The sequence below is a fragment of the Notolepis coatsorum genome (assembly GCF_963971535.1).
Source record: "Notolepis coatsorum genome assembly, chromosome: 5".
NCBI lineage: Eukaryota > Metazoa > Chordata > Actinopteri > Aulopiformes > Paralepididae > Notolepis > Notolepis coatsorum.
The window spans coordinates 89978119-90122297 of NC_140169.1; the positions used below are offsets into that span (position 1 = coordinate 89978119).

General features: G+C 44.2%; 5 protein-coding genes, 1 long non-coding RNA gene and 1 pseudogene across 7 annotated transcripts in view; 3 read left to right on the forward strand and 4 right to left on the reverse strand.

Moving 5' to 3' along the window:
• Positions 1 to 2684, forward strand: part of LOC311228263 (gap junction Cx32.7 protein-like) — a gene marked incomplete at both ends in the record, with an annotated part of 3279 nt that extends 595 nt beyond the window's left edge. Inside the window, 2 exons of the mRNA XM_084314170.1 lie at positions 461 to 646; positions 2067 to 2684. Of these exons, the coding sequence (XP_084170296.1) occupies positions 461 to 646; positions 2067 to 2684 (804 nt within the window). The remainder of the gene's footprint in view (positions 1 to 460; positions 647 to 2066) is intronic.
• Positions 2685 to 8256: 5572 nt separating this feature from the next.
• LOC311228265 (gap junction Cx32.2 protein-like) lies at positions 8257 to 62276 on the forward strand (the record flags this gene model as incomplete). The annotated part of the gene is made up of 4 exons (XM_084314174.1): positions 8257 to 9106; positions 25290 to 25306; positions 25649 to 25810; positions 61617 to 62276. The coding sequence occupies 4 exons, from the start codon at positions 8257 to 8259 to the stop codon at positions 62274 to 62276; spliced, it is 1689 nt and encodes a 562-aa protein (XP_084170300.1).
• Positions 62277 to 89602: 27326 nt separating this feature from the next.
• On the reverse strand, positions 89603 to 90373 carry LOC311228266 (gap junction Cx32.2 protein-like; the record flags this gene model as incomplete). Its single annotated transcript, XM_084314175.1, has 1 exon — positions 89603 to 90373. The coding sequence occupies one exon, from the start codon at positions 90371 to 90373 to the stop codon at positions 89603 to 89605; it is 771 nt and encodes a 256-aa protein (XP_084170301.1).
• Positions 90374 to 90902: 529 nt separating this feature from the next.
• Positions 90903 to 94036, reverse strand: LOC311228267 (alpha-N-acetylneuraminate alpha-2,8-sialyltransferase ST8SIA3-like; annotated as a pseudogene). The gene is made up of 3 exons: positions 93743 to 94036; positions 92940 to 93541; positions 90903 to 91121 (listed from the first exon to the last, which is right to left on the reverse strand). The product of its transcript is annotated as an alpha-N-acetylneuraminate alpha-2,8-sialyltransferase ST8SIA3-like (transcript).
• A 24949-nt stretch (positions 94037 to 118985) lies between these two features.
• Positions 118986 to 119524, reverse strand: LOC311228977. The gene is made up of 3 exons (XR_014619715.1): positions 119475 to 119524; positions 119289 to 119348; positions 118986 to 119087 (listed from the first exon to the last, which is right to left on the reverse strand). It is a non-coding gene; the product is annotated as an uncharacterized lncRNA (long non-coding RNA).
• Positions 119525 to 128401: 8877 nt separating this feature from the next.
• Positions 128402 to 130395, reverse strand: LOC311228976 (gap junction Cx32.2 protein-like). The gene is made up of 2 exons (XM_084314955.1): positions 130268 to 130395; positions 128402 to 129351 (listed from the first exon to the last, which is right to left on the reverse strand). The coding sequence occupies exon 2, from the start codon at positions 129327 to 129329 to the stop codon at positions 128550 to 128552; it is 780 nt and encodes a 259-aa protein (XP_084171081.1). The 5' UTR covers positions 129330 to 129351; positions 130268 to 130395; the 3' UTR covers positions 128402 to 128549.
• A 1032-nt stretch (positions 130396 to 131427) lies between these two features.
• LOC311228975 (gap junction Cx32.2 protein-like) lies at positions 131428 to 135720 on the forward strand. Its single transcript, XM_084314954.1, has 2 exons — positions 131428 to 131556; positions 134427 to 135720. The coding sequence occupies exon 2, from the start codon at positions 134447 to 134449 to the stop codon at positions 135263 to 135265; it is 819 nt and encodes a 272-aa protein (XP_084171080.1). The 5' UTR covers positions 131428 to 131556; positions 134427 to 134446; the 3' UTR covers positions 135266 to 135720.
• Positions 135721 to 144179: the final 8459 nt, after the last annotated feature.

Sequence of the window (144179 nt, forward strand, 5' to 3'; positions counted from 1 at the left end):
TCTCTTCTCTTCCCACTGCTCTCCTCCCTTATTCTCTCCTATCCTGTCTTTTCCTCTCATCTCCTCTCCTCTTTTCTCCTCCTCTCCTCCCCTTTCCTCTCATATTTTATCCTCCCCTCCCTTACCACCCCCTCTCCTCTCCACTCTCTTCTCCTCCTCTCCTATCCTCTCCTCTACTCCCCTTTCCTCTCCTCTACTCCCCTCCCCTCCCCCCTCCTCTCCTCTCCTCTCCTCTCCTCTCCTCTCCTCTCCTCTCCTATACTCCCCTTCCATTCCCCCTCCTCTCCTCTCCTCTCCTCTCCTCTCCTCTCCTCTCCTCTCCTCTCCTCTCCTCTCCTCTCCTCTCCTATACTCCCCTTCCATTCCCCCTCCTCTCCTCTCCTCTCCTCTCCTCTCCTCTCCTCTCCTCTCCTCTCCTCTCCTCTCCTCTCCTCTCCTCTCCTCTCCTCTCCTCTCTCAGGTGTGGGGTGATGAGCAGTCTGACTTTGTCTGTAACACGGATCAGCCTGGGTGTGAGAACATGTGCTATGACTTTGCCTTCCCCATCTCCCATGTGCGCTTCTGGGTGCTTCAGATCATCTCGGTGGCCACGCCCACCCTGGTGTACCTCGGCCACGTGCTCCATGTAATCCACGCTGAGAAGAAGGTGAGGAACTATCTCAGAGTTAAAAAGGAGTGCCCCTCACCAACAAGTATTGTGGTACTTCCAAAAGGTATTGTGCTTAACCCTTTCACTACCACACTACCAAAGGGTTAACCCTTTCACAACCAAGGTCAAGGTCAACTTTATTTATATAGCACATTTAAAATCAACCGAAGTTGTACCAAAGTGCTGTACAATATAAAAACAGAAATACTAAAAGAAATACAAAATACAGTATACACACAAAGTCATAAAAACTACAATAAAAATAAAAGACACACTACAGAAGGTTAACCCTTTCACTGCCACACGACAAATGGTTAACCCTTTCACAACCACACTACAGACGGTTAACCCTTTCACTACCACACTACAGAAACCGTCTGTAGTGTGGTAGTGAAAGGGTTAATCTTCTGTAGTGTGGTAGTGAAAGGTTAACCTTCTGTAGTGTGTTAGTGAAAGGGTTAACCTTCTGTAGTGTGGTAGTGAAAGGTTAACCTTCTGTAGTGTGGTAGTGAAAGGGTTAATCTTCTGTAGTGTGGTAGTGAAAGGTTAACCTTCTGTAGTGTGTTAGTGAAAGGGTTAACCTTCTGTAGTGTGGTAGTGAAAGGTTAACCTTCTGTAGTGTGGTAGTGAGAGGGTTAAATGCCATCTGTATCATGGTTTAAATTGGATTATACCATGGGATTATTTAAAGGAACACGCCAACATTGTGAGAAATGTGCTTACTGTCTTCTCCAGAGTCAGAAAATAGATACCAATTTTCCTCTCTGTATGTTCAGCAGAAAGCTGTAGCCTATAGCTTAGCACAAATGAATGGAAACGGATACTGACCACTAGCCTAGCTGTTGGCCAAAAACACCTCTCCCGGAGTAGGCTAGTGGTTCGTATCCGCTTCCATTCATTTGTGCTAAGCTATGCTACATTTTGGGTCCTGACCAATAGTTCTAAGAAACCCTTGCCGTTTCAATATCATAATTCAATCGGAGCTTTGCCAGTCTCAATCTCTTACAGGCTTCACACAAGGTCCTTGAAGTGCTTAAAGTGCTTGATTTTCTACCAAAATAAATCAAGGTCTTAGGTCCTTGAAAACAGCCAATTTCTTAAGGTGCTTAAAAAGTCCTTGAAATTAAAATCAACCATTCGCATTGAAAGTTTTGTTCATCCATGATAAAATTGTTCTGATCATATTTTTATCTAAAGTGTAACTAATTGTCAGAAATTGTTTTTTTTTAAGCCATACATTTTGGATCCGACAATATCTTAAAAAAAAACAGCATTTAAAAGTTAATTGTATCCTTTTAAATGCCCTTTTAAAATGATAAATAGTGCTTACGAAAGTACTTGAAAGTCCTTGAATTTCATTTTGCAACGTCTGTGGGCACCCTGCTCTTAACTCCGCCTCTGCCCCGTCGCTCCCCAGGTGAGGGAGAAGATGAAGAAACAGGCGGCGATGGACGACCAGACCCACCGGCTCCTCAGGAGGAGCTTCAAGGTCCCCAAGTACAGCAGCAGCAACGGGAAGATCAGCCTCCGCGGCCGCCTGCTCCGCAGCTACGTCCTGCACCTCGTGGCCAAGATCCTCCTGGAGGTGGGCTTTGTCGTGGGCCAGTACCTCCTCTACGGCTTCGCCCTCGCGCCCCGCTACGTCTGCAGCCGCTTCCCCTGCCCGCACCAGGTGGACTGCTTCTTGTCGCGGCCCACGGAGAAGTCGGTCTTCATCTGGTTCATGCTGGTGGTGGCCTGCGTCTCGCTGCTCCTCAGCGTGGTGGAGCTCGGCTACCTCTGCGTCAAGGCCGCCCGCGAGTGTCTGGCTCGGAGGCAGGACTACGTGGTGACCCCCGTCACCCCTCCGGCCCCGGATAGGAAGGCCTTCGAGAACCGGGACCAGGCCATCCAGAACTGGATCAACCTGGAGATGGAGCTCCAACAAGGGCGGAAGCTCGAGGGGGGCGGGGCCGCGGGTGGCGGCGTGGCGGCGAATGGGGTCGATAAGAGCATGTCGTCTGAGGATAACAACATGGGAGAGGTGCATATCTGAAACGTCACAAAGTCGGGGGGTAAAGTGTAGAGGGAGGGGGGGGGGCTAGTGTGTATCTGGCTTCCCTTGCGCCATCTGTGGACGGGTGTGCGGCTCAAGGATCGGACTCAACGCCCACGAGAAGTGGCACCAGCGGCAGTGCCGCTAACCCCCCCCCCCCCCCCTCACCCCACCCCTGGAGCAAGCATTCATCATCGAACACGATGGACAGCTAAGAACGTGTGTGTGTGTGTGTGTGTGTGTGTGTGTGTCTGTGTGTGTGTGTGTGCGCGTGCGTGTGTGCGCGTGCGTGTGTGTGTGTGTGTACTAGCGCCCCCTGCTCTCCACATGGCAAATAGCGCCCCCTGCTCTCCACATGGCAAACTGTGTGTGTGTGTGTGTGTGTGTGAGTGTGTGTGTGTGTGTGTGTGTGTGTGTGTGTGTGTGTGTGTGTGTGTGTGTGTGTGTGTGTGTGTGTGTGTGTGTGTGTGTGTGTGTGTGTGTGTGTGTGTGTGTGTGTGTGTGTGTGTGTGTGTGTGTGTGTGTGTGTGTGTGTGTGTGTGTGTGTGTGTGTGTGTGTGTGTGTGTGTGTGTGTGTGTGTGTGTGTGCTTGGGGTTTGGGGAGACGAGGGGTGTTTGCAGGGAGGGGGGGTGGTGTTAGAGGGGGAGTCAGCTTCTGTACACAGGACTTGTTCACACACACACACACACACACACACACACACACACACACACACACACACACACACACACACACACACCAGGAGGCGCCTGTACTGTATATAGATAAAGAATAGATAAATCTCATACACTTCACGGTTCAAACTCAATCACCATTCACGACCACACAATCATCCGGTGTGAATAAGGGTGTTTTAATACTTTTTACTCTGTCTATTCTATTTGATTATTTTTAGTATTGCCTATTTTTAAACTGAATCAAACCGCACTTTTTTACTCTGTCTATTCCATTCTATTATTTTTATTACTGAATGAAACCGTAAACAGAGAGGCCTATTGATGTGAAACACTGTGATTTACCTTACCTTGCTACCTCTCTATCTTTTTTATGCTAGCTTATGCCTGTATTTTTTCCTGCTGTGAAGCACTTTGAACTGAAATTTCTGTATGAAAAGTCCTATACAAATAAAGTTATTATTATTATTATTAAGACGATAGCCAATTGGGATATCTTGGTACTTTATCTTTGACCCGGTCAAGAACTTAAATATGAACCAAAGAACCTAAAAGCATACACAAATTTCAAGATTTTAAAACCCTAATATGGAATTAATAAAGATTAGTAGTACTGTATGCCATAGGGATGCATCGATACCAACAATGTTATCGCTCCGATACCAACAATGGTATCGCTGGTATCGCTCCAATACCAACAATGGTATCGCTCCGATACCAACAATGCTATCGCTCCAATACCAATAATGGTGTCGCTCCAATACCAACAATGGTATCGCTCCAATACCAACAATGCTATCGCTCCAATACCAATAATGGTGTCGCTCCAATACCAACAATGGTATCGCTCCAATACCAACAATGGTATCGCTCCAATACCAACAATGCTATCGCTCCAATAACAACAATGGTATCGCTCCAATACCAACAATGCTATCGCTCCAATACCAACAATGGTATCGCTCCAATACCAACAATGATATCGCTCCAATACCAATAATGGTATCGCTCCAATACCAACAATGGTATCGCTCCGATACCAACAATGCTATCGCTCCAATACCAACAATGGTATCAATCCAATACCAGGCTAAAATGCGTGAATATTAAAGGCAACCAACTTGTGTTCAGCTTTTCGTTCAGCGTTTCTCTGATTGGCCACACGGCCACGTGACTGCCCTAGCACACGCCCTTATCCGCGCTGAGAGACGCGGCAGACGCGGCAGAGAGTGTGCTTTTCTGCTGCCAGTAAGAAGACCATTGTACAATAATCCACAATTATGTCTGTATTTGATTATGGTGAAATTATGTACATGCATGCCTCTCCCTCTGAAAGCCCATCCACGCTGTGTATCATAGAGCACTGGGTTTTATCACTGGAGATACATTTCTCACTCACCATTGTATTTTATATGAAAATAATTGTAAGTAGGTGAATTCTACACATCTGACAAATATCATAATGATGTGTTTTCTATATTATATCCACAATCATTCATCTAAAAAAAAATTATGGGCGTAAATACATTAAGATATTCAAAATCGTCACAGCAGTATAGTTTGTTTATACTTCAGAAGTGATGTACAGTGACGAGTGAATCTGGTAGTTGGTTTCTTAAAAACGCGAAATAACATAATAACGTTACAGCGTACAGTTTCTAGTTCAGTCAGCAGCCTCCACTGATGTTATGACGTTACGAAATAACATTATACATTATGCTCCGCGCTTCAATTATACATTATGCTCCGTGCTTCATTCATTCATTTCATAATCAGTCAGCAGCCTGCGTCCTCCACTGATGTTATGACGTTACAAACGCCGCGAAATAACATTATACATTATGCTCCGTGCTTCATTCATTCATTTCATAATCAGTCAGCAGCCTGCGTCCTCCACTGATGCAGCCTCCACTGATGGATTTCATTTGGGACCGCTGCCGCTTCCTGATGTTATGACGTTACAAACGCAGCGAAATAACATTATACATTATGCTCCGTGCTTCATTCATTCATTTCATAATCAGTCAGCAGCCTGCGTCCTCCACTGATGCAGCCTCCACTGATGGATTTCATTTGGGACCGCTGCCGCTTCCTCCACTGATGGATTTCATTTGGGACCGCTGCCGCTTGCCTGCCGCGTTCGCGGCAAAAGGGGGCGGGGGGTCGTGGCCAATCAGAGAAAAGCTGAACACAAGTTGGTTTCCTTTAATATTCACGTGGCTAAAATAGGGTATCGATATTGGGGAATTTCCCAAAATACTCAAATCTGATACAGAGAAACGCATTACCCCAAATCTAATTCTAAACTGTTTAGCGACGGATCAGATCGGTACAGATCAGCCAATACTGTTGCGTTTAGGACTAGTGTTCTTTGAAGAAGTGTTTATATTTTACTTGAGTACACAAATCAAGTCATTTTCAATCAAATGATGCTCCTATGATGAATTGAATGTGCAACATTTCGACAGGCGTAAGACCTGTTTAGGTCAAAACGTTCATTTAATTCACCATCTTTCTTTGATGCAACATTTTGTATCCTGCACCTGAATGGTTTTGGATGTACTTACATTTCCTCCTACATTTGAATAAACATGTCATTTTCAAAGGTCGCATCTGTGCTTGATTTTGTTGAATCATAATCTTGGTACTGATAACATAATATGTATTCACAAAACGCTACAGATATACCCTTTATATACTGTACTGTATATATACCATTTATGTAGATATACCCCTTATGTAGATATACCCTTTATATAGATATACCATTTATGTATACCCTTTATATAGATATACCCTTTATGTAGTTATATACCCTTTATGTAGCTATACCCTTTATATAGATATAACCTTTATACTGTATAGATATACCCTTTATATATATATATATATATATATATATATATATATACCCTTCATATATATATATAGTTAGTTTACTTGTAGATGACCGTAGATAGAGGTAAGACAGCTGATTTCTACTAAAGTGAAATATCGTTTTAAGTGAGGAATACAATATGCATATATGCAAGTGACAAGTAGCCTCCACTATGCACTTAGATTTCACTTTCAATTAAGTGGTACTTTTGAGCAATTATCTCACTTAATTTTGTGTTATAGCCTGTATGTTATAATATTTTTGTATTGCATTGCAGATGTTATTAACATATCTTTATATATACAAACATTTGTATATATAAGTTTGAACTACTTTTTCCAAAGAGCTTTATCTACGGAGCAGCACCTGTCAATAATTACACGCCGGTTCTTTCAGTCTCCTGGGAGTTAGCTTTTTAAATTGTCATTTGCTGACAACGTGACAGTCAACCCCAGATGTGTGTTATGCAACATAGTCCCTCGTCAGCCTAGCTCTCCTGTCCTCTCCTCTTCTCACCCAAAACTCCAAGGTCCAACTTCAGTTAGCAATCAGTCCAGCTCGGAGATAGTCCCTCCTGACTGGTGACAGGTAAGAAGCAACCATTTCGCCTCTCTGCTTGAACACAGACAAGTATAGTGTTAAAGATGAAAAGAAAAGCATATACATTATGTATTATTATTTATTTAGTCTTTATTAATGTTTATCTGGGGGAAATAATCACTTTACACGATGTTACTTTAGAATGAATTACTTGCGAATGTTATTGGTATTGGTATTGTTTTGTAAGAAAATAAGTACTGCCATTTTGCCTTTGTATGTTATAAATGTCCTCTTAATTTCTGCTTAATTCTTAAGTATTGTTTAATTACTTTAGACTGGTTGTATTAATCCGTGAGACATACTGTAATGTAGTGGGCACAGTCTGAACGCATAGTGAAGGCATGACAAATGTATTCATTCAAAATGTCCATTCACACACTGGACTGTTATTTGCTTTACGTTTTGATTTTCTGAATATAACAGCCTTGACCCGAGGAGACATGACCTATATGAGAGCAGGATTAGGTCTTGCATTCATTAAAACATTGTTGGCAAATACACTGAAGCAACTTGTGTTTGTCTGAGTTGCATACAGTATGTAGTTTAATGTCTCACTCTCAAATAATTATCCTCTTGAATTTTCATCTTTTATGATGACAGGTTTGAGTCAAATAAATTCAAAAGCTGATACTATACCTCTGTCGTGGTTAGGATAGCCTTCATACTGTAGGCCTGCTGTAAACGTTTTAAAGCTATGTATATACATATACAATTATTCAACAAGATGGGATTATTATATACTAATGAGATATACTTTGAAAAAATGATGTGGTATAAATTAGTTAAAAGTTAAATGGGTTAAAAGATGGAAGAAAATCCAGAGCTCCTTGTCTTTTGAACGTCCAATCAATCGATATGTTTTGGGTGTGCTTCGTGGGCATAATGCCAAACACGTCTACATTTCAAAACTGTTATTAATGATTACTCATACTGGATGACTCGGGAGCAAGGTGGGTCCGGTGTCTGCCTGAGAAAACCTTGCTACGTTCTATGTTCATAAACAGAACAATAAAACCGTCACTCCTGTAGGTTATTGATAAAGAACTAAGTGGTACTAGTTAATGATTCAGTCATTAACGGCACTTGCTATTTGCTATACAAATACGCTGGTGTTTAATTTTCATGTCGCTTCTATCACAAAGCGATTAGTGTTACTAATTGGCAGGGATGCCGGGGGAGAGACTCCAGTGACATTCTGGCTGAAGGTCGAGGACGGTTGTTTACAAACCTATTCAACTCTTACCTTAATTAACCATAGCCTCAACCTTCACATCCCACCATGACCTCAATTAAGATTTCATCTAGATAGTCCAGAGTCACGAGGATGTCACATGTTGTCTAGTATTTTCCGCTACACTGTTTCTAACATCCTCACGTCTCTCCCATCACAGAGCATTGACTTGAACGTCGCAAATAAAGATGGGCGACTGGGGATTCCTCTCGTCCTTACTGGACAAGGTCCAGTCCCACTCCACGGTGATCGGGAAGATCTGGATGAGCGTCCTGTTCCTGTTCCGGATCATGGTCCTGGGGGCCGGAGCGGAGAGCGTGTGGGGCGACGAGCAGTCAGGCTTCATCTGTAACACCCAGCAGCCCGGTTGCGAGAACGTCTGCTACGACTTGGCTTTCCCCATCTCACACATCCGCTTCTGGGTCCTTCAGATCATCTTTGTCTCCACGCCGACGCTGATCTACTTAGGCCACGCCATGCACATCATCCACCAGGAGAACAAACTCCGGGAGCGCCTGGCGAGCCCCGGGGGCACCTCGCTGATCAAACTGCCCAAATACACTAACGACAAAGGCAAGGTCAAGATCAAGGGCGACCTGCTGGGGAGCTACCTGACCCAGCTCTTCTTCAAGATCGTCATTGAGTCCGCGTTCATCGTGGGCCAGTACTACCTCTACGGCTTCATCTTGGTCCCGATGTTCGCCTGTGCCAGGAAGCCCTGCCCCTACGTTGTGGAGTGCTACATGTCCCGTCCCACGGAGAAGACGATCTTCATCATCTTCATGCTGGTGGTGGCGTGCGTGTCCCTGTTCCTGAATGTCATCGAGGTGTTCTACCTGCTCTGCACCCGGGCCAAGTGTGGCTCCAGGAAGGGGAAGCCGAAGGTCACCTCGGCCGAGAACCCCGCCAGCCTGTCGGGGCCTCGCTGGCCCAACGCCGAAGACACGCTCAGGCAGAACAAGATGAACTCGGAGTTTGAGAGCGGTCAGAGTATCGGGGGAAGCCTCAATGGGCCGAAAGAGGATAAACAGCTACTGGGTGGCCGCTAGAAGCAATTGTTGTTACTGTTACATATCATGGTTATGTGGTACACTGTAAAAAAATATATTATTCACGTGAAATTCACTGTATTATTTTACAGATTACTTTAGTTTTTCTACTTTAAGTGTAAATGCCATAAAAATACAGTAAATTACCTTTTATCAAAAATATGAACCATTAAATAAAGGTTGTAATCTGTAAATGTATTTGATTTAACTGTAATTTGACAGTAAGTATTTGGCAACCGTTGCTGCCAGACATTTACAGTTTTTTACGGTTTTCTTTTTTACAGTGTAGAGTAGTAGCTAGGCCCATCTTCTCTGGTACATCACAGTTCAGTATACACGTCATGTATGCGTTGTAGATTTCATTGATGGAATGTTGCATCTGTTTCTTGAAACTTGCCTGTGTAATGTTATATTGTGATCTGCTTGTTGAGAAGTATTTTCAACCTACACTACTTGTATATATTTTTTTCTTGTGTATTTGGAAGTATTTGGATGTTGAGATTTATTTGTTACTTTTTTCGTAAAAAAAAGAAAAAATTCTGTTTGTAATTTTGAAGCAGTGCAATATCCCCACCATTACATACTATTCAATTGTGCAAACAAACGAAATGCTTGCACAGACAGAATATAGTAGTTTTATATAAGGTGCTTATGCCTATGATTTTCTTTTTCTTTTTCTTTTTAACAATGTTGTACTATAAGAACGACCCTGGGACGATAATACACAATGTGGTTATATCATACTTTTCCATTCAACTATGTTTTTTGTCTCAGCTCCTAAAGTTATAGAATGTTTTCATTAAATTATTGTGATTTTATTTACTTTCCATGGGACCTTGAAATGGCTTGCCTATTGAATGTTAAATAATCTGCCTGCAACAGATTTTGCCTTTCATACTGTGTTTGTGCTTTTTCTTTTGCTTTGGAGAAATACAGTTTATTGTTAGAAATTGAACGAGTGATGAGTGATTTTGTTCAGATGACAGGTGGACATTTCAGAGACAGAATGACTAGCTGTAGAATCTGCTGATGAAGGTATTCAACCCAGCAATAATGTTAGAATAATTATCAAACTAACATGTGATAACATAACAACTGAAGAGATACTATACAAGATACATTAATACACTGAACAAAGTTCAGTAGTTAAGAGTCAAACAGGGTTCAGTAGTCAGCCCTAGCCATATTTTCAGAAAACTTGCCTAGAAATACATACCTAAGTAAATGGAAGATTGTTCCACTTCTACAAGTTCCATGTGCATGTTCTTGGTATCTAGGGACATCTATGGATCTCAGGGAATGTATTCTCAGTGTCAGAAATATTGTGTCTGTTACTAGGCTTGAGTAAATTGTAATGAACCAAAGGAGAATATCAATATTATTTTACGGTGAGTAACACCATGCTAACATTGACCAGACGTGACTGAGCTCATTCAGCACCTTCTTGAGATCACGTGTACAAACAATCTAAGCAAATTAATAAAGGGCAGATCATTTACAGGGGGTTTTGTAGATACAGTACTGAATTGTGCCATCCGGACACATGCAATTTGAAATATGAATATAGAATATAGAATATCAGGCCTATAAATTACCTTATTATGGCCATGTCACTCATCTATGGATTGGGCCAATGGCAGAGTTCAATCTGGATTTAGTACCACCAGGCGCCCCTGACAGGGCAGCAAAAACCATGAATGAAATTACTGTAATTAGCCTACAGTTACTTTTTTATAATGTAAATATCTGCCATTTTTCATCAGATTGCAAGTTTTCTTTTGTATAGACGTTCACAGAAAGGTAAAGAAACGAACTACGTTCTATTTTATGGCAATAACGTTCAGGTTTGTTCGACCCGTGAGATATGATCCCGAAAATAATGTAAAAAAAAGGTTTCATGCTGGAAGTCAGGTAATTGACAGGGGCTGGCGTGAGCTGGGAAGTGTAGTTTTATGAAATTCGAAAGCCCATCGAAGGCCCTGGGTCTCTCCATTCATAGCTCTACACACACTTATGACAGCTTGCTTTACTTCCACCTAAATCCTCTGCTTTCCGATGCAATGTGCAGAGATTTCTATAAGCTCATATTTCACTAATAACACTTAAAATCATTGGTAAACAAACCTAGTGCTGAAAATATACACTTTGACTGCTGTTTTTATAGCGTTAGGGTCTACATTTGAAAAAGAAATGCAACCTTAATTAATACGTTCTGTATTCATCTATTTATGGCCTGATATCAATCTTGTACTGGTACCGGACCGCTCAGGGTTTAAGGGGTTAAAGAGTCAAACAGGGTTCAGTAGTTGAGAGTCAAACAGGGTTCAGTAGTTAAGAGTCAAACAGGGTTCAGTAGTTAAGAGTCAAACAGGGTTCAGCAGTTATAAACTTGCAACGGCCCACATATGGGCCCTCTTGAGGACGATTTGCCCACCGGCTCTTTGGCAACCTCTAGTGGCTCGGTTGTGCATATTTTATAATATATCGAATTAAAGCCCCATTTGTTGCCTGTCGATAGCCCTTTCAGGTGACAAGATCCGATCAGCGGTTCTTGAGTTACATGCCGATATGTGAGGCGTGCGCAAAGTACGCGGTATTGTGCAAATACCACTCCCGACTCTTGGGGCTCTAGCTCCGTCAATCATTTGGCGATCTCGAAAAGTATTGGACGGGGTTGTAGCCAATGAGTGTGGCTTTCCAATGATACCCCACCTGGGGTTGTACGAATCAGGGATCTAGGTGAAAAGTCACAAGCGAAAACAGGAAGAGAAGAAACCAGGAACGCAGTTTACCAAAATCGGTCCTAATCACTTATTTCTGAACGGATTTCTATGACATTTGGGCATGTACTACACTTCAGGCTATGGACCCATGGTGTCTTTTCAGCTATACCAATTTTTGGGGAAATACTACTTCTGGACTACTAACTACTACAGAAACACTTGGGTAACACGTTTTTCTACAACTCAAGTTCAGACCTATGTTACTCTATTTCATTAGCACTAAACGTGAATTTTCTTTATTGTATCAGAAACTTCAGAATGTCATCTTTCAAAAGAGACCCTCTTAACAAGCGGGCAGAAAAGTATTTCCCCAGAAGGTGGTATGCCTGAAGCCTTATGTAGTACATATCCAAATTTCATGAAGATCCATTCAGAAATGAGTGATTAGGAGTGATTTTGGTAAACTGTGTACAAAGAAAAACTCAGTTTTCTCATAGACTTCAATTCATTCGGCTGTTTTGCTCTTCCTGTTTTCGTGTTCTTTCGTGTTTTTTTTATTTTTTAATTTAGATCCCAATGTGCGGTATCATTGGAAAGCCACACTCATTGGCTACAACGATCCACAATCATTTTCGAGATCAGATCTAGATTGACGGAACTACTGCAGCCTGAGTCGGGAGTGGTATTTTGCACAATACTGTGTACTTTGCACAAGCCTCAAATACCGGCATGTAACTCGAGAACTGCTGAACGGATTTTGTCGGATTTCGTCACTATCGACAGGCAACAAATAAGCCTTCAATTCGATATATATATATTGTATTACAAAATAGGCACACCCGAGCCACTAGGGGTCGCCAAAGTGCCGGTTGAATAAAATCCGAAAAACGTCCCATATGAGGGACGTTGCAGCTGCATGTGCCATAAGTATAAAGTATAGTATTTTGGTTTGCAAAAAAAGTATGCAGTCCTCAAAAACTAAAACTAAAATGACCAATTTTGGGGGCGCCTGTTAATTATTAAAGAGGGTTCAGTAGTTAAGAGTCAAACAGGGTTCAGTAGTTGAGAGTATTGTATGTTAACACATTGTGCGCCATAAACGGCGTAAGTCGTTACTGCCCGCCATGCGTTGAACGCCAACAACGGCGTAAATCGTTTTTGGGATAAATATTTAATTTTTTCGCCATGGCATTCATAATTCATCCAGCCTCCCTCCGGACTGCAGCGGCACCCTGTCTGAGATTGCAACGCCTCAATACCGCCGCCTGGTGGATGGTCGGGCGAGTTACACTCACGTCAAACCGGAAGTGGCGATCGGTGCGTCGAGGAAATCCCTCCGGCAGTCATATCTTGTTACATGGATCCAGACAAACACTCGAGTGCATTTGGATCGCGTTCGAAACGCAATAATTGACATGATTTCTGCATTTATTGCGCCATACAAACCGGAAATGGATCTAGGAGATCGCCGTCAAATAATTGGGATCTTTTTCCTCCAGTCTCATCGGCGAACGGTAAGAGGACACTAACGTTATTTTCAGCCCGATTGTCCAATTCCTTGTTTGCAATCAGTCTGATCAACCCATACTAAATAAAGCCGTTACTGACGATCAAGGAATTATAAACGACCCCCCCCCCCCTTTCCGTCACGCATGATGAAGCATAATGTATACCGATCATATAGAGTTGCATTTTTTAATATAGCGTGTATAGGAAAGAAACGCCAATCGATAATCTATCAAAAACATACTTATATTCTAGACGGTATTAACACAACAATGTATGAATGAAAAAATATAACGTTCCCACATCCTGAACGATAGATAATCGATGTTGAATGGGCCATAGTAATGCAGATACAGCTATAATATTTAAAAAGTTATAGCCCTGCAAAGAAGGTAAACATCTCAATGTAGCCAATGAGTGTGGCTTTCCAATGATACCCCACCTGGGGTTGTACGAATCAGGGATCTAGGTGAAAAGTCACAAGCGAAAACAGGAAGAGAAGTAACCAGGAACGCAGTTTACCAAAATCGGCCCTAATCACTCATTTCTGAACGGATTTCTATGACATTTAGGCATGTACTACACTTCAGGCTATGGACCCATGGTGTCTTTTCAGCCATACCAATTTTTGGGGAAATACTACTTCTGGACTACTAACTACTACAGAAACACTTGGGTAACAAGTTTTTCTACAACTCAAGTTCAGACCTATGTTACTCTATTTCATTAGCACTAAACGTGAATTTTCTTTATTGTATCAGAAATTTCAGAATGTCATCTTTCAAAAGAGACCCTCTTAACAAGCGGGCAGAAAAGTATTTCCCCAGAAGGTGGTATGCCTGAAGCCTTATGTAGTACATATCCAAATTTCATGAAGATCCATTCAGAAATGAGTGATTAGGAGTGATTTTGGTAAACTGTGTACAAAGAAAAACTCAGTTTTCTCATAGACTTCAATTCATTCGGCTGTTTTGCTCTTCCTGTTTTCGTGTTCTTTCGTGTTTTTTTTATTTTTTATTTAGATCCCCATGTGGGGTATCATTGGAAAGCCACACTCATTGGCTACAACGATCCACAATCATTTTCGAGATCAGATCTAGATTGACGGAACTACTGCAGCCTGAGTCGGGAGTGGTATTTTGCGCAATACTGTGTACTTTGCACAAGCCTCAAATACCGGCATGTAACTCGAGAACCGATGAACGGATTTTGTCGGATTTTGTCACTATCGACAGGCAACATATAAGCCTTCAATTCGATATATATATTGTATTACAAAATAGGCACACCCGAGGCACTAGGGGTCGCCAAAGTGCCGGTTGAAAAAAATCCGAAAAACGTCCCATATGAGGGACGTTGCAGCTGCATGTGCCATAAGTATAAAGTATAGTATTTTGGTTTGCAAAAAAAGTATGCAGTCCTCAAAAACTAAAACTAAAATGACCAATTTTGGGGGCGCCTGTTAATTATTAAAGAGGGTTCAGTAGTTAAGAGTCAAACAGGGTTCAGTAGTTGGGAGTATTGTATGTTAACACATTGTGCGCCATAAGCGGCGTAAGTCGTTACTGCCCGCCATGCGTTGAACGCCAACAACGGCATTTTTGGGATCAATATTTCATTTTTTCGCCATGGCATTCATAATTCATCCAGCCTCCCTCCGGACTGCAGCGGCACCCTGTCTGAGATTGCAACGCCTCAATACCGCCGCCTGGTGGATGGTCGGGCGAGTTACACTCACGTCAAACCGGAAGTGGCGATCGGTGCGTCGAGGAAATCCCTCCGGCAGTCATATCTTGTTACGTGGATCCAGACAAACACTCGAGTGCATTTGGATCGCGTTCGAAACGCAATAATCGACATGATTTCGGCGTTTATTGCGCCATACAAACCGGAAATGGATCTAGGAGATTGCCGTCAAATAATTGGGATCTTTTTCCTCCAGTCTCATCGGTGAACGGTAAGAGGACACTAACGTTATTTTCAGCCCGATTGTCCAATTCCTTGTTTGCAATCAGTCTGATCAACCCATACTAAATAAAGCCGTTACTGACGATCAAGGAATTATAAACAACCCCCCCCCCCTTTCCGTCACGCATGATGAAGCATAATGTATACCGATCATATAGAGTTGAATTTTTTAATATAGCGTGTATAGGAAAGAAACGCCAATCGATAATCTATCAAAAACATACTTATATTCTAGACGGTATTAACACAACAATGTATGAATGACAAAATATAACGTTCCCACATCCTGAACGATAGATAATCGATGTTGAATGGGCCATAGTAATGCAGATATAGCTATAATATTTAAAAAGTTATAGCCCTGCAAAGAAGGTAAACATCTCCATAGGGTTACAGTGCTGGCAGACTGGGTATAATGATGGGCACAATGTGTTAATGTAAGCTTGTTATTGTGATTTTCAATATCCTCTGTACATGTCCTCGAATGACTGCGGAAAAGGTCTACCAAAGAGGTCACTTTGGTTCAAAGCAAATCATGCAAGACAATACATATAGTATGTTCTACCACAAGGGTCAAACAGGGTTCAGTATTAACACATTAACTGCCACGCTTATATCCATCAATGTATGATCTCTGCCACCACTCTAAGCCTCAACATCGATTATCTATCGTTCAGGATGTAGGAACGTTATACTTTTTCATTCATAGATTCATACGAAAATACCATCTAGAATATAAATATGTTTTTATCGTTTTCTGCAGTAATTCCTAGAACGTGAGTTATAGGCATAAACGCATAAATAGATTATCAACTGCCGTTTGTTGCCGATACACGTTATATAAAAAAATTCAACTGTACATGATCCTAAACGTTATGACTGATCATGCGTGGATAAACGGGGGGGGGGTCGTTTATAATTCCGTGATCGTCAGTAAATGCTTTATGTAGTATGGGTGATATATTGATCAGAGCAGTTTGCATTATTAATAATAAACACTCACGCTGAAAATGACGTCAGCTGTTACGATGGAGGTAGGTAGAATACAGTTTTGCAGAAAGGGAAAGGTATGGAGGAGGCAGAGACGAGGTTTGAAGTTTGGACAGGGAGTTTACTGTAGAATCCAGTGCAATACAAAGAACATACAGAAACGACTTAACAACCTACTCAACAAATCAACAAACACTAACACTTACTGTAACTGAGGGGTACAATTCCCTGACTGTATTAATCAAGTATTGGTATCATTAAACCAAAAGAATAATAATCCTGCCGGAAAGGGCTCTGCAATCACCGGTGTAAATCCTCCGTGGTCCACGGTAGTTCACAGTTGAACTTGACGTTACTACTATTCTATTTGCACGCGGCTATAAGTGCTCTATGTAGACGCACAATTACTCACTTCACGTGGTCTTTGACTCGTAATGAAGGCTTACTAATAAATAGCGAACGATACGTTGAACAAACGTATTAGGATAACACGACTCTATTTGGGGCAATACGAGCCCTACTCTGCCGCACGTTGCATAGTGGGTGAGACGTCACTTGGGTAACTGAACAAGACTGAACTCCAACTCCAACTGAAAGGCGAACTGAAAAGGAAGTTCTGTATTCGCCGCGCCATATTTATATGTACGGGGAATAATCAAGTGCCAGCCTGCTCACTGTCTCGGAGCCCTGGGCAGAAGCGGGCATGTTGAGACAAGTCCTGTCGGTAGCTTTCAAGTCGGCTCTGGGGGGTAAGTCACTGGCGCTGGTGGCACGCCATCCAATAGGAGAACGAAATATTATGGGCTATAGTAGGCTAAAGGGATATTCCGTGTATATGTACAAAGAATATACAAGGGATATCAAACGACATACAAATACTATTCAATATATATCCATAAATAAATATATATATTCGGTTTAATCTGATCCTTCGTAACAGCCGCCCCCTAATTAGTCCCACCTAATTAGCTAAGCAGAGACAGATTAACCGCACTGTCCACTACTCAATGTCCGTTGTGAGGGTAGGCAGGTCACAAAGTCATGGGTCATGGTCGTCATTAAGCGAGTCGGGGAGCCTTGGCGACTCTATCAGCCTCGCCACGGGTCGGTTGTAGGTCCGCCCTTGGCCGAGCACTTCTGCCACTCTGACCTTTCCGTCGGCACCAGTGGTCACTTTGCTTACGCGGCCGGCCGGCCACGCAGCTCGGGGTAGTGACTGGTCTATGGTCACGACGACTGGACGGGATGAAGGGGGGCTTAGGAGGGAGCGGGCCTGAGACTGCTTTGATCTGTGCTTGGCTGTGCCTCCTCCTCCTCCGTCTGTCTCTCTTGTTTGCTCTGTACCCCATCTGTGGAGGGGCCGGTCCCGGCCGCCCCGTCAAGGAGTCGCTTGGGGTGCTGGGTTCGAGGTCAGCTACGTCTGGAGCGCAGCTGAGGGGGGTGGAGTTCCGAACTCCCTCTGGTGCCCACGGTTCTCTCACGGGCCTCTCGCTTAATGTCAATAGCCTCTGCTGTACGGGGGAGAGGCCGGTGTCGCTCGCCTCTGTGTGTAGGCAGCGTGTAGACGTGGGTTGACTGTCAAATCCGTAGAGGGGGCCCTGGAGCGTCCATCCCAGTCGGGTCTGAACCGCGACTGGGCATCCTTTGGGTCCGACGTGGGCCGCCTCAATTGGGAGAATGAGGTTCGCGTGGTCGGAGCCGATGAGCAGGGTCGGTGTGGCGCCGTCGATAAGCGGTATAGGTAGTTGACGTAGGTGCACATACTTAGCCATCAGCTGTGGGATGGGGTAGGTGTACTGAGACAGGCCTATGTCGTGGCTAGTGAAGATGTTAGTTATACTATACTGCTTCTCGGGCTGGTCCACCGCTGCTATCTTGAAGGAGACCTTTTCACCCTTTATGGTCTTCTGGTCCCTTCTGATGGTGCGTATGGTCATTGTATCTTTGACACCTCGCAGGCCCAACTGGGCTGCTGCGGAAGCGAGGAGGAGAGTCCTTTCAGACCCATCGTCCAGGACGGCGTAAGTGTCCAGGACCTTGTCCTCGTAGCTCAGGAGCGCCCTGACCACTTTGAGGAGCACACGGGGGGTCCCGCTATGCTGGTCAATGTGGAGCACTCCTGTGTGTGGTGACGTAGAATCTATATGGTGCGAGTCGCACCGTGGCTCCCAGTGTCTGCCGTAGCAGTCGGGACACCAGGGAGCGGTCTGGTGGAACTTTGGTGCTGGTGCCACCGCCTCGGCATGGTACATTACCGCGACGGGCCCACTCTGTTGTCCTGGCTGACGCCTGTTGATGTCATGCAGGACCTCCAAGTGGGTGCCACCGCACCTGCTGCACTTCTTTTTCAGGCGGCACTCAGCTGCTAGGTAGCGGAAGCAGCGGCGGTGGTCCTTGGTCCACTGACTCACCTCGTCCGTGGTCAGCTTCCCGAAGGTGTCGCATTGGTACAGCCGATGTTCTCCCTCACAGTACTGGCACTCAATCTTCCACTGGTCCTCTTTCGTCGAGGGGGTGTTGTGGTTCTTGTGTGGTACTGATTCGGCTTGGTGCATCACGGTCACCAACCGGCGGTTATCCGTTTGTCCCCGAGGTCCGAGTCTTGGGCTTGGTCCACTCCATACGAACGTGTCGAGTCGTAGGCTACTGACCTCCCTGGCGAGGAACTCAGATAGGTCTAGGAGGGATGCCTCTGGACCGTTGGGGTCGCGGTAGTCTCTCTGCCGCCTGAAGCGCTCTTGTCGGGCGGGAGGGAGCTTCTCTAATATCCTCTCTACGTTAGAGTTAGCGTACAGTTCGTAGATACCCTTTTCCTTTTGGGACCCCAGCATCCCTACCAGGGACTGTACCTTGATAGACAGGTCATCTAGCGCTCTGTTGTCTCTGGCTGGGGGGAGACGGTCAATGTCTCTTATCTCCTGTATCACATAGTCCCATACGCGTCCATAACGTTGGTCGAGTGCTGCTAGAGCCGCTGTGTATGGGGTAGTAGAGTTGGCATAGGCCAGCGCTATATTGTGCGCTCGGGGCACCTTGAGGTGCTTCAATAGGGTAGCATACTTGTGGCGTTCATCAGCTACATCAACCATCATTGTCTCTAAGCACATCCGTAGCTCCGTGTACTGTGCTCGGTTCTCATGGGTGAAGTCTGGAAACGTCGGTGTGCCAATGTACGATGCCATGGATGACTGGCACATCGGTGAGCGTTGGGGAAGAGGCCTCCTAGGCGAGTCTCCTCTTGCGTGTCGTCTTGGGCTGGTACTTGGTGGGTACCGAAGGTCGGGTACCCAGGTGCTGTTCCTCGGGGCTGACGGTGCGTCAAACTCACCCGTGAGTGGAGTCGGGGGTTTGTAGCGCAGGGCCTCGGGGCAAACTTCTGGGCTGTACTGGACCTCCTGGTCCAGAGTACGTTGCTGCTGGTCGGGGCTGTACTGGGCCTCCTGGGCCAGAGTACGTTGCTGCTGGTCGGCTTGACATTCCTCCTCTTCCTCCTCCTCTCCCTCTGCTAGGACCTGGAGTCTTCTGTTCAGTCTCTCGGCGTGGTCCGGTTCTTCCCGGTTGCTGGGTCTCGTATGGACCGGCCGGGGAGGGGGTTCGGAGACGTGAACAGGATCCTCCTGTTGGCGGGGTCCCGGGTCGCTTCGTCGGGTAGGGGAATGTGTCCTAGACCCATGTCTTGACGATCTCTGAGAGCTCCGTGCGGAGTGAGGGGGTGTCGCCATGGCAACCAGTTTGTCCATCAGCTCCGCCTGCAGCCGGTCGCGCTCTGCCTCGCGCTGGGCATGGGCTGCGTCGAGCGCTGCTTCGCGCTGGGCATTGGCGGCGTCGCGCTGCGCATTGGCGCTGGCCTGGGCGGCGTCGCGCTGGGCATTTGCGACGTCGCGCTGTGCATTGGCGGCGGCGTGCTGTGCATTGGCGGCGACGTGCTGTGCATCGGCGCGGCTTCTCTCAATGTTCTCTTCTGTCTGGAGGCGTCTGGTCTCCAGTCTTATGCGGTCGTCTTCACTCCTTTGTTGCGCCTGGAAGCGCTCTCGCTCGCCTGCAAAATGTTCGCGCTCGCGCGTCTGTTGCGCTTGAAGTCGATCGCGTTCGGTGGAGGCTGCCAGGGTGGCGATGAGTGCTTGCGCCAGCATCTTGTCCGCCGCGCTGGGGGAAGACGCCGTTCGGGGCGATCGGCTCCCGGCAGTACTTGTTGGAGACCCGTTCTCCTGTTGCGTACCGAGGAGATCCATCTCCTGGGTGCGCGTCTCTTCTTGTGGTGGGTCGGGTTCCATCCCGGGAGGGCTTTCTTTATCCTGGAGCTCTCCGGGGACTACCTCGTCGACGTTGTCTGGGGATAAAGTCGTGTCAGTTCCCTCCTGGTCCCCACCGTGAGCTTGGTCAGTTACATTAGAACCCACTAGGGCTTCTGTTGGCGGGGTAGCCTGGTTGATAGGGTCGGACATAATTTTACTATCCGCTTTAGTTATTTTATCCGTATTTAATTTCCCTTTAAAGCTAGGTATTGGACTGACAGCGTATGCCTCTAGATAGGGAGGTGGCTGCTGTCTGCGCTGCGGGCGATCTAGCTTAGGAGAACCGTTTGTGGAGTGTTCGTCATCGGCCATGTCAATATTAATATTATATTAATATTACGCTAATTATTCTCCGGCTCGAAGGACCAATTGTAACTGAGGGGTACAATTCCCTGACTGTATTAATCAAGTATTGGTATCATTAAACCACTACCGTCTTATGTACATTACTGGCCATACCGTACACAAGTATATCAGATGAGAACTCCTCCACAATGAAACGGTTTCCACACAAGTACTCGTTTAGAATATTTATTACATCAAAGGATACAAATATACTTTATATTGAATGCGCTTATAAGGCAAAGAATGTGCGTAGGCAAGTCAATACTGAATATTTGGAATTATCTAGGGAATAATGGTAAGAGAGTTACTACCGGTTGTAAGCCAGCAGGGGGAGGCAATGCTCTATGCAAGTCAATGGTTCCACAGGGAGCTTCAATAGGCACCTGGAGACGGTATATTGCTCCCTGGCTCAGCGGGGAAAGGCAGCTGTACTCCCAGTGTGCGCGCCGCACAGGTGAAGCCGTGGAGTCTCTCCTTGAGACGGGCTCGAGTGATGTCCTCACTGTAGATCCCACACAGCAGCGGGGTAGACGGTTCTCTGCTCCAGCAGCTTGGTCAAAGCAATGAAGAATAATAATCCTGCCGGAAAGGGCTCTGCAATCACCGGTGTAAATCCTCCGTGGTCCACGGTAGTTCACAGTTGAACTTGACGTTACTACTATCCTATTTGCACACGGCTATAAGTGCTCTATGTAGACGCACAATTACTCACTTCACGTGGTCTTTGACTCGTAATGAAGGCTTACTAATAAATAGCGAACGATACGTTGAACAAACGTATTAGGATAACACGACTCTATTTGGGGCAATACGAGCCCTACTCTGCCGCACGTTGCATAGTGGGTGAGACGTCACTTGGGTAACTGAACAAGACTGAACTCCAACTCGAACTGAAAGGCGAACTGAAAAGGAAGTTCTGTATTCGCCGTGCCATATTTATATGTACGGGGAATAATCAAGTGCCAGCCTGCTCACTGTCTCGTAGCCCTGGGCAGAAGCGGGCATGTTGAGACAAGTCCTGTCGGTAGCTTTCAAGTCGGCTCTGGGGGGTAAGTCACTGGCGCTGGTGGCACGCCATCCAATAGGAGAACGAAATATTATGGGCTATAGTAGGCTAAAGGGATATTCCGTGTATATGTACAAAGAATATACAAGGGATATCAAACGACATACAAATACTATTCAATATATATCCATAAATAAATATATATATTCGGTTTAATCTGATCCTTCGTAACACTTACTATAGGAACAAAACAACAAACACTAACACTTACTATAGGATGACAGCACAATACGGCGTGGACAGGAAACGGGGAAGGAGACAGGAGGAATGTCGCCACAAACATCTCAGCAACCACAAGCAATAAATACAGCTCCTAATTAACGTTAATTAGTAATGGACGACAGCTGGGGGGAGAAGGCATAGAACTAATACAACAATCAACACAAAGGAACTAGAACTAGGCTATATAACACACAGAATCAGAGATACAAACACAGAGAACAACCTAAACAGCTAACAATTGTAATATCAACAAACAATGTAATGACAGCATACTGTTAAGGATATTTATCATTACAGCGTGTATCGATTGTTTGTGACCACTAGAGGGTGGTAGACCAATGTTGGGTGGAGAGCCAATGTTGGGTGGAGGGCATTGCCCAATGTTACCATCCTGCCCAGTCCAGCCAGGACCGGGCCTAGGGTCGTGACAGTCAGCGTCCTCTTACCGTTCACCGATGAGACTGGAGGAAAAAGATCCCACTTATTTGACGTGATCTACTCGATCCATTTCCGGTTTGTATAATAATAATAAACGCCCAAATCATATCAATTATTGAGTTATGGCAGTGATCCATATACACGACGTGTGTCTAGAGTCCCGCAACAATATGTGAGTGCCGGACGCATTTGCCCGGTGCACCGAGATCACCAGAGATCCATTTCCGGTTGTAACTCACCGATCATCCACCAGGTGGCAGTATTGAAGCGTTGCAGAGTTGTGCAGGCTCCCACTGCATCAGACCAGGCTCCGTGAGGGCATTCTGAATACCATGTCGAAAAAATGAAATATGATCTCAATAACGTCGTACGCCGTGGAATGGCAGAATTAGCATGACCTTGAAACACGTTGTACAACGTTTTTGGCGCAGGATGTGTTAAGAATCAAACAGTTAATAAAGAATCATAGCTTCACCTTGATTCCACTGTACTGTAAAACATTTCTAAATAAATAATAATCCTAAATGGTCTCAAATAATATTTTCAAAGTACCGTTTTTGCATAGTATTTCTTTTTGTTCAAGCAACTAAATTAGAGAGAGAGTGAATAATGAATATCACGTTTCCATCACATATATATATTTTTTTTAGTGTGGTCAGATTATTCTAATATTTTGTGAGCTTGGTGTATAAAGCAACATGGATTGGGCATCAAAAATGGCATGTCACATGTCAAAGATCAAATTAAATATATCCAGCGCTGTTCAATCCAAGAGCGTGACCCTCTCACATGGACAAGAATGTGTGTGTGGCCATGACTAATACTACCTGATGCTATCTCCATTGAGACAAATGCTACCTTTCATACAAATATACAATTTCATGCCCCTGTGTGACCTTCACCCTACCCTGAGCAAATCAATAAAATAAAAATAGTCCTCAGTACAACTATCCCCACGCCTCAGTGATAATGATAACGCTGGCAAAGGAGCACTGCCAATCATTAAACTGTACAATAAGCCAAGGGCTCAGCTCCAAAATCCTCAACCTCAAATTTATCAAATGCAGACGGAGCGTCGACGTGACAGCTCACGCAGACAATGAAATGTGCAATCTCAACTAAAGTAAAGTCCAAGGTGCCATTGGCAGGTTTGGAACACTGTGTGCTCAATCATTTATCTTCACACAGCTGGCAGCTGCTGTTTGTCAAAGAAATTAGCTGTTTACAATTTAAAGGTAAGACAAATCATTCTTCTTTTTTTTTTTATATAATTTAATGATTTAATTAATGTAAAATTGTGAGGATTAATGTAATGTAATAATCGAATGATATAGTTCATCTGTATATATAATACAGGCTACACTTTTATATTTTATTATTAACTTTACTCGTACTCCCCAACATACATACTCCCATGCTCTTAACAATGTTTATTTCTGCATTTATTTCACTGCAGATAGAGTTAGCCCTGTGATCAGACACACTACTGTAAACCTGTGTAGTGAACAACGCTGTCAGTTTCATGTATTAATTCAGCACCAGCTGGACGGACTAAAGCGTCACAGCGGTTCTGAAGTATATGATTGTTCACTGAAACCCTTGTCTCACATGCACCAGTTATGACCCATCTGTTGAAAAGAACCACAATTGTATCTGCTGACAGAAGAGACAGCAGGAGATAACTCTGTGTTACGCAACATTTTATGATTTGCCCGGCTTTGTTTTGTGATAATCCTGTAGATTAGGACTTGAACGTGATGCTGCTTAAAAACAAACAAAAAATAGATTTTCTGCCATTACCATCCTTTCCTTTGCTTTGAAACATTTACCACGGTATAGTTACAGAAAACAAGATTAGTTACATACTGTATTCAAACATATCAATACAAAATGCTATATCAATACCAGAAACTTACTTTGTAGTCTTTTAATACTATGCACTTTGCTACTAAGTAATCTACTGTGCCTATATAACTACCTACTATGCTAATGGTAATTTACTTGACCACATACAGTTTATTCTTATGCTCATAGACCTTGATGTTATATTATAACTTAAAATGCCAGTACATTTTTTATTTTTTTTTTGCAATCATTTTTAAAGAGATCCCCAATCCCACGGACATCCATGAGCAGTTTTATTTTATTTATATAAAAAATAAATGTGCACCTTGGGCTCCAGATAAAATATATGACATGACCAATGAGTGATTACCTTAGGATGGCGAAGTTGTAAGCCTATTCCTAGTCAGTTACATTATTAAGTAGGCCTATCAGTAATAACTGGTGTACTGTTGGCTTAGGTGTATTACCACAGTATAGAGTCATACACTGCTTTGGGATGATTTAATCTGTTTCCTTGTCTTGTGCTGTGTGACTGAAAGGGCATTACTTGGTCTATTGAACTGTATACACATACTGTACCTGCTCAGCTGGACTGGGTATTCAACCTTTGACCACTAGGTGTCTGTGATTAAAGTCTGGTGGATTTGACATGCCAGCTTGACATGGAAATTCAAAATAATGAATAATTAAGGTGGAGTTTAATGGCTGTGGCGGGTTGCATGGGGTGGGCGTGGTGTGTGAGGCGCGGTGGCTGTGGGGCCCTCTGAACCTCAGGGCCCGCAGGGGCCCCTGTGGGAACTAATCCAGCCTTGTTTATATATATTCCAGTTTCATCACCTGCACAATCACCACACCTGTTGTATTATACCTGTGCTGTATGATGACAATACATTTTAATCTAATCTAATCTAATCTAATCTAATCTAATCTAATCTAGGGTGGAGTTTTGTTCACAAATCGCAGCTTTAACATGATCCAAAGGATTAGAGGTAGATATAGACAGTCAGACAGATAGATAGCTAGATAATCATTGTCAGATAGATAGATAATCATTGTCAGATAGATAGATATCATTGTCCTCAAGAGGTCCTCTACAAATAATACAGTTGTTTCTTGTTGTTTCTCCCCGTCAGACCAGCTCAGACCAGCTCAGACCAGCTGAGACCATGGGAGACTGGGGTTTCCTGTCCTCTCTGCTGAGCAAGGTCCAGTCCCACTCCACCGTCATTGGGAAGGTCTGGATGACTGTACTCTTTATCTTTCGGATCATGCTGCTGGGAGCTGGGGCAGAGAAGGTCTGTTTACATTTTTTGTTCAATTCACTTTAATTGGTGCTATAGATAACATTTGTACATTTTGGCAGGTCCAAAATGTATGTTGTTTATATGGTACAGGCATGTAGCCCTTCCCTACTTTCCATTTCCACACGTGTAGTGCACCTGATTTGATGACATGCTGGTGCTCTAGTGCAACCTCTAGTGGCTGAATGTTATCTATAGCACCTTTAAAGGGGAATGTCCTTTTAAGAAATTCATTCTAGTAGCCCAGAACAGTCGAGTTAGTATTTCTGAGGGTGCTCCATAGATCTTACAACCAAATAAGAATCTCTCTTTGATTTCTAGCTTTAGGAGAGAGTAGTGCATGTTCACAAATGACTGACTGAACTACGCTGGGGGCGTGTAGCTTATTGCCAGCGGAAGAGTGCAAGAATGCTTCCGCATTCGTCACCGCACGCCAGTACGGTAATGCGCCTTTCCTTTCGCCCCACTCAGACAAATGCATGTAGTACATTGCAACACAACGCAGCATTTCCGCGTACATTGCAACAAATCACTTGGAGTTTGAAAGTGATATCAGAAGAAACTACTCAACCTCGGCTGTCTTTAACTATGAGTGAACACAACGCATTGTAACGTTAACGCAGCTGTCAACTGTACTTTACTATGGAATATACATGTATATTATCGCGACGCGTCGTCACAGACTAAACAGTGTTCTGGATTTTCCTACAATGGATTATTGATTGTAAATTGAACCCTTGCACTGAAGAACCATTATGAATCTGTGTTAGAAAATGTTTTGGATCTAAATCACTTGGAGTTTGAAAGTGATATCAGAAGAAACTACTCAACCTCGGCTGTCTTTAACTATGAGTGAACACAACACTCTAACTTACCATCTTTAGATAATGAAGTACTCAACCTCTACTGTATTTAACTATGAGTGAACACAACACTCTAACTTACCATGTTTAGATAATAAAGTACTCAACCTCTACTGTATTTAACTATGAGTGAACACAACACTCTAACTTACCATGTTTAGATAATAAAGTACTCAACCTCTACTTGTCTACTGTCTGACTGAACACAACACTCTAACTTACCATCTTTAGATAATGAAGTACTCAACCTCTACTGTATTTAACTATGAGTGAACACAGCACTCTAACTTACCATGTTTAGATAAGTACAGTTGACAGCTGCGTTAACGTTACAATGTGTTGTGTTCACTCATAGTTAAAGACAGCCGAGGTTGAGTAGTTTCTTCTGATATCACTTTCAAACTCCAAGTGATTTAGATCCAAAACATTTTCTAACACAGATTCATAATGGTTCTTCAGTGCAAGGGTTTGTCGCGATAATATACATGTATATTCCATAGTAAAGTACAGTTGACAGCTGCGTTAATGTTACAATGCGTTGTGTTAGTTAAAGACAGCCGAGGTTGAGTAGTTTCTTCTGATATCACTTTCAAACTCCAAGTGACTCGTTGCAATGTACGCGGAAATGCTGCGTTGTGTTGCAATGTACTACATGCATTTGTCTGAGCGGGGCGAAAGGAAAGGCGCATTACCGTACTGGCATGCGGTGACGAATGCGGAAGCATTCTTGCACTCTTCCGCTGGCAATAAGCTACACGCGTCCTGGGGCACAGGACATGGGTGGCATTTCCATGTAAGACTTTATTTACAATTTATACAATGCATGCACATTTCTTGATTCTGATTGGCTGAAACACTTGTTTCAGACGTTATTTCTCATAACACACTCCACGTGATCCCAGAACCCGCCCACAACCGAATGACTTTGTTTCCGGATCACTCCGCCGTTCATTCTTTTACTGAATGTCATAACGACTCATTCAAAATAGATACATTTACCTGGAATATGTTAGTTGTTTACACAATGTTGGATTATGTAATTGGTTTGTCATGACTCATTGTAAAACAAAATATAAATCGGGGGGGGGGGGGGAGTGGCCACTGGCAGTTGCAGAATCCGACTCCTCTCGGGTGAACGTGCAGACCTTCTGTCAGCCTACCCAGCATGTAATAGATCTCAACTCGTTATTATTGGCGGATAGATAGAAATACGGGAACGTTTTGATTATATTTAAAAGGCTTTGACATTGTAAAACGAAATAAGTGGAGTTTCGAAGCTGTAAGCAGAATATACAAGTCATAGGAACACCCACGATATAGTGTAATTCCCCCTTCCTACTGTTGTTATTTCGTATATAATACACTCCACGTGACCCCAGAACCTCAATGTAAATAAACCATAATCACCCTACAAAAACAGTACTGTATTTGTAAATCTGGTATGTCATAAATGTATAGATGTAGCAGTACTGTCTATCTGTATGTCATGTATGTCATATATGTTATGATGCATTGAAAATGGGGGACCCTGATGTAAACAAGATGAAAGTCTTTCTCTGGTCTGCATCCCCTTAACAATTGTGTGTATTGAGCTGTACTGTATGTACCCATTCTGCAATCTGGTAATACAATTTTCAATCAATCAATCAATCAATCATTCCAATAACAACCGCTAACTTCACTGTTAGATGGCATGCTTTGAAGCAACCTATGTATAGATGTAGCACTGTCTATCTGTAATACAATTTTCAATCAATCAATCAATCATTCCAATAACAACCGCTAACTTCACTGTTAGATGGCATGCTGACATATGTAAACAACAACAACACCCCTTCCCGTTTCCCAGAATGCACCCCTTATACCCTCTAAACCTAGTGCCTTAACAGTTTGAGTGCCAGCCATTTAACATTGAAAACCCTGTTAAATGCCAGCACCCACTTCAATGATAGCGTTGTGAACGCATATTCTCTCTCTTAAATTATGACTATGTGAATAATCTGCCTGTCGTTTATCAATGACTTGTTTGCAGTCAACATTGTCGAAACGGATTGTTTTTTTATCGGTTCATTTTCGTTTTATAGCATTTTGAAAAGCCCTTGTTTTCAAGGAAAATATATAGATTCCGTGATAAACGGCATTTACTGGAATATTCTAGAATACACAAAAACGTTGTCATTTTTCGGCCTATTTATGAATCGTTTTCAAATAAACGCTAGATTATCGATAGTATATGTGTACTTATGCACGCTATAGAGGCGGGCTGAAAAATCGATTCTCTCATTTCCTGATCAGGAATCACCGCGCACACACACACGCATAGGGAAAAAGCTTATATCTCCGTGAAAACAGGTCTGATTATCCTAAGACTGGTAAAATAGATTCCTTACCTGAGATCAGATGTTATCCAAAAAGATTATTCCAATTCCTGATCGCCATTCCAAATATCGATCACGCTTATTGATTACAGTGTTGGTACTGTAAATACATAATCGTCGCTGTTCTGAGGGCTGGCAATCACTTGGTCTCTTCAGATGCCTTGACAGAAAAATTAAATGAGCAAACTAACCACTCCCCCTGCATCAGACTGAACTAATTGGGTGCAGTTACACAGGGAGAGACGATAGGGGGCGGTATCTTCCCAATTTTGCTCAGAGAGACTCTGCAGCACTAACCCGTCGCTCGATTGATGAAATATGAATTCAAATCGCCAAACAACAGGCAAACAGACGCTATATAGCGTCGGGGGCACTCAAAGGTCGGCATGAACTAACGACTTATAGCGTCCGTGGCATCCAATGTTTAAAGGAGGCCTCACTGTGATCCTAAAGTCTGGTGAATGTCTGTATACTCCAAGTGAGTCACACCAGTACAATCAAATGTAAAAAAAAAAAAAAAAAAAAAAAAATTCTAACAACACTGACATAAAAACATGTCAAACATTAAAGTTTAGCTCAAACCATGCGTTAAACTAGCCCAGGGGTGGCCAACCAGTCAGAGACTAAGAGCCACAAAAAAATTACTGTGGTACCACAAAGAGCCACACCATATACCAGCGTTTCTCAACCTTTTTTTTCAGTCACGGCACCCTTCATGTGTTTATAGGTCTCACCCTCTGGCCTCTGAAGTTGCTAATGTCTTTTTTATTTGGGCCTCACAGGGTTAAAAGTACCCTGTGAGACCCACGGTTTCAAAATTACAAAATCACTTTTAGCCATTTAAAAAAATAATGTTTATTTAAAAAATGTTAAAGGGGAACTATTTTACTATTTCTTTCACTATTTGGGCACTTTTACACAATTCCTGTGAGTCTATGGAACACCTAGGTTTTTTTCAAAAAAAATGCATTGTTTTGTATTTCTAATCAAGTACTAAAAACCGCATTTTTCTACCTTAAGATCTTAAGCCGTTTTGAGGCTGGGCTCCAACCACTGTGTGGCCTGGTGCCAACTGCCACATCAACTGCCACATTATTATGCAGCTGAGAAATCTCTGACATCACAGATATGCACATTTTCAGATGACTCAGTTCAGTGAGGGTGAATATTGTGAGAGGAGAATTGGAAGAATTCGCCAATATGAGAATTAGAGACATATATCCTATTAATATAAGTCCACATAGCTAAGAAACAATGGTAAACACTGAAAAAAGCCATTTATAAGATAGTTCCCCTTTAAGCACATGTATAGTCAATTGGTCCTGTTGTTCAGCCTCACAATGCTATTTGATAGTAAATGTGTTTATATGTCCCACCCTCTGGCCTCTGAAGTTGCTAATTTCTTTTTAATTTGGGCCTCACAGGGTTAACCTCTTAAGCCCGAGATATACAGTAAAAGTGTATATTTTCAGCATTATGTTTGTTTACCAATTATTTGAACTGTTATTAGTGAAATATAAGATTATAGAAATCTCAGGGCATTGAGTCTGAAACCGGCGCATATTGACAGGAGGAAGTGGCACAGCCAAAAGTGAGTGTAGTCTTTTGAAGGAAGAGACTCAGGGCTTTCAAATTTCGAAAAACTACCCTACCCAGCTCACACCAGCCCCTGTCAATCATCTGACTTCTGGATTTACTTTTTAATTTCTCTTATTTTTTGGGATTATCTCCCACAAACCTGAACGTTATTGCCATAAAACAGAACGCAGTTAGTTTCTCTACCTTTCTGTGAACGTCTTGCAAAAAACGGTGTTGCAATATGATGAAAAATGGTGGAGAAATTTACATTATAAAAAAGATGGCAGAATTCAGTACTGTATCTACAAAACCTTCTGTTTAATCATCTTCCCTTTATTCATTTGCTTAGATTTTTCAGGTCTGGTCAATTTTAGCATGGTGTTATTTACAGTCAAAGATAATATTTTTTTTAAATAGAATTGATATTCTCCTTTGGTTCATTACAATTTACTCAAGCCTAGTAACAGACACACTATTTCTGACACTGATCCATATATGTCCCTAGATTCAGATACCAAGAACATGCAAATGGACCATTTAAAAAAAAATTGTAAATGTTTATTCTACGTCCTTATGGAATGAGTGACATAAAAAAATGAAAAAGTAAAAAAAAAAAAAAAAATTAAAAAAAAATTAAATTTTTTTTTTTTTTTTAAATTTTTTTAAATTTTTTTTTATGGATGGAAGAGCCGCACATTGACGGGCAAAGAGCCGCATGCGGCTCGCGAGCCGCGGGTTGGCCACCCCTGAACTAGCCGGTTGCAGTCTTTTTATAGCCTCTATATGGTCCTCATAACTGACAACTAGGGAAAATCCATGTGACTGCTTGGAAAGACAGCTGACAGGAGGGAATAGACCCCATCAGGGCTGGCATATTGTACAGTAGGTTAGCACCCCCATTACAGTGATGACACAGACTGTAAACAGTTTAGCTGCACCCAAAAACGTACAACAAATACAGGAAAAATACCACTAGAGTCTGCGAGAGCAGGGGCGGAAGTTGGCAGATTACATGGTTACAGACCATGGAATGAACAAGATGAGTTGGATGAGAACTAGAACGATAGAGAACAGCACTATGAGTAAGGTGGATGCAGGGGTGGAGGGCAGGGGTGGAGCAGTAGAGGGAAAGAAGCTCCAGGTCTGTCCTTGTGGCAGAAAGTATCAGTAAAAGGCCTCAGAATACTTAAGGGAAGGAAGAAGTGCTTGGTAGAGGGAGTGTGGGTTGGCTGCATTGATCGGTACTTCTTGAGAAGTCAGTCAAGTCCAGTTTACAGGATATTAATAACCCTATCACTAAGGACGGAGGAGGGGGAAAGCGCTGTAGGAGGGGATGTAGATGGTAGGCTACTGAGGCCAGCCTGCTGGTCAGAGAGAAGAGCTGTGGGCAAAAAGCTAGAGTTAAAGGTCAACCTCCACGTTGTATTTTTGTTCAATAAACAATGTGGACTAGGCCAACAGTGACTTTCATGAAGAATTGTAAAAAAAAGTATTGAAATTGACCCAGTTTTAGCGTTTTTATCAAAACATTTTGTCTGCCCAACACAATCAACATGCACTTGCATATTTTAATCAATGGTTTATAATGTGCACGTGTAATGTCGTCACAACAGGTATTGGTCACCAGGGGTATCACCAGGGGGCGCTGAGAGTCACACAGCTAGTGGCAGGCAGAGAGCCTTGCTACCATAGATATATGCTTGCTACTACTAGCCGAATGGAAATGTATCTGTTTCACCTCACTATTGCTCCGTGATTATAGCCATCCATCCATCTCTAAAGCTAACCACGTTACCATATTTGTAATAATGTAAATCATTGTGTCGTTGTACACATTGTGTTTATAACGTTAGTAGATAACATAGCTTAGCTTGGTAGCTATTGTGCTAACAACATATCCCGACATCCGGCTCGCTGGCCGGCATGAACGGCCGACCCAAAATGGTTCTCTCCTCTCTGTACACCCCGACCCCACGGTTGCCCTGCCGGGGGGCCCATGGACGCGACGGCGGCGGCAGCCGCAGGGCGCCCGAGCCCGCAAAGGCTAGTGTTACACGATAGCTATGAGCTAACTAGCGCTGCGGGCTCCGGCGCCCTGCGGCCGCCGCTGTTGTCGAGTCCACAAGCTTCACTCGGTGCATCAGTCACGAAAGGGGCTATGATGAGCTTGGCAAGCCAGAGTAAAACACAGTTTTCATTCAATCAATCAATAACAACATTAACCAGACTCTCGTTGTGTCTATTATGCTAACGCTAACGTTACCTCATTGTGTCTATTCTACACAGATAGCCTCTCGTGTCTATCTGCTAACGTTAGCATTAGGCTAACTAACGTTACGTCCCTAACCCCCAACAACAAGCGTAACTAATCAGCGATCTTTTTGTCAGACTAAACTCTCCGCTCGGTGGCAAATTGTGTTGATGTCGGTTTTGTTTCATCAATAAATGAGGCAGAATACACAGTGACTGTATCCTTTTTTATTCCACTCGTTTCTTGCTGCAAACATACAAAAGATATCCTACGCGAGACATTAAAGATGGCGGCGCGGACATTCTGTTTTCGTTCAGACTCCCCAAACAGTGACGTCACGCGTCTCTCTTCTGACCAATCAGTGGTCTGCAGTTTTTCACGTGTCATTTCTGGAGCTCTCATGCTGATCACCAGCAGCCCCGCCTCCCCACACGGAGACAAACTGAGTACTTTATTTTAGTGGAAAAGCAACATTAGATTCGGCTCATTAATATGCAAGCCACACCTGTTGTGACGTCGGCGTTTTGATAAGCTTTTTTGATTCGCGCGTGCATGTTATTCGTGCGTGGACCTTTTTAACTCTTTCAGAGTGGCATTTCCGGTGTCAAATGGAAATAAATAAATAATGAAATTATATACCAATGATGTAAACTACCCATAATTGATCAGTAGGGTTTAACCTAGAGGTTGGCCTTTAAATGACCTAGGGCAAATTAAAGGAAAGAATGGGAGACGGTTAATAGGGATTTGAAAATGATGTTAGATGGGCTCTTAACAATCAACAAAAGTGACAAAAGTGGTCATTTTAGTTTTAGTTTTTGAGGACTGCATACTTTTTTTGCAAACCAAAATACTATACTTTATACTTATAGCACATGCATGAGCCTGGTCTATTTTGAAAGATGACAATCTGGAGTTTCTGATACAATAAAAATGTTGTGCTAATGAAATGTAACATAGGTCTGAACTTGAGTTGTAGAAAAACGTGTTACTCACGTTTTTCTGTAGTAGTTAGTAGTCCAGAAGTAGTATTTTGCCAAAAAATTGGTACGGCTGAAAACTGACCAGATGCAAAAAGTCCAAAAGTGGGACAACAGTAAGATTTTGGTGGGACAAAGTGGGACAACAGTACGATTTTGGTGGGACAAAGTGGGACAAAGTGGGACAGATAGATAATGTACATTTTTTTATTAGAATAACTGCCATGGTCTTCACTGAATAGATTTAAATCAAAGGTTAAAGGTTAAATCAAAATAAATACAAATTAAATACCACCTAACATCTGTTTTAAATATTCAAACGTCATCACTTGACAGGAATGTCTTGTGTTTGATATTCCCTGTTAACACAGAACTAGGGAAAACAGTGTAGTATAATACAAAAATAATAATACAAATAAATTGTGTTTCTATATTAGAATAACTGCCATGGTCTTCACCGAATAGATTTAAATCAAAGGTTAAAGGTTACCACAGTCGGCTGACCTGTATGAATGGGAGTGTACTGTGTGATAGACACTTGTTATCTCAGCTGCAGTGACCTTGTCCGTCTGACTATCATTGTTTGGTTTAAAAAGAAACTTATCCATAGATCTGGATGTTTCTTTTTGGTGAGCCACTTTCAAGTGAGACTCACGTCCACTGTGGCGCTTCAAGTTGTATTCTCCTCCATGCGCAATTGAAAACGAACTATGACACAAAACACAGAAAGCCTGCTGCGGATTGCCTGCCATCTGCCTCACCCAGTCATGTGTCGTTTGCCAGTCTTGGTTGTAACTGCAGGTCCGTTTCTTTTTACTGCTTTCCGTCTTGAACTAGTTCGCTTGTAATGTTGTTGTGTTTTTTTTGACCAATCAGATTTGCAATATGAGGTAGCGTCACGACTCAGTCTCAGTCACGTCACAAGCAGGCAAGCAGCACGCTAAAGTACTATAACCAATCAGAGCAATGTGTGTGGACAAGAGGCGGGTTGCTACGTTTACTGTCTGTAGGGAGGGGCTTTTAGACGAATGTTTTTTTTGGCTTCGAAAAGAGGGACATCCTCTCAATATGAGGGACGCGGGACATTTGGTCAAATGGTGGGACAGTACAACCAAAAGGGGGACACCTGGTCACCCTACTGAAAAGACACGCTGGGTCCATAGCCTGAAGTCTTGTGTAGTACATGTCCAAATTTCATAAAAAGCCGTTCAGAAATGAGTGATTAGAAGCGGTTTTGGTAAAAGGTGAGAGAGCTCAGAAAATACGATTTTCTCATAGACTTCAATGCATTCGACGGGGAATTCTCTTCCTGTTTTGGCTTGTGAGTTTTCACCTAGATCCCTGATTCGCTCATTCCCACGTCATTGGTTACAACCCGGTCCAATAATTTTGGAGATCGCCAAATGATTGACGGAGGTAGAGGCTCGAGAGCCGGGAGTGGTATTTGAACAAATAAAAAGTCTGCTGTGTACTTCGGCGCACGCCTCACATATTGGAATGTAACTCGAGAACAGTGGTAAATATATTTTAGAAGATGGGAGATGTTATTATGAATATGGTGTTGAAAGATTTGGAATCATTGATAGAAAGAGAGTGGAGAGATTGCAGTCAGTTAGGTCCAGAAGGCAGAAAGAAATAGATACATTTGTGAAGGAGGGGAGACAGCTAAGAAAGCAGTGTAGAATCAGGCATCAGTAGATGAGAAAGAGGGAATTCATGTTTTGCAGGAAGAGCAAAAAAATCAGTTAGCGGTACTCAAGAGGGCAGAACAACTTAGGAGGAAGAGAAAGAAGAAGGAGCGAGTCAGGACAGCATTTTATAGGGATCGATATAAGTTTGTTAAATTAATGTTCAGCCAAGGAAAGATAGGACAACTCAAAGCTTCAAAGCAAGAGGTAGAGTATTATTTAAAAAAATACTAAGATACAGGAAAGAGAGAATAGAGATTGATTGATTGATTGAAAACTTTATTAACAGATTGCAGAATGGGTACAGTACAGTACAGCTCAATACATACAATCGTTAAGGGGATGCAGACCAGAGAAAGACTTTCGTCTTGTTTACATCAGGGTCCCCCATTTTCAATAATTTTTTTTTTTTTATCAAATATTTTTCTTTTCTTTTTCTTTTCTTTTTTCCAACATGAAACAAAACATATCACAATACAACAACAATACATAAAAAGACTTCCCAAGACAGTAACTCAACACCACATGACAAGACAACAACTGATACAACTGTACAGTGATCATCCTACATGGACACTCGCTCGTTCTCTCCCCCCCCCCCCCCTCCCCCCGCTCACCCCAGGACCTCAACATGAGTCACACTCACAATACATCACAATACATCACAATACATCACTCAGCAAAAAACAAGAATCAAAACAAACATTTCCAAACTTATATGCGTTCCCTCAACTTTGCCACTGTAGCCAACCAAATTGCGATATCAGATTCCCTAACCCCTATAACACGTGCCGTGGATATCTCCAAATAGATCACGTCAAGGTACAGTAGGTAAGAAACCATACCTTTGGACAGAGTCTGTCTGGGTGAAACCAACGTGAGGCAATAATTTTTTTTGCGGCTGTGGGGCCGGCCAAAATGAGTTTTTTCACCTGTATAGAGGTCGGTAATTTAGAGAGATCATTCAATAATAATACAGAAGGAGATACAGGTATGGTTAGAGAGAAAATGTCTGAGAGCTGATATGTAACATTTTCCCAAAAAATCACAACAGGAGGGCATTCCCAGTACATATGCATAAATGTACCTGTGGCGCCATTTGGACACAAGGTACATAGAGAGTCAGGTCTGAGACCCATTGAGTTCAATCGTCTAGGGCAGCGGTTCTCAAACTTTTTACACCAAGTACCACCTGAGAACGTAGCTGGCTCTCCAAGTACCACCATATGATCGGCAGACCGGCGTTAAAGTACAGTCTATTCAGCTATGCACAGTTCATGCAGGAGGCAAATGTATTCCTAATACCATTATTTATTGTTAACTTTTGTCAGACACAGCCACAATGTACAAAGGGATAGCACTAGAACTAGCAAACGCTTCCACACAACTCATACAATGCAAGGGGCATTGAGAACATAATAACTAACATTCTCACATAGCAAGTGAGAAAATGAAGAACAACTGTATTTCAGCAAATGTACTTAATTCTCTCTCTATCTCTCTCTCTCTCACACAGCAAGCAATTGTCCGTCATTCTCTCTCTCACACACACACACACACACACACACACACACACACACACACACACACACACACACACACACACACACACACACACACACACACACACACACACACACACACACATTTGGTTACAAAAACTTAATTTCCTGCATTCTGGTGCAGGAATTTTTGAAATTTTACCCTTTAAATGCCAGTGTTTGTGATGGGCATCACAAATTATTGTAAAAAAGAAAAGAAAACACATATTCAATACATGTTTGAATGTTTACCCTTTAAATGCCAGTTTGTGTGATGGCATCACAAATTATTGTTAAAAAAAACACAAAAAAGTAAAATATTTTCAATATATCAAATGCAAAGTACATTTTTCTGGGGGGGATTATTACAGGCTAGGCATGTGTCAATGATTAGCAGCAACACAGATTTTGATGGATTTTTTGTAATGTCAGATTTAACACCAACTCTTTTCAGAAAAGTGGGAGTACTTCATTTTTTATCTGACATTACAAAAAATCTAAAAATAAATGGTTATGATCAGGGCTGAAGTTGAATTAAAGATTTATGACTGTTTAGACTGCATTACTCTCTGTCACAGTGATCTCCTGGTTGTTCCCCACTTAGGTTATCTAACTATCGCGCAGCCGCAACCAGAAACACTGGCCTGGCCTGCTTCTAAGTTCAGTGGCCTGACAAAAAAGATTTTTTTATTTATTTTTTTGCTTTTTTGTAAATGTTTTCAAGTACCACCAGCAGTACCACCAAGTACCACTAGTGGTACGCGTACCACAGTTTGAGAACCACTGGTCTAGGGGTTAATAAGTCCTGTGAATAAAATGTAGATTAATCTGTTGGTGATCTGGGTTGTGTGAGGATAACCGAACATTTTCCCAGACTGCATCCCAATCAAAATCTACATCCAACTCCGGAACATCCTTTCTCCAAATCGTATCCAGGGGGAGCTCTTTATACGAGGTCATGAGTAAATGGCGATAAAAGTCAGAAACGAAGCCTCTCGATGTCTCTTTGTCATAAAAGAATTTGTGAAAGCGGTGATGCACTAGTGGAGCATCCCATGGCACGCCATGAGCCTTCAGAGCTGCTCTTATTTGTAAATAAAAGAAAAAGGAGGTTCCGGGGAGATCATATCCGTTGGATATATCCTGGAAAGAGCGGATGCCTTTCTTTTCCCATCTAGGGTACCTAATAGGTTGTTGTCCAATAAGGAGAAGATTGTTATTAAATAGAGGGGAATGCGTGTGCCATTGATGGCGGTTTGTACCCACTTTCTGAGTGTCACGCCAAGTTTGGATCACATGTGTGATTAAAGGGCCAAATCGTAATTTACATTGTTTAATTGATATGTTGGTATACACAATATCCTGAAGTCTATATGGGGACACCAACTTCTCCTCCAATGGTCGCCAATATACAGCTGCTTGAGCATCAAACCAAGTGATCAAAGGTATCAGAGAGAAAGCTTGAAAATAATATTTAAAGTCTGGAAATGCTAAGCCCCCATCGAGTTTACTCCTTTGGGCAGTTGATCTCTTCAAGCGCGGGCGTTTATTGTTCCAAACGAATTTATACGAGGCAGAGTGCAATTTCTGCCAGTAACCAACAGGAGGAGGTAACGGGAGCATGGAGCTGATAAAGTTAATTCTGGGTAAAATATTCATTTTAATTATTGATGCATGGGCCTGTAATGCATTTTTTTTATTTGGACCATCTGTTAAAGTAATTCGTAATCCTGTCACCCAAGCTGGAGTAATTATACCTTACCGTCTGGCTAATAGTGGGGAATATTTCAATCCCAAGACATTTAAAGTGCTCCACCATAAGTATGTTTGCCGGTAGGATGGTAGCCTTCGCAGGCTCATTAAGTGGAAGAAAAGCAGATTTTGGCCAGTTGATCTTAAAGCCGGACAGGCTGCCGAATTCATCTATCATGCCGAGAAGATGAGGTAGAGAGACGGAGGGATTTTGCATAAACAGGAGTACATCATCTGCGTATAAGCTAATATGATGATGTGTGCCCTGAATTGAAATAGGAGACAAAATTTGGGATTGTCTTATGTATTGAGCTAGGGGTTCGAGGGATAAAGCGAAGAGTCCGGGACTAAGAGGACAACCCTGTCTAGAAGAGCGCGAGACAGAGAAGAGTGGCGAACAGAACTTTCCCGTTAAGATCATGGCCGAAGGCTCAGTGTATAGAACTTTGATCATATGAATGAAACCCTCACCCAACCCCATCCTTCTGAGAACTGCCCATAAGTAAGACCACTCCAATCTGTCAAATGCCTTCATTGCGTCCAAGGACATGACCGCTGTAGGGGCTGCAATATCCTTGCTGGCATTAATCACGTGCAGTAACCGTCTGATGTTGTCAGTAACCAGGCGGCCTCTTATGAAGCCGGTCTGATCAGGGTGAACTAGAGATGTCATGTGCTTTTGAAGTCTGGTGGCTAGAACCTTGGCATATAGCTTAAGATCGGCTCCGAGGAGACTTAGGGGCCTGTAGCTGCCACATTCGGTGGGGTCCTTATCCTTCTTGAGTAAAACAGATATAAGCGCCATATTGACATCTCTAGAAAAATTGCCCTCTTTGATTGAGTGTAAGATCATTGAGAGTAATAAGGGGCCGAGTACATCCCAGAATGCAAGATAGAGTTCCGGTGGAATGCCGTCCCATCCGGGAGCCTTGCCCCGTTGCATATCCGCAATCGCCTCTCTAAGTTCAACCAGCGTGATAGGTGCAGCTAACAACCTAGCACTATCTTCTGAGATCTGTGGTAGGTTGATTTGATCAAGAAAATCCTCCAGCTTGGTATGATCAAAGACCACCTCTGACTTGTACAGGTTGGAATAAAAACAGAGAAATGTATCATTAATCTTTTTTGGGTTGGTGGTTACTTCCCCCTGTTGGTTCTTAATGGAAGGGATATCCGCAAATTGCTCACTGGCACGTATCTTCATAGCTAGTAGGTGACTAGGCCTGGAGGCGTGAAAGTAGTAGTGCTGTCTTGTTCTGTGCATCTGAAATTCAGATTGTTGTCTTAAAATAGAGTTAATCTCTTTTTTCACTACCTTAATTTGAAGCTCCAGTCGACTAGAGTAGTTGTGCTGCAAGGAAGAGATCAACATGGCTTGAAGCTTTTCCAGTTCCTCTAGCTTGGAGAGACGTCCCTTGCGGAGATTAGATGCAAAGAGAGTAGTGTTACTTCTGATAAATCCCTTAACCGAATTCCATAGAATTCTGGGGTCCTGTACAGAGCCAACATTAAACTGTAGGAATTCAGAGAGCTTCTCTTTAAATTGCAAGTTAAACTCTCCGTTTTTCAGAAGTGTTGAGTTAAAACGCCATCTAGGGGCACGGGATGTTATTTTACTGAGTGAACCTTTGAGGAGGATACCTTTGTGGTCCGAGAGTGCTATGGGCAATAAGTCAACATCAAAGCTATCAAAGAGATGTGGGGAAGAAAAAACATAATCAATTCTGGAAGAGGTCTTATGTCTCGACGAGAAGAAGGAGTAATCCCTCGCGGATGGGTTGAGCGAACGCCACATATCAATTACCCCTGTGTCCTTAGACCAGGCCTGTAGGGCTGTGGTAGCTTGCTTCTGATCAGAATTTTCCGCATGATTGGATCTATCGATCAATGGATCCCAAACTGCATTAAAATCAGCTCCTACTATTAAAGAGTAATCAGGTAGTTTCAACATAGCTGAAGTTAGTACAGCATAAAAGTTAGCGTCATACAAATTAGGGGCGTATGCAGAAATCAGCGCAATTTTCCGGTTAGAGCATTCTATTTTAGCAATAGTGATTCGACCATTTGCATCAGACCACACATCTAACAGTTTAATATTCAAATTTTTCTTCGCTATTATGGCTACCCCTCGGGCCTTGGTGCTAAAAGAAGAAGAACTTATGTTATGATCAAATTTATTTGCCAATTTTGCGTTATCCGCCAATAAAAGATGAGTTTCACTTAGTAAAGCCAGATCCACTTGCTTCCTTTTTAGCCACGTTAGTACACTTAGTACGCATTTATGTGGTATATTGAGACCCCCTGTATTCCAGATCAGGATATTCAAATTAGCCATAGTCTAAAAAGGATGCAGTCTGAATGAATGTAATTCGTTTGGAGTAGAAAACTATAATAGATACATATTCACTTGTTAAGGTTCCATTGAGTACCGAGCGTGAGCGTGAAAACAAAAATAAAACAGAGCGAGTCGACTGAAAAGAAAAACAAAAAACAACACAATCCCCCATTCCCTCCCCCCTCCCCCCCACTACTATAACTTCTCCTATCCGGAGATTAAGCTGCATCCCACCTGGTCGTCTGCAAACTAAAACGCAAACAGCCAGGTAAAAAGCAGACTTCCTTCTCAGTGGCTACACGCCACGCTCCCACAACAGTAACAAAAAATTTATAATTAAATGCCTCTAAAGGTAGAGAAAAAATAATAATAATATCAATAATAATAATTATTATCATTATTGTTAAACCGTAGTGGTTTAATTAAGTTTAAACAAAGAGTCCTAGAACAGGATCAATTGTTATGGTTTGTAACCGACCCCAATCGCACAACACAAGACAGGTATGAGAGTAAGCCAAAACAGGGCAAATATTTATTATAGAACAAAAAGCGGCACAGTCCCTTTAAGGGAGAACACAAAAACACTAGAGTCAAGGAAATATGGAAAATGCGGCACTGTGCCTTTAAGAGGCGAACAGGCTAAGGGACTAAGGCTAAGGGCCAGGGCTAAGGGCCAGGGCTAAGTGTCAGGACCAGGATCAGGGGCACTGGAGAGGGGGACAGGGACAGAGGCCCGGAGAGGCGGGCTGGAGACAGGGACAGAGAACAGGGTTAAGGCCTTGGACAGGGCGAGGGCCAGAGCTGCTTACAGGGATGAGGACAGGGTTCCGACGGCGGAGGCCTGGCACGGGGACAGGGGCCCGACAGCGGAGGCCTGGCACGGGGACAGGGGCCCGACGCCGTGGGGCCTGGCACGGGGACAGGGGCACGACGGCGGAGGCCTGGCACAGGGACAGGGGCCCGACAGCGGGGGCCTGGCACGGGGACAGGGGCCCGACAGCGGGGGCCTGGCACGGGGACAGGGGCCCGACAGCGGGGGCCTGGCACGGGGACAGGGGCCCGACAGCGGGGGCCGGGCACGGAGACAGGGGCCCGACAGCGGGGGCCGGGCACGGAGATCCTCCTCCTCCTCCTCGGATGCTGCAGACGGGCAGCGCAGAACAAAGGGGGTCCCAGGGGACCGGGATGGGAACACGCTGTCCTCCCGTGGAATACTAGGGAGCGACGACGAGCCTCACCCCAGGAACGAGGATCACGAAGAGACGCCTTCCTCCCGTGGAATCGGGAGCGATGGCGAGCCGCCTTGACGTCTGGAGTGGGAACACTGGAAAACCTCCCGTAGAGAATTAGAGAGCGAAGACGGCGTCCCACTCCAGGCAATCGGCGACAGGTGGTGATGGCTGGGCCGTCGTCTCACGCCGGAGACGCGGCAGGTGATGGTGACGTACAGAATGGTAACGTACAGCACTCCATGAACACAGAGTCCAGAACACAGAACGACCCGAACAGGACTGGAAGGGAGGTCCAGGTATATAAAGCCCTCTGGGGCGCTAATCATAAACTATGACAGCTGCGTGAAGGTAGTCCAAGGGTGGGGGCTGGTGAAGAGTAGAGGAGAGTAAATCATCGCAAGGGTGGGGGCTGGTGAGGGAGAGTAGACAGGGAAAAGTTCTCACAAGGGTGGGGGCTGGTGAGGTGAGGAGACAGGGAAAAAAGGTCCAGGGAACAGGCAAATCCTCACAGTACCTCCCCCTCCACGGGAGCCACCGGGCGACCGAAACACTACCATGACAGGGCAGAACACTAACATGACGGTCAGAACACTAACATGATGGGGCAGAAACACTACCATGACTGGTCAGAACACTACGGAATCAGACAGCAGGGCAGGGGACAAGACAAGGCAACAAACAAAAAAAAACTGGGCCATGCTAGCAGGGGAAGCTACATTTAAAGTGGGGCTAGCAGAGGGACTGGGTAGCTGCCAGAGCATTGCTAGCTACAGGGCCTATGCTAGCTGTACTGCTACATTAGCATAGAGGCTGCGCTAGCTGCCGGAGCTAGGCTAGCAGACAGGGCTGGACTAGCAAAGGAGAACAAGCTAGCTGGAAGGACAGTCCTAGCTGTGGGGAACAGGGTAGCTAACAGGGGAGCTAACGAGGCTAACAGGGGAGCTAACAGGGGAGTCAACAGGGGAACTAACAGTGGAACTAACAGGGGAACTAACAGGGGCTAACTCACATACACTGTCTGTGCTGGCTGGGGTCGTCGACTGGTCGGGTCGTACTGTTATGGTTTGTAACCGACCCCAATCGCACAACACAAGACAGGTATGAGAGTAAGCCAAAACAGGACAAATATTTATTATAGAACAAAAAGCGGCACAGTCCCTTTAAGGGAGAACACAAAAACACTAGAGTCAAGGAAATATGGAAAATGCGGCACTGTGCCTTTAAGAGGCGAACAGGCTAAGGGACTAAGGCTAAGGGCCAGGGCTAAGGGCCAGGGCTAAGTGTCAGGACCAGGATCAGGGGCACTGGAGAGGGGGACAGGGACAGAGGCCCGGAGAGGCGGGCTGGAGACAGGGACAGAGAACAGGGTTAAGGCCTTGGTCAGGGCGAGGGCCAGAGCTGCTTACAGGGATGAGGACAGGGTTCCGACGGCGGAGGCCTGGCATGGGGACAGGGGCCCGACAGCGGAGGCCTGGCACGGGGACAGGGGCCCGACGGCGGGGGCCTGGCACGGGGACAGGGGCCCGAGGGCGGAGGCCTGGCACGGGGACAGGGGCCCGACAGCGGGGGCCTGGCACGGGGACAGGGGCCCGACAGCGGGGGCCTGGCATGGGGACAGGGGCCCGACAGCGGGGGCCGGGCACAGAGACAGGGGCCCGACAGCGGGGGCCGGGCACGGAGATCCTCCTCCTCCTCCTCCTCCTCGGATGCTGCAGACAGGCAGCGCAGAACAAAGGGGGTCCCAGGGGACCGGGATGGGAACACGCCGTCCTCCCGTGGAATACTAGGGAGCGACGACGAGCCTCACCCCAGGAACGAGGATCATGAAGAGACGCCTTCCTCCCGTGGAATCGGGAGCGATGGCGAGCCGTCTTGACGTCTGGAGTGGGAACACTGGAAAACCTCCCGTAGAGAATTAGAGAGCGAAGACGGCGTCCCACTCCAGGCAAACGGCAACAGGTGGTGATGGCTGGGCCGTCGTCTCACGCCGGAGACGCGGCAGGTGATGGTGACGTACAGAATGGTAACGTACAGCACTCCATGAACACAGAGTCCAGAACACAGAACGACCCGAACAGGACTGGAAGGGAGGTCCAGGTATATAAAGCCCTCTGGGGCGCTAATCATAAACTATGACAGCTGCGTGAAGGTAGTCCAAGGGTGGGGGCTGGTGAAGAGTAGAGGAGAGTAAATCATCGCAAGGGTGGGGGCTGGTGAGGGAGAGTAGACAGGGAAAAGTTCTCACAAGGGTGGGGGCTGGTGAGGTGAGGAGACAGGGAAAAAAGGTCCAGGGAACAGGCAAATCCTCACATCAATAGTAATGTTAATGTTAAGATAGAGATATATAAACATACACACACACCTACAACTGCATGATAGCAGAATGATAACAAATGGGCAGCACATCCTGCAAACTGGGGAGGGCGCAACATTGACTATTAGTCTGTTGTTTCCTAAAGTTCGCTCTTAAAACTCAGAGCAGAGGGTACCTGCCAATGTACAGTTTCCTCCCCCTCAAATGTATGTATTCTCCTGTATGTCATAAATGTATGGTTGCCGCAGAACTATATATCTGCATGTAACAAACGTTATGAATTAAGATTGAAGATGAAAATGAAGCAAAATAAATTAAATGCATTCCTACATGCTGCACATACATACGCTGTAAATGGGCTTTTGGGTGAAGTAATAATAAGTGCATGCTTACACCTGCAGCCCAAGCATATACGCAAAAAAATATATACAGAAAGAAAAAAGAAAAATACTTTAGATGAAAGAATAAATGCTGTATTCGTGTTGCACTTACAAACGCAGTGGGGCTTTAAGCTAAATAAATTAAATGCATTCCTATACATGCTGCAAAGTTGTAAGTGGGCTTATGGGTGAAATAATAATAAGTGCATGCTTAAACTGTGCATTCACACACACACACATACACACATTGCACGAATGCATGTGCACTCACACACATTCATGCAGCCATGTGCATGCATTTGCAAGCCTAACACCACCCTAATTGTCAAAAAACTCGCATACTTGGAGAGCCAATAACATGATGGCCACATGTAGCCTATAAAGTATATGTCCACAGCATGCTCGAATAGGCTTTAGATTAAATAATAGGAAGTAGATATGCATGTGTGCTCACAGACACACATAGGCTTTAGGTGAAATAATAAGTATGCATGAATGCACACACACACAAAAGCATGCAAACACAAGATTCAAGAAAGAGAAAGATGAGTATATATCTTTCTGTGTGTTTTAGTCATATGTTCGGCAGATTGACGTGCAGAATTTAAACCCTACTAGTTAATTTAATGAGTTTTGGTCTGTGAGACAAAGTCAAAAACAACAGTCTGGGCTCGTGACAATGTTTTTAAATACCTAAGCCAAATATCTTTGCTAAATTAATATTATGAGTCTGTTAGACAGTGTGCGCGGCCCAGTCAGGCCTGGTCATCGGGCCTCAGATTACGGCGTCAGGCTATGTGCATGAAATGAGCCTTGAAACTAAAAAGATTAGTGTGACAAACTGCAGTTTTTACAATATTCGTTTTGATAGACTATTATTATACTTGAATCACAGAGTTTGCATACTTTATTTAATTGTCACGCGAAAACGCATAATAACAAGCTGCAATAGTAATGCAAATAGTTAAAAAAAAAAAAGAGAACAAGTGATAATGATCATGATAATAATAATAACAATAACAATAACAATAACTGTAACTGAGGGGTTACAAAACCCTGACTGTATTAAAGATTGTGATAGATTAAACCACTGCTAGGTATGTACTTTAATTACTGGCCAGACAGTACATCGAATAGATATGGTGGACACTCATAATAACACGGCATTGACAAAGAAATAGTATTTGAGGGTATTTTATTATTATGCAACATTAGGTTACAGAATGAGAATTAGGGTCGCGCTTGTATGGCGAAGAATATGCATAAAGTCAGTCAGTAGCATAAGTCACTGGGAATAGAATGATTCCTACGATGGGTACTAGGCTGACGCCACCTGGCGTATAATAGCAATTATAGAAGGCAACGCTGGTACCGCCTGGAGACACTGGGTTCCTCCCAGAGTTGTAAGGTCTGGAGGATAGAGGAATGTTCGGATACTCAGTCTGATTCAACGAAGAATAAGGGGATTCACGTACAGAAGCCAGTCCTTGTAAATCCAACGATCAGCAACAAAAGCAATAACTGTAATCCAATGCTCGATAGCAAACGATGATAGCCAGCTAGCCTCGGTCCATGAGGCCAGCCCGAATGTAAATCCTCACGAGGTTAAATCCCAAACGACAGTGGAGATTAACGATGCTCTTCTCCGGGTAACACGTTCCACAATCAATATAATCCAACCAGTAATGGTTCTGCAATCGCCGCCGCTGGTTCTCCTGTGCACATGTCCAGCAGGTTCTCCGACTAGGCCTCCTCGTGTGCTGGTACTAAGGTATTTAGTCCACGTGCACTGGCTAAGGTCCACTAGCTAACACGAACGAACTGCTGGGTAATGCTACACACGAACTAACTGTGGTTGGCACGATATACAATAAATTAACGACTATTTACTTCACATTAAACTAAGTCGAACTTGACGTTACTGCGTTAATCTGACACTTTACTATTCAATTCGCACATGGTTCTCAACGCTCTGTTAGACGCACTGCTGCTCACTTCACTACACGTTGACTCGGGATGCACTTGATGAACAACTACTGTTCGCACCTGCCGCAGCATATATACTTAAGTGATTATCTAGTCCCAAACCTCAGTTCTTGTCTCGAATCAATACGCTGTCTCCAGGCATGTTGTGACATGCCTGGGTTCGTCTTTGAACCTGACTTTGGGGGCTTGCGGTCTGGCGCCTACGGGCGTTATCCAATAAGAGCAAATATTACTATGATTCGAACGCAGGCTTAAAGGGATATACCGTGTATATATAAATAATATACAATGTATATAAAACAATAAATGTAGATTCTCAGCTTTAATCTGGCCCTTCACAACAGCCGCCTCCTAATTAGTCCGCACCTAATTAGTTAAGGGAGACAGATTAATAGTCCAGTCAACTGCTCAATATCTGTTGTGAGGAGTAGGGCAATCTACAAAGTCAGTGGGTCATGATCGTCATCAGGGGAGTCAGGGAGCTCTGGCAACTCTATCAGCCTCGCCACGGGTCGGGTGTAAGTCCGCCCTTGGACAATAACTTCTGCCGCTCTGACCTTCCCGTCGGCACCAGTGATCACTTTGCTTACGCGGCCGGCCGGCCACATAGCTCGGGGTAGTGACTGGTCTATGATCATAACGACTGTGTCCACTTTTAAGTTGTCCCTGTCCTTTACCCACTTCTGACGGGTTTGGAGGGACGGTAGGTAGTGGAGGAGGAAACTGTTCCAAAACTGGTCAGCCAATACTTGACTGTATCTCCACATTCTTCGACCGTTCGCTTCTTCAGGTCTGTACACCGCCTGTGGAAGGGCAGGGTCCAGCCGCCCCATCAAGAGAGTGTTTGGGGTGACTGGGTCGACGTCTGCTACATCACTTGAGACGTACCCGAGGGGCTTTGAGTTCAATACTCCCTCGATCTCCGTGAGGACTGTCGTGAGGACTTCTTCCGCCACGGTCTGGGCCCCAAGCACGGCGTACAGAGCTGTCTTTATGGAACGGACTTCTCTTTCCCAGGTTCCCCCGAAGTGAGGGGCGTTCGGGGGGTTGAACTGGAACTCGATCTGAGAGGGAGCGAGGCGGGTCTTAAGTTCTGGGCCCATGGCCTGGAAGCTCTCTCTCAGTTCTTTCTCCGCCTTTGAAGTTTGTCCCTTGATCAGACAACAATGCAGACGGTTTCCCTTTTCTTGCTATAAATCTCCGGAGGGACATGAGGAATGAATCCGTACTCATGGTCTGCAGGAGTTCTATATGCACTGCTCGGGTGGTCATGCACTTGTATACAATGCCCCACCTCTTCTCTGTCCCTCTTCCTTTCTTGACGTAGAGCGGGCCGAAGCAGTCCACGCCTGTGGAGTGGAAGGCCTTCTCGCCGAGTCGGAGGCGGCAGGGAGGCAGGTCGGCCATCATAGGTATACTGGGCTGTGCTCGCCACTTGCGACAGTCTAGACAGGTCCGCTGGAAGCGACGTACTGCTTCTCTTCCTTGCAGTATCCAGTAACGATGTCGGATCTCAGCGAAGACTCTCTCTGCCCCAGCGTGGTGCACATCCTCGTCGTATTTCTTTATGATAAGCTCGGTGACCTTGTGTCGACTGTTGAGGACGATAGGATACTTGACGTCATCCGTTAAGTCCGGGGCCCGTCTCAGACGACCACCCACCCTGATGAGGCCATGGGTGTCGAGCTCGGGGGCCAAGTGGAGCAGTCGGCTGTCTGAAGGGATTGGCTTTGTTCCCTGCAGGCAGTCTAGCTCATCTGGAAATGAGTCTCTTTGGGCTCGCTGTAGCAGAAGGAGTTCTGCCTCTGCGTAGTTCGATGCGTCAATGTCTGTAGTGGGGGGAACCTCAGGGTGGTGCCACAAGAATGTTTTTATCTGCGCACTCTCAAAGGTTAGGCAGTCGTCTATGTTAGGGTCAGTGGGGGCTGGGATGTGCGTCAGCCCACAGAACATAGATTTCTTGATCTCTGCCTCCTCTTGACTAGCCTCCCGTGGGGTGGGGGTAGGCCACTCCTCCTCCGGGAGCTTGAGGAACTCAGGACCGTCACTGTAGATATTGGGACGTGTGAGGTCATCTAGGGACATCCCCCGTGTGATGACATCGGCTGGGTTCTGTTTGGTGTCAACGTACCCCCAGCACGCTGATCCTACCAGGTCTTGAATCTCTGTGACTCTGACTCCCACGAAGACCTTGTATCTACAAGAATCGGACTGGATCCATGTGAGTACAGTCATGGAGTCTGACCACAAGATTGTCCGTTGCACCGTTATGGTGAGTTCACGTTGTATCAGCGTGGCGAGTTGCGCGCCTACCAGAGCTGCGCAGAGCTCTAGACGCGGGATCGATTGTTGCTTGCGGGGGGCTATTCTTGAGCAAGCCAGGACGAAAGCTGTGTGTACTTCTCCTCCCTCCTCTCGGGCTCGCAAGTAAGCCACCGAACCGTAGGCTACTTCCGAGGCGTCACTGAAGACGTGCAGGTCCATCTGGCACGTCTCCAGCCGCACTGTGGGTGGGAAGTAGCTCCGGCGAATGTTCACATTTTGGAGCGAGCTGAGTTCTCTCTCCCACTCTCTCCAGGTGGAGGCTAGGTGGTCGGGTATGGGGTCGTCCCAGCCCTGTTCCTTGTCCCACAGTTCTCGCACAAGCATCTTCGCCCGAGTGGTGTAAGGTAGGATACACCCCAGCGGGTCGTATTGGCTTGCGAGTGTTCTGTCTAGTGGTCGGTAGAGGGGTCGACCTTCCCTGCTCCTGGGTCAGGGGTGTGTGCTTGTAATGGAGCGAGTCTGTTTTGAAGCGCCAGACGAGGCCCAATGTCATTTCCTGTGCTTCACCTGGGGTGGTCGCCATCCAGGTCTCGCTGCTTGCTGCCTTTGTCTCTGGGGAGAGGCTGCGAAGTACTTGAGGGTCACTGCTGGCCCACTGCCTAAGATCGAAGCCGCCTTTGATCAGGGAGGCACGGAGCTTAAGCAGGAGGGCTTCGGCTTCTTCTGGCGTCGAGACGCTTTGTAGACAGTTGTCCACGTAGAAACTCCTCTCTACGCTTTGTCTGACCTCCTCGTCAGCTTCAGGGTCTTCTGTCACGTGTTTTTGTAGTGCGAACGTAGCACAGCATGGGCTGCATGTGGTGCCGAAGGGGAGGACCTCCCATTGATAGATGGAGGGTTGCTCATCGTTGATCCTCTCTCTCCATAGGAACCGCAGCAGGGGCTTGTCCTCCTCCACCAGTCGCACCTGCAGGAACATCCCTTTGATGTCGCCGCTGATGGCCACCTTGTCTTGGCGGAAACGTAGTAGTACGCCGAGGAGGGAGGGGCCGAGTGTCGGGCCGGGCAAGAGCAATTTATTCAGGTTCTGTAGTCCGATCTGGTAGCTGCAGTTGAATACAATGCGGTTCTTGCCGTTGTGGTGGACCTTGTGGTGGGGCACGTACCAGGATTCGGTCGTCTGGTCTGCCTCTTGATTGTCAATTTTCTTGATATGTCCCGCTGTGATCAGTTTGTCGATCTCAGCGCGGTACACAGTGGCTTGAGTGGGGTCCTTGGCTAGACGCCGCTCGGTGTTCAGTAGATAGCGTTCTGTCGCTTCTTTTGAGGCGTGGAGGGTGGGCATCCCCTCTTGCCTCAAGAGTGGAGTTGCGTATCTCATCACTCCGTCGACCTCGACCCTCTTTGTCTTCTGCTCGAGGAGAGCTATGGCATACGTGTCTTCCTTTGAACGAACTAGTTTATTTTCGTTCTTAAAGGGCATCGAGTCTAATGTCCATAGTCTCTCGACGTGCTGCAAGAGGGTGGTGTCGTCTTCGTTTATCCTCGTGTAGAGGCAGCGAGTGGCTGTCGGTCGGTTGGAAGACCCGGAGAGGGGGCCTTGTAGTGTCCAACCCAGGCGGGTCTTGACCGCTGCTGGACAGCCTCTGGGCCCGATGTGGACCTGGTCCGTTGGGACGATGAGGTGTGCGTGGTCGGATCCTATGAGCAGGGTCGGGGTGGCGCCGTCGATCGGCGGTATAGGTAGTTGACGTAGGTGCACGTATTTCTCCGTCAGCTGTGTGATGGGGTAGTTATACCGTGACAGACCTATGTCATGGCTTGTGAAGGCGTTAGTGATGCTATACCGCTTCTCGGGCTGCTCGACCGCTGCTATCGTGAAGGAGACGTTTTCACCCTTTATGGTCTTTAGGTCTCTTCTAATGGTACGGATTGTCATTGTTTCTTCGGTACCCCGCAGACCCAACTGGGCTGCGGCGGAAGCGAGGAGGAGAGTCTTTTCCGACCCATCATCTAGGACGGCGTAAGTGTCCATGACCTTGTCCTCGTAGCTTAGGAGCACTCGGACCACCTTCAAGAGCACTCGGGAGCTCCCGCTCTTCGCAGGGTCTATATACATGACATTTACTCTCGAGCTGCTTTGTGGTACGGGTCTCCTCTTGTTGCTGTCGTGCAGGACCTCCAGGTGGGCGCCGTCGCACTTGCTGCATCTTTTCTTTAGGCGGCACTCAGCTGCCATATGGCTGCGCGCGCAGCGGAAGCAGCGGCGGTTCGCTTTGATCCACTGACTCACCTCATCAGCGGTCAGCTTCTTGAAGGTGTCACATTGAGACAGCCAATGTTCATTTTCACAGTACTGGCAGGCAATCTTCCACTTTCCCTTCACGTGGGGGGTGTTGTGGTTCTTGTGCTGCGGCACTGACTCGCCCTGGTGCATAACTGTCACTGACCGGCGGTTGTCATTGAACCTCCGCGGTCCATCTCTAGGGCTAGAGCCACTCCACATGAATGTGTCCAGTCGTAGACTGCTGACCTCCCTGGCGAGGAAATCAGCCAGGTCTAGGAGGGATGGTTCTGGGCCGTTGGGGTCACGGTGGTCTTTCTGCCGCCGAAAACGCTCTTGACGGGCTGGAGGGAGCTTCTCCAGTATCCGCTCCACGTTAGAATTTGCATACAGTTCATATCTCCCCTTCTCCTTTTGGGACCCCAGCATCCCCACGAGGGATTGTACCTTGATAGAGAGGTCATCCAGTGCTCTATTGTCTTTGGCTAGGGGGAGGCGGTCGATATCTCGTATTTCTTGGATCACGTAATCCCATATGCGTCCATAGCGCGTGTCGAGGGCCACCAGAGCAGCTGAGTATGGGGTGCTTGAGTTCGAATATGCCAGCGCTATGTTATGCGCTCTGGGCACCTTGAGATGCTTGAGGAGGATGGCATATTTATAAGACTCGTCGTGGACATCGGACATTATAGTCTCTAAACACATGCGTAATTCTGTGTACTGTGCTCTGTCCTCGCGCGTAAAGTCTGGGAACGTCGGTGTGCCAAGGTAAGACGCCATGGATGGCTGGGACACCGTTGAGCGTAGGGGGAGAGGCCTCCTGGGCGAGTCTCCCCGTACGGGTGGTCGTGGGTTAGTACTGGGTGGGTACCAGAGGCCGGGCCCCCAGGTGCTGTTCCTCGGTGCTGACTGTACATCAAACTCACCCTTGAGTTGGGTCGGGGGTTTGTAGCGCAGTAACTCGGGGCTGAGGTCGGGGCTGTACTGGGCCTCCTGGTCCAAAGTAGGTTCGTGCTGGTGGGCTTGATATCCCTCCTCTTCCTCCGCTAGGTCTTGGAGTCTTCTAGTTAGTCTCTCGGCGACGTAGGCCGGTTCTTCCCGTTGGCTGGGTCCCGTATGGACCGGTCGGGGAGGGGGCTCGGAGACGTAGGCAGGTTCTTCCTGTTGGCCGGGTCCCGTGTAGATTTGTCGGGTAGGGGAAGGTGCCCTAGACCCGTGTCATGATGATCTCCGGGAGCTCCGTGTGGAGGGGGGGGGGGGTCGCCCTGGCGATCAATTGTTCTATCATCTGCGCCTGCAGCCGGTCGCGCTCCGCTTCGTGCTGTGCATTGGCGTGTTCTCACTGGATGTTCTCTTCCGTCTGGAGGCGCCTCTCCTCCAGTCTGATGCGGTCGTGCTCACTCCGTTGTTGCGCCTGGAGGCGCTCTCGTTCCGCTGCAGAGTGTTCACGCTCACTAAGTGCTTGGAGTTGCGCGTGGAGGCGCTCTCGTTCCGCTGCAGAGTGTTCGCGCTCACTAAGCGTCTGTGCTTGAAGACGGTCGCGCTCACCCTGGATACGGTCTCTTTCGGTTGAAGCTGTCAGCGTGGCGATCAAGGCTTGCGCCAGTCTCTGGTCAGCCTCGCTGGGGGATGACACTGATGGAGGTGATCGGGCTTGGTGGAGACCTGTTCTCTTGGCGCGCTCCGAGGTCTATCTCTTGAGCGCGGTACTCTTCTCTTGGTTGCGCGCCGAGGTCTGTCTCGGGTGCGCGCTCTTGGGTTGGTTGTGCTCCGGGGTCTATCCCGGTGGCGCTTTCTTTATCCTGGGGCGCTCCGGGGTCTATCCCGGTGGCGCTGTCTTGAGGTATAGTCACGTCATGTCCCGCTTGGTCCCCCCCGTGAGCTGAGTCAGTTTCGTTTGAACCCACTGGGGTCTCTACTGGAAGGGCCGACAAGTCGATAGGATTGGGCATGCTTAAACTATCCGTTTTATCCGTATTTAACGTCTTTTTAGATAAGCTAGGGGGCAAAACGAAAGCGTATTCCTCCAGGTATGGAGGTGGCTGACGTTTGCGCCGCGGGCGCTCTAATTTGGGGGAGCCGTCTGGAGAGTGTCCACCGCTGGCCATATCAATATTAATATGATATTAAAGATTACTGATACCCTCCGGCTCGAAGGACCAATTGTAACTGAGGGGTTACAAAACCCTGACTGTATTAAAGATTGTGATAGATTAAACCACTGCTAGGTATGTACTTTAATTACTGGCCAGACAGTACATCGAATAGATATGGTGGACACTCATAATAACACGGCATTGACAAAGAAATAGTATTTGAGGGTATTTTATTATTATGCAACAATAGGTTACAGAATGAGAATTAGGGTCGCGCTTGTATGGCGAAGAATATGCATAAAGTCAGTCAGTAGCATAAGTCACTGGGAATAGAATGATTCCTACGATGGGTACTAGGCTGACGCCACCTGGCGTATAATAGCAATTATAGAAGGCAACGCTGGTACCGCCTGGAGACACTGGGTTCCTCCCAGAGTTGTAATGTCTGGAGGATAGAGGAATGTTCGGATACTCAATGATCTGATTCAATGAATAATAAGGGGATTCATGTACAGAAGCCAGTCCTTGTAAATCCAACGATCAGCAACAAAAGCAATAACTGTAATCCAATGCTCGATAGCAAACGATGATAGCCAGCTAGCCTCGGTCCATGAGGCCAGCCCGAATGTAAATCCTCACGAGGTTAAATCCCAAACGACAGTGGAGATTAACGATGCTCTTCTCCCGGTAACACGTTCCACAATCAATATAATCCAACCAGTAATGGTTCTGCAATCGCCGCCGCTGGTTCTCCTGTGCACATGTCCAGCAGGTTCTCCGACTAGGCCTCCTCGTGTGCTGGTACCAAGGTATTTAGTCCACGCGCACTGGCTAAGGTCCACTAGCTAACACGAACGAACCGCTGGGTAATGCTACACACGAACGAACTGTGGTTGGCACGATATACAATAAATTAACGACTATTTACTTCACATTAAACTAAGTCGAACTTGACGTTACTGCGTTAATCTGACACTTTACTATTCAATTCGCACATGGTTCTCAACGCTCTGTTAGACGCACTGCTGCTCACTTCACTACACGTTGACTCGGGATGCACTTGATGGACAACTACTGTTCGCACCTGCCGCAGCATATATACTTAAGTGATTATCTAATCCCAAACCTCAGTTCTTGTCTCGAATCAATACGCTGTCTCCAGGCATGTTGTGACATGCCTGGGTTCGTCTTTGAACCTGACTTTGGGGGCTTGCGGTCTGGCGCCTACGGGCGTTATCCAATAAGGAGAGCGAATATTACTATGATTCGAACGCAGGCTTAAAGGGATATACCGTGTATATATAAATAATATACAATGTATATAAAACAATAAATGTAGATTCTCAGCTTTAATCTGGCCCTTCACAACAATAACAATAATAATAATAATAATAATAATAATAATAATAATAATAATAATAATAATAATAATAATAATAATAATAATAATAATAATAATAATAATAATAATAATAATAAACAAAGCCTGCTAATTAACCTATATTAGGACAGTGTTGACAAATGGAACGAAACCATTCAGCTGCACTGCATGCACATATTGATCAAACGGCAAACACAACCAAGTTGACTGTTGACAGTTATTTAGTGATAGTTTCTCCTCCAATATTAGTAGTAGGCATAGCCTATAGTATAGGTGAAAAAAAAATGAAATAGAGAAGAAACAGTTCAAGTGTTCAGAGAACAGTCACTTAGCTGATCAGTCGGTTGTCCGCTGCAAGACTGGCCTTAGTCTCCAACAGTTGCTGGGACGCTTTTATTCGCTTTTGGAAGGAGATTGTTCTCTTTGAGAAATACATCAGCGTCCTCCTTTGAGTGACACATTGTTTGTTTCCCTTTGAAGTCGATCTGTAACGACGAGGGCCAGCGCATTCTGTAGACAATGTCATTGTCTTGTAGGGCGATTTTGGCCTCAAGAAACATCTCTTTCCTCTTTTTTTGAATAGACGCTGGAATGTCTTGGAATATTTGGATTTTCGCGTTTTCAAACGTGAGGGAACGCTTCTCTCTGGCCAGCTGTTGGATCTTGTTTTTCTCCTGGAGATGGAGAAAGCGAACCCAAACATTGCGAGGTGGACGGCCTGCGGCTGGGCGCGTGTTTGGGGTCCGGTGCGCTGCTTGTAATTCGATGCGCCTCGGGAGGGGAGCGTCGGAGCCGAACAGGTTCGAAAAAAAAGTCTCAAAAAAGGCGATTGGATCGGAACCTTCTCTCCCCTCGGGAAGACCGTGGATTTTGAGGTTAAACATTCTACTGCGGTTTTCCAGGTCAGTGTTTTTCTCCGTCAGATATATGACTTCTTTTTCAAGTTTCTGAAGCCGGCTGACAGAGTGTTGGGTGTGGTCCTCGACGTCACTGATCCGCTGTTCCATTGTATCGACTCTTGTTGTCAAACCTGTCAGCTTACCATCCATGGCTGTCAAGGCAGATTGAATTTTATTTATTTACACTGTACACTGTACATTGGAATATTGACAAAGCCATACTTGGTCATTTACTGTACATTGGAGGGGGTTGGGTTAGGACATTTGCAGGGGCCAGTTTTGAATTGCAGTCTCCCGTAGGTGTTCTTTGAGAGTGTTTTTGAAAGTGGGTAGTGATTCACATTCCTTTACAGCTTTGGGTAGGGCGTTCCACATTGATGTGGCATAATTGTGAAACGTGTTTAGTCCCTTGTTTGAGCCGAATCTGGGTTTAACATGATTTGTGGAGCTCCCTCTGGTGTTGTGATCGTGGTATTCACTGACCGTTGGAAAGTATTTTGACATGTACATGGGTACCTTGGTCGTGTAGTGTATCTAGACCAGGCCCATTTCAAGTTGCTGTACTCTGTCGTCTACTCTAAGCCATCCTAGGTTGTCAAAGTGGGCAGGGGTGAGGTGGGTTCTAGGAGTCAGGTCAAGCAGTAGTCTGACCAGTTTGTTTTGAGATGTTTGTAATTTAGTTTTTAGTGCCTTTGAGGTGCTTTGGTACCATGAGGTGCAAGCATAGTCGTAGTACCCTTGAATGAGTGCTCCTGCCAGAGTCTTCAGGGTATTCTTGTTTACCAGAGAGGAGATCCGGTACAAGAATCGAGTTTGTTGGTTGACTTTTTTTATTACATTGGATGCCATTTTGTCACAGGAAATATTAGCCACTAGGATGGAACCCAGGTAGGTAATTTCATCTTTCCTTGTGACAATATTGTCACCCACTGTAACTGAGAAGCCGTCGGTCTTGCTGAGTTTGTTATTTGAACCGAAGAGAATGGACTCTGTTTTGCCCATGTGTAATGATGATGTTTGTTATCGGCGAGCCATATGCAGATTTTGCCTAGTTCCGAGCTGAGGGTTTTTTCAACCTGTAACTTGTTCTTGTCAGAGACCAGCAGGGCTGAGTCGTCCGCAAACAAGAACAAGTTGCAGTCACAAGCTGACGACATGTCATTTGCATAAATTAGGAACAGTAGCGGTCCTAGTATGCTTCCTTGTGGAACACCACAGCTCACTGGGAGGGGGGGGATAGGGTACCGTTTACCTCCACCATCTGTTCTCTCCCCTCCAGGTAGGATTGTATCTAGCTCACTGATAGACTATCAAAACCAATTGCTTTTAGCTTGTCAATCAGAATGGTGTGAAGGCCTTTTGTAGGTCCAGCATGACCATGCCACAGTATTTGTCCGCGTCCACCTCTTGTTTGATGTGGTCGTTCAAATAGAGAAGGCATGTGTCAGTGGAGTGGGATGTTCTGAAGCCAGATGGGAATTCGTAGATTAGATTTTTTTCCGCAAAGTACTTTTCGACCTGTTCGTATACAATTTTTTCCATGACTTTCGAGATGGAGGTAAGGATAGAAACAGGGCGGTAGTTGCCTGGGTCTAATTTGCTGCCCTTTTTGTGCAGGGGTGTTACTCTCGCAATTTTGAAGTCCTTGGGGACGTGTCCCTGTTTTATGGAGAGGTTTATTATGTGTGTGATGACTGGGGTGATGGCGGCTGCTGAGTCTCTGAGGAATTTGGAGGGGATGTTGTCATGGCCAGTGGCCTTGTTCAGTTGGAGGGCGCTCAGTTTTTTGAGTACCTCATCTGTTGTTACCATTTCCAGTTTGAAGTCATCTTTGTGGACCCCTAGGTTCTTGTAGTATGCTACTATGTGTTCTACCCCATAATGCCCTGAGTGGGAGGGTAGTTTGTTTACCAGTGTTGTGGCTATGTTTGTGAAGAAAGTGTTTAAGTAATTGGCTACATCCAGCTTGTCTGTGATGAGCGTGTTGTCCGTCTTTATGTTTCTGTTTGAGAATCTGGTTTTAAGTTTGAGAAATGGGCCTTCCTCCAGAAATACCACCGGTAGGAGAGATATAGTATACAATACCAAGGTGGAAGGAAGTGGAAGTTGTAGTGGAAGGCTTCTTCCACCCCAGGGTCGAATGGAGTCCCCAACCATGGCTAATTCCGCTTCCACTGAGCAAGCTGCTTTCTACTGCTGCTCTGTGTCACTCTGCTTTATTACTACTTCAATGATATTACACTAATGCTATGTAATGCTCATTTAACCTTTCAGACTCACTAGACTAGTCTATAGCTTTTATGGTGCTCAGTCGGCAGATCACCCATCGTTAGCCTAGCTTAGCTTACTATCACTAAAAATGCCGGCACTCGACTCTCCCACAGAGAGTTGCCTGAGGATGAGTAAGAAGATTGTTGTAGAGCTGGAGGCTCGGCTCTCTAACCTGTACCGAATTCAACAGGATGAGTGACTCCTTGACTCTATGGTTCTAGACTACGGACGTTCGGGCTTTCAGTGTGGCAGCTCCCACCCTCTGGAACTCCCTCCCCGCAGAACTCCGCATCGCCCCAACCCTGGTCTCATTTAAAAAACTGCTCAAAACCCACCTCTTCAACCTGGCCTTTAACCCCTAACTTTCTCACTTTATATGTATATGTTGTGTCTGTCCACTATGTTTGTTAATTTGTCACCCCCCCCCCCTATGTAAAGCGGGAGCATGTTTATGTTCCCCGGGTCCTATGTTCCCCGGGTTCTATGTTCCCCGCTTTGATTGATTGATTGATTGAGAATTTTAGACCACCAGCCCTGATTCCAAACTCTAACCTTAACCAGTTCGAAAGAGGGCCTAAGCTTAACCGTTCGAAACAAGGCGGACATTAATAATTAATAAAATAATAAAAATTAATAAAATGTTCAATCTATTAATGAATCAAAGCGGGGAACATAGAACCCGGGGAACATAGGACCCGGGGAACATAGGGATGATCCCCACCAAGCGACCTTGCGTCCTCTGAAAAGCGATATATAAAACGAAGTTATTATTATTATTATTATTATTAGCTTCAACAAGTATAGCCACTGGTACCGTGGCTGATGACAATCCCTGGCCCAGGGTAGGAGAGGACGATCCCTGGCCCAGACTAGGAGCTAAACCAAAGCAGTGGACTACCGTTGGGGATAGAAAAAGGAATAAATGAACCAGGAACACGTCTCGGTTACCTCCCCCCGCACCAATTCCGCTAGGAAATAGTTTTGATCTACTCTCAACTGCACATATCAACACCTAAAGCAAAGAGGCCTAGACGCGTGGCTCACGCTAACGACCTAGTCAGTGAAGCTAACGATGTAGTGCTTGATGAAAGCATACTTCCAAAATATTATAATTTTATAAGACGAGAGATAGGCATAATGGCAGGGTGTACTATTTCCCCACTAGCATTCACAATGGCGATGGAATCTCAAAATGGGTGGTAGGTGGGGAGAGACGACAGGGCGGGATGTCATGAATGACATGACATCAGTGACCAGGACAGTGCCTTGTACAAAAAGGTTACTAGAGAAGTTAATGGTAATCTCAAGTGAGCTAGGATGAAGATCACGCCTAGTAAGTCGAGAAGCATTTCATTGACCAGAGGGAAGGTAGTAGAGAGAAGGTTTTACACCAGTGAAAGGAGGTGCCCACTTGATAACCTTGGTGATATGCTGGCTTGCGCTGCCTATCTATCTACACGTTGGGTTGTGATGACCATTAGGGGCCAGGTGGTAGGATATAGCATTGGCATTGTCAATACCTGGAGCTCACATTTTAAAGGGGAACTCGAACTATCTTATAAATTGCCTTTTCCAGTGTTTAGCATTGTTTTCTAGCAATCTGGGGTTGTATCAACACTGTATATGTCGCAAATTCAATCTTTTGTGCAGTCTTCCAGTTCAGATGAGACAAGGTCCTCCCCCAGTGAACTAAGCCATTCTGAATTTAGCATGTACCTGTGACGTGTAAGGATTCTGATCTGCATACCTCAGCTCCTTCTGTGGTTGTAGCCACCGCCCACAATCAATAATTCTCTCAACAACTGAGCCAGTGGAAATAATGTGAAAGCGGTTTCCCTGTCACTGACACTTCCTCAAACAGGTTGATGTGACGTGAGTGCTGATAGAGAGAGAGCGAGAGAGAGAACGAGCGAGTGAGAGAGAGAGAGAGGGAGAGACAGACAGATAGAGAGAGGCTCTCATACGGTGCTCGAGACTTGAGTCGTCTCGGAGCATTTACACACACTCCCGACTGCGTGTGTGTCTGGGGAAACACACGTGCGCTCTCGGAGCATCTCTCCTCTCTCTCTCCCCCTCTCTCTATCTGTCTCTCCCTCTCTCTCACTCTCCCTCTCTATCTCTCCCTCCCTCGCTCGTTCGTTCTCTGCTCTCTCTCTATCAGCACTCGCGTCACGTCAACCTGTTGCAAAATATTATAGCGCACACGCACACGTGTGCACGCGTATTCCGATCCGTGCAATAATATTCACGGGTATTGTCATTTGAAACAAGTTACCAATGCATTGTCCCGTGGGATTATGCCCCCCTGCTGCGAAATTAATTAGTCTCCCTCTCTATCTCTCTCTCTGTCTGCCAGTGCAGACTGTGGGTGACTGTCATACAGCGCATTGCGAGTATGGGCGGAGCCCAGCCAAAAACAGCTTGGAAATCTTGAAGTGCAGAAAGTGGTGCTGTACAGTAATACAGGAATTGTGTAAAATTGCCCAAATATTGAAAGAAATAGTAAAATACTTCCCCTTTAACCATTTCCTTCTGCACCCACATCCCTTACCCAATCGGGTTTGTATCCTCTCTCTCTCTCACTCACACACACACACACACACACACACACACACACACACACACACACACACACACACACACACACACACACACACACACACACACACACGCATGCACATTGTTTTTTTGCCACCTCAATGAAGTGAGAACCATGTTAGACTCAACCACTAAATTGCAAGCATAGTCCACGTAATTGTATGTGTTTGAGCCTACACGTGCATCATGAAAAAATGCAGTTGGTTATAACTTTTGGTCAGCAAGTAACTACAATTCAAATTCTCATTGGTCCCCAGGCTGTCACTGCCCACTGCTCCTAAATAGTTAGGATGGGTTAAATGTAGGGATGTCCGATATTGGCATACAAATGTGATATCGGAAAATATCGGTATCGGTTTTCAAAAAAGAAAAAAGAAAAAAAAAAAAAATTATTTTACCTTTATTTACCCAGGCAAGCAAGGAAGAACAAATTATTATTTTATTTATTGTCAAAGTATGCATAATGTTGTGTTAATTACACAACAAGAGATATGTAATGTTAATTACCTGAAATTATTCAGTTTTTTGGGGGGGGGAAACCCTGCATATATCGGTATCGGTTTATATCGGTTGATTTCGGTATCGGAAATTAAGAGTTGGACAATATCGGTATATCGGTATCGGTAAAAAAAGCCAACATCGAGCATCCCTAGTTAAATGCAAATTACTTCCTATTGTGTGACATAAATTACTTGGTAATAAAGTGATTCTACTTCTAACCATTACAGGTGTGGGGCGATGAACAGTCCAACATGATCTGTAACACCAAACAGCCTGGTTGCAAGAACGTCTGCTACGACCAAGCGTTCCCGATCTCGCACATCCGCTTCTGGGTCCTCCAGATCATCTTCGTCTCCACGCCGACGCTCTTCTACCTCGCTCACGTCCTCCACGTCATCCACGAGGAGAACAAGCTCAGGGCGCGCATGCAGGCGCTCTCCGGGAGCGAGCTGATCAAAGCCCCCAAGTACTCCGACGACAAAGGCCACGTCAAGATCAAAGGCGACCTGATGGGCAGTCTCATCACGTCCATATTGGTCCGGATCATCCTGGAGATAGTGTTCATCGTGGCACAGTACTACCTGTACGGCTTCACGCTGGAAGCGCTGGTGGTCTGTAAACGAGACCCCTGCCCCTACACGGTGGAGTGCTACATGTCCCGCCCCACCGAGAAGACCATCTTCATCATCTTCATGCTGGTGGTGGCCTGCGTCTCTCTGCTCCTCAACGTGCTGGAGCTCCTCTACCTTTTGTGCACCAGAGTCCGGTGTTCCAGGGGCGCTTACAGAACGAGGGCCATTGAAATGCACAACAATATCAACGGAGGCAGCCTGATGCTAAACGAGAAGCTGAGTCTCCACGCCACGACTACCAGCAGCACCGCCTGAGGTCCAACATCCCCCTCACAGACTGACGTCACATGACCTGAGGTCCACCAATGAGCTTTTAGACTGACGTCACAGCCTGAGGTCCAACATCCCCCTCACAGACTGACGTCACATGACCTGAGGTCCACCAATGAGCTTTTAGACTGACGTCACAGCCTGAGGTCCAACATCCCCCTCACAGACTGACGTCACATGACCTGAGGTCCACCAATGAGCTTTTAGACTGACGTCACAGCCTGAGGTCCAACATCCCCCTCACAGACTGACGTCACATGACCTGAGGTCCACCAATGAGCTTTTAGACTGACGTCACAGCCTGAGGTCCAACATCACCCTCACAGACTGACGTCACATGACCTGAGGTCCACCAATGAGCTTTTAGACTGACGTCACATGACCTGAGGTCCACCAATGAGCTTTTAGACTGACGTCACATGACCTGAGGTCCACCAATGAGTTTTTAGACTGACGTCACATGACCTGATGTCCACCAATGAACTTTTAGATTGACGTCACATGACCTGAGGTCCACCAATGAGCTTTTAGACAGACATCACATGACCTGAGGTCCACCAATGAGCTTTTAGACTGATGTCACAGCCTGGGGTCCACCAATGAGCTTTTAGACTGACGTCACAGCTTTATTACAAGACCTGGGCAAAAATACATATAGCTCTACTTGAAATGTTTCAAGTATTTTTTATTATTCTTTTTTTATTATCTTTTTACCCCTTTTTTTCCGTTTTTCTCCCCTCCCAATGTTAGTCGTTATGCCAATTCCCAATCCCCTTCCTGGTCGTTGCGCACTCTACCCCCTACCGTCGGTCTGGGAGGGCGGAGACTATCACATGCTTCCTCCGACACATGTGCACCGCTTCTTTTCACCTGGCAGCGCGGACTCTCACTGAGAGAGTGTAACGTGTGGAAGGTCACACTACCTCTCCTAGATCCTTCCCTTGCTGTGCAGGCGCCCCGACCGAACTGTAGGAGTCGCTGTCCACAACGACCCAGACCCACCCACCGGCTTCCCTCCCGCTGACTCTGCCAATCGAGCCAGTATGATGGCCGGCCAAGCCGGAAGCAACGCTGACAGCTGGATTCGATACCAGTGTCTCTTGCGTTGGTGACGAGCGCCTTGTCCGCTGCGCCACCCAACCGCAAAATGTTTCAAGTATTTAAGCCTACACCAGGTGTGCCCGATTTAAACAGCTTCAGCAGCAGTCAAGGAGGAGGGTGGGCTTAGTTCATATTGTATTTTCTAAATTAAAACATGGGGAATTTGCAGCCCTTATGGTGCGTTCACGTCAGGTGGGAAGAAGCGGAAGAACCAGCTTCCGACTGGGAAAAGCCATTCACGTCAGCCTCCTAGTGGTAATTCCTACTAGGTCATATGGGAGTTTTTTATATACCCCGATATCTCCCACTTCGCGTCCCGAAATGCGGAAGTATCAACCATCATGGCAGCAAGCTTGACGGCGATGTCGGCAATACAAGGTAAATACAAATCAAAATGATCACTTTGATCACATAATCAGAATAATACAATCATACTGCTGTACTCTTCATATGAAAAACAAGCTATACTTGCTGCTGTTCGTCTACAGTTGATTTTAACGTAACTTGTTAACGACTTGTAGCAATAGGTTAGCAGTAGGCTAAGATCGCCATCTTGGATGTGGGCGTTTCCTCGAGTTCAACGCGTGAATGCTTCCTAGTTGTAGCAACGAGATGTCATCTGGTTCGTCCGCTTCTTCCCACCTGACGTGAACGCACCATTAACCTTATTGGTAAGTTATTGGTGACGATAATAAAACCATTCCTGTAAATAGCATCTCAGCAGATGTTCTTACTGTTGTACAAAGCAAAAGAAGAGCCTAATTGTGACAGGCTTAACATCCAGATTGAAAATACATGATTTTTGCCACCATCTCTCATTGAAAAACAATGATATCCTTACCAGGGGTCAGCAACCTTTTTGACATGGAGTGCCTGTTTGAAATATAGTTGTAACTAGTGTGCCTCAACAATATTCCATGCATCGTAATTTTCTTTTCTCATAATCAGGTATTTTTAATGATAATTTTTACATTATTACATCATTATTGTTATTCTTATTATTAACAATATTATTATGATGGTTGTATCAACCCTAAATCTGAGTTGGGGGGGGGGGGGGGGGGGGAATGCAATGCAGACAAACAGCTGCATACAGTGCGACCATTTCACTCACATTTGCCCATTCATTTTTGGACACATCACACACCATCGGTGTGTGTACTGTACGTGTGCTGTCATAGCTCCACCTACAGGCCTAATGAAGAACACCAGGATGTGAATGGAGGGTGAATGTGAGGTATATCGTGTAAATAAGTTTTGATTGATCGCAAGACTACACTGTAAAATTATAATAATAAGTTACCAGAACTTAAAAAGATTGAGTTCAGTTACTGTGCATTAAGGTTTTCAGTTTTCAATCCATAATAAGTTAACAGAAAAATAAGTACACAACCACATTATTTCAACCTAATAAAACTATGTTTATTGTCATTGTTTTAAGAACACAAGTTGACTTGGTAATACTCACATTTTGAGAAAAAAATGGCTTTTAACATGTGCAATGTTCAATGAAATAGAAAAATAAATAATACAATTTGTTGATTAATCCCACTGGTCACAATGGTGACCGTAATAATGTTTTTGTTATAAGGCTCTGCAAATGTTACTGAATGATGTAGCAATGTATTTCCAGCTAAATTGAAATAATAAACAAATAAAGGGTCTCAATTAAATGTGTGGTAGTAAAAAGAACCTGTGGGAGGATTTCAACAAGATAAATGCGACAACAGTGCAAAATATTTCACTATAATATTTCAAAGCAAAAAAAAAAAAAAAAAGTATAATATATATATATATTTTTTAATGCTGCCCCCTCTGCCTATGAAAATGCCCCCGCGTGCACACGTGCCTAGGGTTTCCTACCCCTGCTCTATACCCTCTATACCGTGTCTATATAAGTAAGCAATATGTAATGTTGTGTGACGTTTCCACCTCAAAATGAGTCTTTTTCCCCAGGTCTCCAGGCTGCACAAGGTAATTTATTCCCTGCGTTTTGTCCTAATGTTGTAGTAATGTTGTAATGAACAAACTCTATTCCCTGAGTTGTTTTCCCCCCAAAATGGGCGTGGTGATCAGAATTCAGTGTGGAGGACGTGTTGCTGGTCTGATGAATGGTCGGGGTAACCTCACCGTAGAACTGCCGTGGATAGAAAGCACCAGGGTGATTTCCTTTCGGTACGGCTAAGATGGCTGCCATAGAACTTTGAGAATGTTGTCATCGCCTGTCTGAGTCTTGTACAATAAACATGATTTCCATGACAACGTTATTAAAAATCTCATGACAGCACATCATAGGTTTACACTCGCTTTTCGTGGAACAAAAATGGGAACAAAAGGGAAGAACGGTGAAAAGAGACACACAGGCTGTGGCTCAAGGTTCAGTGCTTGGTCCCTGTAGGGGAGAGGAGGTTGACATTTCACATAAACAAATATATTTTTTTTTTATTTAAAAAAAGTTTTTAATCCTCTCTTTCTCAGATTTTTCTCTGTTTTCTCCCCGTCCCAATTTAGTAGTTGTGCCAATTCCCCCCCCTCTCCTACCTGGTTGTTGTGCGCATATTCTCCTACTGGTCGGTACAAGGGAATCCGCACGCTTCCTCCAACACTTTTTTCACCTGGCAGCGAGGACTCTCATTGGTGAAGTGTAACGCGTGGAAGGTCACGCTGCCTTCATCAAGTCCTGCCTCCGCTGAGCAAGCACCCAGACCTGACCTGTCGGCGTCGCTGTCCACAACGCCAGATTACCACCCATGACTTGCCCTCCCCCTAACCCAGCCAAACGGGTTAGTATAGCAATCAGCCCAAGCCCCAAGCAATGCTGACTCCGGGAGTCGAGACCGCAGCCTCTTGCATTGGTGACGAGCACAATCGCCGCTACGCCACCTAACCGCTACATAAACAACATTTTAACACATTCTTTAATAATTGTTGTTCATCATAAAGGTAGAATCTGTAATGTCGTCATATATATATATATAGCTGTCATATAATATATATGAGATATAATATATATAGTAATATTATTATAAATAAATATTATTATTATTTTAATAATATTAATAATATTAATATAATATTATTATATTATTAAATATTATTATTATAAGTAAGTGCAATTCTCCAGACCTCTCTAGGCAGAGCCTGATGTGGCTAGCAACAGCAACCCCTCCCCCCATCCACACTCAACTTCAACCCACACATCAGACAAAAACAAAAGAAAATTAAAACAAAGTGCAATACTAAGTGGGACACTTTTCCCCTAGAGGGTGCTGATAGGCGACATTACATAGTCTACCTCTTTTGAACGCTTCGTTGTAATTCCTGTGACCTTAATGTATTGCTTGGTGCTTTGAACTTTGTTTACAATGTCAATGTCAAAATTACGATGAATTATACAACATTTAGTTCCGAACATGTGCTGTGATTGGATGAGAGACATTCTGGGAGTGCTTACCGTAGAACTAGAATAGTAATAAGAGGAGGGTTCAGTGTCTTCAGAGAAACATTAGAATGTGGCTTCTAATGGCGGCCGGGTGGCGCAGCGGACATTGCGCTCGTCACCAACGCATGAGACACCGGTATCGAATCCGGCTGTCGGCGTTGCCTCCGGCTTGGGCCGGCCGTCATACTAACTAAATTGGCAGAGTTAGCGGGTGGGAAGTCGATGGGTGGTAATCTGGACGTTGTAAACAGGGACTCCTACAGGTCGGTTGGGGCGCCTGCACAGCAGAGACAGGAAAATGGCGGGGGCAGTGTGAGCCTCCTACACGTTAATCCTCGCCAAATGAGAGTCCGCGCTGGCAGGGGAAAAGATGCGACTGGCTGCCTACACATGTATCGGAGGGGACAACCGGCCAGTGGGGGGCACATGCGAGCAACGATCAAGACAGGGGAGGGGAGAATTGGCACGGCTAAATTGGGATGGGAGAAAAATAGAAAAAGAGGAGAAAAAGTGGATCAAAAAAGAATGTGGCGTCATTACCAGTGGGAGACAAATGGAGTTGTAAGAACTTCTGTGACCCGTCCTCTTCACAACATGGTCTCATCTGAAAACTGAAATAAAGTACTAATCGACCACAGGAAAAAAGGTACATAATGTACATTATGTTATAGCCATAAGTAATATAGATCTTGTTTAAGTAATATATTTACGTTTTGTATCTGCAAAAGTCCAAAACACACACCGCAACTGGGAGTCGAACCAACAATGATTGTGGGATTAGGGTTAGTTTATGGCAACAGTGTGGTTAAGGTTAGGGTTAGGTTTATGGTTAGTTTAAGGCAACAGTGTGGTTAAGGTTAGGGTTAGGGTTATGGTTAGTTTAAGGCAACAGTGTGGGTTTGGGTGAGGCTAACAGAAACGTCTGTTTTGGTTTAAAGTCACTTGCCTCCCATGTGAGCGCTCCGGATGTTTGTTTTAACGTTTTCTGAAAAAATTACTCAAGTTTTTTGAATATGTAATATATGTACTTATTTGTAATATGTACACATTGTACATTTTCATAAATATGTCAATATATTACTTATGGCTATAATATAACATACAATATGCACCTTTTTCTTGTGGTTGAGTACTTTATTTACATCTTAAGTGAGATCGGGCTGCCTCTTCTTATAATAGAGGCCTTGCATGGAACGTTTGTGGAGACCAAGTTGGTGCTCTTTTGCCTAGAGATAGCTGTTTGATGGCATTACAAATTGTGATAAACCTGGTACTCCAACTAGATTAAAACAAACAAACTAAGCGTTGTCTTGCAAAATGCAGTTTGAACCGAGGAGTCATTGTAAGCCAAAACATAAACATGCTTTTTTTTAATTTTTGTATTGATCTTTTTCCCCCTCCTTTTTCCTCCGATTTTCTCCCATCCCAATGTTAGTCGTTATGCCAATTCCCAATCCCCTTCCTGGTCGCTGCGCACTTATCCCCCACAGTCGGTCTGGGAGAGTGGAGGCTATCACGTGCTTCCTTCCTCCGTTTTACAACGACCCGGACCCACCCCGCCAGCTTCTCCCACCCTCTAATACCGCCAATTGTATTAGTGTCACGGCCAGCCAAGCTGGTGACAACCCCGGAGCTGTGAGCTGGATTCGAACAGGCGAATCCAGCGTCTCCGGCATAAACATGCTTTTATTATCAAGATGCTTTTGAGAAACTGTTTGCAACTTCTGACTGAATGTGACAGAATGCATTTGAAAAGTGTCTCTTCGGTGTAATTATTTCCCCTGGGGTCTGAATTACTTTATCAACCCCCCCCCCCCCCCCATCACAAACTGACATGAAAACAACTGCATAGAAGTAGAAGTTTCAGAATTGTAAATATTTTAAATTGAATTTATTTATGGTTTTCTTTGGTGTTTTGCATTTTATTTTTTGTTGTTTAATAAAGTGAAAATGTTTACCGTGCTGTTCCCTGTGTGTCTTATTGACTTGACTATGATTGTCGTATTGCCATGACAACTTTTCTGACAAATTGTCAGCAAAGTTGTCATGGCAATACAAGCTTCTGCGATTTGACGTACAGTATATCTGAATGTAACAGGGGGTTGAGTGGGTGTCAATTTGATTGATGTTTGACTGACATCCAAAGGTACAAGAAAATACAATGGAAGTGTTTTGGTTAATGTTTTGGCACATATTGGTAAATATAAGATGAGTACTAGGTGCAGACAACAGGGGTCAAATGGAGGAAACAAACTTTTTAATTGAATGGGATATTTAAACTTCATCATTGCCTATTTGTAACTAAATGAATCAGCAATTTACGTTCAACAAAACCAAAGCTGAAACCAGTTAAGTTTTTCTGACAGTTGAATGATTATCTATAAACACAGGCAACTGTCTCTCTGAGCAGGGAATCAGAGCATACAGAACCTTCTCTCCTGTGTCTCCCCTACTCTGTCTCCCACTCAGCCTTCCTACTGTCTTAATACAGAACCTTCTCTCCTGTGTCTCCCCTACTCTGTCTCCCTCTCAGCCTTCCTACTGTCTCAATAAAGAACCTTCTCTCCTGTGTCTCCCCTACTCTGTCTCCCACTCAGCCTTCCTACTGTCTTAATACAGAACCTTCTCTCCTGTGTCTCCCCTACTCTGTCTCCCACTCAGCCTTCCTACTGTCTCAATACAGAACCTCCTCTCCTGTGTCTCCTCTACTCTCTCTCTCTCTTCCTCCCTCTCTCTCTCTCTCTCTCTCTCTCTCTCTCTCTCTCTCTCTCTCTCTCAGCCTTCCTACTGTCTCAATGAAGAACCTCCTCTCATTTGTCTCTTCTATTCTGTCTCTCTCTCAGCCTTCCTATTGTCTCAATGAAGAACCTCCTCTCCTGTGTCTCTCCTACTCTGTCTACCTCTCAGCCTTCCTACTGTCTCAATGAAGAACCTTCTCTCATTTGTCTCTTCTATTCTTGTCTCTCTCTCAGCCTTCCTATTGTCTCAATGAAGAACCTTCTCTCCTGTGTCTCTCCTACTCTGTCTACCTCTCAGCCTTCCTACTGTCTCAATAAAGAAAATAATTACTAAAGGATGTTGTCAAGGCTAGGCGTATCGAACCCAATATGCAGACAAAGAGAAAGGCAGACAGGTCTCGTAAAAACCTAGCAGGGTTATATTTAATAAGAAAAAGAGTAGTCAGACAGGCAGGGGTCGGTACTATAACGGGTACTCTGGTAATAAGAGGGAGTAGGCAGAAGCAAGGCAGTCCAACAGGCAAGGGGTCATACACAGGTTTCAGGTCCTCATACGTTCCAGGAAAAGGCAAGGAGAATGGTCAGGCAGGCGCCGGTCAGAACACGTTATCCAGAGCAAGATTCAGGGTGAAGAGCCAGGTATCGGAGAGAGAGAGAGAGAGAGAGAGAGAGAGAGAGAGAGAGAGAGAGAGAGAGAGAGAGAGAGAGAAAGAGAGTAGCCAGGCAGCGACTGTGACAGATGTGGCCTGGCCACTGTCCTGTTTTCTTTTTATGGTTGCCTTAGTTGCATGACATCAGACTTTTATTTTTCCTAACATCATCGCTTCCTCATATGTACTGTATATATAGCGTTAAAAAGAGTTAGTGTTAAAATGATTGGTCGTCATGACAAAAAGTCTGGTCATCATGACAGGAAGTCAGTGGCAGATGTCTCCATGACGTCTGAAAGGACCGTTCTCTATTTCCACACTATTTCCTCCACTACTTTCCAGTTACCAGTCAGATCTAGAAGAGAGTGGACAGCTCAACTTGACAAACAGTGTATACAAAACCACATGTTGCTACTGTACAGTATGTTGTTATGGTGTTATAGCTTCAGGCGAGATACAATATATATATATATACTATATATACAGTGTTGCAGAGTCTCGACTGATGCATAAGACGTTTTTTATTAAATCTCAATCCGTGATGTCATCTTTAGCACCGTGAAAACTGCATTGGAAACATACATAAACAGACAAACAAACATTTCACATAATGGTTTCCACAGTACAGTACGAACATTAATTAAATAGCATTGGCATAAAACTACAAGGACTACATTACTACACAGCCATAAAATCATTCATTCGCAAATTTCACTTTACAAAGTTACAACCTTAATCAATAAACAACAAAGCATACCTTGCTGCGCTCTCCAAGGAATGCAAAACATAATTTGAATGGTCCTTTCTTTTGTTTAAAACACGGTCAACATATGGGGATACAAAAGGATAAAAAGTTAGAGATACAAAGTGATACAAAAAAAGTTGCATCAAACTTTCCTGCTGCTGGCTACATTAAACAGGCCCTTCCATTTCTATTGATCTACGGTGCGCCCATAGGGACAAACTTATAGGCCTACGGGTACATCGGGTACATACAGTCATTTCAAGGCATACAAATGTCTGAATATTATTGAGTAAATTACAAAGGATATTTCCTGACATTTGTATACATATTCCAAACATGTATCCCTAACCCATAGCACAGATACGAATCTCAAGTGGTCCATACAGTATATATTCACCAATATTACGAGTCCGACACAGTATATATTCACCAATATTACGAGTCCGACACAGTATATATTCACCAATAGACATCATACAGTATATTCACCAATAGTATAAGAAGAAGAAGTCTCTAATTGTCATGCAGATTAACACACATATGCGAGATGGGCGACCCACAGACACACACACGCGCACGCACGCACGCACACACACACACATGCCCTGAGTCGCCAATGGAATGTCTCTCTGCACTTTTCCCATCCTGTCGTCCTTCCGCCCAAGGGCAACTGGGAGCAGACACAGGCTGCAGCGTGGGCTGCGCCCCGGGACCAATCCAATTTCTCCTGTCTGTCTTCATCAGGGACGCAACAGAGTTAGCGATCTATTCTGCATGTTTTTCCATTGGGTTTATCTTATTCTGAGGGGAAACCCTTGCAAGCATGGGGAGAACACGCAAACTCCACACAGAAAGGCCCGGGAGATACCCCACCTAGGTACCTGGCCACGCGGCAACATAGTCCCCAAGTGGTAATCGAACCCAGGACCTTCCAGCTGTTTGGTTCTTATGACCGAAAGCTAAGTTTTTGTCTCATTAAACAAACTTGCATCATGGACCTACAGAACCTTCTCTCCTCATGCTGCTCTTCGGTCTTCTGGCACTTTTGCGTGTTGATTTGTCGGGAGTGCAGTGATCTTCTCCAATAATCTACTACAGTAGACAGAGTGAAATGCTTTGGTTGTTTTGCTCTCTCGACCTCCCAGCAGAAACAATAGCCATTTGAGTATGACATTCAAATGGATCAAAATAAAACTTATTTTCATTTTCAATCTGTTTTGAAAATACCCATTTAAAATGTATTTGTACTGTATATATTGTGTGTATTATTACTGGTGTCACCAGTGGTGGCTGGTCCATAGAGGGCGCTAGGGCGCCGCCCCCCCCCTGGTGGAAAGTGGTTTTGGATATTTCTATTATAGTAGATTTCGACTGCTAAAATATAATAAAATATTTTAAAATAAATAATAATTACTCATTTTTTTTAAGTATGTTTGTGTTTAAAATGCACAATAGCATGTAATATATAAAATATAAATCATTGTTTGGGCTTCCTGTTCATCCCCTCTCTCTTCTGGGGCGCTAGAAACATCGCCCCACTGACTGGGCGTCAGTGCGCAACGCAGCCAATATGATGCCTAAAGGGCGATTCATTTAGCACCCCAAGCAGAGTCATTGGTGTGTTAGGGGGTGCGGACTGACTGAAAATGATGAATGCAGGGACTCAAGAGACAGGATTACAGCTGCCCCCAAATTCAATATTATCTCTTCTCCAAAAGCCATTTGAGAGGAGAAATTTGGTGGAGATGTATAAATGTATAAAAACAGCTATACCTATCCATGGGATATCGCAATATTACAATACTATCCAAATGTGCACTGGATAAAATGAAACTAATTGTCTATTGTCTAAAGTGAGTCTCAGCCTCTGCGTTATGATAGTATGATATGAAAATGTAATTGTAGTGCTGTCAGACCCGGATACGGGTTGTCTTTTCCATTTATTTTCTCCTCAGAGTGCTTCGTTTACATGTTAAAATCACAATGATTTTCTTGGGGGACAATGCCTACATGGGTTTGGTTACTGAAACTGAGTGAATATGTCACCGCCACACCTAGAATAATTTTCACCAGCCGCCACTGGGTGTCACTGTGATCATCTGTTGGTTTGGAGTTTTATCACATCACTGTATAGGAGCACCTTGCATTCCATGTACTGTATGTAACATTGTTTGAATCTACTGTGTATTATATTATTGTTGTATGCATCTTTCTGGTTATTGTTGTTGTTGTTGTCTTTGGTGTTGACAATGATGATGATGACGACGACAACAATGATAATGATGATGTCTGACTATATATTAAATGGATAGACTGCATTCATACAGTGCTTTTATCCAAAGCACTTTACAATGTATGCCCCACATTCACCATTTCACTCACACACCGACAGCAGAGGCAACCATGCATGGTGCCAATCTGCTCACCGGGAGCAGTTCTGTCTGTGTCTTGCTCAATAATAATAATCATAATAAAAAAATATATATATAATAATAATAATACATGTATTTGTATAGCACCTTTCATACAAGAATTGCAGCTCAAAGTGCTTCACAGCGGTAAAAAAGACAGACATAAAATGAGCAAAACAATAAAAAAATAAAAGCTCATCTAATGTGATGCATGTGAATCTTCTCATGGTTACATTGTGCGGTTTGCTGTAATCAGCTTTATTTTATGAGTAATGCTGACTCTGATGGAAGTTATTTTGTTGTTGAAAAATAGTGCAAGTTCTTCAACTGTTGAGGACTGTGGAAGGGTGGGAGCAGTGTGAATTTCCAGCGTTTTCTGTTATAATTTTAGAGAAGTAGTCTTTCCTTGCTAAGCGGTTATACCGTCCCTGTCTGCAGGCTCCGGCTTGGGCTGCACAGACCTTAAGCAGCCTCGGGCACACACCGTCCGGGCCGCGTCTATGCTTTTACCAACGCGTTCGTGTTTCCGGGTTCCCGTTTTGCGCTCTGATTAGCCAGGTCATGTGACATGTGCGCCAATCGTGGGACGGCAAGTTCTGCGCCTATTTCCGGGTCGAACAGCCTGCAAACTACTTAACGCCTAGTTTATCACTGGTTAAGCTTAGGCGACTCTTTCGCAGTTGGTTAAGGTTAGAGTTTGGAATCAGGGCAGGCGTTCTATCGCCATGCTCTAAGACAAACTCTAACCTTAACCAACTTCGAAAGAGCGCCTAAGCTTAACCAGTGTAGAAACTTGCGGTCCCACGATTGGGCGTACATGTCACATGACCTGGCCAATCAGAGACGCGGAAACACGAACACGTTGGTAAAAGCAATCAGGCGTCCGGGCCAGCTGCTTCTCCTGGACGCAGCCTCACAAGCTCCGCCCTCACCTCTACTGTAAGGCAGCGTGGCTACATGTGTAGAGCTCTGGACTCATGGAAGATCAGCGGTTCGAGCCCCGGTCAAGGCTGCTGTCGGAAAGTGGTGTTGTTGTCCAGCAGGGAGCACTCTGTCCTCTGGACTAGTCAGTAACAATGCCCCTCAGCAGCCACCATCACCCCAGTCATCACACACATAATAAACCTCTCCATAAAACAGGGACACGTCCCCAAGGACTTCAAAATTGCGAGAGTGACCCCTCTGCACAAAAAGGGCAGCAAATTAGACCCAAGGCCGGGAGGATGCGACCCTCTCTGCGTGCCCTCTTGTCTCCGGAGGTCTCGTAGTGGTGACCGGAGTGCCGGACGTCCCGCGATGATGTCGGGGAGGTCGCGACCCTCTCTGCGCCGCCCCCTATCTCCCTGTCTCCGGCTGTCCCTGAGCAATGACCGGAGTGTTGAATGTCCCGTGATTTAGACGGGGAGGATGCGACCCTCTTTGCGCCGCCCCTGTGCCTCAAATAGATTCGCTATCAGCTCTATCTTCAATCTTTCAAAATGTTCAGTTGCTATTGCATGCACTCATCTGTGTTTCACTACACACTTGAGTGCATGCTTACCAACTGTTAGTCTGCAACACTACTATCACCGACATCTAAGAAGGGAGATCCCCCCTTGAATGGCCCTTCTAAGGTTTCTCTCCTCCACACTGCCTGTGGAGCATTTTTCCCTATTGTTAGGTTTTAGTGAGTTTTTCCTTACCTTCGCGTGGGGTATGTCTGGGAGTGCTTGCATTCTTTCATTTATTTTAAATTTGTTGGACCTTATGGTGTTCTTGTTCTGTTCTTGACTTATTGTTATGTTTTCTTCTTGACTTGTTTAAAGGGGACATGTACTATAAATGTCATTTTTCAGTCTCTAGCATTGTATTATAGTAATAGGAGTTCGTATCAATGTGTTTTAGTGTCTAAATACCATATTGGCGGATTGCTCTGATTCAGCTCAGATCATTTCCTTCTCTAGTAAATTAGGCCATCCTGATTTGAAGGCCTGAATGACGTTACTCAGGCTCTGGGCAGCAGACAGTGATGTGATTGGCTCTGTGGTTGTAGCTAATGCCCGCCCACTATCTACCTAGAGTCCTAGACTGACTGTACACAGCGAGTGGAAAACCACTTCCTCATACTCTGCGTGCACTCTGGAGGGAGAGAGAGAGAGAGAGATAGAGAGCATTCAGGAGCACTTGGGGGGGGGGGGGGGGGACCTGCCCGCGCGGAGGTCCGCGTGACACAAAAAAGGAAGAGAGAGGGAGGAAAGGAGGGCCCCCCCCACAAGCTGTCGCGCAGCACACCGAGAGGCAGAGAAAAAAAGAACGGCCTGTCTTTTTTTTTCTTCTCTCTCTCTCTCTCTCTCTCTCTCTCTCTCTCTCTCTCTCTCTCTCTCTCTCTCTCTCTCTCTCCTCCCTCCCCCCTCCCCCTCTCTCTCTCTCTCTCTCTCTCTCTCTCTCTCTCTCTCTCTCTCTCTCTCTCTCTCTCTATCTCTCTCTGTCTACCAGTCGCAGACTGTGGACTGACTGTCACTCAAAGTGCTTATGGGCGGAGCCAGGCCATAACAGCCTGAAATCTTGAAGCTGAAAAATGATGGTTTTGAGTACTTGATTAGAAATATAAAACAATGAATTTTTTTGAAAAGAAAACATACAGATGTCTTCAATACACTCACAGGAATTGTGTAAAGTTGCCCAAATAGTGCTAGGAATAGCAGTACATGTCCCCTTTAAAGAAGACATGTACGGCCCATGGGGACATTAACGTGTGTTGTCGGGTCTTATAAATAAATTTGATTTGATTTTGATTTACCGCCCTGTTTCTATTCTTACCTCCATCTCGAAAGTCATGGAGAAAATAGTCTACGAACAGGTCGAAAAGTACCTGGCGGAAAAAAATCGAATCTACGAATTCCAATCTGGCTTCAGAACATCCCACTCCACTGACACATGCCTTCTCTATTTGAACGACCACATCAAACAAGAGGTGGACGCGGGCAAATACTGCAGCATGGTCATGCTGGACCTACAAAAGGCCTTCGACACTGTCAATCACTCCATTCTGATTGACAAGCTAAAGGCAATTGGTTTTGATAGTTTATCAGTGAGATGGATGCAATCCTACCTGGAGGGGAGAGAACAGATGGTGGAGGTAAACGGTACTCTATCCCCCCCACTCACAGTGAGCTGTGGTGTTCCACAAGGAAGCATATTAGGACCGCTACTGTTCCTAATTTATGCAAATGACATGTCGTCAGCTTGTGACTGCAACTTGTTCCTGTTTGTGGACGACTCAGCCCTGCTGGTGTCTGACAAGAGATTGAAAGGTTGCAGGTTGAATTTAACATGATTTGTTGATCTTCCTCTGGTGTTGTGGTTGTGGAATTCACTGACCTTTGGGAAGTATTTTGACATGTACATGGGTACCTTAGTCGTATAGTGTATCTTGTAGACCAGGCCCATTGCAAGTTGCTGTACTCTGTCGTCTACTTTAAGCCATCCTAGGCTGTCAAAATGGGCAGGGGTGAGGTGGGTTTTAGGGGTAAGTCAAGCAGTAGTCTGACCAGTTTGTTTTGGGATGTTTGTAGTCTTGTTTTTAGGGCCTTTTAGGTGCTTTGGTACCATGAGGTACAATCATAGTCGTAGTACCCTTGAATGAGTGCTCCTGTTAGAGTCTTCAGGGTATTCTTGTTGTTTACCAGAGAGGAGATCCAGTACAAGAATCTTGTTCGTTGGTTGACTTTTTTGATTACATTGGTTGCCATTTTGTCACAGGAAAGATTTGCCTCTAGAATGGAACCCAGGTAAGTAATTTCATCTTTCCTTGTGACAATGTTGTCACCCACTGTAACTGAGAAGCCGTTGGCCTTGCTGAGTTTGTTATTTGATCCAAAGAGAATGGACTTTGTTTTACCCAGGTGTAATGATAGTTTGTTATCAGCGAGCCAGGTGCAGATTCTGCCGAGTTCAGAGCTGAGGGCTTTTTCAACCTGCAACTTGTCCCTGTCAGAGACCAGCAGGGCGAACAGGAACAAGTTGCAGTCACAAGCTGATGACATGTCACCTTAGACACTTTACCACCACATTATATTTATCTATTTATTAAAGAGATTTGCACTACATTCATACCTCATTTGCATTTGCACCTTACCTTAGTTGTTCTGTACCTCATTGTCTGCATTTGTACCTCACTGTTTACTCACTGTACTTACCCAGGTGGCCAGCATACTCGGCCCGATTCCGGCTACCGGTCGGCACACTCGGTACATGTCCGGCACGGCACGCCAACGATGAGCCGGCTCTGGCCCGGTAATGGTTGCCGTGCCAGAGCCGACTCGGCTCGCCAAAGATAAACCGGCTCTGGCCCGGCAATGGTTGCCGTGCCAGAGCCGACTCGGGCTCGCCAAAGATAAACCGGCTCTGGCCCGGCAATGGTTGCCGTGCCAGAGCCGACTCGGCCTCGCCAAAGATAAACCGGCTCTGGCCCGGCAATGGTTGCCGTGCCAGAGCCGACTCGGCTCGCCAAAGATAAACCGGCTCTGGCCCGGCAATGGTTGCCGTGCCAGAGCCGACTCGGCCTCGCCAAAGATAAACCGGCTCTGGCCCGGCAATGGTTGCCGTGCCAGAGCCGACTCGGCTCGCCAAAGATAAACCGGCTCTGGCCCGGCAATGGTTGCCATGCCAGAGCCGACTCGGCCTCGCCAAAGATAAACCGGCTCTGGCCCGGCAATGGTTGCCATGTCAGAGCCGACTCGGCCTCGCCAAAGATAAACCGGCTCTGGCCCGGCAATGGTTGCCGAGGCAGAGCCGAAGTTTCAGTCAAGCGACGCCGCCCCCACACACAACAGCGGTGTGATTGGCAGAATCGACTGTCAATCAAAATTGTTCCGTTGAGACCACCGCAACACTTCCGTCAAATGAGTGAATACAGCTGTACTGTACCCACTCTGCAGTCTGTCAATAAAGCGTTCAATCAATCAATCAATCAATCAGACAAATGCATAGAAAAGCCCTTATTATAACCAAATAACAAAAAATTATATTATTGTTTATGAAAATGTTTTAGCCCTATGCTTGCCTATTATTTTAATGGCAACAAATAAAATAATAATAATAAAATGAATAAATAAAATGTTAGAGGAGTGGAGGGGGGGGGGGGGGCAGAGCGAGGTGGGTGTTAGAGGAGTGGAGGGGGGGGGGGCAGAGCCTCATAAAGCTAACATTAGCTGCACTCATAGGAGCCTGTTGATGTAGCCTCATAAAGCTAACATTATAGCTGCACTCATAGGAGCGTGTTGATGTAGCCTCATAAAGCTAACATAGCTGCACTCATAGAAGCGTGTTGATGTAGCCTCATAAAGCTAACAAGAGTATATGTAATACTGTGGTTATGGCCTTTAACTATAGTTAGCAGCTCATAGCTAACATAACAATACTGTGGTTAAGGCCTGCAGCAGCTCAGTAGCTAACATAACAACACTGTAGTTAAGGCCTTTAACCAGCAGCTCAGTAGCTAACATAACAATACTGTGGTTAAGGCCTTTAACCGCAGCTCAGTAGCTAACATAACAATACTGTGGTTAATGCCTTTAACCAGCAGCTCACTGCATAGTGCACTTTAAAGATAATTAGATTAGTATATTTGTGAGGTTACTGATTTATTATTTACATTGAAAAGATACAGAGATAATTTGTTAAAGCTGGACCAGCGCACTACACCTAGCGCTAACATAACAATACTGTGGTTAATGCCTTTAACCAGCAGCTCATTAGCTAATGTAATACTGTGGTTAAGGCCGTTAACTAGCAGCTCAACGTAGCTAACATAACAATACTGTGGTTAATGCCTTTAACCAGCAGCTTATTGGCTAATGTAATACTGTGGTAAGGCCTTTGCAGCTCAGTAGCTAACATAACAATACTGTGGTTAATGCCTTTAACCAGCAGCTCATTAGCTAATGTACTGTGGTTAAGGCCGTTAACTAGCAGCTCAACGTAGCTAACATAACAATACTGTGGTTAATGCCTTTAACCAGCAGCTTATTGGCTAATGTAATACTGTGGTTAAGGCCTTTGCAGCTCAGTAGCTAACATAACAATACTGTGGTTAATGCCTTTAACCAGCAGCTCACTGCATAGTGCACTTTAAAGATAATTAGATTAGTATCTTTGTGAGGTTACTTTATTATTTACATTGATCTGCTGCGTTCCCCCCTACCTGGTGACAGTGTACATCTCATAAAGTAGGGATAATCCACCCTGCTACACAAACATCTCAAAACAAACTGGTCAGACTACTGCTTGACCTTACTCCTAGAACCCACCTCGCCCCTGCCCACGTGACAACCTAGGATGGCTTAGAGTAGACGACAGAGTACAGCAACTTGCAATGGGCCTGTCTACAAGATACATACACGACCAAGGTATATGTGTACATGTCAAAATACTTCCTAAAGGTCAGTGAATACCACGACCACAACACCATGGGAGCTCCACAAATCATGTTAAACCCAGATTCGGCTCAAACAGGGACTAAACACGTTTAGCAAGTATGCCACATCAATGTGGAACGCCCTACCCAAAGATGTAAAGGAATGTGAATCACTACCCACTTTCAAAACCACTCTCAAAGAACACCTACGGGAGACTGCAATTCGAAACTGGCCCCTGTAAATGTCCTAACCCAACCCCCTCCAATGTACAGTAAAGTACCAAACATGGTTTTGTCAATATTCCAATGTACAGTTGTGCTTGTGCAGTTGTACAGTGTCCCCCACCCACCCCTCCTACCCAACCTACCCCCCCCCCACCCCACCTATAATGTACGGTTCTACGTCAAATGTATATACTCTCTTTTCTAGACTCTTTTTGTATCACAAACAGTAGGCCCTACTGTATTTGCAAATCTGGTATGTCATAATGTATAGAAGTGTCTATCTGTATGTCACATGTCATGTTACTGTATGATGAATTGAAAATGGGGGACCCTGATGTAAACAAGACGAAAGTCTTTCTCTGGTCTGCATGCCCTTAACAATTGTATGTATTGAGCTGTACTGTATTGTACCCATTCTGCAATCTGTTAACAAAGTTTTCAATCAATCAATGAATGAATGAATGAATGAAAACTTTATTTAACAGATTGCAGAATGGGTACAATACAGTACGGCTCAATACATACAATTGTTAAGGGGATGCAGACCTGAGAAAGCCGTTTGTCTTGTTTCCATCAGGGTCCCCCATTTTCAATTCATATAGACATTTATGACATACACAACATACATGACATTTATGGCATAGGGACATATAGGTATTTAGTACTGATACATTTGTGACATAAACGGTATTCAAATATACAGTACTGTTACCCCTAGATCCTGACAGAGTATATACATATGATGGGGAGGGGACTGTACATTAGGAGGGGGTGGGTGGGTGGGAGAGAAATATACATACGGCGGGGAGGGAATATATACATGCGGTGGGGAGGAGACTGTCTATTAGGAGGTGGTGGGGGTTTTGGGCATTTACGGTGGCCAGTTTCGAATTGCAGCCTCCCGTAGGTGCTCTTTAAGAGCGGTTTTGAATGTGGGCAGCAGGGGTCTCAAACTCACGGCCCGCGATATTTTGCGGCCCCCTACTGGACATCAAAGTGTAGTGTTAATGCGGCCCGTGCACTACTGTTTGCCGAGTCGTTGCGCGAGAGAGTTGGAAGTTTTATTTATTTGATCACTTGTAGGCTACCATAGCGCAGGCTCATGACAGCAACGTTATGTTAGTGACTTGGTTGAAACGTGATTCCGGAGTGATATGATATCAAGTAAAGTGGAAGCAAATGCATCCTCGCTATCTCTCCTCTGCGAGCAGTGCTGCACTGCCACATATGTCTGTTACGGGTCTGGTCCAATCACATACGCGTCCCGTCAGCGTTTTTCCCCCTCACCCACAGTCTGCGAATCAGAGGCAGAGTAGGGGAGTAGGGCGGGTCTTCACGGACTGCATGTCGTCTCTCTCTTTCAGTTAAAATCGGAGCAGAGTTGAAAATGCATATACAGTAAACTCACTCCCAGTTTTATCTCTGTGAGATAAATGTAGCTATTAGCCTATTTTCGCCAGCAGGCAGCCAGCAGAAAAATATGGCATTTTCAAAGATGGTCAGTAAAAGAAAAGTCGACTGCAATTCAAAGGTGAATGGACGGAAAAAGTCCCAGCCAGGGGCGTAGCTGGAGATTCTGGGCCCCATTAAAGAATACATTTTTTGGGCCCCCAATCTATTAAAAAATTTGGGGCGGGGAGCTCCAGTAGCTCACCGCGTACCTCGAGCGCTATTTCGGCGCCGGGGACAACCGTGCTCGTCACGGATCTGGGGTTAGCAAGTTCGAATCCCGGACTGTAGCCGTATCTTTCTCAGAGTGTCTTCCCCATCTACCCCCATTCAAACCTGTTTCTGTCGGTCATTCTTGACCAGAGAAAAATGCGATAAACGAAAAATAGAGCCAGCGGAATGGCCAAAGTTTAAAAAAAATAATAATAATTTGGGGCATTTATTTATTGATGAAAATGCATAATATGGTTTTTACCTATTTTTTTTATAAACAGCTTTGTGATAGAATAAAAAAAAATGCACAGTGCATTTCCATAGCTGTGGATGAGTCCACTGACACCACTGAGAAGCCTGAAGAACCGTTAATGTTCTGAAGAACTGTTCATGTTCTGAAATGTTATTGCTAAAGATTGAGAAGATTGGATCAGTTGTACTTTTTTTTTGAATACTTGAAACCCTTTTTTTGTGGAATATTTGATGCGGCCCAGCCTCACCCAGACTCTACCTCCAGCGGCCCCCAGGTAAATTGAGTTTGAGACCCCTGCTTTACAGCTTTGGGTAGGGCGTTCCACATTGTTGTGGCATAATTGCGAAACGTGTTTAGTCCCTTGTTTGAGCCGAATCTGGGTTTAACATGATTTGTTGAGCTTCCTCTGGTGTAGTGGTTGTGGTATTCACTGACCTTTGGGAAGTATTTTGACATGTACATGGGCACCCCGGTCGTATAGTGTATCTTGTAGACCAGGCCCATTGCAAGTTGCTGTACTCTGTCGTCTACTCTAAGCCATCCTAGGTTGTCAAAGTGGGCAGGGGTGAGGTGGGTTCTGGGGTTCAGGTCAAGTAGTAGTCTGACCAGTTTGTTTTGTGATGTTTGTAATTTTGTTTTAAGCGCCTTTGAGGTGCTTTGGTACCATGAGGTGCACGCATAGTCATAGTACCCTTGAATGAGTGCTCCTGCCAGAGTCTTCAGGGTATTCTTGTTTACCAGAGAGGAGATCCGGTACAAGAATCTAGTTCGTTGGTTGACTTTTTTTTATTACATTGGATGCCATTTTGTCACAGGAAAGATTTGCCTCTAGGATGGAACCCAGGTAGGTAATTTCGTCTTTCCTTGTGACAATATTGTCACCCACTGTAACTGAGAAGCCGTCGGTCTTGCTGAGTTTGTTATTTGAACCGAAGAGAATGGACTCTGTTTTGCCCATGTGTAATGATAGTTTGTTATCAGCGAGCCATATGCAGATTTTGCCTAGTTCCGAGCTGAGGGTTTTTTCAACCTGCAACTTGTTCTTGTCAGAGACCAGCAGGGCTGAGTCGTCCGCAAACAGGAACAAGTTGCAGTCACAGGCTGACGACATGTCATTTGCATAAATTAGGAAGAGTAGCGGTCCTAGTATGCTTCCTTGTGGAACACCACAGCTCACTGTGAGGGGGGGGGGATAGAGTACCGTTTACCTCTACCATCTGTTCTCTCCCCTCCAGGTAGGATTGCATCCAGCTCACTGATAAGCTATCAAAAACCAATTGCTTTTAGCTTGTCCATCAGAATGGAGTGATTGACAGTGTCGAAGGCCTTTTGTAGGTCCAGCATGACCATGCCGCAGTATTTGCCCGCGTCCACCTCTTGTTTGATGTGGTCGTTCAAATAGAGGAGGCATGTGTCAGTGGAGTGGGACGTTCTGAAGCCAGATTGGAATTCGTAGATTAGATTTTTTTCCGCCAGGTACTTTTCGACCTGTTCGTAGACTATTTTCTCCATGACTTTCGAGATGGAGGTAAGAATAGAAACAGGGCGGTAGTTGCCTGGGTCTAATTTGCTGCCCTTTTTGTGCAGAGGGGTCACTCTCGCAATTTTGAAATCCTTGGGGACGTGCCCCTGTTTTATAGAGAGGTTTATTATGTGTGTGATGACTGGGGTGATGGCGGCTGCTGCGTCTCTGAGGAATTTGGAGGGGATGTTGTCATGTTGTCAAAACCGTGGTCAGTCTGTGCGGAGAAATTATTATCAAAGGTTTGTCAGATGAAGGCAGACTCTCAAATCTGGCAACACTGATGCGTTGCATTGTGGGGGATCCCGGTTTGAAATTTGAATTGAAGCGCGTTACAGACAGAGCCTGCACCACGTCGTGACCAACTGTTGCATCTTCTCCTCAGGTAATTGTGCAACACATATATTTAATTAATATTTAAGTGACTACTGTAACGTTATTAGCTTGATATTATGAAACTGGCGGGATCTGTAAACTGGCTAACGTTATGAGAGCTAACGTTGGTACCTACTGTACCCGGAGCTGCTAACTGGCTAACGTTATGAGAGCTAACGTTGGTACCTACTGTACCCGGAGCTGTAAACTGGCTAACGTTATGAGAGCTAACGTTGGTACCTACTGTAGCCGGAGCTGCAAACTGGTTAACGTTATGAAAGCCAACGTTGCTAACTACTGTACCCGGAGCTAACTGGCTATCATTCAGGTGGGGCTTATAGTGTGAAAAGTATGCTAACCTTACTGTCATGCACTAATAAACTAACCTACACTGTAACACGCAACACTTTGATGAATATTGTTACTCAGCTGATAGAGTTGTAATAAAATATATAATTTAATTGTTGCAAATACTGGTACAGTGCTGGATCTCATCAATGAGATGAACGCAGAAGACAGCTCAAGAACAACTACTTCAAGTGGTCGTAAGTGATGTGACATTTTAGATGTGCTTACTTTTGGTTAGGCCTCCAAATTAAGATAATCTGGACAAGATTTTCTGATTTATATGTAGACCGGTTTGAGTTTATTGTAGTGATGTTACTGTGTTTCCAAATCTCAGATATTAACTTGTTAAGTGTGTTTGTTTTTTACAGCTATTCTCCGTGAGATTTTAACTACTGTGGCAACGACTAATCAAATGATAAAGGAAATGCACACCTTACTGCAAAAAAATGGTGCAGCAGCAGCAGCACTTGTCCCAGATGGCCTTCCATTTACGATGTTACCACTTTCCACCCTGGATGACCTGAGAACCCTTGATGAGCGCATTGCACAGGAGGATGTTTATAAGCAAAAATTGGTAGGTGAAAATGTATATTTGAGGAATTGACATTTGCTGAGACTTTTGACCTATGGCCCTTTTTTGTATCTACTTTTTTTCTCCCATTCTATTTATTATTATATATTTGGTTACTTGATCATGATTAGGGCTACTTCTACGCACTAGGCCTTATGCTTTTTCTTCTTTTTTTGCTATCATGAATATGATCAGTTTCCAATTGTCTACCTATGGTGGTAATGTTCTTATGTTGGTCCACCACTCCTGAATGAAGTGTAGAGGAAACTAAACAATTTTGTCTTTCAGATCCTTTACTTGGCGATGGCTGCGGGATTGACTGTTAAAGAAACTGTTTGGAGGACTATGGCAAAACTAGTGACAAACCAGCTGGCCAAGAAAATTAACTGGCGTGGGGCAAATGGCAAGCAGGCCTTCGAGCCACTTGCAATCAAAGATGTTGTCCTGAGTAAGTTTTGCTTTATTATTATATGGTTTCTTAATCTTCTAAAGGAATAGTTCAAGATTTTGGGTAATATGCTTATTTGCTTTCTTGACCAGAGTTGAGGAGATTGATACCATTCATGTCTGTATACTTTAAATATGAATTGGCACGGAAATGTACGTGGATTCACGTGGATCACATTTTCAGGCCGGAAAAATCACATCCTTGATTTATTTGAGCTCTGAGCAGATGTAAATCTAATGCCTTTCATCACTCTGACCGACTCTCAAAACACTTATAGTTGGATGAGTATCAAGAAAGCATTAAAAAAAAAGTTAATGGAAGTTTCTTATGATAGGGCTTCACCTGTCCCATTCTTTGACTTTTTTTAGGGTCCGTGAGACTCAATGCGGGCACTAAAAGTGCATCTGATGCAGATGTAGAGCGCTATACTAAAAGGTGGCTTCAGCTCTCAGCAGATAGAGATGGAGGAAGGAGAGAGCGGGCCTTGAGACAAGTTCATTCTTAGTAAGTTGTGGTCTGTCTGTCTACGTTTACATACTTACTGAATGTTGAAGTCATTAAAACTACATTTTAACCACTCCACAGATTTCATGTTGGCAAACTAGTGTTTGCAAGTCAGGACATCTACTTTGTGCATGACACAAATAATCTTTCCAATAATTGTTTACAGACAGATTATTTCACTTATAATAGCCTACACTATCACAATTTATTGATTTATCACAGTGAAGACTGTATTGAAAACTCCACCCTGGTGACACCAGTGTACCGCTCTGTAGAAACATCAAACTCTCAAGCATGAGGTACAGAAGCCAACCTAGACATAACCAAGAAGCAGATGGAGAAATGTCACCACCTTCATTCTCAAAATCGACTTGAGAGCGAAAGAGTCCATTAGTCCAACTGCAGCCCTTCGCAGTAGGCAAGACTAGAGGAGGCGGTTACAGGTGTTGCACAATCTGGTTGCAAAGAAGAAAAGATAAGGTCCTACCGTTAGTGTTTGAGCCAGGATGACTTGGGAGGGGTCCGATGACCCCCTTTACATTTTTTAGGGGGTGTTACGACCCCTGTGTGTCTAAGGGTAAAGGGCTGTAACATAACAGTTGGTTGACAGAAAAGATGGACCACGTTTGTAAACAACAATGATATTTATTGGTAAATGCAAAGGAAGCACATGTAGCTCAGGGGTGAGCCCAGGCCAAAACAACAAACAAACACCACTATACTCCAAATAAACCCAATCTAATCTATGGTAAAAGAAATTACATTACCTAAACTACTCTTACCTAACCAAAACAGGAGAAAACAATATCCAAAGGAAATGGCAGCTCACCCCATCTGTGCTTCCTGAGAAAGGAGGAGAAAAACACATTAATGATACATACAACAAAATGGAAACATAACAAAACAATCTATAGGTAACAATGCTCTCTCTGCGGCCATACAATCACAAAGGCACTTTCACTATTACAAAGGCCTATAAACAAAAAGGGATATTATCAAAGTACAATGCCACAAAATAACACTAGGCCTAGCCTCATGCCAGAGAGAGAGAAAGACTGAAGGGAGAAAGCCATGTTTTAACAGGTGTGGGGTGATCCATGATTGGGGGGTGTGGATTGAGTGTGGAAAGCCAACCACCAATCACTGCTGTGTTGCAATAATGGAAGGATTGGCCTGGCAGGGACCAATGGGGAAGGGAACAATGGCTGGAGGGAGGAAACAAAATGGAGAACACACACACATGGAGACACACACTGGGGAATATATACATTGGGATGTAACAGGGGGACACTGAGATATTTGATGCATTTTCTTTGTCCCTTTCCTCTCCCACCTTCCTCTTCCCTGGGAACAGTTCAATCTATACAAATAAAATGTGTTCATTCATTCAAATGGAGTGTTAATAATATATTAAAAAAAAAAAATCATTTCGAAGATTTTCATGTTTTTTTCTTAAGGCACAATCACATCCCTGAACTAACTATCTGTCCCCTCCCCCTACTTTTCTCTATCTATCTTTCTATCTATCCAGGAGCGGGAATCAAACCGGGAACCTCCGGATAAAGACGACTGCTCTACCGACCAAACCACTGTCGTATACACATGCAAACACACAGTAAATCCCCCAGCCATCCCTAAGTAAAGGATCTGAAAGACAAAATTGTTTAGTTTCCTCTACACTTCATTCAGGAGTGGTGGACAAACATAAGAACATTACCACCATAGGTAGACAACATTTTGAACTGATCATATTCATGCTTACAGTCTTCTCCAGAGAGAGACAAGAAGATGTATACCAGTCTCGTATCTGTGCATTGAGTAGAAATCTATCTGGCTTAGCACAATGAATGGAAGCGGACATGACTGTGTATAGCCTTCGGGAGAGGTGTTAGTTGGACAATGCCTAGGCTAACCAGTCATGCCCGCTTCCATTCATTGTGCTAAGCTAACATGCAGCCAGATAGCTTTCTACTCGACGCACAGAGAGGAGACTGGTATCTATCTTCTTGTCTCTCTCTGGAGAAGACTGTAAGCTAATTTCACAAAATGTTGGGAGTTTTAAGTGAAAGTATGGGTACCGTCTCAAAATTGTACTCAAGTAAAACACACAAGTAAAAGTCTCTACTAAAGTTTCTACTTTTAAATGTACTTAGTTAAAAGTACAAAAAAAATTTGTCTATTCTTCTGATAGCAGTGTTTAATCAAAGATCCCCGCCTTCTATAGTCTTGCACAAGGACCAATCCGCAAACCTAATACTACTCAAGTAAAGTACAAATGTACTTTTGACTAATTGCACTTCGTTCTTTACACCCCTGCACACACATGTTGGGTATGGACTCTGGGAGAAGACTGTTACAGGGGTACAATTGAGTTGTAACAATGATTATATATCTATAGTCTTGCACAAGGACCAATCTGCAAACCTAATACTACTCAAGTAAAGTACAAATGTACTTTTGACTAATTGCACTTAGTTCTTTACACCCATGTTGGGTGTATGGACTATTTTATTTTGTTACATGTTTTGTTAATTATCTCTCAAGGCCTGTTTTATGGTAATAAATGTTTACTAATGTTCACAGAGAGAGAGAGAGAGAGAGAGAGAGAGAGAGAGAGAGAATACATTATTCTATATGTATGTTGGTGTATGTATATTTACATAATGAGCAATAATGGATATTCAATTCTTTTTTGAAGGTAATGTAATTACCACCATAGGTAGAAAAAATTTGAAACTGATCATTCATGCTTACGGTCATCTCCAGAGAGAGAAGGAGATATATACCAGTCTCCTTATGTGCATTTGAGTAATCTATCTGTACTATGATTTATTGTGATGTTGATTTGATTAAACCTCATTTTGGGTGTAATGGCCCAGTAAAGTCATTAATGTGATATTTCTTTGTTAATAAATGTTTAAATATCTATTCAAGTTGTCATTTTTAACTGGAAAAAGTAGCATTGTTACTTTACTTGATATTTGAGCTTTACTGCAGAATGATGTATATTGTGTACAATGTGCACATACACTGAGAATATATTTCAGTGAGGTAGGAGACAGCATGTAAACTTCTGAAGTTTTCAATGAGGGACATGCCAATACTGAATTGGTAAAGGGAAGGGTCCTTAAATATGTGGCATTGTATTACTAATCAACCATTTCCTACTGTATTTCCGGTAATGTATGGTCATAGGCAGATAGTGGAGTAGCTCTGGCAGAATACTGGGTACACAGTAAATTCCGCTGACTCAAACTGAGTACATTTCACTCAAACTGAGTAAAATTTCTTCACTCAGTTTGAGTCAAATGTACTCTGCGGAATTTACTGTGTAGTACCAGTATTGCATTGGCAGTGTCGGCTAGGCTTCGGGCAACCAGACCTGGCCCAGTGTGTTTGGGCCGCATCTGGGCTGCTTTAGGCAACCGGACGTTCACCGCTTCCGGCAACCCCGGACCTGGCCCAGTGTACTCGGGCCAGAATCGGCCAGTCAGTCATTGCCGCCTACTTGGCTGATTCTGGCAACCGGCCTAGGGCCTATTAATTTCTTCCGGCCTGCCGGATACAGGCCATTAATGGGCCGGAACTTTTTGGCCACCTGGGTAGGTTGTACTTTAGATTGTATATTGTATTGTATATTGTATATTCCTCTTTTACTTACTTTTTTTTTTACTGTATGAAGCATACTCTCAGGGGCTCATACAGAACCAAGCATTTCACCGTAAAGTACATGTATTTTATTGTGACAAATAATAAACAAACTTGAAACTTGAACAATAATAAAAAAGAATAAAAGGTACAGCGAGCTTCTTGGAAATACCCATAGCCCTTCTAATGCCATAAGGTGTTTTTCTGAATTCCAGGCTATTTTACCTCACATCCAAAGTGCTAGTCTGCAAGTAAAATGTAACTGAGACCGTCAGTCCTTCAACAGAAGCCTTCCCTGTCTGCTTTGTTTGTCATGTTGCTCAGTGAGAGCATCTCCATTTCCAGAATTTTTCTTCCTGCTCTTCCTCATCCTCTCCCTGACCATCAGGTAGAACACCTCAACGACGTTGAGGAGGAGGGAGACGAAGGCCACGACCAGCATGAAGATGTTCTTCTCCGTGTGGCGGGTGATGAAGCACTCGAGAACTGCCGTGCAGGGGTAGTTATTGTAGCCGTCATATGTGATCTTGGACGGCATGAGGATGAAGCCGTAGAGGTAGTACTGCCCCACGATGAAGGCCACCTCCAGGGCCATCTTGAAGAAGAGCTGGGTCATGTAGCTGGCCAGCAGGGTGCCTTTGATCTGAACTTTTCCCTTGTTGTCCGAGTACTTGGGCACTCTCACCATCCCGTCCTTCCCCGTCTTCTGCTCCAGGCGCCTCCTCAGCTTGTTCTCCCTGCAGACGACGAGCAGGACGTGGCCCAGGTAGATCAGTGTCGGCAGCGAGACGAAGAGGATCTGGAGGACCCAGAAGCGTGGATGAGACATGGGGAATGTGTGGTCGTACGCCTTGTTCCTGCAGCCGGGAGACTTGGTGTTGCAGTCCATGTTGTTCTGCTCGTTGCCCCAGATCTTGTCCAAACCTGCCGCCAGGATGAACAGTCTGAACAGAAACAGAACACTCATCCACACCTTCCCTACGACCGTGGAGTGAGACCGCACTTTGTCCATCAGGGACGATAATAACGACCAGTCCCCCATGATGATGACAGTGTGTGTGTGGCTACAAGGAGGGAAGAGAGAGAACAACATGGTTACTGTGAAGACCGAGTGACTGACTGCATTTCTATAACACTTTTCTACAACTCGGACACAAACCGCTTTAAAACTGGAATGACCACTATGGGTGGCCTCAGTGGGGAATCGAACCCCTAACCCTAACAGTGTTACAGTAGGTGCCATCATTCAAACAAACAAAGAAACAAAATAGGTATACACAATGCATTCTCATGCATTCTACATTATTCAGGGTTCTGAAGAACCCTGTTCTTAGTTTGAATCGCCATGTGTCAATGCAATATCCAATTTGCAATAACCATGATCAGCCCATATGACAACAATGTGAAACCTGAACCTGATAGCCAGCTGGGTTACTGCGCCAGGTAATTATCTGTAATATTATTTGTCTAATCAGAATTTTGGTATGATCATGTAAAGAATCTCACTATTTATTACATGCTTTTGAAATAAATGTAAGTATAAAAGCCTAAACAGGGACAGGGGTTGCACATTAGCCTACACGCAACTCGTAGTCGAACGGCCAGTAGCCGTACAGGTGGATCTGGTCGCACATGGAGGAGTCCAGCGTGTACATCAGGATGCCCGTGCTCAGCCGCTTCGGCGACAGCTGCTTGGTCTTCCAGTAATTGTTTATGTACTGAATGATGTTCCCCGGCCAGGCCAGCCGCACTTTAAGCTGCCCCCAGTGCTCCACGAAGAAGTCCACCAGCTTTGCGTCACCGAGGCCGAGGTGTGTGAAAGGGAATTCTTATCCCTCGTAAGTCCTAGAATTGATATAGTTATGGACCAGCGGACCAAAGATTCACAGAACGACAAAGTATTTCAAACAGAGTCTTTATTGCACAGAGAAGAAGAAACCGTCCGCCGCCCTCCACGGGGCTCCCTCTCACCAGCATCAGAAGAAAGAATACTCACATTACATGACATTTATACCCTCTTGGACAGAAGAGGAGGGGAGGGGTGTGTGTGTATGTATCTGTGTGTGTATGTATGTGTGTGTGTGTGGTGTGTGTGTGCTAGTCTGTGTGGTGTGTGTGTCTAAGTGCAAGAGTTAATGGATGTTTTCTAAGGGGGCCATCTGGTTAACATCCATCTAATGGTTCGTGATATTCATGACAGTTCTCATAACAGTTGGTGTGTAACTGTGTGTATGTGTTTGTAAGTGTGAGTGAGTGATGTGTGTGTGTGTGTACGTGAGTGTGTGCGTGTGCGCGTCGGAAGAGGAGGATGTGTGTGTGTGTGAGACACGTGTGTGTGTGTGTGTGTGTGAGAGGGGGCTACAGCCCCAAATCAGGATGGATGCAGCAACGGGATCATCAGGTCACTCAAGCTAGAGAGAGACACAGACTGAGAGACGCCCAGGCTACAGCTTGCATCATGGGGAGACAATAGGTGCACAGATACATAAGATATTGATAACAAATATTACTAAATCAATGAACTAAAAAACTATCAATCCAACTGAAAGGATAATCAACCATCAAAACTCATACCCTTTTGCAAAGTGATAGATTTAATGAGAATATCTGAAGACACCCTGTGTGTCTGTGTCTCTCATTGCCCCCAGTCCCGTCTCCACAGACACTCTTGCATTGCGGTTTGAGTGACCTGCTGACCCTTGGTGCAGGCTATGGTTCCGTCCCTCTCACACATAAGCATACACACACACACATTTCCCCCCACTCAGCTGTCGGGGCCCGTGAGTTGTTGGGGTGTTGTGTTCGAGACTAGTGGTCTCTCCCTACCTACATCTGAAACCCAGTGGTCCCCGTCTGACACAAGCACACACACTCAAGTACACACACATAGGACAGATACACACACATAGCTCACACACACTTACACACTTCACATGCACAGACACACTCACGTACACACACATAGACAGTCCGCCTCACACGCACTCACGTACACACACATAGACAGTCCGTTTCACACACACTTACACACAAACATACACACAGATACACAAACATAGAATTTATGACTACACTGAATTGCTTAAGTATCACAAAAGTGTCATGAATAGCACGAAGTGAAAGACAAATGACTAGAGTGAGGACATGAACTCGGGTCTAGCCTCGCACACACTCACTCAAGCAGATACACAAACATATACACACAGATACACAACCGCCCAAATGCGGGGGACCCCAGAGACCAATTATCGTTCGGCCCCCACCCTTAATGAAAGGCACGTACTGAAAATCCCCCACCCTCTACCTTCTCTTCCTGCCTTATTCTCTTTGTCCTCAACTATGACGGTGACAACTATCAATCATCAAGCCAGAAAGGGGTGTGTCCAACGACAAATGTATAAATAATCTGAGTTCTGTATCATCGGGGCCTCTTCGCAACTGTGCTCTCCCTGTGTGGAGGTACCGTACATGCTTGGGGTCCAGATTGTGATCTATGCTTATTGTCCTGTGTCTGTGAGAGTTCAGTAAACTGCAGACTGCCACATCTGACTCCTTGTCTCATCTCTGCTCGCCTCGCCGACATTCAATTAAAAGAATCCAGGGTTAATTAAGTGGAAGATCGAAAGAGAATATCCTTTTATGTGGAAGAAGAACGCCGGGATCCAGAGGATCGCCCCGTCCAGCTTCTGCAGGCTGAGGAAGAAGTTGTTCCTGTCCTGCACCGTCAACAGGTTGTTGTAGTACTTCTCCAAGATGCTCGGGTTGAACGTGGTCATTTTGGTGCCGCTGTTGCCGATCACCGCGCAGACGTTGTAGTGCTTGTGGAGGAACGGCGAGGCCTCGGGGAGCAGCGAGTGGAACTTCTCCCCTATGGAGAAGACGTACTTGTGGCTGGAGTAGTCGTAGTGCATGAGCTGGCCGATGCGCATGCCGCTCCGCGTCAGGGAGAAGTTGCCGGCAACGTCGATGTGCTGCGAGATCTCTCCCCTCTGCTCCCCAACGCCGTCCTGTTGAACTTCCACTTTTTTTCGTTTTCCTGCAGGGTTTTCCTATTCGGGAATCCCGCAGGAAGGCCTCCGTTGGCTGCGTACTTGGGGGTGGTGGGGAGGAAATATTCCATGATGAAGAAGGAGATGAGGGACACGATGACCAGGCCGCTGAACCTCCCAACCCGCCGCACGCTGATCCGCACCATCCTGCCTCCTCTGTTCTGTTGGCACCGGGGAGGAGGAAGACCACCAACAACCAGGCAGGAGGACCGTGAAACGGCGAAAAAGAGACCGGAATATGACCGCGTTCACGGCGGCGAGAAGACTCGAGATGCACCGCACATAGACCCACATCCCATAACTTGACCCACCACCCTTCGAGGTTCGTCATTTTTATAATGACATTCATAATTTCCTCCGACAGTGTGGTCAACAGATGCTGTCGCCAGCAGCCAGTCACATGGGTTACTTTGGCTCTGTGTGTCAAAGATCTTCTGACCGTCACCAGGTTTCCCACGTTGCCTCCGCTCACAAGCATCCGTCGGCTCAGCGACATGTCCACAGCACTGCCAGTAACAAATATTATGGCTGTCGTGGCCACAGGCTCGGGTTCCGGACAGGATGGTGGACGTACGACCCTCAAAGCTCTGCGCGGTCAGCGTGCCGTCGCCGGAGGCCACGTAGACTTTGGAAATGTCCGTTGGGCAAAACTTCATCCCTACGATTGAGTCTCCGGCTCCTTTCCCTTGAAGCCGACAGCCAGTGTGGTGTGGGGTGCCATTCCAGACAGGTGACCCTGAGGTAAACGATGAACGAATGAGCGAGATAATGAACTGACTGAAGTCGAGGGAAATCCTGTTTCAGTCTAGCTATGAGTCCATGTAGGCCGGTCCTCTTTATCTATCCACTCGTTTATACTTAATGGGTACGTTAAATCAAACGTAACGTTGGGCCATGCACAGTCCTTCTGAGCTCAAATGGATTACTGACTAACACATTTATATGGAGTAGGAATAAACATAAGCTTCTATTCTTGCGTTTCTTTCAAAACAAACAAACATCTGACTCAAGGTAAAAAAGAAAAAAAATTGTCAATTATCAATCAACATTGAGTTACTTTATAAACCCGGTTCACTGTTTGGGATTATATATACAATATTATCGACTCTTATCTACCAATGTACAGGACAAGCACCTTACCTTAGCTTGGTTATCAGCCGAGGAAGAAGCGTGCATGCAGGTACTGTAGATTACGTCGCTGCAGGAGGAAGTGACGATTTACTTTAGTTTTGTATTTTGTATAGTTTTTTTCTTTTTTATGATCCAGCTACCTTTGAATTAATGTTTTTTGTTTGTTTGTTGTTACCCTAGTAGTGGGAGTATTTATTTTGTCCTTTAAGTAATTAAAAAATATAATTAGACATTATAGATGTCACTGCATTGTGGTCTATTGTCTTCCTTGTAGTCTTTTTCATTGTTAGGATTAACACATTGGCGGCCACTGGGAGGCGTCTAATATCACTCTAGACGGCCAGCATATGTAAATAGACTTGCACAGTCCGCGGGGCTGTTTGTAGAGCTAAATCTATACTTTATAGTATTGCTATCTGTCCATTCTCATTGCAAATTGAGACCATAAACCGTCCCTTCAAAAAAGCTTAAAGAAATAATTTTTTCATCAATACGTTCTCATTTTATAGCCCCGTGAATATAAGCGTTATACGGGATTTGGTCTAGCATATTTCCTGGAAGGCTGGATAAAGGGCTAATAGCTACTAACGTTATATCCAATGGCATTTCAGTTATACAGAAGCTACAGTTAAAACTCAAACTGTATATGATCTGTACGATCCTCAAGCATGTATGCATGAAAGGGGGGGGGGGCGGGGGGGGGAACGTCATTTCTGATTATTGATTACCAATAACCGTGTTCATCTCAGTAGCCACATACTCTGATCGGCTGGTTGAGTATCATAACAAGCTCTGATCAGCATGTAATTTACGTGAAAAAGATCTTACCATGAGCCGGTTGGATTCCCCCGAGCATTTCCCAGTTATCGATCGCCATCTGGTAGATCGATATGTCCATTGGCTGATGATATATCCCCTTACTGCATAGTGAAATCCGCAATCCAAAACATATTCCGTGCAACAGGCAATAGCGATCGTTTCAGGTGAGTAGAAAACTACATTGGAAATCCAGAAAAAAAAGACAGCTGCCACAGGGAACACTGCATTATCGAGATAGCGCCCCTAAGAGGATCTGGCCGGTAATGCACTTTGTCGAATTCAAAGAGTAGGGTACATCTGCAGTGCCACTTGGCGACCTTGAATAGGTTATTAAAATGGAATAAAAGCCAAAACAACCTTGCCACGGATATATCCGTCCTCGGTCCTTTAACACTTTCAGTGCCCAGTAGGGGGCGCACATTTAGTGTTTGAATGCCCACCATCCGCTTCAATGTTAACGCTAATATCATCTAATCTATGTTTTAAATTATGGCTATGTGTCTAATCTGCCCGTCGCCCATCAATGACTCATTTTCCAGTCAACACTGTCGAAGCGGATTGTTTTTTTATCGGTTAATTTCCGTTTTATAGCATTTTGAAAAGCCCTCGTTTTCAAGAGAAAAAAAAGAATCCCTGATAAACGCTGATGTACTGTAATATTCTAGAACGTTGTCATTTTTCGGCCTATTTATGAATCGTTTTCAAATAAACGCTAGATTATCGATAGTATATGTGTACGTATGCACGCTGGTGCCGCAAGCTGTAAATCGATTCTCTTATTTCCTGATCACTCGCACAGTCAAAACAGCCATAGCACATATAGGGGGAAAGGTCTGATTATCCTAAGACTGGTCAAATAGATTCCTTACCTGAGATCAGATGGTATCCAAATGGATTATTCCAATTCCTGATCGCCATTCCAAAAATCTATCCTTTTATTGATCCAATGCTACGTACTGTAAAGACATATTACACGCTGTCCTGAGGGTCCAGAGTGAATCTGATCGGCTCCGGTTACATGCGTGAGAAGAAAAATGTGGATTCCGGATAATTTTTTCTCATCGATTTTCATTGAGTCCAATCCAAAAGGGTGCATTACCATCTGGGAGACGATAGGGGGCGCTTTTTTCACATCTGAGCGCCTGGTGGGGCAGGCTTACCAACGGTAGACTCGGTTGATGAAATATGAATTCAGATCAAAAAAAAAAAAAAAAAAAAACGAATATTCTCGTTATGGGCATTCAATGTGTTAAGCATGGATTCGAAAGACGGATATATCCGTGCTTGGGCGGGATTGTGTTAAGTGTGAGGATTGGTTCATTCCCCGCCACACGCTTCTTGGGGTGCTGTGATGATTGGTCCATTGCCTAACGCACACTTCTAGGTCAAGTATCAATTACCATCACCATGTGTTCTAATCAGCGCTCCAGGGGCTTCATATGCTCGAACCTTCTGTCATTCGATGTCGGGTCGTTTTGAGTATTACTGCTTTGAATACTTCTGTTTCTGCCTGTTGTTCCCCGTTGCTGTGCCTCGTCTACTCTCCCTCCAGGACATCTGTGGATTGCCGCTGGTGAAGACCTTGTCCCCCGTTTTGAGCTGCGCCTCGTTTACCCGCTTTACTCTTGCGCTTTGGTGAGTTTGAACCAAACCCTTTTTTGGACGATTCTGTTTTGTGTGTTTTGAAGAACACTGAAGAGTTCTATTTTTGCTTACACTTGACTCAGCTAAGTTGTGTGTTAAAGGAGACACTGAAGATTATCATTTGCTTGCACTGGACTCAGCTGGGGTGTGTGTTTAGAAGAGACACAGAAGTTATCGTTTTTGTTTTGCACTGACCCTCAGCTAAATTGTGTGTTGTGATGAACACTGAAGATATCGTTTTGTTTGTTCTGGACTCAGCTAAGGGAGGAGGAGACCGCACTGCCTCTGTGTGATGTGGACTGTTATTTACCTCTCTCTCTCTCTCTCTTTCCCACCTCGAGTTGAAGCTGGGAGTATCTGCAGAGCCGCTTCAGCGTCAATACCGTTTCCCCACCTCGAACACCAAGAGGATCTGCAGAGCCGCAGATAACTCTGCTGAAGGCAGTCTCCCTTTGTTTCAAGATTGTTACTTGCTCCTTTTTGACTCTGAAAATAAATACGCCCTAGTATTTGGCTAACTCTGAACTACCTGTCTGTGCCGTGCGTTTGAGGTCGGTTTCAAACCCTAACAGTTAAGCATGGATTCGAAACACGGATATATACGTTGTTGGGCGGGATTGTGTTAAAGCACTGATGTTCAGGATCTAGTAATCTTGAAAAGTAATACAAATAAATAAATGTTTGTGATTGTTATGTACTAGAGGCCTGGTCACTCCTGTGTCACCAGGGCAGGCAGGTGAGGGCTGCCAATTAGCCAATTAGTGCTGATTGGTTACCTGCTGGGGAGCTTCAAAGGCAGACCCAGAAACACACATGCACGGTCTGTGCCTAGTGAAAGAGCTGTCAGGTTCTTACAGTCCTTGTCCGTTGGGTTACCAGTACATTAGCTTATAGTTATATTAGTAGTTCCTTGGTTTAGTAGCATTTTTGAGTTAGAGCACAGGGTTTTGGTGTTGATTACACATAGGTTGCGTACCCATGAGCCAGGGTCGTAACAATTGGGCGCTCGTCCGGGATCTTTTACCCCTAGCACTTTGTTTGGTGATTTTTTTTTGTTGTGTTGCACGGGGTGTCATCATATTATGGTTTGGGTGGTGTTCGTTACACATGGTGTAACGTGGGGGCTGAGCCATTTTCATCAAACAGGTGAGTATGCCGTATTTGTTTGTAATTTGATGTGACTACTTATGCTGTTAAAATATATAGTTTAGTAGGCACCACATGTAGATAGGGATATTATTTTCTGGTTGTTGGTTAGCGTCCGGTGCACCGCGTACTCCTGGGGCGGTCAATGAAATGATTGTATATGATCTTTGACTGGTAGCAGGTGTGGTTGAAGAAAGTTAGGTCTACAGGGCATTAGTTTAAGGGTAGGTAGGTTAGGGCGGCCAGGAAACACAGGTAGTGTGGTAGGGCTTGATTTAGTGTTTCTTAGGGTAGACATGTGGTAGGCCGGGGTTTTCTGCAGTTTAGACGTAGAAGCATATGTGGTCACATCAGGTTAGAAGGCGCACCTGTTTGGAATATTTTGTTGGATTTATTTTGTTTGTTTAAGTGTTTGGTGAGCATACCTGGTAGCACCTAACACCCTGCGTGTATGACACGTCTATTTAGGGTGGGTGTGTTTTTTTTTTTATTATTTTTTTTTGTTTGTTTGTGCAACCTGGAAAGGTGCGCTCCATAGAGCTCACATTTCCACCGCGTCCCTTTATGGTTGTTATTATTGGCATTAGCATTCTTCATGGTTCTTCAGTGGTTCTTCGTGGTTCTTCAGTGGTTCTTTAGTGGTTTTTCAGTGGTTCTTTGGTGGTTCTTCGTGGTTTGTTAGTGGTTCTTAGTGACTGTAGGGTAAAGTGAGTAGCTTGTGGTGACTGGTACAGTAACGATGGCTACCATTAAGGATTTTGTTGAGAACCCCTCTGACGAGATGTTGGGAAGGTTTTCCAAAGAGCAGCTTCTGAAGCTTGCTGTGCACTACAATGTGGAGCTTACTGCCAGTGAGAAGCGGTTAAAAACGACTGCCTTGGGGACTTTGAGGGCTATACTCATTGAGGAGCAGGTGATTGTGGCAACGGTGGATGAGCTTCTTTTGTCTGAGGTGTCTCCACAACTCTCTGGCGTGGCGGAAGGTGTTGCCATCGATTGGGGGCCTAGGGAGTTGGCATTTAGGGAAAAGCAGCTACAACAAGAGCGTGAGTTTAAGGAAAAACAGCTACAACAAGAGGAGAGGAGAGATGAGAGAGAGCGGGAGCTTAAGGAAAAACAGCTACAACAAGAGGAGAGGAGAGAGGAGAGAGAGCACGATCGTGCAATGAAGGAGCTTGCATTTAAGCATGCTGCCTTGCAGGCGGGTTCTCTGCATCCAGAGTCACGTTCCGGGTTTGATGTAGGCAGGAATATTAGAATGGTGCCACCATTCTTTGAGAAAGACGTGGAAAGATATTTTCCCCTTTTTGAACGGGTGGCAACCACATTGAAGTGGCCTGATACCGCCTGGACACTGCTGCTGCAATGTGTTTTGGTTGGTAGAGCACAAGAAGCCTACACTGCTCTGTCCCTTGAACAAAGCGCTGATTATGAGCTGGTTAAAGCTTCCATATTGAGGGCTTATGAGTTGGTCCCCGAGGCCCGAGGAGGGGCAGTCTTATGTTGAATTTGGAAAAGAGAAGGAGAACCTGTTTGACCGGTGGTGCACCTCGCAAAAAGCAGAGTCAAGGGAGCAGCTCAGACAGTTGGTTCTCCTAGAGGAATTTAAGAGGTGTGTTCCTGATAACGTTTCCACACATCTAAATGAGCATAAGGTATCGAAGATAGCCGACGCTGCTGTCTTGGCTGATGAGTTTGTGTTAACACACATCTGTCTTTGTAGAGGAGGGCCGTGTGGAGTCCAGGGGTAGTAGGCGTCCTTCTCAGGGGAGCCGGTTCCCGGCACTCGTGTCTGCTGGTCGGTTTACTTCGACTCCTAGGCAAGGTGGCTCTGCTAGTGCATTCCCAGAGGGGGTTATCTGTTTTTACTGTAAGGAGCCTGGTCATATCGTTGCTGGATGCCCTGTGCTTAAGCAGAAAAATGTAAAAACGGTGGCTCTGGTAGAAATCATAGACAGGACACCTATGCCGACATTAGAGGGTGGGGTGCGAAGTATCAAAGGTGCAGACAGGGAGCTAGAGGGCTCCTCAACATTTAGGATGGATGGATTTGTTTCACTGGTTGGTGAATTAGGATCAAGGCAGGCTATTACAATATGGAGAGATACAGGAGCTTTCCAGTCTCTCATTCTGGATGGGATTTTGCCATTTTCGGAAGATTCTTCATTGCATTCCGGTGCCATTGTTCAGGGCTTTGGAGGAGGCTTTGTGAATACTCCTTTGCATGAGGTCTCGCTAAACTCTCCCTTAGTATCAGGCAATGTTGTCGTAGGAGTGTGTTCTCACATTCCCATAAAGGGGGTGTCCTTCATTCTAGGGAACGATTTGGCCGGTGGCAAAGTGCTGGCTACTCCAGTTGTAATTCCCGTCCCTGTAGTTTCTGAGGTTCCTGATGAGCTCGCACAGAAGCATCCAGGAGTGTTTCCTGTGTGTGCGGTAACACGCGCAATGTCAAAGGTCAAATGTGACACCCATGAGGTTGTTAACTTAGATGGTGATATGACACTTAGTGACACGTTCTTTGTTGAGTTGAAAAGTGGCCCTGATGAGGGGTTTGGTAAGGTGATTCCGTCTCATGAGCAGTTGGTACTAGAGCAAAACAAGGATGTCTCCTTGTCGTCCCTCTTTGAAAAGGCGGTTTTAGAGGATGAAATGGTAGATACGTCTCAAGGATACTTTGTTAGCAATGACGTGCTCATGAGAAAGTGGACACCACCTAACCTGTCCAGTCTGGATGACTGGGGCAGTGTGTTTCAGATTGTTGTTCCAGCCGTGTATCGTCCTGATATACTGCATCTAGCACATGATCATGATCTTGCTGGTCACATGGGGGTCAGGAAGACTTATGACCGTGTGCTGAGACATTTTTGTTGGCCTGGTTTGAAGTCAGATGTGGCACAATATTGTCGCTCGTGCCATGTGTGTCAGGTGGTTGGTAAACCAAACCAGAAGATCCCTCAGGCTCCTCTGCAGCCTATCCCTGCCGTTGGGGAACCTTTTGAGCGGATCCTCATTGACTGTGTTGGTCCCCTCCCTCGAACTAAGACAGGGAACCAGTACCTTTTGACTATTATGTGTGCAGCGACCCGTTTTCCTGAAGCCATTCCTTTACGCAAGATCACAGCCCCAGCTATATCCAAAGCTCTGGTTAGGTTTTTTTCGACTTTTGGTCTACCAAAGGTCATTCAATCAGATCAAGGGTCTAACTTCATGTCCCGTCTCTTTGCTCAGGTCCTCCAGCAGTTGTCTATCCAGCATTGCCCTTCCTCTGCCTATCATCCAGAGTCCCAGGGGGCGCTGGAGAGATTTCACCAGACTATCAAAACAATGCTGCGGGCATATTGTACGGAGTTCGACAAAGACTGGGATGATGGAATTCCTTTGCTTCTGTTTGCTGCTAGGGAGGTAACCCAGGAGTCTCTTGGATTCAGCCCGGCTGAGCTGGTGTTCGGCCACACAGTGAGGGGTCCTTTGAAACTGCTGAAGGAAAAGTGGTTGGCTGACCAGACTCCTTCCTCTACTAATTTGTTGGACTATGTGTGTGACTTCAGGCTTAAGCTTAGTAGAGCATGTGAACTAGCGAAAGAGAACCTAAAGGTAGCCCAAGGAAAAATGAAGGTGTGGTATGATAGGCGGGCCCGACATAGGGTGTTCTCACCGGGAGACAAGGTGTTGGTTCTCTCGCCTATTCTTGGGTCTGCATTACAGGCTAAATACAGTGGGCCATACTCCATTGAGCGCAAAGTTGGTGAGGTCGACTACTTGATTAAAACTCCCGACCGCAGGCGCAAGAGTAGATTATGTCACGTCAATATGTTGAAGGCGTACAATGATAGGGCTCAGATTGACAATCTTGACAAGATTGGCTCAGGGGTCAAGCCTGTGGCTGTTCTAACAGTTTCTGCATCTCCTATTGTAGCCGACTGTTCTGTGTCGAAGGAGATTTCTCAGGGCCGGTTGCCAAACACCCAGATACTAGGTGACTTGGACTCACACCTGTCGTACTTACCACTTCCTGAGCGCACGGATGTGGTGCGCCTACTTAGACAGCATACACGTTTGTTTTCTGATGTCCCTAGTCGTACTAATGTACTCGAGCATGACATTGATGTTGGTAGTGCAGGGCCAATTAAGCAACATGCCTATAGGGTGAATCCGGAAAAACAAAGGATCTTGAGTAAGGAAGTAGACTATATGGTGAGACATGGCATTGCGGAGCCCAGTTCTAGTGCGTGGAGCTCCCCCTGCCTGCTTGTTGATAAGCCAGACTGCACTCATCGGTTCTGTACTGATTTCCGTAAAGTTAATGCAGTAACCAAGCCGGACTCGTACCCTCTGCCTCGGATGGACGACTGTATCGATCGGGTGGGTTCAGCAGCCTTTGTAAGTAAATTGGATTTGCTAAAGGGATACTGGCAGGTTCCGCTTACTCCGCGAGCACGTGAGATATCCGCTTTTGTCACACCAGAGAGTTTCTGCCAGTATACAGTGATGGCCTTTGGCATGCGAAATGCCCCAGCGACGTTTCAGCGGCTAGTGAACAAGGTCCTGGGCGGGGTAGAGTTCTGTGAGGCATATCTGGATGACCTGGTTATCCACAGTTCCTCTTGGTCACAACATGTGGAGCATCTGGCCGAAGTGTTCAAGCGGTTGGGTGATGCTAACTTGACAGTTAACCTTGCGAAATGTGAATTTGGACAGGCCACGGTTACCTACCTGGGTAAGGTGGTTGGACGTGGGCATGTGTGCCCCATTACAGCTAAGGTGGAGGCTATAGTGGGCTTCCCTGCTCCCATCACCAGGCGGGAGTTAAAGCGCTTCCTAGGTATGGCAGGGTACTATAGGAGTTTCTGTAGGAACTTTGCTTCTGTTGTTGCCCCTTTGACCAATCTGCTCAGTCCTAAGGTACCTTTCGTGTGGACTGAGACTTGTCAACAGTCTTTTGAGAGCATCAAGGGTATTCTGATTAGCGCTCCCGTTCTGTCAGCTCCCGATTTTCAACTGCCATTCAAGTTGGCAGTGGATGCTAGTGACCTCGGTGCTGGAGCCGTCCTCCTGCAAGAGGATGCATTAGAGGTGGAGCACCCAGTGTGCTACTTTTCTAAAAAGTTTGACAGGCATCAACTGCACTACTCTACTATAGAGAAGGAGGCGCTCGCTTTGGTTCTTGCCTTGAACCATTTTGATGTTTACGTGGGATCCTCCAGTTTACCCCTTGTTGTGTATACAGACCATAACCCTTTGGTTTTTCTTCGCAGCATGGTGAATTCGAATCATCGTTTGATGCGATGGAGTTTGTTCCTCCAGGCGTATAACTTGGATATTCGCCACATTCGTGGGAGGGACAACGTGCTAGCAGACGCCCTCTCACGATCGTAGTACCGGTGTTTGTGGTACCCGTTGTCGCTGTTGTGGTAGAGGCCCTGACAACTAAGGGGTCACAGTTGTTTTTGTTTTGTTTATGGGTTGTTGTGTAGTGGTTGCCTCTTGGGCAACCAGTTTGGTGGGGGAGGTGTTATGTACTAGAGGCCTGGTCACTCCTGTGTCACCAGGGCAGGCAGGTGAGGGCTGCCAATTAGCCAATTAGTGCTGATTGGTTACCTGCTGGGGAGCTTCAAAGGCAGACCCAGAAACACACATGCACGGTCTGTGCCTAGTGAAAGAGCTGTCAGGTTCTTACAGTCCTTGTCCGTTGGGTTACCAGTACATTAGCTTATAGTTATATTAGTAGTTCCTTGGTTTAGTAGCATTTTTTAGTTAGAGCACAGGGTTTTGGTGTTGATTACACATAGGTTGCGTACCCATGAGCCAGGGTCGTAACAGTGATGTGTAGAAACTAGAAAGGAATATTTTGACATAGTAAATTATTAAATATTTTGCAATGAAGCACCATGTGAATATGATGAATACACACACATCTGAATGATTTCTTTATGTCCATGTAAATCACAAACAGGCAAGAGATAAAAACAAGTCAGACGTTCAGAGCCTTGTCAGTCGTATACAGGCTCAGATGCGGTGTGTGCTGTATACTCCCCCCTTATTAAGTATTCTTCTAATCACCTGACCTTATTTCTCTGAGTCTATAGACATTATGGTCTTGTTGATCATGAAAACATACATGCAGCACAAACGCTACTTTTATAGATCATAAAACCTATTCAGACCCACCAGGATTTTGTGGTTATTGCAAGCCAAAATACTTTGCAACGTTTTCTGTGTTATTGCAGGAAAATTGCAAGTCCATGAGAAATAAGAAATGTGCGATTTTTATTTAGGCTACATATATTTTCAGATTGACAAAGAATTGACCCTGGAGAGAAGTGGCAGTTGTGATTGGAGGATCAAGAAAAGAGGGCGCATTGCATTGTGTTGCAGTTCAGCTGTTGCATACTTTGGATTTATGGTACTTCTGTGTTGAAATGCAAAAGTAGAATCCCCCCCCCCCCCCCCCCCCCCCCCCCCCAAATGTGCAAACGTAACCCAACTAAATTTCAAATGTTACCTCCAGGCGTAGGGTCTTCTTGATATGACAGAGCTTATTCTGGGGCGTGAAATGGAACAGTAGAGGGAAGGAGGAGTGGGGCGGGACGATGCCGTTGTTCTGGGACACCGTCATTTCATTTACCAGCTCCTCCAGGCCGGTCAGCTTCCAGGCCGCCGCTAGAGCCGTCTTGTTCAATAACGTCACACTAAGTCGTTGATCCACCACGTCTGGCCAAGGGATGTTTTCTGGTTCCCTGGGTGGCGGAGGTTATATATGGCCAGAGCATGGGCCAGGACCTGCAACCTTGTCAGCGGAAATCCATTTAACCTATTTAACCTATTTAACCATGTAAAGGTGTGGGCTCTACATAGAAAAACATTTTCAACAAATTCACATGTTTTCCTTTGAAACTTGATTTGTGTTAACTCCGTCAGACACACAAAAAAGTATATAATCCTAATTATTCCAGTCCAACAAGAATCTAAAGTTCTGAAGTATGTTGTAATAGTGTTTAGTTACTCTGGTATGCAATCAAATATAATATATAAACCTCAGGTGTAATTTCACACTATTCTGAAAACCCAGATTTAGACATTTTGCATTTTCAAACTTTGTTTTTAATTTTGATATGATAAAAAAAAGATCATTAAGTAAATAAGACAAGAGGATGAAGATCTGATGCTCCTTTATTACTTAAACAACATAAACTGAAGAAGGAATTTGTATTTTCCCCAAAATTAACAAAAACAAACATCTGACGGTGTTGACAAAGATCTGACGGTGTTGACGAGAAACTGACGGAGTTGACAAAATTGTATGCATCTCTGATAAATGAACACATGCATTTTTTAAACAGATGGAAGTGACAATGATAAGAACTAATAACTCCTTGTCTTATACTGAACATTTTGTTAACTCAATTGTAATAACAACAAACTTTACATACACGTTTCCAACTATTACAAAATGCACTGTTTCCAACAACAAAAACAGTAATGGAGACCAGGGCCCTATTCCCCGTACCTGGTTCAACTAAGTCGATCAAAAGTCCCATTATCCAGATTCAATTAACGAGATGATTGAAGCCAGGCTATTCATGTTCCTCGAAGGCCGATTGACTCTGGTTAATTCAAACCAGACTTGACTACTCTGGATAATTGCGCGCGGCCGCGTCACCTTAAAAGGCATCAGAGGTCGATTGCAGAAATGCAGATGTTCGGCGAAAATGGCTAAAGTGAGAGCGACTTTTTTTAACCCTGCTTTTAAAATGCTTATGCATACATATGAGGATTACAAACATATAATAATAGCGAAGTCTAACACTGCCACCGCTGCGAGGGCAAGGCAGGGTGCGTGGCAACAGATTGCCGATAAGTTAAATGCGTAAGTGTTGGGAAAATGTATATTATTTATTATTTCAACTTTCAGAATAAGTAGATACAAAAGTCCAAAGCGTATTCATATAATTGATACGAATTAATAGATACGTATATGAGGATATGTATTAGGTCAGAAATTCAATACATTGAAGCAGTGAAATGAAATTGCGTGTGATTCTCTCTATTCTTATCATGATTCATGAGTCCACCTTAATCATTTTCTACAATAATGATATGCTATGGTGTACTACTAACACTGTCATATAATTATGAGTGCTTTCAACCCCCATGTATAGAAACAACCCAGAGTCCAAAAGGACATGGGAGCAAGTTAAGACTAAGCACAAAAATATCATTCAGAATGGTGAGTGAGTGAATTAATACAATTTGTGCCATGGTATTGTATTGAACAGCTTGTCAATGTCGTATGATCCTTCATATTTCAGCAAACAAAAAGAGGGCCGATATGGCCAAGACGGGGGGGGGGACCAAAAACTCCGGACTTAACTCCTGCCGAGGAGCTGGCCCTCCAGCACAATAGGGGTAGACCCATCATGGAGGGTGTAGCTGGGGGCAGCTCCTCCGGAGAGGTTGGGAGTGATACAAGGAGCCCTTATCTCAAAGGTATAGGTGCACTTCATTCTGAGTTTCTTTCATAATTATTCATTTAGTTAACCATCGTCACATTTTGTAGTGTCTGGACCTTCCATGACCGTGCTGCAGCCACCACCCATGTTGGTCGGAGAGGAGACCACTGATGTAAGTTGATATTGCTGCATCATTGTGTAATGGTTCTATTTTAGCAATCAAAAAATCAATAATCAGAAGATTATTGAAAAATATCCCAAACCATTGCAATATTATCTACTGAATTATGTCGGTGTTTTTGGTAAATAATGTAATGTAAAAAGGGTATATAGCAATTATAAGCCTCTGCTTCAGCCTACACGTTTTCGGTCATTTTCTTTCTTTTATAAAAGGTTCTACTACAGGGGTCAGCAACCTTTTTGACATGGAGTGCCTGTTTGAAATATAGTTGTAACTAGTGTGCCTCAACAATATTCCATGCATCGTAATTTTTTTTCTGATAATCAGGTATTTTTAATGATAATTTTTACATTATTACATCATTATTGTTATTGTTATTATTAACAATATTATTATGATGGTTGTATCAACCCTAAATCTGAGTTGGGGAGGGGGGGGGGGGGGGGGGGGGAATGCAATGCAGACAAACAGCTGCATACAGTGCGACAATTTCACTCACATTTGCCCATTCATTTTTGGACACATCACACACCATCGGTGTGTGTACTGTACGTGTGCTGTCATACCTCCACCTACAGGCCTAATGGAGAACACCAGGAGAACACCAGGATATGAATGGAGGGTGAATGTGAGGTATATCGTGTAAATAAGTTTTGATTGATCGCAAGACTACACTGTAAAAAAAAATAATAATAATAAGTTACCAGAACTTAAAAATATTGAGTTCAGTTACTGTGCATTAAGGTTTTCAGTTTTCAATCCATAATAAGTTAACAGAAAAATAAGTACACAACCACATTATTTCAACCTAATAAAACTATGTTTATTGTCATTGTTTTAAGAACACAAGTTGACTTGGTAATACTCACATTTTGAGTAAAAAAAAATGGCTTTTAACATGTGCAATGTTCAATGAAATAGAAAAATAAATAATACAAATTGTTGATTAATCCCACTGGTCACAATGGTGACCGTAATAATGTTTTTGTTATAAGGCTCTGCAAATGTTACTGAATGATGTAGCAATGTATTTCCAGCTAAATTGAAATAATAAACAAATAAAGGGTCTCAATTAAATATGTGGTAGTAAAAAGAACATGTGGGAGGATTTCAACAAGATAAATGCTACAACAGTGCAAAATATTTCACTAGAATATTTCAGAGCAACATTTTTTTTTTTTTTTTTTTTTACTGCTGCCCCCTGTGCCTATGCAAATGCCCCCGCGTGCCTGCCTAGGGTTGCCTACCCTTGTTCTACTACATTGCTTTGCTTTGTAAAAGACCGAAATAAAACCATCAATTCATACATGTTCATTGTGTGTGTCTTTTAAAAAACCAAAGACAATTCTCCAAAGTTCCTAATAATTCCTAATTCACTAACAGACGGACAGTCCAGACGATGACGAGGACACTTTGACTGCGTGTTCCGGTGATGTGGTAAAAACAAGTTGTGGAAACTAATACTCCTATCCTGTGAGTGGTATTTGGACTAAATCAATGCATTCCTTTAGGCAGGTACTGAACCACGGCCGGAGCCTGGCCCCTCTCACTCTGCTGGGGATGGGGAGGTGAGTTATCATTTAATACCCTCACATTTGTGAGGGGAGGTCTGAGTTTAGTTGCCATCTGACCACCACACATTAATTTTCTTTCTTTTAATTTAGAACGACCGTGAAAGTGTCCAGTCACTGTACAAGCACAAGTTGAGGGCGGAGATCCTATTCTTGGAGTCGGGCGTCGAGTACCGCCGGCTCAAGATGCGTAAACTCCACAAAGAAATTGCATTGCTTGATCGGCAGCTGGATGTAAGTTGTGAAGCTTTGCCTAAAGTATTTGTGAGCTTTGGCATGAAATGCAACTTAACTGAAATTCTTTTTTGTGTGCACTTTCATTTACAGGCGGACAGCAATAGTCAAAATAAATAAAGGCTTTATTCTACAACATGGATCTCTTCTTCTTATTCTTGTACATGTTCCTCTATGAATGGGTATAACTAGAAAGCAAAGAGGGTGGCAAAGCCTATAATCATATAAATTAAACATGCAAACATAAAAAGAGGAAAACATAAAATGAGTCCAACATTAACCTAAATTAACTCAACACCTCACCAAAATGATGGTGGGCAATTCTGTTCCTTGCAGCCTGTCCGGTCTGCTCGTCCAAGTGGACTGGCTGTAGGTCATCCTCAGGATGGTCCAGGATGACTGGGACCCTCTCCTTCCTCAGTGTTGCCACATTGTGGAGCACTGCACAGGCCACAGTGATGTCACATGCCCTGTCTGGTGCCACCCGCAGCCCGCGCAGACACGTGAATCTGGCCTTCAGTTGGCCGAAGGTCATTTCTATCCGGGCTCTCGTCCGAGCATGAGCCCTGTTGAAACGGGCTTCAGGCCCTGGTGCTGGCTCTGGATAGGGGGTCATGAAGTAGGGCTTGCATGCATAACCCCTGTCTCCAATTAGGAGTCCATCGTAATGACCTATAGTATATAATATACAATGTTAGATCACCTCTACATGAAATAAGCATTTTCTAAATTACATGATATTTGCTATACCTTGCTCGAAGCTGTTGCACAGTGCAGACTCTCTGAATACTCTGGAGTCGTGGACGGAGCCCGGCCACTTGGCCTCAACATTGGTGATGAGGCAGGTGGAGTCACAGATCATCTAAGATGAATTGCGGTCAAGTCATGGGTATTGTACAGTACCATACAGCAGGCAATTGCAAGGTCCATGATGACCCCTATAAATAAATATGATTGTTTTTATAGCAATGTAATTTGAGGGAAATTGTCATAAGTAGGCCTACCTGCACATTAATGCTGTGAAAGCCTTTTCGATTCACAAAATCACCCTCGTTTGGTGCAGTCCACTGCGCCAATTAGTCTGGTCAGTTTGGGGCAAATATGGGGTCAAGGCTGCAAATCATGATTAACATTTGAGCCAATGTTTTTCTGTTCATTTAGGGTCCAATAAAGAAAAAAAAGCAAGGAGCCCAAAAAAGTAGGTAGGCGAAGTCTCTGAAACGGCCACGCCCACTTTTTAGACTTGACATTTTGTATCTCGGCTCCTGGAGGTCGCAGAGAGTTGATTTCGGGCTCAAAAGTTGCGGAAACACCACATTTATATTAGTGTTATGAACAAACATATGCCCTAAAACCTTAACTTTTTGAGATATTCATGAAAGACCTTTTTTTATCTCTGAATTGATCAGCGCCCAAGCCACTTCAGCCAAATCTGCTCATGAAGGCCATGCAGTTAGTTTGGGCCAAAGTTCTAAATCTACTCATGGGGCATACTAGTGTTTAGGTTGAGGCTTTGTTATAAGATGAGGACCCCAACAACCACCCAAGAAACAAAGCAAACCACTTGAAGTCCAAAAAAACTAAACATTTTTATCCACTTTTTCTCCGCTTTTTCTATTTTCCATCCCAATTCCACTGTGCCAATTCTTCCCTCTCCTGTCTTGAACGTTGCTCGCATATGCCCCCCACTGGCCGGTTGTAGGGAGGATAGAAGCCTTGCATCACGTGTCCCCTCCGATACATGAGGAGGCAGCCTGTCACATCTTTTCACCTGCCAGCGCGGACTCTCATTGGCGAGGTGTAACATGTGGGAGGCTCACTCTACCCCCGCCATTTCCTGTCTCTGCTGTGCAGGCGTCCCCAACCGACCTGTAGGAGTCGCTGTCCACAATGTCCAGATTACCACCCATCGACTTCCACCCGCTAACTCTGCCAATTGAGTTAGTATGACGGCTGGTCCAAGCCGGAGGCAACGCCGACAACCGGAGTCGAACCCGGTGTCTCTTGCGTTGGTGACAAGTGCAATGTCCGCTGCACCACCCAGCCGCCCCCCAAAACAACTTTATTTGAACACATCACACATCCCATCACACAGGATTCAAACACTTGCTGAGGCACTTGCAATAAATGAGACATTTCATCCCCCTGCCAGCACAAGAACATGAGGTGCATTTATTAGATCTGCAGCTACACACCACTGTTACCTGAGACAATGTGTCTCCTGCGGAAACTGTGCTCCACTTGACGAAGAGTTTCTCCCCATCGGTAGTCCATCCCCATTCAACAACCGGGGGACAAGGGAGTTGTAGAAGGCTGTTCCCCCACAGCCATCCTGCCTGGACTGTATCTCTCAACAGATGCTGTAGAAGTGCATCCTGTCTTGGGGGCAGGTCTCGCAGCTCATCTTTAACTGACTGCTTGAACAGTTGGAATCTGAGTCCATCTATACTTGCACAGTCGTACAGTCCAGCCTTGTTGTACCAGCTCATTACCCAGGGTTCAATAACTTCCATGCTGTTCCTAACAGTCTCAATACTAGGGCAGCAACTTAGTCCTCTCAATGCAGCAGTGAACTCTGTCAACTTACTGTGGTTCATCCAGGCTTTGAATTGAGCATTCTTTGATTGGCCAAAGAAGGCGCTCACAGAATCACAGCCACTGAAATAATGGAACACAGGCATGGCATCAGCCACATCTCCACCAAGCTTCTTGTGTGCTTCTGTGATTGAGTTGAACTGGCATTTGTCCGGAACAGCAAAGTCGACGAAGTTGCAAATCACAACATACTGACCGGAACTTTGTAGTGAACCCTAGTAGGATGACAACTACATTGGAGTCGACTGTTCTAACCGTAACTGACTTGATCCCCTTGTTTAGCATGTCCATCTCATGGCAAATGATGCGGTTGTTAGCCTCCTCAAGCATCTCTATGCGGTCATAAAGCTGGATCTCAACATTTTCGCCAACGTTTGCAAGGATCTTCCTGCTGTAGGTGATGCTGAACTCCTTGCTCCAGTTCCATGCATGTTCCTTAGCAATCCTGGCAAACATTAAATTCAGGGCTACCTTGTTGTCTTGATTAGACAGAAAACCTTCAAAGAATTGCTTAGATTCCGGCACGGTGTCATTCTCGCTGAAGGCCATCTGTGAACTACCTGCTGACCCCCGATTATTCCTAGTCGCAGTCTTAATGTTCATAGTCTGGTAGAGGTCAGCCACAATGTCAATACGATTTGCTCCCTTCTCATGACCAATCTTGGCAACGCTGTTCAACACCTTGAAGACAAAGTCCCGGAATGTCATGCCTTTGGTGAGAGACTTCGCCAGGATTTGTACTTGCACAGATAGATCTATCACGAGTCCCTCTGAGGCTGTAGATTGAACTTGTACTCCGATGTCCTTCAGGATTTGAGACTTTTGGCTGTGATAAATGTCTCCATCCTTTCTTGACAGGGCTTCTGGTAAACCTGTGATTGAAATGAATAGTTTTACCAAAACTAAATTAGCACTGTCAAATCAATTCACTTATAAAATGAATAATTGAACGTCACTGTATCGAGAACCTGGTAAGACGAAAGTTGCCTGCGTCTAAAACATTGAATAACTTTGAAATTATATCAACTAGATTTACCTGTGAATTCACCACCAAAAAGCCTCCTTGTCTCTTCTTCTCTTTATCTGCAGGCCTCGTGGCTTGATTGCAGGGCTAGCAAGCTGGACTTTTGCACCTGAACTTGGGAGTTTCAGGGCATTTCGGGAGATTTTCGCACTAACATCCTTCTGAGCATATACAAATCGCTCCTGCACAAACTGGTCATGCTGTGTTTTGCCAACTGTAAAAACAAGGCTGGCATCTTTAGTTACCACATCTGGGAAGGGAATGGATGAGTTCAACCTCATGAACTGAGCTTGGTTGAAGGGGTTGGTAAGGATCCCCTGATACACCTTGAGAGTGTGGCTTGAAAACGTTTCCTTGAAGGATTCCAGCATTTCTTTGTGTCCGTGTGCTAGATCTTGACCTTCGACCTCAGCTAGGTAGCACTGGATTTCGGGTAGGGCAAGTTCGAGTTTCCTGAAGAATTCCTGATCTTCCCGATTGATGATATCGACATATCCAGTGTCAGACTTGATGACCTTTATATTATGCTCCTGCTTTTGATCACATACAATCTTTGAAAATTGGTTACCTCTGGTGTTTACTGTGAAAGAGCCTGATAGAAATTCCTTGAACAACTCTGGGTGTCTCCATTTGAGCTCTATGAGATCCTGAAGAAACACTGATGTCCATCTGGCATAGTGTGTATGATCAAGTGCAAAGTAAAGAGGAATGAGCTGCTCAAGTCCACTGACCATCATGATGAAGTTGGCCTCCCGAAAGTATCTGATGAAGATAAGATCCTTCTTGATTGCTTCAACGACATTGGTCCAGTAGTGAAACATGGGGCTGTTTTCATTGGCCACCCAATTGCTCCAAATCAAACTGTTGTCCTTTAGATGTTTTGCCTGGAATGTCTCATCTCTCTTATTGGCCAGGACCACAGCCAGGATTTGAATGCAGTATCTAGCCTTCTTTATGGAATTCACATCACATACAGCAGTTGTCAGACCAGTGATGTTCAGATTAGCTGAGGTTAAGCTGGTATCCAGGACAGTTCCTTTTATCAACTGGCCAACACAGACCAGAGAAACCTTCTCAAGGTGCAGCCCACCCATAAAAGCAAAGTATGAATGAGAAAACTCTTCTCCCATGATACGCGATACACCCAGAGCGGTTTCGTATTTCGGCCGTGGCGGAATGGCAGTGATTTTTCACAAATATCTGAAAAAGTAAAGGTTTTAGGGCATATGTTTGTTCACAACACTAATATAAATGTGGTGTTTCCGCAATTTTGAGCCCAAAATCAACTCTCTGTGACCTTCAGGAGCCGAGATACAAAATGCCAGGCCTAAAAAGTGGGCGTGGCCGTTTCAGGGACTTCGCCTAGCAAATTTTTTGGGCTCCTTGAATTTTTTTGTTTATCAGGCCCTAAATGAACAGAAAAACATTGGTTCAAATGTTAATCATTTTTTGCAGCCATTATGCCTAAACTGACCAGACTAAATGACATTTGGAAACTCTGCATAATAATAATGAGCTCCGTAAGGAATAGTGATATATAAATGCACTTTAATTAAATGGTGGAATATTGAATAACTCAATTACCCGCAATTCCATAGAAGCCCTCTTTGATTACATTCACTTGGACACGGCTTTACATGAACTTCTTCAAGGCCAAATATACTTTGCGAACAGCACGGCATGCAGCGGCTTTGCTGATGTTCTCCACATCGCCTACGGTGTACAGAAAGGTACCACTGGCAAAGAAACGCAAGGCAATGCAGAGAGTCTGGGTGACACTCAACGCTCTGCTGCGGCGTGTTTGATTAACAAGGTATGGCCCGAGAAGGTCTTGGAGGTAAAGGATTCCTTGTCTGCTAAATCTATAGCGCTCGTACAGGAACTCATTAGTATGAGCTAACGGATCTTGGCGATCCCTAAGCACTCTCTCTCTATGAAATGCTAATCGGACTATGATTGTTCCTTCGTCAATCGGATCTCTGAGGAAGGGACATGCCATTATTTGCGAGGGTGTGGCCACAATCCATGCATAACGTTTCAATTTATGCTTGAATGAAACAAAATTCAGGCGCTCCGTTAAACATCCACAGCGGAGAATATGAAAGGAATCAGAGCCAAACGAGCGATAGGTTTCAATCATTAAAAATATCCCTGTGGGATTCACATTTGCAATGCTGCGCGTTATTAAAATAACCACATAATGTGTACATCGCACCTAGCGAGCGCCGTATATATAACGTGCATTATTTAGGACAAAGTAAATTTAGTATCAACATTTTAGGTCTATTTTACATTTCAAAAGCCCCCTCTAAAAAAATGAAGCACAAAAACATAATTCAGAATGGTATAATGCAGATCTAGACTGTGAGAATCATTTCAGGAAGCGAGCTGGCATTTCTTTGCGAGGGCGTGGCCATGGTTCATCCAGCTAACTGAACTTAACCCTGCCCTCGACCAGGTTCAAACTTTTCGATCTGTTGCCATAGCGATTTAGAAAATCTGACGTCGGGGAACGGAAATGTCTGGCTTAAGTCAAGCTATGCTGAAAATTATCCGGCTAACTCAGTTAGCCAGGTACGGGAATAGGGCCCAGGACCTTCTCCTCATCCCTGTTTTCATCTACCCAACATCTACACCACTTCCTGATCTCCACTTTCTCACCCACTTCTCCTCTTCGTTCCTTCTGCATTTCCGATTAGTTTCACTATGATGTCTTGAACTGGGCAAAAACAGAACCTTTTCTGTTGGACCATGGGGATGCAGAAATTCCACTTTCACATCTTGTTGATCAGTATCCACATCGATGGTCTTGGCTAGCCACCAGTGGTCATCATATTAGGGCGGGCCATACTTTTGTGCTATTCTAAAGAAATCTTAACATGAGGGGTGTCTAAAATATGTGTTTCTTGTGGGGAATTAAAATATAGGATAATCTTTCGGATATGATAACTAACCTACATCATTTTGGATTTCAAAATGGCAGATTTGACAATTTTTCACCCCTTCGCAGGGCCGGACTGGGGGAATTATTCAGGCCAGGAAATATAGTGCGAAATATAGCCCAAGTCAGGCCACTTTTTAAGCAGGGGGTCTGGGGGTCCCCCACCAGGAAGATTTTTGTTACAAAGACTTAATTCCCTGCATGCTGGTGCAGGACTTTTAAAATGTTTACCCTTTAAATGCCATTGTTTGTGATGGCATCACAAATTATTGTTAAAAAAACACACAAACATTTAGATATTTTCAATATATCAAATGCAAAGTGGACTTTTCTGGGGGGGATTATTACAGGCTAATAATTGTTATAATCATCATGTGTCAATGATTAGCAACAACACTGATTTTGATGGATTCTTTGTTTTTGTAATGTCAGACTTAACAACTCTTATCAGAAAAGTGAGAGTATTTCATTTTTAATCTGACATTACAAGACAAATTTTAAATAAAAATGGTTATGATCAGGACTGAAGTTGAATAAAAGATTTATGGGAAAAAAAGTGACATGGGATGATGATGATGCATGGTAACGTTAGCTATGTTAGCTAGTAGCTAGCATGTTTATTTTTATCACTGACTAACCTGGTGGTCCCGTGGTGCAAGAAAACATTTGGTAAATGTTGCCACATTTAGCGGCATCTCCTGCAAGGGCCTTTCTTTTTATTTCTCTCTCCCTCTCTGCTCCACTCTTCCTCTTTTTTCACTGTTGAAGTGTTGAAACATTTAATTTCCAGTCATTTCCATCTGACTGTTCTGTGAAATACAAACAGTCAGCAGTATGTATTTTTCTCTCCCTCCCTCTCTGCGCCACCTTCCTCTTTTTTCCACTGTTGAAACATTTCATTTCCAGTCATTTTCATCTGACTGTTCTGTGAAATACAAGCAGTAAGCAGTATGTATTTTTCTCTTTCCCTCTCTACACGACCCTTCCTCTTTTTTCACTGTCCATTTTCAAGTGCAGGTTATAATGCTTGACATTTTTTGTCTTTCGCTGTCTCTCCCTGTCATTTTGCAGAAGTGCCATCTGCCATTCAATTCGCCATCTCCACTGTCAATCAGTTGTATGGCCTGGTCTCACCTCCACCAATCACATGCGGCTCCCTTTGTGTGTGTGTGACAGACAGACAGAGCTCCCGATGGCCAGTCCGCGTGTATACTTCCGCAACGGATTTCGGTTTCCGGGTTCCTCTGATTGGCCGCGACCCCCCTATCCAGCGCTGCTGCTGCCGCTGCCCTGTGTGTTGACGCTCGCGCGGCATGGACTTCACTGCCGCTTTCAATTTGACGCTCGCTTCCTGATGAGACACGCTTTGCTCGCTGCTGTTTAATAATATTGTCGCTTTTCACATCGCGAATATTGTCGCTTTTCACATCGCATGCTCTTGTGCAGTCATCTTGAGTCAAGAATCACTTTTCCCACTTCAATGACAGAGCTCTCTTGTTTAATCTTAATATGCTGCTTATGCACCACATCAAAACATGTAAAATATTTAAACAACCATTAAGCAGTGTTGGGCGCGTCACTCAGGAAGTATAGGAGTTGTGGAAAGCAGGATGAGAGAGCATAGATTTCAGTGTGTATCATTTAATCATTTAACATTTGAAAGGCATACATTGTTGTCATACAGAAGTACAGAATACTTTTATACAAAATGCTTCTTACTGTTAGAGACTGTGCTAGACAAGATAAGTATGAAATAAAATAGTATAGCATGTAAAATAGAAGTAAAAATAGAGGTCACAGTGTTCAGTATATACATATGTACAATGTGCGATGCAGAATAGAAGTAACTGAGTTACCATACAATATACTATGCAATGTACTAATATACAATACAGTACACCTACTGTAAGATGGCTTCCTTGTTTATCGTGGGACTTTCCCTTCAGTACACCTACTGTAAGATGGCTTCCTTGTGTATCGTGGTACTTTTCCTTCAGTACACCTACTGTAAGATAGCTTCCTTGTTTATCGTGGTACTTTCCCTTCAGTACACCTACTGTAAGATGGCTTCGTTGTTTATCGTGGTACTTTCCCTTCAGTACACCTACTGTAAGATGGCTTCCTTGTTTATCGTGGTACTTTCCCTTCAGTACACCTACTGTAAGATGGCTTCCTTGTTTATCGTGATACTTTCCCTTCAGTACACCTAACTGTAAGATGGCTTCCTTGTGTATCGTGGTGTTTTTCCTTCAGTACACCTACCTAGCCATCTTACAGTAGGTGTAACGTCATGGTGCCCAAGTGCGTCCACCTTTTTATAGGATTCTATCACATTTGCATAACAATAGCGAATATTACGTACCTTGCGCCGTTTTCATTGGAGTTTTTTACAAATTAACGCTGTTTTATTTGTCCTATATATCATTTAAAAACTTAACTTGTACCATTTTGGTTCCCTTTAGACAACAAACATAATGCTAATGATGCACTTTAATTATGATAATTAGGTGGCCATTCACGGTCACTGTAGAGGTGACGTGAGGGCGCATTCATAGTTTAATGCTCCCATGTTCAGATCGCATTTTCATCACCTTTTACTGATCTGCTGACCTGTGAACTGTGAATAAAGATCTTGGAAAATGGAGTTCTTTAGTTTGAACCTGTTTTCATCCTTTTAATCAATGCTGCCATCTACTGTCAACTGGAAGGTAGTGTATAAAGCGTTTGTCTACCATCTCATCTCAGGAGCAAACAACATCCCCATTTTATTTGTCTAACAAACAAAATATTAATCACAATCACTTGTCACATTAACATTTGTGGTTACATGTGTTTTCAACAAAAATATGACAAATTTAACACAACAGCCAGCACTACATAAAATTTTATAAACAATATATAAAAAATATAATAAACATAACTTAGAACAATAACTATTTACAGCACACCATACATATTTATACATTTTTTCATTCGCTCACTCATTCATACACTCATTCATCCAAACACCAGTAACACCAGAAACTAGCATCTTCGTCCTCCTCCTCCTCCCACTTGACACAGATGGTGTGGAACCATTTGTGACAGTTGTCACACTGGACCCACGACACCAAACCCTAGAGTCCACAGGGGGGTTCGCCTTTTTACACCGGCCACACCGCCAGATCCCCAGCTTCTGCCTCTTGGTGGTGTGACCTGCAGTTAAAAAGAAATGTATTATTATGACGCTGCTTGATTACAATATACCAATAATAAGTAAGGGATAATGTATAGCTACGAGGTCATTGTCGCAAAATAATTGACCGACACGGAGTTTAAAATACCGAGGCGCAGCGCCGAGGTGTTTTAAACGTCAGTGAAGGTCAATTATTTTGCGACAATGATCGAGTATAGCTATACATTATCCCGCTTATTACATGGCTAACTTACTAACAATATACCTAATTCATCGACAAGACTAGATCAAATGAAGACGCAGTTGTTCTGTGGCTCTGTCAGCCCAAATAAAGTGATTATTATTATCGGCAGCCGGCAGGTCTCTGGTCTGATTGCATGACTGAGTGCAGCTGTGCATATGCTGAGCAGCACTGATACAGTGTTGTAGTGGGCTTGATTGCGAACAGCTGCGCACAGCGGTCATTATTGTCCCACAGCGGTCATTATTGTGTGATAACGGACCTCTGACGCGGGCTATTGACCAATCACAAGCAAGCATTTCGGCGAATGTGAAAACGCCATGTAATAAATATGAATAACTATCTATATAGTACTTTTCACACATGGACCACAGTTCAAAGTGCCCCACAGCAATTTGTAAAAAATCAGCAAATTTTTGACAAAATAAATAACAATTCATAAGTTTGCCCTGACAAACTCAAAAAACATAAGTAACATGCCGATGGGTGTCGTGGGTCTGGCGTGGGAGGAGGAGGATGTCGATGCTCCTGTTGGTCCAGGAATACAGGAGGCTGCAGACACAAAAAGGGAGCACCACTCAAAAAATTAATTTTGTTTGGTTTGGTAAATATTGCGCTATGAACAGTCTATCAGTGTACTGTGTGTGTGTGTAGGCCGTAGGGGCAGGTACAATAAGAGTTTTTCTTCCTGTTCCTTTTGGCCATGGACATTTGTAGATCGTGTTTTTTTCACAGTTGTTTGAAAAAGCTTACGGTGGGAGGGAGAGGAAGTTGGCTGGGACACCCGGTGGGACTGCGGTGGGACTGCCGGCTCTGAGAAAATGGTTAAGAAACAATAAAACATGATTATTTATTCATATGAAAATGTATACTTTTTTGCTAACTGAGAATGTTGTCTCCCAAATAACTGTTAAAAGAAAACAAATAAATAATAAATACCATCCATTATGGCTGTTGGGGAGGAAGAGGTGGAGGGGTGGTGATCTTCCTCTCTCAAAGCAGGCAGGCGAGTGCTGGTGTGGAGGCTACAGGCGGGCAGCAGACTGTGGGAGGCAGAAGAGGGGGGCATGGAGGCTGAGGCTGAGGGACCGGTGATGGCAAGACCGGAGCTGGTGGTGGGAGCGGCCCGGGGGGACACTCCTCTTCTGCGGCTGGGGAGAGAGCCATCACGCGGGGTACGGGAGGAGGTTGTGGGAGTCCTTGATGTTTCAGCCCGCTGCTGCTGTCGGTCTGCCCTGGCCAGAGCTCCTGCCTCGGCACGGGCGGCGCGGTCCTCTGTCTCGTCGATGGCATCCGTCATCTCCTGGGCGGTGAGCAGGCGGGCCTTGGTGGTGTTCCTCCTGACCTTTCCAGATCTTCGGGTGAACTCTATCTGGGCCAGGACTTGTCCCAGGTCCGCTGTGATCCTCCCTGCTGTTACAAGGGGGTGGTTGAGGTAGGGGTTGGGGGGTGAGTCCTGGACTAGAGCACGGGGGCTGGGTGGGGGGCTGGGAGGGGGGCTAGGAGCACGGGGGCTGGGTGGGGGGCTAGGAGCACGGGGGCTGGGTGGGGGGCTAGGAGCACGGGGGCTGGGTGGGGGGCTGGGCTGGGGGGTAACAGCAGGGTTGGCACCAGGAGATGCAGGGGGAGGGGCAGACGGCATGACCCGCGACCAATCAATAGCCGCAGGGTCCAGAGGGTAGAGGCCACACCTCCTGAAGCCAGCCACCACCACCCTCCGATCTTTCTGCCTCTGGTAGGTGTCTCTGAACACCCTTGAAAACTCCTTTTTAGAAATCATGAAGGAGTGGCTAACTGCCGACAGATCTCCCACAAGCCCGGAGAAATCTGCCTTCAAGGGTGCAAAGAAACTCACATCCAGAGGCTGAAGGATGAGAGAGGTGTGTGGCGGTAGGCACAGGAGAATGACCCTCTCCCTCTGTGCCGTCCGGACCAGCTCTGGATCCAGGTGGGACTGGTGACCGTCCATCACAAGCAGCAGCGGGCGCTCCTCCGTGGCATACTTCAGGAAGTGGTTGGTGAACCACTTCCTAAAAAGCACTGAGTCAATGTACCCCGCTGGCGACTTCCCGTAGAGGGCATTGGGGACTCCCTCCCTATTGTAGGGCCCTCCTGGGTAGCCCCCCTTATAAATAATAAAAGGGGGGACGTCCTCCCCAGCCGCGTTGAGGCAGGCCAGGACCGTGATGTGTTCCCTGGTTCCCTGGGCCTGCCTGTAGGCGTGCTTCGTCCCACGGGGCACAACGACCTTCCTCCGGTTGGAGTCCATCTGAAACCCCGTCTCGTCACAGTTGTAAATATGACGGGGTTTCTCCCTCAGCCCGTGCTCCTCCATGGTGCTGGTGAGGAGCTTGAAGTATTCTTCTATGGCCCCCCTCTTGGCGCAGGCTGCCCTCCCACGGTCAATGGTGTCCGGGATCCGGATCGTGAGGCGATGGTGTTGCCTCTCCCTAAAATGTATCCACCACCCCTGGCCAAGGGATGTTTTTAGGTTCCCTGGGTGGCGGAGGTTATAGATGGCCAGGGCGTGGGCCAGGACCTGCGACCTCGTCAGCGGAAACCCATAACTGGCAGAGTACAAGCAGTACTCCACCAGGGAACTTTCATCTTCAGGGGTAAGATAGGTGCTCCGGCCGATGTTGCAGGCCAGAGACACCTTTCCGCTGAGTCGGTCGATCAGGCTGGACTTAGGGACCTCGAACAAAGTGGCTGCCCGCCTCGCACTCCACCTGCCTGCTCTGACCTCTGCAATGGCCTGATCCATGGCCTCCTGGGTCCACAGACGCACCTTCCTCTCCCTCTTCCGCATTTGCCGGATATTAGGCATGCTCTGCAAACACACAAAAATATTTTAAACAAGAAAGTAAAATAATATGAACTTTATTATTATTGTACGACTGACGAGTTTATTTTATTTGATTTATTTAGCACATTATTTAAAAAAAACAGTGCTAGGAGGGAACTTATGTGAGTGATTTATGATGAAATTAAATTAGATTTGAATTGTTTTTTTTTAGTTCCGACTTGCTTGTAGTTATCATTTCAACATTAAAAGTGCGTCCCTTCCCGGCCTGTTGATGACGTCACGTTTAGCTTTTAATGTGATTTGATTGGTCAATATGGTGGGGACTCTCTGGCTCCGGCGGCAAATTTGATTGAAGCCAAGGAGTGCTTCGCTTCTCTAACCTAGTCCCAGTCTGCGGCCGTGTTAATGGCGTAGGCCCTAAGCCCAACCCATTGAATTAAGCTTGAATCTTGAAGAAGCCTGAGTCAGTGACAGTGTTAACACTTTCAGTGCCAGGCCGTGTTTTCCTTTTTACCCCGTTGATGCCACGGTCCACGGCCCATGTAACGTTAATATCGCCTAATCTATGTTTTAAATTATGCTATGTGTCTAATCTGCCCATCGCTTATCAAAGAATCATTTTCCAGTCAACATTGGCAAAGCAGATTGTGTTTTTATCGCTTCATTTCCTTTTTATAGCATTTTGAAAACCACTCGGTTTCGAAGAAAAAACAACACATTCCCTGATAATCGCCTTTTACTGGAATATTCCAGAACGTTATCATTTGGCGGTCTATTTATGAATCGTTTTCAAATAAACGCTAGATGGTCGATAGTATATGTGTGCGCACGCACGCTCGTGCCGTGCGCTGATAATCGCTGCTATTATTTCCTCATGGCTTTTACAGTGAAACAGCCATATCACATATAGTGGAAACGCTTATATCTATTCTCATGCATTCTACATTATTCAGGGTTGTGAAGAACCCTGTTCTTAGTTTGAATCGCCATGTGTCAATGCACACGAAAACGAGTCTGATTATCCTAACACTGATAACATAGATTCCTTACCTGACATCAGATGGTATCCAAATGGTATATTCCAATTCCTGATCACCATTCAAAAAAATCGATAAGTATATTGATCCAACGTGTGTACAGTGTGCTCTGACCTCTGCAATGGCCTGATCCATGGCCTCCTGGGTCCACAGACGCACCTTCCTCTCCCTCTTCCGCATTTGCCGGATATTAGTGTGAAGGGTAATTTCACATCCCCTCCTCCTCCACCTTCCCTCCTCCTCCTCCACCTTCTCCTCCTTCCCTCCTCCTCATCCACCTTATCCTCCTCCTCCTTCCCTCCTCATCTCCCACCTCCTCCTCCTTCCCTCCTCCTCTCCCACCTCCTCCACCTTCTCCTCCTTCCCTCCTCCTCCTCATCCACCTCCTTCCCCCCTCCTCCTCCTCCTCCCCCCCCTCCTCTATTTGTGAGGTCAGGATTTCTGTTTAAATGTGAAGGGTAATTTCACATTCTTACTCCTCTAGGGCCCCACAACAGGGTAAAATCCATGAAGTCATGTTATCCTTCTCTCAAAAACTGTTAAAACACTATATCCATTCTTTGTATTCAGAGCAGGCCAGATAACGCTTGCATCCAAGGCCGCAGCAAGCCTTCCGCAAGGGCCCATCCCATCCGACTCCCCAAATGACCATATAAAGCCAACCCAATCAGAGACAGAGGCGTCTCTATCTCACTGTGTTAAGCCATTACAATATTGCTTTGTCTTCACTTTCACTCTGACAGACCTGTGAATATGCACTCTGACAGACTGAAAGTCCGTCCGTGAGGTCGTACTGTATATATATATTTTCTTTTCCAATAAACCTGTATTGTATTCATTTAACGTGAGTAATCCGGCTGTCTCTTTCCTACCTCCTGTTTGATTATTTCAGAATGCCTAATTCGCAGTGTGACACTGTTTTAGGCTGCTGGATGTCCGTGGAGAACCTGGTGGTTTGCACTCTGATTTAAGGCCAATCTCTTGTCTCTGTATTTCATTTAACCATCCCTGGAGACGTCAAAAATCCACCACATTAGGCATGCTCTGCAAACACACACAAATATTTTAAACAAGAAAGTAAAATAATATGAACTTTATTATTATTGTACGACTGACGAGTTTATTTTATTTGATTTATTTAGCACATTATTTAAAAAAAACAGTGCTAGGAGGGAATTTATGTGAGTGATTTATGATGAAATTAAATTAGATTTGAATTGTTTTTTTTTAGTTCCGACTTGCTTGTAGTTATCATTTCAACATTAAAAGTGCGTCCCTTCCCGGCCTGTTGATGACGTCACGTTTAGCTTTTAATGTGATTTGATTGGTCAATATGGTGGGGACGCGTGTAGCTTTATGCCAAGCAAGCAGTGCAAAAATTTATCGTAGTGGCATGCAGTAATGCGCCTTTCATTTTCCGCCGCCCAGCGCCCAGGTCGCGCGGAAATAGGCTGTCTATTGCCATTCTCTTTGACAAACTCTAACCTTAACCAGCTCCTTAACAACGCCTAAACTTAACCGTTCTAACCTTAACCAACTCCGAAACCATGCCTAACCTTAACCATAGAAATTATATTGCCATTCTCTTTGACAAACTCTAACCTTAACCAGCTCCTTAACAGCGCCTAAACTTAACCGTTCTAACCTTAACCAACTCCGAAACAATGCCTAACCTTAACCTTAACCTTAACCATGCCTAACCTTAACCGGCGAAATAACCTTAACCGGCGAAATAATACACGTTAAAAAAAAATCACGTTAAAAAATATTTTCGATGGGATTCGAACTCGCCAGCAAACAAGCCATAGGATCCACAGCCATGTGTCCTTGCCAATTGAGCTATTGGTAGATACGGAATAAGGGGCGGTGACTTATATATATTGAGCTCCGCTCAAGGCGGGATCTCATGCGCATGCGCGGGCACCTCGCGCGAGCACGCCGGCGCACGCACGCACCTGAGCGAGCACGCCGCCGCCGGTGCACGCACGGTAGCATTTGTCTGAAAAGAAGGGCGCTTTACCGCACTAGCGTGCGGTGACGAATGCGGAAGCATTTTTGCACTGCTTGCTTGGCATTAACGTACAGGCGGTGGGGACTCTCTGGCTCCGGCGGCAAATTTGATTGAAGCCAAGGAGTGCTTCGCTTCTCTAACCTAGTCCCAGTCTGCGGCCGTGTTAATGGCGTAGGCCCTAAGCCCAACCCATTGAATTAAGCTTGAATCTTGAAGAAGCCTGAGTCAGTGACAGTGTTAACACTTTCAGTGCCAGGCCGTGTTTTCCTTTTTACCCCGTTGATGCCACGGTCCACGGCCCATGTAACGTTAATATCGCCTAATCTATGTTTTAAATTATGCTATGTGTCTAATCTGCCCATCGCTTATCAAAGAATCATTTTCCAGTCAACATTGGCAAAGCAGATTGTGTTTTTATCGCTTCATTTCCTTTTTATAGCATTTTGAAAACCACTCGGTTTCGAAGAAAAAACAACACATTCCCTGATAATCGCCTTTTACTGGAATATTCCAGAACGTTATCATTTGGCGGTCTATTTATGAATCGTTTTCAAATAAACGCTAGATGGTCGATAGTATATGTGTGCGCACGCACGCTCGTGCCGTGCGCTGATAATCGCTGCTATTATTTCCTCATGGCTTTTACAGTGAAACAGCCATATCACATATAGTGGAAACGCTTATATCTCCTCGAAAACGAGTCTGATTATCCTAACACTGATAACATAGATTCCTTACCTGACATCAGATGGTATCCAAATGGTATATTCCAATTCCTGATCACCATTCAAAAAAATCGATAAGTATATTGATCCAACGTGTGTACAGTATAACCCATGCTCGCCGCGGCTCAGAGGCTCCAGAATGAACTCTGGTAACTCCGGCTGCATCAGTGGACTGGAAAATGTGGACTGGAATATTTTTTTCCCCATCCATTTTCATTGAGTCCATTCCAAAAGGGTGATTTACCATCTGAGAGACGATAGGGGGCGCTTTTTTCACATCTGATCGCCGGCGGCCCCTAGATCTCCAACGGTATGCTCGCGTGATGCAATATGATTTCAGATCACTGAAAAAAAAAGAAAAAATCCAGAGAAAAGCCGTGATGTGGCATTCAACGTCACAATCATAAACCTGAGATTAGCCGTGAGTGGCGCTCAAAGTGTTAAAGAGTGAGAAGGAGAAGAGGGAGAAAATTGTAAAAAGAAAATAGAAAATTTCTCCAGGACACAGAGATGAAAAATAATGATTTTTTTGTATTATTATTGTAAACTATAATTTAATTTTTTTTTTAAATGTTTTTACTGTTTCTATTTTTGGGGAAGCTTGGCTTCCCTTGGCTTGGATGAATATTCGCCACTGCCTGCAACTTGTCCCTGTCAGAGACCAGCAGGGCGAACAGGAACAAGTTGCAGTCACAAGCTGATGACATGTCACCTTAGACACTTTACCACTACATTATATTTATCTATTTATTAAGGGGAGACCACCCACCTAGATAGGGAAAACTATTTAAATAAAGGATGAAATCATTTGCATCTTAATTGTTTAGAATAGTCAAAAAAAGAAAAACAATTTATTACAATTCTTTTGGCCGCATCATTTTATTACCCAAAAAGAGGCGTGGTCTATTCAATATGGCCCCCTTTTGCATGTTACCCTAAACAAAATTTAGAAAAAATTGATGATATATAGATATTTCTCATGGTTTTTCATGTTACTACATTAAATACCGAACTTTTTGCTAGATGATTTTTTGATATGCCACCCGAACAGGAATTTATGACCTTTTATGACCCCCTAGTCATAAAAAAATCTATTTTTTGCAGCAATTCTTTGTATAAAATGTTCTAAAAATCGGGATGAGTGATATATCAAAAAATCCTCTAGCAAAAAGTTGTGGTATATGGATAAGAGGAAACATGGCCAGTTTGGTGTGTGGAGGTACTAGAGAAATTGAGATTTTTTTGTTTTATGTGTAATACAAACTCATAAAATCTCATTTTGAGAAAAACTCCTTTAAAGTTTTGTATTGTCTGTAAATCTATGTATGACATATCAACAAACCCTTTGGCACAAAGAAGCAGGATATAGATGTGGACGTTTTGGTCCATCTAGGTACTAGGAAAATGGGTATTTCATGTATTGGTGTTAGGGGTGTGCTGTACGGTGGGCTACCCAGGCTGAGTGACAAGGTGGCATCCAGGAGGAGAAAAATACACAAACTCAAAAAAAAAAGATGGATGATATATAGATATCTTCTCTTGGTTTTTCATGTTACTACATTAAAAAACAAACTTTTTGTTAGAGGATTTGTTGATATGCCACCCGAACAGGGATTTGCGACCTTTTATGACCCCCTAGTCATAAAAGAAATGTGTATAAAATTTTCAAAAACTCTGGATGAGTGATATATCAAAAAATCCTCTAACAGAAAGTTGTGGTATATGGATAGGAGGAAACATGGCCAGTTTGGTGTGTGGAGGTACTAGAGAAATTGAGATTTTTTTATATTGTTTTTGCCTATTAGGGGGTACAAAATGAGATTTTGAATAGATATCACTATGTTTAAACTAAGAAAAAATATATTACATGTTTTCTGAATTTTATGTTTATATATGCAAATGAGGCACTTCCCCATTCAATATATGCACATTTTATGGATGCAATCATGCAAAATTAATTTGACGTTTTCTTGTTACTAGTTTGAAAGAAGACATGTAAAGGGGTAACATTATACAAAAATCTCAAAATTGCCCCAAAATCAGGAACATTTTATTTTAGGTGGGTGGTCTCCCCTTAACCCTTTAATCACCAAGGACGACTTAACACGTCATTCTCCGCCATGCGTAATCTGCCAATGACGTCTTACAGCGTCTTTGAGATCAATATTTAAAAAATCTGTCATGGCAATCATATTTCACCCACGGAGACTTGAGACTTGCTGTTGATCTCCTCTCAACTCTCCAACGGTTCAAGACTGCCATCTGGTGGCCGATCGGCGAATCGCCAACACCGGAAGTGACACGCCGGAAGTGGTGCTCACCCATATTTCGTCCGGCCACTCGCTAGCGCTAGCGGGACTCCAGCTCGACACACTGGATAGCGATCCGTTGCCAATAACTCGATAAACAACATGATTTGGACGTATATAGCATTATACAACCTGGAAATGGATCGCATATAACAACATCCCATAATAGCGATCTTTCTGCTCCACGCTGATCACCCAACGGTCAGAGGAAGCTGCGGTGAGTTTCAGCGTGTTTGATTATTATTAAACATACACACTGCTCCGATCAACATATCACCCATACTAAATAAATTATTTAACGTCGGCCACGGACTTATTAACCCCCCCCCCCCCCCCCCCTCCGGTCACCAGCAGATGATGAGGCATGACGTGTAGGACCTTGTACAATTTAAATTTTTTATCTGACGTCAATCGGTATCAAACTACATTTGATGATCTAATATATGTATTTAGGGCTATAACTCACGTTCTGCAGAATGCTGCAGAAAACGATAAAAACATATTTATACTTTAGACCGTATTTTAGTATGAATATGTGAATGAAAAAGTAGAACGTTGCTACATCCTAAACGATAGATACTTGACTTGAATGGGCCATAGTTATGTCAATTTAGCAATACAATTTAAAAAGTTATAGCCCTGCAAAGAAGGGGAACATCTCCATAGGCAAATAGAGCTGGCAGAGGACGGTATAAGGATGGATATAAGCGTGGCAGAGAAAGGGTTAAAGAGATTTGCACTACATTCATACCTCATTTGCACCTTACCTTGGTTCTGTACCTCATTGTCTGCATTTGTACCTCACTGTTTACTAATTTTTACTCACTGTACTTAGAATATTGTATATTCCTCTTTTACTTACTTTTTTACTTACTTTTTTTTACTGTATGAAGCATACTCTCAGGGGCTCATACAGAACCAAGCATTTCACCGTAAAGTACATGTATTTTATTGTGACAAATAATAAACAAACTTGAACAATAATAAAAAAAAAAAAGAATAAAAGGTACAGCGAGCTTGGAAATACCCATAGCCCTTCTAATGCCATAAGGTGTTTTTCTGAATTCCAGGCTATTTGACCTCACATCCAAAGTGCTAGTCTGCAAGTAAAATGTAACTGAGACCGTCAGTCCTTCAACAGAAAGCCTTCCCTGTCTGCTTTGTTTGTCACGTTGCTCAGTGAGAGCATCTCCATTTCTAGGATGTTCTTCCTGCTCTTCCTCATCCCCTCCCTGACCATCAGGTAGAACACCTCGACGACGTTGAGGAGGAGGGAGACGAAGGCCACGACCAGCATGAAAATGATGAAGACGTTCTTCTCCGTGTGGCGGGTGACGAAGCACTCGACAACCGCCTTGCAGGGGTAGTTATTGTGGCCGTGATATGTGATCTTGGACGGCATGAGGATGAAGCCGTAGAGGTAGTACTGCCCCACGATGAAGGCCACCTCCAGGGCCATCTTGAAGAAGAGCTGGGTCATGTAGCTGGCCAGCAGGGTGCCTTTGATCTGAACTTTTCCCTTTTTGTCCGAGTACTTGGGCACTCTCACCATTCCGTCCTTCCCCGTCTTCTGCTCCAGGCGCCTCCTCAGCTTGTTCTCCCTGCGGACGACGAGCAGGACGTGGCCCAGGTAGATCAGTGTCGGCAGCGAGACGAAGAGGATCTGGAGGACCCAGAAGCGTGGATGAGACATGGGGAATGTGTGGTCGTACGCCTTGTTCCTGCAGCCGGGAGACTTGGTGTTGCAGTCCATGTTGCTCTGCTCGTCGCCCCAGATCTTGTCCAAACCTGCCGTCAGGATGAACAGTCTGAACAGAAACAGAACACTCATCCACACCTTCCCTACGACCGTGGAGTGAGACTGCACTTTGTCCATCAGGGACGATAATAACGACCAGTCCCCCATGATGATGACAGTGTGTGTGTGGCTACAAGGAGGGAAGAGAGAGAACAACATGGTTACTGTGAAGACCGAGTGACTGACTGCATTTCTATAACACTTTTCTACAACTCGGACACAAACCGCTTTAAAACTGGAATGACTACACACATTTTTCACTATGGGTGGCCTCAGTGGGGAATCGAACCCCTAACCCTAACAGTGTTACAGTAGGTGCCATCATTCAAACAAACAAAGAAACAAAATAGGTATACACAATGCATTCTCATGCATTCTACATTATTCAGGGTTCTGAAGAACCCTGTTCTTAGTTTGAATCGCCATGTGTCAATGCAATATCCAATTTGCAATAACCATGATCATATGACAACAATGTGAAACCTGAACCTGATAGCCAGCTGGGTTACTGAGCCAGGTAATTCACTGTAATATTATTTATCCAATCAGAATTTTGGTATGATCATGTAAAGAATCTCATGCTTTTGAAATAAATAAAGTATAAAAGCCTAAACAGGGACAGGGGTTGCACATTAGCCTACATGCAATGCATCTGTATTAGATTAGATTAGATACAAATGTCATCATACAGCACAAGTACAGTACAACAACAAATATTTTGGCATCCGACCAGAGTGCAAATGTAACAGTAAAGTGCAATATTAATATACAATGTACAGGTGATTAAACTGGATATAAATATATAATATATAAATTAGTACTACTGAGTATAGCGCTAATCAGATGTATGTACAGAGTTGTAGTATTAATATGTATCTTATTATTGTAACTTGTTACAGTGAATTTTCTTTTGCATTGTCCCTGACAAATAAACAAATAAATACAAATACAATAGTAATAATAATAATAATTATAACATCTTCATAATAATAATAATAATAATAATAATAATAATAATAATAATATTGTACAATAATTACTCCTACCTCAGAAGAGAGCTCTGACTCCTGCCACCACTTCCACCAGTTCCCGTATTATGAGATTAGTTGTCTTCGTTGTTCGTATAGCCTACATCAGCAAGTTTCGTTTGAGATCATGATTTCCCCAAATCCAGTTCAATCTGCCGCCTGTGGGCCACTGAGACGTCCACACCTAATCAGCTGACGCGAGAGACGCCACGTCATGTCCCCCGTTGTCGGGGGAGGCCTGTGGTTAGTCCAGTCGCCCTGTGACCAACATCGCTATGTTGAAATTGACCATGTATGACCATGTAAATTGTACATGTATGATGTCCAAAGGGTCAAAGGGATTAAACTAAACAGCCAAGACAATCTGCCATCTGGGTTATTTGTGAGGCATGCATTTGCCTTTCTTTTTTTTCTCTCATCCCCCAATTTAGTCGTTATGCCTGGACTGTCGGTTTGGGGAGGGTGTAGACTACCCTACTGTTGGTCAGGGGAAGGTGTATTTACAAATAACCATAAAGACCCTGTCTAAACCCCTCTCCCATAAGCTGTATTTACAAATAACCATAAAGACCCTGCCTGAACCCCTCTCCCATAAGCTGTATTTACAAGTATCCATAAAAACCCTGTCTGGACCTCTCCCATAAGCTGTATTTACAAGGTGTTTACCTCATGTACAGGCCAATGCTTGGCTGAATATGTTTCTAGAGAGGCCAAAGCAAACAAGGGTATGCAAAAATTTTAGAACATCACTAATAAACTTTCATCTGCAACCAGTATGCCTGTCCATGAGAAAGCTGTACAGAAGAGACATGATGGGAAATTACAAATATATTTTCTCTGGAACAAGGCACCGGATCTCCAAACTGCTCCAGGGGCGCAGACCAACCTGTGCTCTGACCTCTAATAATAATAATAATAATAATAATAATAATAATAATAATAATAATAATAATATAATAATAAATACACAATTGTGTCCTATGTTGAAAGAGAAACCAGTTGCTATGAGTTTACATGAGAAATATATATCAACAAGTGCTACGTGCCTTAGGGAGGGTAAAGATCCTAAGATCTGCCTCTTGACCGGAACAGAATGTGAGAAGTTGTGATTGAGCAACTAAAACAGAAGCAAGTGACATATAAACGGAGGCGTACGTGAGTGAGTCAGAGAGAGACACACCGAACCCCTCGAGGATATAAGTCCTTTCCTTTTTTCGCCTCAAGCTTTCAAATCACAACAACTGAACCCTCTCAAGTCACTCGTCCTCATCCGTAGCGGGTCGATGACAATGGGTTTATAATATCTGGTGAGTACATTTTGTATTTGTGCAGCCTGACAATAATATGTAATGAAGAGACTTCTGAAATCACTGATTTTGTATATAAATAAATATATATAATAAATGAATAAAAACAAATACAGCACTATTCTCTTTGTTCCTTGTTCCTCTTGGTTTCAAAACTCCACTGACACAACATCTTATTTTTTGTCCTGTCTTTATTGTATTGTGTGGTTAGTTAGTTTTTGTATGATTGCAAGACCAATTTCCCCATGAAGGATAGTGAGATGTTCTACCACTACTTTTAAACGACTACTACTACTACTACTACTACTACTACTACTACTACTACTACTACTACTACTACTACTACTACATTTACATAAAGACATGCATGGTAGGCAGGGACTACAGATGGAAACTAGCTAATTAGCTCAAATCTGGAAAATCTTCTAATTTAGCTGACACTTTTATCCAAAGCGACTTACATGTTCTGTATGACAAGTCAGCAGGAAGGGTACAACTCATTCTCTTTCTACTACTACTATTATGACTACTTCTATTAACACTTTGATTGCCACGCAGTATGCCCATCCTTATGACCAGTCTGCCAGTGCTGTAACCCTATGGAGATGTTTGCCTTCTTTGCAGGGCTATAACTTTTTAAATATTATAGCTATATCGACATTACTATGGCCCATTCAACATCGGGTATCTATCGTTCCGGATGTGGGAACGTTATATTTTTTCATTCATATATTGTTGTGTTAATACCGTCGAGAATATAAGTATGTTTTTAAGGTTTTCTGCAGTAATTCCTAAAACGCGAGTTATAGGCCCTGACGCATCTGATAGATTATCGATTGGCGTTTCTTTCCTATACACGCTATATTAAAAAATTAAAATGTATATGATCGGTATACATTATGCTTCATCATGCGTGAAGGAAAGGGGGGGGGGGGGGTCGTTTATAATTCCTTGATCGTCAGTAACGGCTTTATTTAGTATGGGTTGATATGTTGATCAGATGTATTGCCGTGGAATGAATAAACAATCGGGCTGAAAATAACGTTATATTCCTCTTACCGTTCGCCGATGAGACTGGAGGAAAAATATTCCAATTATTTGACGTCGATCTGCTAGGTCCATTTCCCGTTTGTATGACGCAATAAACGCAGAAATCATATTGATTATTGGGTTTTGAAAGCGATCCCATGCACTCGAGTGTTTGTCTGGATCCACGTAACAAGATATTACTGCTGGAGGGATTTCCTCGATGCACCGAGCGCCACTTCCGGTTTGGCTTGGAGTGTAACTCGCCGGACATCCACCAGGCGGTATTGAGGCGTTGCAATATCAGACAGGGTCCAGGCTGGATGAATTATGAATGCCATGGCGAAAAAATGAAATATTGATCCCAAAAACGTGTTTATTCGTTGTTGGCGTTCAACGCATGGCGGGCAATAACGAATTATCACGTTGTTGGCGTGCATTGTGTTAATCAGTTCCAAAACTTATAACAACACATCTCCCTGACCAAAACATTAAAGGTGCTATAGATTACATTTTTATGTTACAGGGGCAGTGGCTCAGGAGATAGAGTAGTTGTCTGGTAATCCAGAGTTTACCGGTTCGATTCCTGCTCCTCCCGGACAGTGTGTTGAAGTGTCCTTGAGCAAGACACGTAACCCCTACTTGCTCCTGATGAGAGCAGCTTGCATGGTTGCCTCTGCTGTCTGTGTGTGAGTGAATGGGTAAAATGTGAGGAACAAATTGTAATTTACCATTTATGTAGAGTAATCTTTTAAAAATAAGAATACATCCACACAGCTTTTAGAAAGGTGCAGAATAAAAGTAAAACAAATATTGATAAATACATTTTCAGTTAAACAATTTTTACGGGTATAAAATTGATGTTGTTTACATGGTGCATGCATGTATCCCTTCGTTACTTCCCATTTCCCCATGTGGAATGCACCTGATTGGATAAACGACATGCTGGTGCTCTAGTGTGACATCTAGCGGCTGAATGTTATCTATAGCACCTTTAAAGCTCTAGATCCCTTATTTGATCTGTAGATGGAAAATACATTATTTGTAACTTTCTTAACGTATTATATATCTGAATATAGATATTTTCTATATTCTAAACATTTGTTTACATTTGGATCAGTGACGTAATGTGAAGTAATATATTTTCGTTTTGTATTGGCAAAAGTCCAAAACAAACACTGCAACTGGGAGTTGAACCAATAATGATTGTGGTCGTGGGTGAGAGCTCTCCCCACTAGACTAAGGTAAACACAGTCTTGCCTCCCATACGAGTGCCCCAGCTTTCCTCCCCAGCAGGGGACGTTTAAAAAAATTCAAAATTGTAATATTATATATGTACATAGTATTATTGTAATATGTACACATTGTAAATGTTTTATACAATACTTGAATATATGACTTATTGCTATCACATTATATACAATATGCACCTTTTTCCTGTGGTCGATAGTAGTACTTTATTTACATATTTTAACCCTTTCATGCCACACTACCAAATGGCTAACCCTTTCACCGCTACAATACAGAAGGTTAACCCTTTCACTGCCACACGACAAATGGGTTAACCCCTTCACTACCACACCACAGAAGGTTAACCCTTTCACTACCACACTAGAGACAGTTAACCGTCTGTAGTGTGGTAGTGAAAGATTAACCTTCTGTAGGGTGGTAGTGAAAGGTTAACCTCCTGTAGTGTGGTAGTGAAAGGTTAACCTCCTGTAGTGTGGTAGTGAAAGGGTTAACCTCCTGTAGTGTGGTAGTGAAAAGGTTAAGCGAGATTGATGATTGTGATCGAGAGTCAGAAGAACCCCCTCTCAATTTGTCCCGCCTTTGATCTCCTACAGACACTCATCAATCAGCAGCCATGGGCGACTGGGCGTACCTCTCTGCACTCCTGGACAAGGTCCAGTCGCACTCCACCGTGGTGGGGAAGATCTGGATGACCGTCCTCTTCCTCTTCAGGATCTTCGTCCTGGGCGCGGCGGCCGACAGCGTTTGGGGCGACGAGCTGTCCGACTTCACCTGCAACAACGTGGAGCCGGGGTGCCAGCACGCCTGCTACGATTGGATGTTCCCCATCTCCTACATCCGCTACTGGGTCTTCCAGATCATCTTCGTCACGCTGCCCACGTTCTTCTACCTGGCGCACGCCGTCCATGTCGTCCACGGGGAGAAGGAGCTGAGGCAGCAGCAACAGAGCCAGACGCCAGGAGCGGCGGTCCTGGAGAGGCCCAGGTACACGGACGAGAGGGGGAAGATCACCATCAAAGGCGCACTCCTCTGCAGCTACATCACCCAGCTGGTCTTCAAGATCCTCCTGGAAGTGGCGTTCGCCGTGGGCCAGTACTACATCTTCGGCTCCATCACCATGCCCTCCATGTTCCACTGCAAGGTGTCCCTGCCATGTCCTGTGTTCTCCGGTGCCGAGTGTTTCATTTCACGCCCCACAGAGAAAAGCATCTTCATCGTCTTCATGTTGGCGGTGGCCTGTGTTTCGGTGCTCCTCAACGTCATTGAGATCATCTACCTCCTGTGCGCCAGGAAGAGAGCGGCCGAGAAGAAGCGTGCGGCTGCGGCTCATAAGAACCGTCTGTGGTGTCCAGAGCCGCACGCCCCCAGTCTGTCCAGCCCGGCCTACGCAGCTTGTGTGAGCAGTCGAACCACTACCTTCTCCTCACGATGACGACAGTTGCATCGACTTAGTCAACAAAGTAAAACACATATAAAGAGATGCATCAGACTGGATCTGACATCAGGCTGTTCAGTACTTCACTTTATCTTGGTGTATTTTTAAAGGGCTAATAAACATTTCTATAAATGTGCCAGTGTCAGTCGACCGGCTAACCAGAACCCTTGGAACCCGTCCTAGTGATTGTGTTTTACCGGTAATTGATTTGTTATCCCTTGCTTTTGTCTACCCTCATCTTGTTGTCTTGTTTATTGTTGTGATTCTATATGCGGTGTGACTTCTGCTGTATTTATGATCGCGTATCTCTGTATGTAAACTTGTGACTGTAAAGGAGGGAAACCTCAGTTGCCTTTCTAGTATAGATGAAGGTTTGAAGTGAAATTAAATACTGCTTTTGTATAGTTTACACTTTATTTTATGTGAGCTATCCGCTTGTGTTTTATGTTATCCATAGTACTTTTAAATACAAACAATACAGCAAGGAATATCCATTGTCATGATTTAAACTTTTTGAAAGCACACCTTGCTTCAGTGGGTGTATATCATCGTACTATGTGTTACTTCTCACCTTATCATGGTCCAGCTCTAGAGAGGTCCTGCATTATTATTATTATTATTATATTATATCATGGTCCAGCTCATATATCACATGTCCTGACCCCTGACACAGTTCTTTGTTACTTAAAACAGCAGAATGGCCTCAAAATGTCCTGAATGTCTTAATGTAGAGTGTGATGTCTGATTGGGTGCATATGTACATCGGTCAATCTTCAGGTCATTCTTCACACATGGGTCATTCTTCATACATAGGTTAATCTTCATACATAGGTCATTCTTCATACATAGGACAATCTTCACATATAGGTCAATCTTCATAGATAGGTCATTATTCATACATACTGTAGGTCAATCAATCTTCATACATAGGTCAATCTTCATACAAATGCCATTGTTCACACATAGGTCATTCTTCATACATAGGTCAATCTTAAATCGAAGTGAAAAGCGATTTAGTTGGTGTAGCCCTGGTCAGTGATTGGGTGCATTGATAAAATTAATTCAGCTGCTGCGCTCATGTTTATGTTTATGTTTATTTATGGATCCCCATTAGTCTACACCAGTGGTTCTCAACTGGTCTAGCCTCGGGACCCAACATTTTCCTTAGTCATTAAGTCGCGACCCAAAATGTTGAACCACTATGATTTATGTAAAAAAAAAATATTTGCAGTTATACGCAATCTTTCAAAACATGAAATAAACACAAAAAAGTGCAACAAAAGTGCAACTATTGCTAAAAACCCAATGAAATAAAAGAATAATAAATAATATATGCTTCTTAGCAGATTTCTTAGCTTAAAATAACAGACCTAAATTTGGGGGAACTAATGGGATAACTGAGTTTGCAACAAAAGTGCAACTAGGGCTAAAACCCAATGAAATAAAATAATAATAAATAATATGCTTCTTAGCAGATTTCTTAGCTTATCATAACAGACCTAAGTTTGGGGGAACTAATGGTAAATGGCTGCTTTTTTATATAGCGCTTTTATCCAAAGCGCTTTACAATTTGTTACTCACATTTTACCCATTCACACACCGATGGCGGAGGCAACCATGCAAGGTGCCAACCTGCTCATCGGGAGCAATTAGGGGTTAAGTGTCTTGCTCAAGGACACATCGACACGCTGCCTGGGAGGAGCAGGAATCGAACCGGGAACCTCCGGATTGCCAGACGACTGCTCTACCTCCTGAGCCACTGTCGCCCCTAATGGGATAACTGGGGTTGCAACAAAAGTGCAACTAGGGCTAAAAACCCAATGAAATTAAATAATAATAATAAATAATTATGCTTCTTAGCAGACTTCTTAGCTTAACATAACAGACCTAAGTTTGGGGGAACTAATGGGATAACTGGGATTGCAATAAAAGTGCAACTAGGGCTAAAAACCCAATGAAATAAAATAATAATAAATAATATGCTTCTTAGCAGATTTCTTAGCTTAACATAACAGACCTACGTTTGGGGGAACTAATGGGATAACTGGGGTTGCAACAAAAGTGCAACTAAGGGCTAAAAACACAATGAAATAATAATAATAATAATAAATAATATATCCTTCTTAGCAGACTTCTTAGCTTAACATGCAGGAAACGAATGGGATAACTGGGGATGATGTTTGCTCCTGACAAGAGTCTCAAAGTCTGGGGTGATGGTAGACAAAGCAACTCTGAGGTCATGCTCAATGTCCAATCTGTTCCCCCGCTTTGTCTTCAGCTGGACCAGAGCTGAGAAGCCACTTTCACAAAGATAGGTAGTGAATTTTTTTTTTTACTTTTTACACACACATCCGCGACCCACTCAAAATGGCCCCGCGACCCACTTTTGGGTCGCGACCCACCAGTTGAGAAACACTGGTCTACACCCATGGGTGAAAGACTATTCTTCCTGGGGTCCTAACACACAACCTACAACATTACAGTAACAAAAAAACTGTTGAGTTTATGTGTTTAATATGATTGCATGTAACTGCTTAACTGTTCCACAAGAGGGCGCTATAGGCGCAAGGAGACGTAGCTATTGTAGCTGACGTCAGGTAAGAGGGTATAAAAGGGGTTGTTCCCTCCCCCTAGATCTCTTCCTCATCTACCTCTCACAGAGAGAGAAGGTATCATGGTGCATAATACAATGTGAAATAAACCACACCGATTAAAGGCTAAAGAAGGACCTTGTCGTCATGAACCTATTATTGTTGCTCCCCAGGTGACTCTGTCAACAAAAACAATAAAAACTAGTGCTGTCAGGCGATTAATTTTTTTTATCTAATTAATTACAGGATTTGTAATAAATTAATCGAATTAATCGCATTTTAATCGCATAACCATTTTATGCCTGATATTCTAATCATATTTCAAATTGCATGTGTCCGGATGGCAGAATTCAGTACTGTATCTACAAAACCTTCTGTTTAATCATCTATTAATTTGCTTAGATTTTTCCAGGTCTGGTCAATTTTAGCATGGTGTTATTCACAGTCATTCTCATTTTACTCATTTACTCAAAGCCTAGTAACAGACACAGTATTTCTGACACTGAGAGACTACATTCCCTGAGATCCATAGATGTCCCTAGAATCATACCAAGAACATGCAAATGGATAAAAAAAAAGTTTTTTTTGTAAATAATTTTGAGTTAATTTTCATAATGCGATAATTTGCTGTGTAATTAATTTATCTAATTAACGCGATAAACTGACAGCCCTAGTCACAATAGAAACATTCTAGAACATTTGTGATGTCACAGTATGATGTCATAATCAAACATTCTAGAACATTTGTGATGTCACAGTATGGTCACATTCTAGAACATTTGTGATGTCACAGTATGATGTCATAATCAAACATTCTAGAACATTTGTGATGTCACAGTATGATGTCATAATAGAACATTCTAGAACATTTGTGTTCTATATCTATTCAACAATTCGTAGCAGGGGTAGTTACTGGCCTGGCAGAGGCTAAGGGTAAAACAGAGAGGGTGAAGATGATTGTTAGGATAGCGGTTCAACATTTGGGAATGGAAGGTCTGAAATGGGAGGAGGTGGTTAGGGAATTGGGTGTGGGGGCTGAGAGGGACCAAGCAGCCCAGAATAAGATCGCAGGGGGCAAGGAGGGTCCCGCGGAGGGGGGCTCAGACAGGAAGTAGCAGCATTAGCTGCACTCCAATGGACAATGTAGGGGATGACGGGATCCAGTAGACTGCGGCAAAAGAAGAAGAAGAAGAAGAGCCCATCAAAAGAATTGCGGAGGGCAGTAATACGCCACGATGCGTCTACACTGCCGGAAAATCAAATAAGAAGAAGAAGAAGAAGAAGCTCTCATTGTGCATCTTGAAACAGTACTGGCCCTATTCCCTGTACCTGGCTAACTGAGTTAGCCCGATAATTTTCAGCATAGCTTGACTTAAGCCAGACATTTCCGTTCCCCGACGTCGGATTTTCTAAATCGCCATGGTAACAGATCAGAAAGTTTGAACCTGCTCTGGATGAACCATGGCCACACCCTCGCAAAGAAATGCCAGCTCGCTTCCTGAAATAATTACCACAGTGTAGATCTGCATTATACCATTCTAAATTATGTTTTTGTGCTTCGTTTTCCTAGAGGGGGCTTTTGAAATGTAAAATAATAGACCTAAATGCTGATAATAAATCATATTCAGCCTATAGATTTACTTTGTCGTAAATAAAATAATGCACGTCATATACGGCGCTCTGAGTCGCGATACACACTGCATGTGGTTATTTTAATAACGGCACATTGCAAATGTGAATCCCGCTGGGATATTTTTAATGAATGAAACCTATCGGCCGTTTGGCTCTGATTAGTTTCATATTCTCCGCTGTAGATTTGCTTAACGGAGCGCCCGGATTGTGTTTCATTCAAGCATAAAATTGAAGTGTCTGCGTGGATTGTGGTCTTTGTGGATTATGAATTACGAGGAATCTGAGGATTGTTGAATTGTATCATCACTCACACGTTATTGTGATATTGTAACTGGGATTAAAATGTCTGATGAGATGCGCTGTTTGACGGATTTGAGCAATTGAATGAGCTGTTGACGTCACATTAATGCATTTGAGAAAATGCATTTATCTGTTCAAGCACTGTTATCTGATGATGAACATGTGTCACTGGTATAAACCAAAGGTTAATCAATTCAATGCATATGGATTATGTCCGAAACAGATTAAAACCTGATTAATAGTGAAACTGTATAGCCGGCTCCAAGCCTCTCTGTTATTTCGGGGGTCACGCATTGAAAACTGTATTTATATATAAAGTACATGTTACCTAAGCCGAGCGCATACAGTGCAGATATCCTCATAAGCATCTATTAATTTTTTTTTTTTTAACTTTGACCAGTCAGCTGGTTCTTTTAGCGTTTATCGCTTTTTCATCGCATTCATACTTGGTCAAGTTCGACCGACAGAAGCAGGCTGAAAGGGTTCAGATGGGGGGGAAGACACTCTGGGAAAGGCACGGCTGCCGTCCGGGATTCGAACGCACTCAGCCCCAGATCCGTGACGAGCACGGTTGTCCACGGCGCTGAAATAGCACTTGCGGTACGTGGTGAGCTACTGGAGCTCCCCATCTATTAATTCTTATCAATTAGATACTCTTTGGGCTTGTTTGTATCTACTTATTCTGAAAGAGTTTAACTAATTATTTTCGCTAGCAATAGATCGCATTCGATTATTCATTCCATTAAGCCTACTGCCATCAGGCACATTTAAAGAAATATAATCTGATTGATTCGGGTAATGAGGGACTTAACATTAGCCTATAGATTATGCATTTAACTTGTCGGCGAGGCTATTGAGCTGTACTGTATTGTACCCATTCTGCAATATGTTAATAAAGTTATAAATCAATCAATCAATGCGTTAGAAAATCAGGATTTCTGCGATCGACACCTGCTGTCTTTTCAGCTGAGGCGGCCTCGCGCACTGATCCTGAGCATCAAGTCTGGTTCGAATTAACGAGACTGAATCCACCTTCAAGGAACAGGGAAAGCGCGGATTCAAACATCAGGTTAATTGAATCTGGATAATGGGACTTTTGATCGACTTAGTTGAACCAGGTACGGGGAATAGGGCCCAGACTGAACAGATAGACTAAACAACACATAGACTGAAACCTGCATTTCTCAACCAAGGTGCCTTGCCTACCGTTTTGCTGTGGAAAGGTGAGTGCCCACAACGGCTAGCTAGCTGTTCTACTTGAATACTGAATTGAATATTGAATATTGATTTTTCAGGTCTGGTCAATTTTAGCATGGTGTTATTCACAGTAAAAGATTAAAAAAAAAATTATTGATATTCTCATTTTACTCATTTACTCAAAGCCTATAGTAACAGACACAGTATTTCTGACACTGAGAATACATTCCCTGAGATCCATAGATGTCCCTAGAATCATATACCAAGAACATGCAAATGGACCATATAAAAAAAAAGTATTATGGAATGAATGAGATAAAATAAAAATTTTATAAAAAAAAATATTAAAAAAATAATTGAAATTAATTTTTAGTTATTTTTCATAACACGATCATTTGCTGTGTAATTAATTAATCTAATTAACGTGATAAACTGACAGCCCTAATAAAAACACAAGAAACACCTTAGCCTAAGCACATTCTCAATCTTCCACCACATTAAAAATCTCAACAACAACAAAAATAATAATAATTTTTTTTAAAACACACAAAGGCTCCAACCACAAATACAATACTAACTAAACTAACTAACTAAACTAACAATACTAACTAAATAAATCAGTAACTTTTTCTTAAAAGTACATTTGTTGCTGATCATCTTTATCTTCACAGGTATACAATTCCAGTATGCAGCAGCGCTATACATTACTGTAACTGAGGGGTACAATTCCCTGACTGTATTGATAAGTATGGTATCATTAAACCACTACCGCTTTATGTACTTTAATTACTGGCCATACAGTACATGATATCTAAATATGATGAACACTTTCCACAATGAAATCGGTTCCAGACAAAGTAATTATTAAGTATTTAATGGAGCAAAAGGTACATCATACACTTATATTACATTTGATTGCACTTGTAAGGCAAAGGATTATGCGTAGGCAAATCAACACTGAATGTCCATTCTCTGGTTATGCAGGAGGCAATTATACAACCTGGCTCTTAGGGAATTATATCTATGGTACACTAGTTGTTACGAAGGATCAGATTAAACCGAATATATATATTTATTTATTGATATATATTGAATAGTATTTGTATATCGTTTGATATCCCTTGTATATTCCTTGTACATATACACGGAATATCCCTTTAGCCTACTATAGCCCATAATAGTTCATTCTCCTATTGGACAAAGGACCAGGCGCCAGGGGACCAGCCCCCGGAGTCAAGTTCAAAGGTACCGACAAGACATGTCTGTACTAGCCCCGGCCCTGCCCAGGGATACGGCGACAGAAATGAGAGTGGCACTATTTGTTCACCGTGCATATAAATATGGCGCAAGTGAATACAGAAGCACTTAGTCTTAGTCTTAGTCTTATTTAGACAGAAGTCAAGTTGTTACCCCCCAAGTAGAAGCCTCACCCGCGATACAACGTGCGGTGAAGTATGGCCTGTTTGGCCCCAGAATAGCATTGAGACCGCGTGCGAATTAATAACTGAATTGTCAGAGTTTGGCACTGTACCGTCGAGTGCGACGTATTTCTATTAAGTTAATAATAGTCTATTGTGTATGGTGCATTGTGCGGTTAGAGTTCTAAAGTGGCCAGCATCTCCAACGCTTCCTCGTGTTATCTAGAGTCTTATCCAGGCTGGGCCGACCACATGGCGCTTTCATCCGAGGAGATCTAGGCGAGGACCGAATGGACATGTACACTGGATTACCTACCCGACGACTGCATAGCCCTGTGCGGCTGGAATATATATTTGCTTTGGTACTGTGATTTGTGGAGCGGATAATAGCCGACGCCTGTGAGTGTTGGATTTACCCCCGAGAGGAGTCAAGTCGAGTCGGCGCTCAGAGAGCCTGAGGCCGCCTAGTTTCTTCTTCACTGTAGAGCTACAGCCTGCAAGAGAACCAAGCTGTATTCGTCTGCGGATCAAGAGTCTATCGCACTGTCTTCTGTACTTGAAGTCTCCCTAGGCCTCGTTGACCAGACGTTCTACTACCGACAGCTCTCCTACCCCCCCTACCGGCTTACAACCGGGAGGACCCCTTCCAGTATATCCCGCTATATCACCAGTGACCATAGATATAATTCCCTAAGAGCCAGGTTGTATAATTGCCTCCTGCGTAACCAGAGAATGGACATTCAGTATTGATTTGCCTACGAATACTCATTTGCCTTACAAGTGCATTCAAAGAATAATGTAAAGTATCATATGTACCTTTTGCTCCATTAAATACTTGATTAATACCTTTGACTGGAACCGATTTCATTGTGGGAAGTGTTCATCATATTCATATATCGTGTACTGTATGGCCAGTAGTTAAAGTACATAAAGCGGTAGTAATTTAATGATACCATACTTATCAATACAGTCAGGGAATTGTACCCCTCAGTTACAATTGGTCCTTCGAGCCGGAGGGTAACTAGTGTAATATTAATATAGTGGTATTAATATTGAAATGGCCTATGATGAACACTCCACAAAACGGTCCTCCTAAAGTAGATCGCCCGCGGCGTAGACGGCAGCCACCTCAGTACTTAGAGGATTACGCTGCCAGTATACTACCTAGCCTTCTACAGACGGTAAACGCGGTAAAAGTAGAAAGTAAAATTATGTCCGACCCTATCAACCAGACTCCCCCGCCAACAGAGGCCCTAGTGGGTTCTAATGTAACTGACCAAGCTCACGGTGGGGACCAGGAGGGAACCGACACGACTTTACCCCCCGCCAAGACCGAAGAAGTAGTCCCCGGAGAGCTCCGGGAGGAAGACAACCCTCCAGAGATGGAACTCTGCACGGTACAAGACGAGGAGAGCGCCGCGGAGATAGAGCTCCAGGACTCCCCGCAGGAGAACGCATCTCCAACGAGTACTGCCAGGAGCGGATCACCTCAACCAGCGTCTTCCCCCAGCGAGGCGGACAAGATGCTGGCACAGGCGTTCCTCGCCAGCCTAGCAGCCTCCACAGAGCGCGATAGGCTCCAAGCACAGACGCTTAGTGAGCGCGAACATTCTTCCATGGAAAGAGAACGCATTCAAGCGCAGCAACGGAGCGACGAAGATCGTATACGTCTGGAGATTAGACGCCTTCAGACGGAAGAGAATATGGCAAGAGACCGGGCCGACACCCAGCGTGCCGCTGCCGGTGCCCAAAGAGAAGCAGAGCGCGACAGAA

Excerpts from the sequence above, each read along its gene's own strand:
- LOC311228975 (XM_084314954.1), top strand. The coding sequence starts at position 134,447 with ATGGGCGACTGGGCGTACCTCTCTGCACTCCTGGACAAGGTCCAGTCG.
- LOC311228976 (XM_084314955.1), bottom strand. The coding sequence starts at position 129,329 with ATGGGGGACTGGTCGTTATTATCGTCCCTGATGGACAAAGTGCAGTCT.